A 142,401-nucleotide genomic window follows, 5' to 3' on the forward strand; every position below is an offset into this window, starting at 1 on the left:
GTCAAATATTTCATCAGAGGTCTGTTCAGCATGTTGAGGACTGATCAAGATATTTTAGTCAGGATTTTTTTTCTATATAATCTTTATTTTGCATCCTTTGATGGAGTTTGGACTTCATTCCCTTCCAAGGCAACAATTGGTGACACATGCTGGTGTGTTCGTCTCGCTGCATATAAGTGTCAAGTGTGCTCTGGTTTGTAGTGAATGTCGTGGAGAAGATCTGTTGGGTGCTATCATGTTACCATCTTTGGACTTAACAATGGGTATGTTTTTTTATTTATTTTTCTTGCTGCTGCAAATGATTTGGGAAGGTTTGAGTCAGGTATCATTTCTTATTTTGACTTGCAGAAACTCTTAATTGTTATTGAAGATATTGTGTTTTTTCCCAGTTCTGCGAACCTATGCATATTATTTCAACATTTATGGGGACATGTGTTGGAAAAAGAATTTTTAATTTGATTTTACTATGTGATTGGAGTTGTAGTTCAGTGAATGATGAAAAAGAGAAAGTGTTTTCCCTTAATCTGTATTTCATTCATACAAAGATAAAACTAAACTTTGAGTTTTTTATCATACAATCAATTTTGTCCCCTCAAGATGACAACCTTTGTGAGATATTCTTTAACATTTTGAGTATATAACGGATAGCATAAAGATATTGATGATGCAGTTTCAGAAAGGCATCATGATGATGGAGAGGCAGTTGACATGTTTTCTCAAGTCATGATGGTATTCTTGGCTCGCCGTGTGATTAAGCATAGTGTTCATGTTTTAGGTTGAATGGAGCTGATAAATCTCTAGAGGTGTTATTAGGCAAGGAGTTATGTATGGGAAAATCTATTGGTGCTTCTTTCTTTGAATTGGAAAACTTCTAGAGAGAAGGGTGTTCAAAGTATAATTAGTCATATTAAAAAAGGTTTTGCATGCTATTAACACACAAATTTATGATTGCAGTGGTTAATTAACTTTCGTGGATTATTGTTTGCAACTACCATTGCATGCCTTTGAACTGTATTCTTTGTATTTGTGTTTGCCATTAGTTTGTTGATTTGGAACAGGCAATGACGACAGCCGACCAAAGCCACTCTGATTTCTTCTCTTTAGCCTTACACTCACCTCCTTTTTTACTTCACTCACGAATTGGCATCTTGTGCAATATATGGCCAACTACCATTAATATATGACCAAAAAAACTAAATGTTTATATGAAGTGTAATGTGAATGCATTAAATGGTGATTTAGTTGGGTTCTTACCTTGGTCCATCTCCAACAAGTGGAAGCAACAGAAGTAACTTTGAACCTTGCAAGACTCTAGATCAATGGCTTATTTTCCGAAATATTTACCAAAATTTTATGATGTAGGATAGTTGAAGTGAATATAATATATCGATACTAATATAACATGTTCTAATCACGTTATTAACAAGTGAAGTAAGGTAATTTTTTTTATTTTTGAGTAAGGAATTAAGACAAAAAAACGAAGTACAAATTTATATATAAAAATAGATATTAAAATAATTTTAAAGATTAGTTTAGTGTATGAGTTTAATTTAAATAGGCATTTGCTTTCTCAATTTATTATACTTTTATGCATAAAAATAATAAGAAATATTATTTATTCTAATTGAAATTTTTTAAGATAATAAGAGGCCAAAGACTAATCTGCCATGGTATTGAGCTCCATTTAAGGGTTTGTTGTTGGCTAATGGGTTGCTGTATGTACAAGGCAGGATTCGAATCCCGACACTTGCTTAAGCGGACTAGTGAGCTAACTACTAGACCAACCTAACTTGGTTTGTGTCAAATATATTTTAGCATATCCATATCATATCATGTCCATATAACACTAGAATTTTTGGTCGAACACAGAACACTTTTTAAACAAAATAAAAAAAAACTCAATATAATGTACGATTGTAGGTAAAAATTCTCAAAGGTGTGCTAGGCCTATCTCAAGTCCAATTGTATTTTTTATGGACAATTAAGGGTCCAATTTTAAATTCATTCCATCGATAAAAGGTTTAAGCCCTCTTATAATCCCGGCCAAAAACACCCTCTTATCCCCTAACCAACAAAAAAAAAAAAAGAAGCTAAACTTAAATTTAAAAGTTGATTTGATTACTATTTATATTTGAGTTAATAGTTAAAATCATTCTAAAAAATACCTCAATCTCTATTTTAGTCCCTGAAAGATAAAATTAATTAAATTTATTCATAAATATATTTTTTTAAAATCACGTTCGTCCCTCCGTTAATTTCTTGATACTGCCGTTAACCTGTAACGTGAAGTGACAGCGTAGCATAGTAAACGGTGTCGTTTTACATTCTTCATCCCAAAAATAAATGTTCTTATTCGTTCTTCTTCTTGCACCTCCAGTTGATAGAGAAGCTTCACTGTCGTTGCACAGTGGTTTCGTCACCTCCGCTGTCGCTGGTCGAAGTCACACCTGCACATGATTCTCATTGCTCCATCGCTCTCTCAATTGCTTTCTCTTTTTCTCACTCACGCACTGGGGAAGAAGGCTGAATCAGGAGCTGGGTTTCGTGATCCAATTGCCTTCTCCTTTTCTGGTTTTTGTTGTGCTCAAACACCATCATTCATCTACTTCTATGGAACAAAAAAAATCCACACTAAAACAAATCTCCCCATTCAAAATTCAAATTAATTTCTCTAATGAAAATAATGAAACTAAAAATAACATAACAAAAGCAAAACTACCAACTTCAAATTAGAAACTAACATAGGTTTGCATGTGAGAAAAACCACAATAAATTTCATAATAAATTCCACAAATAAAATTCTAATTAACCAAGAACCGTTTGTCCTCTTGACAACCCACGGTGGAAAGACTCGCATGAACAGCGGGTGAGAAAGCGAGCCACCCATAAAGAGTTGCAATCGATCCGAAGAAAACAAAGCATCCAATGAAGAAAATGAAACCCGAAGAAAAATTACGGCTATAGTAGCTCATGTCACAGTAACTACCGCTGCCACCGCAATGCACAAGATCTCGCAGTGCCACCGCAATGCACCACCTCAAACACAAGTATTTCACGCTGAAAAAGAAAGATTTTTGGAGCGAAACAGAGGGATGATTGCTATGATAGGTGGTAATGGGGAGAAATGCGACTTAATACCCCATCCTAGACACCAAACGGCGTCGTTTTAATCTTTGGAGGCAAAAAGAACAAAACTACGTCGTTTTAGAGTGCGTTACGTTGTCAATTAACGTTCAACGTCAGCAAATATTAGCCACGTCATCAACTGAGATGACGGAAAGACGAACTCCATAAATGTAATTATTTTTCAGGGACTAAAATGAAAATTGAGATATCTTTCGAAGACGATTTTGACTACTAACTCTTTTATATTTCTTACCTTTTGTACTCTAGATAAATTAACCTTTTTAAAATGTTTATGTAATACATAATTTAAAAATATAAATTATAAGATCTCCTAGTCACACACCCTATGTACTCGTATACATATTTAAGAATTCTATTCACTACTTGGCAATTGACAATAGGGAAAAAGACAAATAGGTCCCTGACTTTTCAAACTTTTGACAAATACATCCCTGACAAAATTTAAATACAAAAAAGTCCCTGACTTTAACAAACGGAGGACAATTTAGTCCTTCCGTTTATTTGCCTCTCATACACCTAACGGAACTGGCTGACGTGGCTGAAACGGTGTCTAGGTGTCCGTTACGGTGCCACGTTGGAAGGGGAAAAAAGTTCGAAGGACAAATAAGTCCTTGACGTCATTTTACAAATAAAGTTCGAAGGACAAATAGGTCCTTGAGAATTTTTTTTTCAAAATTAATAAACTCATTTCCTAAATTCTCTCATCTACCTCTCTCCATTTTTATATTTCTCTCTACTATTTTTACTCTATATATAATTATATTTTATATTAGTAATTTGACAAATCAAAATAGTCATTCGATATTTTTTTACAATTAAAATATTTTAAATGTAAAATTATACACAAAATTATTTTAAATTTTAGATAACGAATGTTAAAATTAATTACTAAAAAATTAGACTTTTTCATATAAAATAATAACTAAAAATCTTATTATTTAATTTTTTATCTGCAGATATCTTGGTCTTCTTAGTCAAAAACTTTTGTCAACTTACGACTTTTTTGTAAAAGTAGTTTGATTTTATAAATCTTTTGTGTCATGCATAATTTATACTGTTAGAACAAAGTGAACTATAATTTAAAAAAATATATATATTCTCGTAATGTTATTATGCATAAAAATACTAGTTCTAATATAATACACAAATGCACTAATGCTAACTTAATACATGAATGATGCACAAATGAACTAATGCTAACTTGATGTATAAATGAACTGATGCTAACTAATGCCACTGGTATGATGAAAACTGAACTAATGCAATTTAACAAATTCTAATATAATACACAAATGCACTAAACTAAACTAAGCAATTTAAGAAAAGAGTAGAAACATACAAGCCCAATTCTACAATTTTAATACAAATAATTTAAATTGTAGAATAAAACAAGTTAACTAGATTTCAAAATACAAGCATAATTTTATCAGAAATTATTTTTAATATGGAAAGAAAATTGGTGTTTTGGTTGAATATTGACATTTGAAGTGTATTACAGTATTGTGGAAATTATTCAACACGCCCCCACGTGTTGGCTAAGATGCTGCCACGTGTTCAACACGCCCCCCACGTGTTGGCCAGAATGATGCCACGTGTTCACCACGCCCCCCACGTGTTGCACCACGCCCCCCACTTGTTGACTTCCCACAAAAAAATCCACCCATCTATAATTACACTACATTCTCCCATTTTCAACAAAAACACCAATATTTTTTCCATACAAAAAAAAAATTAGCCTAATTTTATAAACTAAATTCTCATAATAGAAGCATAATAGAAGTATAATGGAAAAAAAATTCTCAAGGACCTATTTGTCCTTCGAACTTTTTTGTAAAATGACGTCAAGGACTTATTTGTCCTTCGAACTTTTTCCCCTTCCAACGTGGCACCGTAACGGACACCTAGACACCGTTTCAGCCACGTCAGCCAATTCCGTTAGGTGTGTGAGAGGCAAATAGACGGAAGGACTAAATTGTCCTCCGTTTGTTAAAGTCAGGGACTTTTTTGTATTTAAATTTTGTCAGGGATGTATTTGTCAAAAGTTTGAAAAGTCAGGGACCTATTTGTCTTTTTCCCTTGACAATATTCGAATCTAGGTGCACCATATTAAAAAAAAACCGTATTTTGTCATTCAATCAATGCCCGGGATGTAATAACTTTTCAGATTTTACTAGTGTGGACCCCGCGCGATGTGCGGATTGTGTATTTAATCTATTTTATTATATTATTGTATTATACATTTATAAAATTGATAAAATATATTAAAATTATACTTGAATATTTTGTAATATATTTAAATTTTAATATTGACAAAAAAAATTCTTAAATAACTAAAAAATATAATAAAAATAAGTAAAAATGATATTATTTATTTGTAAGTCATAAATAATTTTGTATTTAACGAATTGTTTATATATTTGATTTAAAATTTTATAAAAAATATTTAGATAATTTTAAAATATACATATATAAATGGGATAAAATTTTGATCTCTCCATTTTATTTATCTTTTAAATTTATTTTTGGATATTAATAAAAGAAATTACCAAAAAAATATAAATATAAAAATTATAATATCGTAGGAATAAAAATATCTCTTTTTTTAGTTATGTTTGTAAAAAAATGTATCAATATTGATTCTCTAAAATATATTTTGAAAATACATATTTAATATTGATAATTTTTGTTTTTTTTAGTTATTTAAAAAAGTTTTGTTGATAATAAAATTTAAACGTATTTTTATCAACGATAAAATTATTAAGGTACATTTTTTATGGTTTACCTTTAAAAAAATTTGTAATATAATTTTTTAAAGGGTTAATTTACGAAGTATATATGTAGTGTCTTAAAAAATAAACCCGTTTGTTATATCGATATAATTTGTTAAAATAAATTCTATGTTTGATTAATTGAAGTAGGATTATTGAACACCTTTCTGTTCCTGAAAAATAAAATATAAAAAAAGAAAAAAAATAAGAATTAGCATTATTGTAAATGGAAGGTCGATTAATTTTAGTATCATTTTATTTTTTTTATTTTTATAATTTTATTTGTTAGAGTTAAGTTGCATAATTTTTCTTGTTGTCTAATTAATGACAATTTGTCAAATTAAAATAAATATAGAGTAATACATATCATAAAATCATAAAATAAATATTAAGTGCTGGATCAAATATTCACGCGTATGATTATAATAACAAAGAATAAACAAATAATTAAATACTTAGCTATTTAATAAATTTTGACAACAATGTCTTAAAATCTAACAATATTTAAATAATTATAAATATTTAAATAATTATAACAATTTCATTGGGATGTTTTAATGGAATCTAAGACTACATCAGTAAATTTTGTTACTCAAATTTTACTTACAAATTTAACTTCTCTATTACTTTTGTTTTTAGTATTGGGACCTCTGGAAGGAGCCACATGCCATGTGATGTGTCGTTTTTTCACATTGCCTCTCAACACTTGTCTCCACATCAAAGAGACACTTTTAGTATTTTTTCACTCATCTAACCTTTATAAATTCAGCAACTGAAAGCAAAAAACAGTAAACGTAAGTTATTTATCATCAAGTAATTTGTAAAATTTCTTTTTAGTGTTCTTCTTTGTGAAACTTTCTTTATCATCAAGTGATTTGTGAAACTTGTTTTTAGTGTTCTTTTTTAATGGTCTTGTTTTTAAAGAGGAAAAAGTTCAAGCTTCCATATTTACGTTGAGTGGGGGATAACTTTACTATTTTAATATATCAAAAGTTAGTTTTTCAAAAACAGAAAGTCTGAATTTAAATTATACTCACCAACAACACCAACCACTCATGACTCATCCTACATCTACCAACGGCATTATTTTCAGATTCATTCATAACAAATGAATTGTGAAAACAGATCTCAAATGATCCTAAAGAACAAACCACTTATACAACACCAAAATGATATTAGATCATGTAACCATGGACTCTTCCACTCTGCTTGATGGATCTCAGGATTAATTGGTCCCAGGTGAGCCCAATCATGTCTTAGCGATTATTACTATCTGATTCCTTGTTAATCAAGATCATGTTTTTGTTGTATTGGAATATTCTTTGTTAATTAATCTCACTTCAATGGTTGTCTTTTATTCATCTACTAACATGCATATCTTGTTAACATTTCTTTTTTCTGGGGGCTTAAAGGGTTATTATCTTGCTTCATTTCGAGAGTCAACTTGAGTGGATCAAATTAGCAAAGCACCTGTTTTTCACTTCTCCGAAAGCATTTTGGGGGTCATGACAGTCCGAACATTCAAAAAGCATAAAAGATTTACCTGAAGAAAACATGTACATAAAAGGGTGAATGCTAATTTAAGCATGGATTTTCACAACTATATTTCCAATGGGTGGTTGCGCTTACGCTTTTAGAATTGCTTGGAAGTTTTGTTTTCTGCATTTCCGCCATGTTCATGATCCTCTTACCAAGCAAGATCATAAAGCCAGGTAAGCGAAAACCTCTAAAAGCCTAAATTTGAGTTTTATATTCTTGTTACTGCATTCACTTTGTTCACATGCCCCATTTATTGGTTTCAGGATCAAAGTTGGAAATGGACCGAATACTCAAGCTGGTCCCAGAGTGAACTAAAAGCGTAAGTTTCTATAATTTGATAAATATACCACGATATACAGGCCATTAGAATTACTATGAGTTTTCTGATCTGATAGTTCCAATGTATAATAGGGTCAAGACTGGAGCTTCTTAATTGAACCACTGGTTGGCAAGATATTTGAAAATCTATCAAATGCAACTGTTGTGAAACTCTTGATTTATATATGTGAAGACCTAGCAAATGTTGCTGATCTAGTATTGCATCATGTTATGTTGCATGTTAGAGAACCGACAAAGTTAATATATCTATATCTATAATATCTATCTTTTTATCTAGGCAAAGTATTTATGCATGATATTCTTCTATACTCTAATAAGGACCTTTCTTATTTGCCATATTTTTTTTAATTTGGATAACTTTTTACTTGATGAGTTTAACCATCCAGTGAAACTCTTAAAATCTCCCAAAAGGGTATCTACGAAAGACACGATGGGAGATAGAAAGAAGAGAGAATTTGATATTAAGATTGTCATGTTACTATATAGCTAGTTACATGAATTATTTTAGTTATGACTGATGTGAAAATATTTTCGTGTGAAAAAATGTCATTCATTCTGAAATTTTAGGCGGAGCAATGTATATCTCTGATTAACCACTGTTATGTCTGCTTTGAAAACACAATGGTACTGCAGAGGACATGTAAAATTTGTCTCGTTATTTTTTTATATTTTTGTCAAGTTTTTTGGACCAAGCCTCTAACTTTATTGTCAATACTATTTTGCAGCGGCCAAATCTGCACTTAGATTAAACTATTTTAAGGCTTGAATTTTAGTTGTGCTTGGAAGTATTATACTGAATTTATGATTGAATTTGCTTTTTACCTTATCTATAATATTATTCATGAATTAGCGTTGTATCACTATGGTTGTTTATGGTATTTATTATTATTATTATTATTATTATTATTATTATTATTATTATTATTATTATTATTATTATTATTATTCAGTTCTCATTCGAATCCTGTACAGGTTCCTTCATCTCTGATCAAACGGCTGGATTCACTTTCCCTCACATTCAAGGGAAGGATATTTATCTCCCAGTTAATCTGAGTTTGAGTTTGAATGATTTTCTCTATATTTATCATAAAAAATAAAATTCCCTAAACAAATTCATTTCATCCATTGCAGTTTTTGTTTTCAGTTATTGAAATGTATTAAATTACATGACACTTTTAAAATATTAGTCATTGGTATTGATGTGATTCAGTTCGTTGGATGAGACATAGCGCAATAGGATTAAAATGCCATGTGTTTTTTTTCTACTTTTCTGATTTTATTGATCGTGTTGTGTGTTTGTTCTTGGTTGCTAACAAAAAATGGTCAGCCCTGTTTCATTGAATTATATTGTAAATGTGTTTTCTAAGTGCAAACTTAGATAATAAGTGCAGACTTCTCTAATGTGTTATTCTCTCTACTTGATCCTAATTGATAAATCATGCATCTATTAGTAGTTTTTCATTGAATTATATTGTAAATGTGTTCTATAAGTGCAAACTTAGATAATAAGTGCAGACTTCTATAATGTGTTATTCTCTCTACTTAATCCTAATTGATAAATCATGCATCCATTAGTAGTTTTTTATTTTATTTTTGTGCTAAGAGATAACTTGAGTCTCCAAGAATTTAACCACATCTAGCTATTTAGCGTGTGAATTCCATTATAGTTTAACAACTCAATTGATAGACAAACGATATTTTCTTGATGCATTTTGTCCTGTTTTCTCCTTGTTTTACCATGATATTTTTTTATGCATTTTGTCCTTCTTTCTCCCTGTTTCACTAATGCTACTTTACTGGTATGTAGTTAGTATCGTGAACTATAATGGGATCCTTTCAATGTAACATTATTCCTAGATACTCACTTATGAATTGATTTTTTCTCTACTAATATTCTTGATATATGATATTCTATTTCTTAAATTTGTCACCTTTTTCATATCCTTTGTTCACTGGCAGAGGTGGATTATTGGTTAGCAGAGGTGGATTATTGGCAGAGTTGGATTATTCAAAGCTCACCTGCACTATACATCAATTATAATTCACCAGTTTACTCCTCCAAACCTCTCAGGATGGCAGGTACTAAATACACACCATTTATAGTTCGTGGTTTACATTAATTTATATCGGTAAATTTATTATCGTGTTCTATCCATAATATACTTTCCTTTAGGATTACAATTGTGCAAGATATATAATGCTTTGTTTTATATGTTAAGTATGACAATTTGTCTAAAATAAAGCTTGTGCAATGTAATTAGAAACCTCAAAGAACTTTGTTCAATATATTAGCTTTATCCACAGGAGAAACAATGAGAAAGTCTAACGTGTTTTCCCTGTACTATGAACAATCCATTAAAATACTACTATCTAATCTCAGCAAAATACACGTCTTCCACTTGATTGAGCATCTGTTCTGATTGAAATTCCATGTCCTTCCTTAATGACCACCTTTTCTCTTCTATTTGTTGATGTCCCCATAAAGTCCATGTGAATGTTCATCCTTTGTGATATCTCCTTGCAAAAAGCATTGACATTTTAGATTATCTTAGTACTATCGAAATTACATCCATCTATCTACTTTTATCATTTTTAGGAAAAAAGATCATGTATAATCCTGATAGAATTAAAACTACATGGCTAGAAAGGTACCTCATCATCTCTTTCATGTTGATTTGACATTTATGCAACTTCCTGAACACTTCCTTGTAACCACGTTCTCTGTACATTGTTCTATTCTCTTGGTGGCAGACCAAATCTTAGGCCCTTTTTATTTGTAACTCGTGAGAGTGCGATAGACTGTCCATGCGTGAACACAGGTTTCTTTAGGATCAATCCAACTTTTGACAACGATTGACCTTGACCTCTTGTTTATTGTCATTGCATATGATACCATTATGGGAAATTGTCTTCTTTGAAATTTGAATGGTATTCTATGATCAGATGTGTTAGTGTCATCCTTGGAATAATACTTTCTGACCATAATTTTTTTCCTGATATGCTTTTGCTTCTATGATGTTTTCCAGCCTAGGATTACCAAGCATGTTCCATTGCATAATCCAGTAATGATCAATATTCCTTAACAACATAATAGGTGTTCCAACCTTAACAGTTAGCTCGGATTAGGCACTCCTGAACACTTGATTGTATTTAAGAATTCAGGATGTGAATGGATGCAAGATGTCATTGTTTGCTTCTGTCGGACATGCTTTATCTGAGCTATGGATGTTTGTGCGCCTCACCTGGATTTAAGCTCATCATATATTGGTTGATTTCGTCAACAATCTGCAATGTTGGTGCAGAATAGCTCGGTCCTCCACTTGAAATCGGCTATTTGTTCCTTCAATCTGGATAAGTTTCTTTACAAATTGCAACTATTGGCATCCCAATCTTTTATAAGGATGTCTTCAGGTATTTCAATTCTATCAGCTTCATCCTTAGTTGTTCCACATTTACCGTCTCCATTCGTAATATCCAATTTGCAAATTCCCTCAACTCGGTAGATTCTGATTGCCATCGCCTGCTTTAAGCCTCATGTTTCTTGTTAGTGTCAATATTTTGCAACAATTCCATATATACGATGAGTTGATAGTTGCATTGACAATTTCTTGCCTGTTGCCTTTGGGTATCACGGGTATATTTGACGAAAATCACCGCCAAACACAATAGTTTTTTCCTCCAAAGGGCTGGTCGAGGCTATCCCTGTTCTTGAATCTCAATACATCTCTCATGTTCTATCAAGTGCCTCAATACAAATCTATGGACCATAGGTGCTTCATCCCAAATAATCAAACTTAGCCTTGAACAAATCAGCTAAATTACTACCCTGTTTTATGTTGCATGTAGAAAACTCATCAAGATTTAGCGGTATTGCAAAGCGTGAGTGTGCTGTCCTACCACCTGGTAATAAGAGCGATGCTATCCCACTCGATGCAACTGTCAATACAATGTCTCCTTTTGACCTCAATGCAGATGCTAATGTCTTCCAAACAAATGTCTTCCCTGTACCTCCATAACCATAAAGAAAAAATACCCCACCTTCCCTGCTATTTACAGCAGCCATTATCTGTTCATAAACTTTTCTTTGTTCATCTGTAAGCTGCTGGACTAAATTGGCGTGTTCACTGGTTAGCTGACGTCTATCGTATCGGAGCTCGTCACAAATTAAGCGATTAATTCCGGGGGAATTCAATATATTGGTGCTTGTGTCGATGGCCGGGAAAGGCATTGTAGGGAAGTCTTTGAGGCTCTTGTTATAGCTCTTCAAGATGTTTTCCACATCAATAAGAGTTAGATCCTTTAGCTCTTCTTCTGTAAGGTGTAATTCTGTATGCACATAGATAAAAAAAATCATTAACTTCCAGTATAAGTCGTCCAAAAGCATTACTCTTAGTGCAAAACCGTGACCCTGTTATTTTCAAAAGCATATAAATCTATACTTGGATTCTATTTCCACTTTTATTAAATTACCTATCAAAAGGTTCCACATTCTATACTATTTGTCTAGTTATATTTTCATTTTAATTCATAGGTCTCTTTTTATATCCATCCATCAATACAACAAATATGAATCACAATAGTGTATGTTATAACTCCACCGTAAAAATTTTATACTTGTATAATTTTTAGTGAATGCATTTATTAGAATCTTTCAATACTTATCAATATAATAATACCAAAAGACCTAATATTTACATATTTCTTGCCTGTATTTTGAAGTATTATATGTTATAATTAAAAACACCTACTGAATATAATGGTTGGTTTATATTTTCAAAATGCCTTGGTCATTGTATATCTACACTACTACATAGATGTAATATCAAACACAACTACTATTCAAAAATTTCTTACCGGAATTATCAAGTATTCTTCTTTGCCTTTGTAATATATCATCACATAAGAAACTCCATGTGTTCTCCCACACATGCTCTGGTCTAGTCATTGAATTTGAAAATAATAGTGTTGCAAAAAGCTTCCTCAAAAATTGGCCTGAGCCCCAATGACTTGCTTCTTCAATAGCTTCAATGTACTCTCTATCATCGTCCAATAGACCTCGCGCATAACATGCATCTCTAAATGTTGGATAAACCACATCATCAACTTTCCTTATTTCTTCATAGCAAGTAGGTCCTCTGACAAAATTTAGGAGTAGCCTAAGGTAGTAAAGTTCTCCAGATCCAGGGGGCACAAAGAATATTCTACCAATCACTGCATGAGTCTTTCGTGGATCCCACACTCTTTGTTTTGCCTTCCATACAAACTTTGTTGGGAATTCTGCATATGTCAGACGTTTGGCTTCGGGATATTTTTTGTTTGCTTCAAACCAACCCAAGAACATGGATTCCTTCACTGTAGCTTTTGCTGCTACATCTCCTAGATTTTCATGGTCTTGAAAAATGACATTTTGCTCATCCTCCAGATGCATCCCAAGTCTAACAACAGATGGATCTCTATAGTGAATATTGAAACCAAAAATCCTCCATGCAGCTTCGCATGGGGATATGTACCTACAATCGTAATATAAGCTCACTTCGTCACACTCGGTGATTCCTGAATCCTCATTAGCAGTTCTATAGAATGATGCTGTTACACGATCATTTCCTTTGTTGACATATTTAAATAAATACTTGATTGACCTTGATTGATTACACCATTCAACATTAATGTGAGCTCCATATTTCAAAAGCAGATGCCTATTATGTGGTACCACATATCTATTATCAAGCTCTATTCCGGATTTATTTATTGTTTTACTGTCATCCCTTCGTCTATATACTGGATAGCCATCTTCGTCTACCACTGTAACATCAACAAATTTCTTCGGAAAATGACGTATGCATTTCCCATTTTCCATACACGGTGAATTTTTCCTAGCCACTCCACATGGGCCGTGCATCATGTGTTGAGCTACTGCTTCAAAGTATTCCGGGTCTCGGTCCTTGTTTGGTATTTCAGCTGAGATAATCCGATCGATATCTTCGCCCATTGGGTACTTGTCATCCCGATGTAGAAATAGCAGTATGTGCGCATGGGGGAGCCCACGTTTCTGAAATTCTATCGTGTAAACCACTGTAACCATAAAAAATTAAGCCATCTTAAAAACCACTCAATAAGTGTACATGTTTTGTCTTGCTCAATACAGTCCAGCAACATGAGTATTTAAATTGTGTTTAGCTAACTTTATTGAAAGTTGAACAACTTATATAGAACTAAGCACTTTCATCAGGTGATTTTACTTTAAACATGTTTGCAGATAATTTTGTTGATAGACTAATCTATTCGTGAGTGCAATGGATTATGCAACATTCCTACATAATTCTAACAAAGTTGTGCATGGCTGTAATTATAACATGTTCATAATTATATAGAATCATTTAATTGGTTAATGAACAACCTGTATAAAATTACCTGCTATGACCCTTCCAAAAATTTTGTTTTCTCTGATGTCTTTTATAAGATGATCCAATTTCACCTTGAAAGCCCTACATACCATATCTGGTCGGTCTTCTGGATTTAATTCTCTATTACTGAGAAAATCTTCAAGTTCTGGCCATTTAGGGTTACATGTGAAAGTGATAAAAAGATCAGGGTAGCCCACTGTTTTACATATAGCCATTGCATCTTGATAATTTTGTATCATGTACCTCGGTCCCCCAGTAAATGAAGACGGCAATATAATGCGTTTTCCTCGAGATGATGGTGTAGTTTCTCCATTCAATACAGCTTCTTTAATTCCCTTATACATCTCCACTCTAAATTTTTCTTGTTTTAGCCGTATAAAATTTAATCTTGCAGATTCGACCATTGAATAGGCATCAACCAGAAACTGCTGGAAAAGTCTCCTTGCATACAATAAAGGGGATGCATCAGAATATCTCTCCTGAATCATGTAACAGAAAAATTCTTTCAGTGAAACTTCATCCCTTCCCTTACCATCGCTATCTTTTTTTTATTGAGAGATATACCTTCTCTGTAACCATCCTCTCCATATGGAAATAATAAAGGATATTGTAAACCCAAATAGGATGGATTGAGTTGATTAATGCGTTGTAATCTTCCATTTTGAGTCTCAACCACAATATCTCTATCGGTCTTGTCTATATCAAAGTCACCCACAATTAATGCTGCAACCTCATTGGCAGAAGGTAAATTATACCTTCTCCCATCTTTTCCCCTCTTTCCTAAGAGTCTTAACTTTACATCACGTCTAGATTCAAACCCGATCGACTCCCTAACCATGCGAAATGATTTGACTAATATATTGTGCTCGTCAAGCATGTTCTTTAAGTCGGTAACAATATCTTCATGTATGGCATTGTTCTCACCGCCCCTACAAAGTTAACCAATTTTTATATATGCTCAGAATATGTATCAAAATAGTGTCGAACGACTTCGGTAAATTACATTCTTGTATGGGTACCTGATAATTGACATGCGATTTTGTATCTCATTCTGGGTGTCAACTACATAGAGTTGTGCAAACTTTGCACTTTTACCTTCTGGTGGTAGAAGACTGCCCATCAAATGGTAATTTTCACCAGATATAACAAAAGTTGGTGGGCCTCTTGTAGAATTCATGCTTCGCTCAACTCTAGCTCCCATTGATGTAAATTGAAATAAACTATTGTAAGTCCTTATATTGTCGTGAAAGTGTTTGCTTTTCACATTTTTACCAAACACCAATTCATACAACACTCCAGGAGCTTCTCGTGGTTGCGGTAGTTGTACTTGTCCACCTCTACAGCACATTGTATATTTTGGGTCATTGGTGTTGAAATATTTTTTTGCTCTCTCATCATACCAGAACAGAGCATGACAAAACTGACATTCATGTATTGCATCACCAATATTGTAGTATTCTGAAAAAAAGAATCATTTTATATATTAATTACCTTGTAAACATTCAATAGTTAACCCTAATCATTAGTTCATGAATTAGGACTTTGTTTTATATTAATATATAACTAATTGATGATATGTCAAAACTGTTACCGTTTGATTGTCTCTCCATATGTGGTCTTGAATTTTTTATAGTCCTGGTCCTCTTAGTTTGATCTGTTGTGGATATTAAGTACAGGTCAAAGTATATTTTTAAACTAATGTTGCACTGCATCTTATAAAATACTCTTATAAAAAATAAGAAACAAATTACGTTACCTATAATATGGGAATTGCAGGTTAATGAATTCACTTCAAACTGATCTATATTTTCTGAAGTTGCTTTTGTGATCTGTGAATTACTCATATACCCTGTGGTTAGCATAGAGTCCTGGTGTGAAACTCCTTTATTTGAGGTTTGAACACCTAAAATATTTTTCATGGGATTGACAATGTTAACATTAAAAATGTGGTACCGGTTATGTGCAAATCTTGATTAATCTTACAACTTGCAAGGTATTAGATATATACCAGTATGGGTTTGACTAAGTTTTCTAACATTTGTCGTTGTTAAAATGGAACCTGCATAAATGGAATTTAATCATAAATTTATATGTTACGTATATGCTGCTTTAACCAATTTGTTCCAATGTAAAATCAAGAAACAAAATTAACCATTACTTCTCCTAGCAGAATTGGTATTTCTTCTTGCATTTAGCCTTGCCAGCCTTTCCTTTCTAGCCTTTCTTGTAGTTTCTGTAATTTATTAATAATGGTATCTTTCGATCAAATATAAATAATAATAAAGCAATATTCCATACAATCATTAATCACACACATCACTCCCACAAAAAAACACCCTAACCTTGTTATAATATTCACGCAATATATCACAAATTAGCAAGTATTAGTGGCCCAGATTGGTGTCTCTTTCAATTAATTTGTCATCATCTCACTCAAAACTCCACTATTCTTTTGTCTAAAATAAAGCATATAAGTTGTGTCTTTATGATTTGCATATAAGTTGTGTCTTTATGATTTTTTTAGTGATATATATTCCTTTGTGAATATTATTCTCTTGACTTGTGAATAGGAATCACGAAAAGTAAACAAAATCTGACTTCCATTGCTAATACATTCTTATATGCTTCATTTTCACTCTCATTGTTTATCCATGTGACAATTCCACTCATTATTTTGGTTTTGGTTTGTTGAAAACTATTTGTTAGGCAATTTGTATAGAATTACCTGTTGTCTGTGATGTCTCTTCCAATGAATTTGATGGCATTTCAACAGAAAGTCTACATATTATTTGGGTACTGCATGCATTACTAAGTGTGTCTTTGGTGTGAGCCAGCTTCATTGGTGGATTGTTATTTTCCTCACTCTCTTGTGTACTACATTTTGGTGTCCAGTTATGTGCTATGCTCATGTCTGCACCAGAGTGTGTATTAATCGAGGCTTTATGTATAGTCAGTGTTAATATAATAATTCATAAACGTATAGATTCACCTGAATATTGACTATCCCGGTTAGGCAAATCATCAATTGATCTGCTTTGCATATTTCTCTGAAATGGATTTGGTGGATGACTTTGCTCTTCATTGCAACAATAATCCTTAGCCTTCCTTTTATTTTTAGCACATTTCCATCCATGGTGACCTGTGGCCAAAGAAAAGAACTGATTTTATAGACTTCTTTTTTAGTTAATGCGTTCTTTTATGCTTTAAACATTGACTTAGACCAATGTTTCTTCTACAACTAATTATTTCAATGAATAAATGGCTTGTTGTCAAACACTTACCTGGAATTATAGAGAATGCATTGGGGTCAATCTGAATCAGCGGTGCTCGTTCAGACGGGAAACTACTCATTTCATCATCTGAGTTTGTAACCCTTTTCCTCTTTTGGTCTAGAATGAGTTTTCTTTGGCTTCTTGCAAGAAATGCTCTATCTTGGTCCATTTCTTGAAGAGTTTTGGTAATGATTTGACTAAAGCAAAAGATGAATATAAACTGCATTCATGAACCTTTTTTCATTGGTAAAGAACTTGTAGCAATTTGTGTTTTTTTTTTTCTTCAAAAGAGAACTTATTCTTTTTGTATATCATACCAATACATTACTCTTTCATAACTCTACTTCCAGAAGATGAATATATTGTAGTCACTATATTACTTTCCACGTCATATAAGCTCTTTAGTTATAAGTAACATATATTTTCATTACTTTAATCTCTCAGATTATTTTTCTTACAAATATAGATTGTTTTTCTTACAAATAATTTACTTGTAAAGACATCATTATCAACTCTTTTCTAAGGATTACTACTTTTATTAAGACCTACTGCCATACATAACCTTGATTGAATTTAGATCACCATTAATATTATTTATCTTAATAGCTCTTATTGTGGTTTTTTACTCATTTATGCAACAAAGCTATTTGTTTGTACATTGCACAAAAACTCGTACACTCCTTATTGTTTCAGATTTACTCTCTATCTTTATATATTTAAATTTGTCTTGTACTTGTGATATTGCAACTCTTGTTAATAATTAGATAATCACACCAAATATTACTTTAGATAATTAGATAATTTATAGTAGTACTATACTAACTTTTATTTTTGTATTCTTATTGTCTTATTAAGTTTCAGCTGCTAGGCTTCTATAATGATATCCTTCCTATTTCTTAAAACTATCCTATCCAGCTCTATTATTAGCCTTTTTATTTATTACTTATATCTAAAATTTATTCAATTTTTATTCAATTTAATCTTTATAGTTTATTGACATACTTGACTGGTCACAAATTCATACTTATGGCCATCAACCTTTTTTTTTCTTCGTCACAGAGTTTCTATTATAAGCTAATATCCTATAGGTCTATACAATAATCCAAAATTTGTATCTATAATCATGGAAACTCTTGAATAGCTTTGCAAGTAATGCCTGTCCTTAATTTGATAGGATTCTCCTGGCTCATTTTGTCTTTGGTTGATATCTTTCCTATCATAGTACAACTTTGAATTAAATAAAACTTATATAGGGTTGATATCTTTCCTATCATAGTAGTTCAACTTTGAATTAGACAAAATTTATAGAGTAACCATAATGTAACAGTATCTAAGTTTACCTTTTGGTGGCGTAAGACTCTATTAATCTTTTTTTGATTTTTTTTAATTATTTGACATAAAATTCAACTAAAATTTATTTTTAAGTATTTTTCTTTTTCGTTTCTTATATATTTTGTTTTTAAATTAATTTATAGAAATATTTATTTTGATATAGTTTTTTATTACTGGTCATCAAACAATCTCGATACCTTTATTGGGAAGCACATTATATGTCTTTATATGTGAATATACAGTTTCTATTATAAGCCATCAAAAAAAGTTTATGTATAACCCAAAATGTGCACCTTCACTCATATATATTTTGTTTAAAATTAGTCTATTTTTCTCTTATAAAAATGTAACGTGTTTTCACCATAGCATTGTCAAGCTTAATCTTTTCTATTTCAGAGCTCAATCTTTTCTATTTCAGAGCTGTCCAATTCTCAATATAAGCTTTCTTTTTACACTTCTGTTGACTTTAGAGTTTGTCTCCTATAATATAAGCTGCTAAGAAATGTCAAAATCATATTTTAAAGGATAGTCTTATTTTGACCAAATTTATTTGAATCATTTTTGAGTCTTTCAACATTTGGTAGACATACCTTTTTCCTAATGGCTCTATATTAATAACCAAACTTGACCATGCTCTTTTTTTAAAAGACAGATGATCCATTCTTTCACACATTAGACACAACAAAATTACTTTTTTAACTGGTCATTTGACAGTTTCTATTGCACTCTAATCGAGTATTTTCATATTAAACAATCTCAAATATACACCTTTAATCATCTATCTATATATCTCGTATCTTGCAAGTAATCCCTGCTCCAATACTATTATAGTATAACAAATTCTATAGCCTCCTCCCTAGGCTTCATTCTTGCGTCAGCCTTTATCTTTCCCAAATTGAATACTTTTTACTTATACTAAATAAGAAAAGTCTTGTATTCATAATGACATTGTTAACTTTAACTTTTTTAAAAATCTGAAATTTTAAGATTTCAAAATAAGCTTTTTCTGTTGCACTTTTTTTGCACTCAGCGATTATATCTCCAAGGATTCAAATTATTATACAATTCAAATGTATCTTCAAAGACTTGATAATGATCCACATTTATTCAATATCTCTTAAATATATATTTCTACCCTCTCCTGCACCGTCTTGGAGACTCTTGTTTATCTTTTTTATCACTTTTGCTTATCTACACAAAAATATATCAAAAAGAAACTCCTTTTTATTGTTAGGAAATGAAATTCATATTTAGACTTATATTAAAATTTTTTCTATTGAAACATTGTCATTCCCACACTTTTATGATACAACGAATATTATTTTAATCTAATACAAATTGATTTAACTTCTTTAAAAATTATTTTATCTCTTCTATGTTCGTGAATAATGCTCATTCACTATCAAATTTCTTGTCAAATTCATATTTAGACGTGTAAATCTATATAACATATGGTATATATATGCTATTTCATTGTATATGTTCAGATTATTATTATTATTACTATCTTTCTAGTCTAATATTATTAATATATATGCTAGTTGATTCCTACTTTGTCTTGATAAGTTAAAATATCACAATTATATAATTAGTTGTTCATGTAATAATTAACAGCAATGACATTCCAAGGCAACACGTTTAATACCAAAACACTAATACAAAACATAGACAATATGCAAAGCTTTCTAGCCTTAGTAGCTAACTAATGAAATCTAAATACATACCATGAGTTCAAAGTTTTCTACCAATTAAATTAGTGATTCAAAATAATTAAAGTACAAAATACTTCTCAAACAGTCAATGTTCTTCATCCCCGGTTTGAATTTTTTGTCGTTTACATCATTTCCTGCTGAATTTGTTAGTTGATAACTGGCCATCTTCATCAGTCTCATTCACAAATTGGGAGCCACACTTCAAGATGTTGGAAGTTCTTTTGAGTGGTGTTTTACACTTGAGGCTTGAAATAGATTCCTCCATAGCATCCTAAATAAAGATATATATATATATATATATATATATATATATATATATATATATATATATATATAAGACCATAAATACCAACAAATGCATAATTTTTATGCAAACATATCATGAAAGCATAAGCTATTTTGAAAAACAACGAATAATACACCACATACCAAATTATACTCAGGATCACAATCATTCTTGAGATTAAAATCCGCTGAAACATGCACCGAGTTGCTACACCCACCTTCCTATACAAAATCCACCATATTCCCTGGTTGTAGATTATAAGCATAATCTCAAATGAAAAGCAATATAAAATAGTTTAGCAAATAAAGAATAATTGGACATACGGTGTTAGTGGATGGTTCAGCTGATAGCACACTTTGCGTGTTCTTTTCAATAATCTCTTCATCATCACATATTTTCATCACAGTATAAATTTGGTCAAACTGTTTTATATTTGCAGACTTTACATTTATCTTAAGTAGTAATTTTCTGTCCATTATGTTATTGAGAGTGGGTGGATACTCATCATCACCCTCAGCCTGCACAAAGATACTTTACTCAGCCAAACTTGTTATATACTATTTTGACTAACTATTTTAAATTTAGCAAGACGTACCTCAGTATCCCTAATTTGTTCTGCTCGTTTACCGCACAACTGCACCATTTCTCTATCCCAAAGTAGTAGACTGATGCTTCCAGTACCATCATACACCATCACTTCAACCTTGAATCTGTTATTCATCCTCATTAAGAAGGGAACAAATAACATATAATTTAAGTTAGCCATCATTTACTTTGAATTTGATTATATATTCATAATGAATTAACACTTATATGTTGAGAATAGTTTGTAAAAATATAGCCATAATGTCACCTGAGTGCAGCACTTCCATGGGTGTGGCCACACTTGTCACACTCATATCTATTCCCAATGGGAGTATCCACTTTCTTTGGACAGTTTCTACATGATTTGTAATACCAGTCTTTTTTACCAGCATTAATAGCAACAATGGTTCCAGTAATCCAAGTGGGTCCTTCTTACAAAAGATTAGTTTATGAAAAAAACTATATTCCTAAATCTTGAAAAGATTAGTTTATGAAAAAAACTATCTTCCTAAATCTTGAAAGTAGCATCACATAGTGAAAGTATTTACCTTTTCACAGTTAAGCACTTGTTCAATAGTCTTTACTGCTATATCACCTTGTGTTAGTTCATCAACAGTAGACCATTTGCTTTGTGATGAGATCTGGCTAATCCTAACTGAAGTAGTTGCTGGTGCATCACTAAGCAACCTAGAACAGATTTACATAATATATATTTTCTTGTTTAAGTATTTTATTATTAGAAATAATATATACTCTTGTAACAAACGTATGGCTATACCAACCTGTTTTTAAAAGTCTCAATCTCTTTTAGCTGTGAGTTTATGTGAATCTTTGACACTTCAAAGTGGCTATGTAGAGAAGTTTTTCCTACATTTTGACATGATGATATATGTTAGTCAAAAATATACTTAAACAGGTATTTTGATAACACATATTAATGTAAAACAATCATGCAGGATATACCATTCCACCGTATAGCCTTGAAGAATTGTAGAAGAACAATCACAGGTTCCACCGTTCCATCCTCAAGGTGTGGGAGTATTTGATCAACCATCTTTCCAAACAAAATGCAGTCAATCTTGTTGTGCCTACAAAGAAATACCAAATCACATGAGAAGTGTGTTCCAAGTGTTTTGCAGATGGAAAAAATCACCAAAAAAATGTAATCAGAGAATAGCAAAGGTAATGAATGTAGTACATACTCTAAGTCTTCCAAAACAATTACCATCCGTTTAGTCTCTTTTCCCTTTGTGGTAACCAAGTCTCTTGGGTCCTCCTTACCAACCACCTCCGCAATCACATCTTAAAAAAAGGAGGAACATTAAAATGTGCTCTGAACTTTCCAACTGTATAAATAGATAAATAGATTAAGAGTGGAACATACCAAACAAATCGCTCTGGAGAATCTTATCAGCGTTGAGAAGCTCAACTATGGTTCTGAATCTAAAGGCTTCCAACGGAAAGCTTGGTTCTTGAATCTGATTTACTGTTGTCCTATGTGAAAATGTCAATATCCACTGGCTTGGGATTGTCTGAGCTATTCTGGTGTTCTTCACAACAATAAAATTGTTCATGGCGTACATTTGGAACTGAATAATCAAACCACTCCACTTTTGGACCAGCGCCTTAGGTATTGAAGCAATCATCCTGTTTCCCTGGAATTTTACAAAAATATAAAAATGATATGAAGAAGATACTCTATGTAATTTTTTTTTTTAAATGCTCTACATATATAAAATGCTCACCTTACTATCTTGCAAGATCATCTCAATGCTTTGCACTTCTTTCTCATTAAATTTGCTTGGAAGTTCCCATATCCTGATGATATAAACTTTGAAACTCCACCAAAGCTTCTTTGTATTAATATCACCCAGGAAGTCATAAGACTCTGCCATCTTAATGAGATTTTTGTTTCTGTTAAACGAAATGATATACTCTCTCTTGTTCACACCGAGAAAAAAAATTTTTTGTGAACAAATAAAAGTGGAGGCATGCGTGTATATATATAAACACATTTGAAAGAAGATGTTGACTGCTGGTTATTTTGTACTTTTACTCATTAGGTTTTGTGTTTGGTGTCTTATTTAAATGCATTTGAGATAAAAGAAAAATTGTATACGTGTCAACCATTGAAGTATGGCACTTGTCACTTATTGGAACAACTACTGCTCTCCTTTTATATATAAAGGAGATGTTTTTGTTAAAGGTCTTTATGTACCTCTTCTTTGTTTTTGGTTTTGAGTGAGCTAACCTATTTTTAAGTCCAAGATGTTTCTATTGACAAATTAAGGGCCCAATTTTAAAATCATTCCATCAAGCAAAAATAAAAAAAAAAGAAATTTTTAAATTTTACTCCCGTGAAGTTGACATCACACATTCAAGTTCAACCAATTAAAAGCGTCTAAATAGTACTCCCTATTTGTTTTATAAATAAATAAATAAATATTATTAAATACATTTATCCTTTTCTTTAACTTTTTTAAAAGTCATATTTTTCTTTTTCATTAATCTGTTTCTAAAACACAAACTCATTAACTCACTCTCAAAAGAAACAAACAAAACAGACCCAAAAAAAACACACACATCACTGAGTGTCCCCTCACAAACCCTAATCACCCCAAGTCCCAACCACCTTCTTTTGCTGCTTCTACTGTCACAGTGACCAAGCTCCTTCTTTGGCCTAAAACAACTCAAAAGGAACCCTTTTTTCTTTTTATGCATACCCACTAAAATTTTTCCACTAGTTCAGCTCAATAGCTCATGGTTCTTCTGCTCACCAGCATCATTGATTCAAAGGGCAAGTAAAAATTCAATCTTTTTATGATATCTTTGCATTTTCAATCAATATTTGATACCCCAGTTCATCTTTTAGTTTAGGGTATTGAGTTGTTTTTGTTGGCCTGGTGAGGTTTGTGTGTGGGGTAATATTTGGAGTTAGGTTTTGATTGGTGAGAGAGAGAGAGGAGAAGCAGTTATGGTGACTGCTGAGAATGAGATTGGTGTTGAGGATCATCAGAAGGAGGCTAGTGCTCCAAAGTCTCCATGGAAGACACCTGTAGCTGATGATGGGAATGGAGCTGAGGTTTCTGTGATGATGGGGAATGAGTCTTGGCCTGCTCTTTCTGATGCACAGAGACCCAAGAATGTTGATTCAGTTGTTGCTAAGTCTGAGGATTCAGCAGCTTCTGTGAAAAGTGTTGTTGAGGTTTCTCCGAGGCCTCCTACACTGCAGGTTAGTTTATAAATAATAATATCGTCATCATCATCTTTATCATTATTGTTATTGTTAGCATTATGGATGCAAAAGTTTTTGTTGATTCATGGTGTTTCTTTAGTTCATCTCTATGTATGTATTGCCTTATATGTATTGTCAACCGAATTGATGTTTCGAATAGATGCTATGTTATTCTTTGGTTTTTGTGGTTAAGGATTGACCTAAAAATGTTGGATATATATATATGAATACATAACATTGGAGTCCTAAAGTTTAATGAAATCTGTAGTGTTTGGTACTACTATTTTTTTTCCCAGCAATAATTGTTTTTGTTGTGATAAAAATAGAAGTTGAATGCTTAAAGAGTTGCGCTTTTTTTTTTTTAATTAATGTTGTTTGTTTTCCTTGTGACTTTGCATTGGTCTGATAATCAGCAGAAGTCGAATGGTCCTGGAAACAATCCGTTACATAAGATGCCATCCCGCCATCAGAAACCAGGCGCTAAGCGCAACCCAAGTGGTGCACCTCCCTTTCCTATACCAATGCCTTATCATCAACCAGCAGTTACTCCGGTTTATCAGATGGTGCCTGCGCCACATCTTGCCATTCCCGGATATGGTTTCCCTCCTGGTCCTGGGCCTTATCCAAGTGTTGAGAACGCTATGGTGAAACCGGGGTCTCAGTCACCAAGACCAGCTTTTGGCCCACCTGCTCATCCTGTCGATGCCAAAAATGCTCCGCCGTCCCCACGAGGGGATCCAAATGCATACTCTGCTAATTTTTCTACTGGAAGACCAAATATGCAAGAACAAGGTGAACACTTAAATCACGGTTGGCATCATCAAAGGCCTTTCCCTGCCAGAGCAAACATACCAATGCAACAGGGTATGGGCCCGAGGAACTTTGTAAGACCTCCATTTTTCGGTCCCACTCCAGGATATATGGTTGGTCCTGGCTTTCCGGGTAAAATTCTATTCACTTATCTATATGCATGCACACATTTTAGCAAATACACTCTTTTCTTTTTGTCTTGAATTTCTCCATCAGTTTTTTCTCTTAATCCAATTTTAATCTTCTGAACAGGACATGTTCCAGTATGGTATGGCCCCCCCATGCCACCTCCTCTCCCCATTAGAGGAACCCCTCCTCGACATTTTGTTCCGTATCCTGTCAGTCCATCTTCTCAGTCACTGCCTCCAGAAACCATAGCTTTGAGGGCTAGCATTGTTAAACAGATAGACTACTATTTTAGGTACATAATTTAATTACCGATTACGGCTTATATACCTTAATCCTGCATGGTCTTGATTTGTTAACTACAATTAAGAAACCGGCGTGTGATAAAATATTTCTTGGCTGTTCTTTCCAATTTGTCTGACAAATGTTTCTCAGGGATAAAATGCTTTTGTACCACAGTCATCAACTGAGTCTTCTAGACAAGGATGAATGCATATATTTAACTATTAGATGGCATTGTAAGAGGATTATTGCATTAGATGCTGAATTGGATCGGTTTGTAATTTTTATGTTAAAGCAACTGAATCTATAATAACTTTTTGTTTGCAAAAGTAAGCCATGCAAAAGTTACAACACATAGAATGAGCTAATAAACGTACTACTCTATATTGCACTCCGAGAATAAACAAATGTAAGTTGCATGACATAGACTGCTTATACAGCAGACTGCTGACTTCAGAGCCTTTTCTTGGCAGTGATGAAAATCTGCAGAATGATCATTACCTTATTTCCTTGATGGATGACCAAGGATGGGTTCCAATATCCATTGTAGCTGGCTTTAAAAGGGTATGTCCAATGAATAACTTGTACTCCAATTTTGTTACACTTTTTCACATATGCCATATATTCCCATATGCTGGTGTTTTCTATAATATGTAATTACATTCTGATTCCTGCTTGCCTTGTGTGATGTGAATTTTCGTCGTTGTAGGTCAAGAAGATGAGCACTGACATACCTTTCATCCTTGATGCACTTCAGAGTTCTGATGTTGTGGAAGTGCAGGTTTGATTCAGATAGATTATCTTAGCTTGCCTAGTTTTTTTTTTTTACTGCTTTTCTACTAGAGCAAACCATGTTTAAGCATCTCACTTGCTCTGGAATCTAGTTTATTGCTTTAACTACCTTGTTACAAATTTGATTCTTTTGTTGGTACTGCTTCTATTTTGTTCTTGTTTGTTTCGAATATTAACATCAGGAACTGGTTATTTCAATTGTTTATAGTACATTGATTTATCTGTTTTTTGACGGTTTTCTTTGAATATCGCATTCTAGTTTCGTTTTATAATGTGTAGATTTTATGTTTTATATCATGGAATAACCTCTTCATACTTTTGGAGTTAGTTTTTTAAGTTACTACAGCATAAATGACATGAAAATTTGGTCTATTTTTTGAATTAATATCTTTTTTCTTCATGTTATATAAGTTAGTCTCATTCGTTACTTTTAATTTTACAGGGTGACAAAATAAGGAAATACAATAACTGGTCAAAATGGATCCGAGGTTCTTCAGGAAATTTAGGATCATCTGCTGAACAGATACAACCGAGGCAAGTCGTAGAAGATGCTTTGAAATCTTCAGAGAATACGGAAGTTGATGGAGATAAGACCAAGGATATTTCTGAAGCAAATTTTAAAGATGCTGCTCAAAACCATATCCAGTCAAACACAGATACTTCACAATCTTCGCATATGAATCATGAGCAGGATAGTGAGATCCATCATTCAAAGAATAATTCTCACGCAGCAACTGGTCAAAGAGTCAAATACTCTAATCACAATACAACCAATAGTAATTTAAGCTTCTACTACAAAGAAACTGATGCCAAAATATTTGATGATACTGAGACTGGAAATGCGGATTTTTCGGCTGATACGGATATTAGAGACCTTTCCAATGATTTCGGTCATACATTTATGCTTGATGAAGAGATAGAGCTTGAGCAGAAGATGCAAAAGAAGACTGAGGTTTCTTCTCCTAGAAGGTACTGCACATTGACAATCTGTAGTTGCTTATCGATATCTCGATTAAACTTACATCTGTTTCCTGGTTCTGTTTTATCTTTGCGAAAGTTTTCACTTTTCTTATGAACATTCATCTGATATTAATTTGTTGTCCAAAAGGATGGATGATGACGATGATGAGATGGCTGTCATTGAACAAGATGTACAGAGACTTGTGATCGTTACCCAGGTATTGCTGTTTATAATTTTCATATTGATCGTTACCCAGGATGGATGATAACCCACTTTTAATTTTCTTAAAAGTGGGTTATCATTCGAATTAAGTATTGGTTTACATTGCTTCATAGCTCAAATTGTACCACTGATGAAACATTAGAACTAATTTGATTGTTGAATTTATTCAATAGAACTTTTACTATTTTCTATTTCAATGTTCAGAATAATGATTCTAAACAAGGGTCCAGAGGTTCTGGTAAAGAATCAAAATCCCTCTCCAATGAGCTTGCTTCTGCAATAAACGATGGGCTTTATTTCTTTGAGCAGGTTGACACACTAATATTTATATTTCAGCAATCCTTGTTTATATTGTCTATAATCATTGTCGTTGTGTTCATGTTATTAATTTTTTTAGTCGCCTCACCTAATTATCAACAGGAACTGAAACATAGACGGTCTAATCGTAGAAAGAATAATAATGATGATAGAGATCGAAACTTAAAATCTCCAAGCCATACTTCAGGAGTATCTAATACTGGTGGAAGCGGCCTGCATGAAGAATCTGGAAGCAGTAATTCTCGAAGGAAACAGAAAACTTATCACAAGCAATCATCTTATATAAAGCAGCGCTTTTTCTCTAGCAATTTTAGAAATCATGGAACCGCTCGTAACTCCACCGGGATCATATCTGAAAGCCCACCTAGTAATTCGGTTGGGTTTTTCTTTGCTTCCACACCTGAAAATCATTGGTCAGTTCAAAATGATTATACCCTTGAATATAATCTTAGGTTGCTTTCTTTCTTTCTAATTTCAAAGAACATTTTCTTAGATAATGAATAATGAATATGAAGTTATTATTGATTCTCAGGAGTATGCCATATTTTTAACTCCCTAACGGCATGTTGATTCTTTAGTTTGATCACTGAAAGCTCCTTCCAATTATTCTCTTAATTTTGCAGTCTCAAACCCTCCAAATTGAGTAGTTCGCCGCATGGTGGTCTTTCGAGTAGTTCTCCTGTGGGCTCCATGCCAAAATCTTTCCCACCTTTTCAGCATCCAAGTCACCAACTTTTAGAAGAAAACGGTTTCAAACAGCAAAAGTACGTTATTATACTTGGCTATGATATACGTGTAATAAGGTCTAGGACTATATTGAACATGTAATTTCAAAATTTCTCATGAGGTTATTCTTCCCTTCAGGTACGTGAAGTATCATAAACGATGCTTGAATGATCGAAAGAAACTTGGAATCGGTTGCAGTGAGGTGGATTTCTGTCAACTTCCTATGAACAACTATATTTTTCGTTACTATTATTTGTATTGTGAATTTATGTTTAAAGCGTCATCCATTTTTCGGTACTTGAATTTAAGAGTTCTTTTCTGAAGATGTTGGACATCACACAGCATTTTCAAAATATCAAACATGATGTTGGGTTTCATTAGCTTGGTCTTTTGAATTGGGTTGAATTTTTTTTAATACAATTTTTATGTTATTTAATACTTGTATTTGTTCATTATGTTCCTTTTAAAACATCACTTGCTAATTCTGGTGGACATTTCTCCTTTTGCTTGCATTTATCTATGCAGGAAATGAATACCCTATACCGTTTTTGGTGCTATTTTCTTCGCGACATGTTTGTTCCTTCTATGTATAATGAATTTAAGAAACTGGCAAAGGAAGATGCAGCTGCCAATTATAATTATGGCATAGAATGTCTTTTCAGATTCTACAGGTATCAATGTCGTATTAAGCTTTTCTCATTGTAGAATGATTTCAAAGTTTTCATGTACAGTCAAATGTTAGTTTAGATAAGTATGTTATAATATAATTTTAAAGCATTCAATGGTATTGTATTGTTCTAATTTTCGAGTAACTCGTGTTCAGTTATGGTTTGGAGAAGGAATTCAGGGAAGATCTGTACAAGGATTTTGAACAGCTTACTCTGGAATTCTATCAGAAGGGAAATCTCTATGGCTTGGAAAAATACTGGTGAAACCTATTTACTCTTGCTTCTTAATTATTTTACTCGAATTTTGTGTTAAAAGTGTTTTCTCGATTTCATGCGATATTTTCATGTTTCCATCATTGGCAGGGCATTTCACCACTATCGCAAGGCACGCGAACCGTTGAATAAGCACCCTGAGCTGGACAGGTTGCTCCGAGAAGAATACCGAAGTTTGGACGATTTCCGCGCCAAAGAAAAGCACACGGTGAAAGAGGACGCCGATTAGGCCCTGAGTGTCCCAATTTTGATGGCATCCCAATTTTGAAAAGAGCTCTAACAACTTTTTAACATTGTGTGTTTGGAGTAGCAGCCTTGCTTTTTGGGTTTGAATGCAAAAGAAAGGGGAAGATTGTTTTTTTTTTTTTTGTTCAAATATTTATAAAAACTGTGGTTTTGATGATGCAGGGTTGCTGATTGCCAAGTTTCTTCTTCTTTTGATGGATATATCATTCTATATGGTATACAACTGATTCCTTTCTTTTTGAGACACTTTGTGGAGACACCCTTTTCTTGTCTCCAAAAATGTTGTACATAAGTTGATAGACTTAGAAGAAAGTTGTGTAACATTGTCACATCATAAGGGAAATAGGGTCCTTCTTTTTACTTTTGGGAGAGTAAAAAAAGAAAAAAAGAAAGGGGAGGGTTGTACTTATTTATGTCTGCCAAATTTGAACAATAAGAGTGAGAATCATTTTGTAACCTTTCCATGTGCCCAATTGATTTATCTTTCATGTCATGCCAAATTGCATATAAGAAATATAAAGTTAATATAATTTGGTATGACATCAAAGTTAACGCTACATTTTACTAAAGAATTTGTGGCCAATCAAGGAATGAACAAATTTGAACTTAAATGAAACACAACCTTCATAGCTCCGGGAGAGAACTTAATGCTTGATAGTCTGGTTTTCTTTGAAAAATCTTCTCACATGGATATTGAAACTTGGAATGGCGTTGGGCAGCCTATTGAGGAGGAGGTGCAGTGAGAAGATATTCTCCTAATAATTGTATTGGCACCTTAGATTGAAAAAATGAGATATTCTGTTCAGGTCTTTCAACACAAAAAGCATGAACGGGTATTACATGCGCCCCAAATACCCGAAACGTTAATACTTAATCATGCTTTCATTATGAAAACCTTCCTTCTTCAACCTTGAAATCGCTATTGGAGAACTTTGAATTTCTCTCAAAATCTTTCAAACTTCACTCGTGTTCTCTGCCGAAATTGGTTTTATTGAAGAATCGCGAGAAGATTTCGAAGGGAAGAAGAAAAAACAAATGAAAACAAGAACAGAGACTGCGAAAAATATGATAAAAACTACTGTTCGTTTAAAATCTCGTGTTTCTCTTAGTTGCATTTTAGGTTTATCAAATTGAGTTGCTTCGTTTAGTAGATCGACTTGTTCTGATTCCATTTTTTTTTGCGTAGCTAGGGCATAGGAATGGAAATGTGTTCTTATTTTCTTTCTGTTCTGTGGAATTGGTCATTTTGATTCACTTGATTGTTAGTGTATTTAGTTGAGTTTTTTTACATGTAGAAATATTTTTCTTGTTGATTGAATATTTATCACATTTTATTCAATACATGAATGGTATTCGATTCAGTGGAGTTGGTCATTTTGATTCACTTGATTAAAATATGCATGCTTGTGCTTGTCGGTGTATTGAGTGAAGTATTGACAAAGTTTTTTTGTCCTAACAACAAAAATGAAAAAGATGATGGTGACAAAAAAGAAGAAGCCGCACTATAACGTAAGGTCGTAAGCATATGCACACATTAAATATAATTATCTCCTTTTATTCAAATAAACTCTATTTTGTATTATAAATATATCATGACATACTGTTTTGAAACTTTGCAGAAAACTTACGATCTCAGATGCCAGACAAAAGTAATAGCGAGAGAGTTCAAGGCAATAAGTTAGGTCAAATACATAATTGTGGCCGTCGACTATTATACCAAGTGGGTGGAGGCTGAGCCGTTAGCCAGCATATCCTCGGCAAATTGCTGAAAGTTTATGTGGAGGCAGGTAATCTCCAGATTTGGAGTCTTAGAAGTCTTGATATCAGACAATGGGACACAATTCGCCGACAAAAAGTTCAGAGAGTTCCTTGCTGGCTTAGGGATAAAGCAGAAGTTCTCATCTGTCGAGCACCCCAGACCAACGGCCAAGTCGAAGCGACAAATAAGGTCATCCTGCAGGGCCTTAAGAAGCGACTTGACCAAAGAAAGGGACCCTTAGCAGACGAACTAGCGTCGGTCCTGTGGTCCTAACGCACAACACCGCAATCCTCCACCGGGGAGACACCCTACCGGATCACATGGAGTTGACGCAGTGATATCCGTGGAAATAGGGGAATTGAGCCCACAACTACTCCTAGGCGGAGTCGATGAAGCCGTGGAAAAGGACTTAGTTGACGAGACCAGGGAGATGACCCACTTATCGGAAACGGCGTTGAAGCAGAGAATAGCCCTACAGTACAACGCCAAAGTGCTGAAAGGAATTTTGAACCAAACGACTTGGTCTTACGACATAATGATGTGGAGCTGCCAACCCCAGGAGAAGTGAAGCTAGCAGCAAACTGGGAAGGCCCGTACAGGATAAAGGAGGTAGCCGGCAACGGAGCTTACAAGCTGGATGACTGAACGGTAAAGAAGTCCCCAGAACGTAGAACGTGGGGAACCTAAAGAGGTTTTACTATTAGAAGCGCATACCTGCTTGGCCGGCAACCGATATCCCAACTTAGTAAGGCCTGCTGTGTTTTGTGGTGACACTATTTTTCCATGCATCGTTCGTCTGACTCGTGACTTAGCGTTATATAATTATGCTCTAAATGGACTAACTATTTCCTTCTCATTCCCAAATTTATGTTTTAATGCACTGTTTAATTATTTTACCTTGTTAATTAACCAGTTCAACAAGACTACGACACCACGGGACTGATCACCCCAGGAGCCATCGAAGTCAAAAACGCTATGCTAAAACGGCTACAAAATAAGGTCAAAATCCAAGTGCTTAAACGTAAAAGCCACAACTCGACTTCGTTGTTGTCATGGCAAATTGTTTAACAAAAGAACAAATTACCAGTTCAAATATAAAAGCCTCAAGACGGCTTGGAAACATTAAAACGGTGGAATGACAAATCATGTCTTGCAAACTACCAAACAAAAAAGAAAACCAATATCTAAAAGCAGAGGCCACATCGGCTCAAAACTAAAATAGAAAGAGTTCATAACCACAATTCATTTCTTGGAGAGGTCAACAATCTTTCCATCCTTGATGGTCTTGAAGGCACCAACAGCAGACACGTCGAACTCGGGAGCCAAGAGCTTCACCTGGGCCTTAATTGCCTTGTCGGTGGTCATAATGCCATCCCTAGCCTCCTTCACGATCTCTTTATTCTTCTTTTTCAAAGCGGCAACCTCAGCCTTGGCAGCATCTGCCAATGCCACCGAAGCAGCCAGCTCCTTTTCCAACTCTGCCACCCGACCTTGGGCAGCATTAACCTGGCCTTCCAGGGTGAGCTCGCGATCGGAAAGCCGGGCAACAGTGGCATCAGAGGTTTTCAACTTTTCCTCCGTGGTGGCAAGTTGGGTCTTCAAAAAAGCCACCTCAGCCTTCATCTTCTCCATAGACTTGACAGCTCCCTGGAGTTTGACCTCCAGGTTTCGAGCACCAGCCGAAACGAGCTCTGCCTTCCTTGCTATCGCAGCATCCCGGAGCAAAGTACGGTACACCCACTTGGTCTGGGAGGCAAGGTCCCCACCTTCAAAGAACTCCTCAATTCCCGGCAAGAGTTAGGCGTCGATGAAGTAGCCGGCATCGAAATTCTTCTCTATGACGGTCAGAACCTCCTCTAGGCTGGAGGTCGGCTTCCTCTTCTACTGGAGGAATCGGATCAGCACTAGTCCCAGCAACCTCCCCTTGAGGGGGGCGGGACTGGACCTCGGGACCAGGCGCAGCCGGGGGATCAACAGGCGGAGTAGTGGAACTATCTTTATCACCAAGAAGAAACTTGGACATCTTGTTGTCAAGTTCCATCTGATCGGCAGCCATGGACACTGCAATTTCAGAACATGAAAACCCATTAAAACCACAATAAAGCAGATTAAACCACAAAATAAGGTGGGGGACAATGACCACCCGATCACTCACAAATATAGGCCTTGCCCATTTCAGAATCTCCCATAAGGAGATGTAGGTTAACATGATTCTTTCCAAACACAGCCAATAACACGTCGGCAATATTTTTGTTCCCTGGGGGCAGTTCCTTGTACGTCACATTTGTGAACGCATTGGCCTCCGCCCCAAAACTCCAATAGGTCGGGATGCAACGTTCCCCCTCCAGAGTCAACCAGAAGGGATGCCGACCTGCGGCGGGGCGAACCTTGAAGTATTTATCTTTGAAACCATGATAGGAATCCTTGAACAGGCCAAAGATCCTCCGACCTTGGGCTGATCGAAATGACATGAATCCTTTCTTGACTTTTTTCCTATTTAGAAGGATTCGTTAAAACAAAAAAGAATAAAAAGACCTCTACGGAGGCCAGTAGCTCGAGATACTTGCACACCATCTCGAAACAGCGGATAGAGGCCCAGCTGTTCGGATGCAATTGAGATGGCGCAACATCACACCGGTACAATAGCGCCATTTGAAAGGGGGAGAAGGGAATGCGAATTCCCAGGTTGGTAAACATCCCCTTATACATCCAAATCCAATCGGCGACCCAGGGAGTGTGTAGGTTTAAATGGCATACGCTCCCGGTCGTTAGGGACGAACACCTCGTAGTGGCCCTCCTCAGGACCTCCCCCACAAAGGTAGTCCACTTGATGGAACTCTGTGAGTTCCTCCAAGGTCATCTAGAAAGGGGTATCCTTCATGTCCGAAGTAACCCATGCGTACCGATCCACGAGGACTCTCGCAACGGGATGTTGCGCCATACCTACAGTGGGGGTACCACTTAGTCAATAAGATCGGGTGCTCGGGAAAAGAGGAAACCCGAAACTAACACTACAAGTTACAGGAAGCCTATCTACAGTTATACAAAGGTTAAAAATAAAAAATCTAATGGCAACCCCCCTAGAGCCTAACTAATGGCAACACAGTTCAAGTAAGGAAACATGCAAATGGCAAGAATGAAACAAAACGACAGTAACAGCATGCAACAACAACACTTAAACATTTGTAACAATTCACTTAGAATGGAGAGGATGCCTACCAAAAAGACAATCGTCAAAAGAAGTTGAAGGATCCTGAAAGAGTGCGATCGAACCGAAGATGAACTTAAGCGGAACCCAAAAGATTTGAGGAGAGATCGAGAAAGAGTGATACCGAGAAGGTTTGTGAGTGGAAAATGGAATGCGAAGGAGTTAGAAGGGTGGAGGAAAGGAAGTAAAAACTAGGAAGTAACTACACTGAGGAGCGCGAAAGCCAGGGGCAAAACAGAATTTTCCCAAAAACTTTAAATCAATCATAACGCACATTAAATGCCCTGCACGAGGAACGAGGTGACGATTGGCACTCTCCAGGAACGGACGAGCGCTGCTTGCGCGTAAGAGTCATGTCCCCTTGCAAACAACCGACCAGACGGGAAGCTAGCGAGGGGGAAACTGAGGAGAACGCGCCACCAACGGCACTTGTCGACGTAGCTGGGGCGTTGGGGGCTCTGTTCCGACCCAGCCCAGCTGTGTAGGAATTCGGGTCCGCGTGTCACCTCTCTATCTACGTGAAACCAGCCAGCTGGGAAAAGAAAATTTCCTGGAAGGTGGGTCTGCTCCTATAGGACCCACCCTAGCCCTGAGTATATATAGGGAGGGCCCTACCTCTCCTCCGAGGTACGACACATCACCCTCACCTTTTCTGCCATCTTGGCATCTTGTACGGATTTTGACTTGGGTGTCGGAGACCCTTTTTGCAGGTGGCTCTCCCTCTCACCGCTCTTTCAACCCGGGAGATCGCAAAGTTCTTTCCCTCGCCCTCCAACATTTGCCTAGGAGGTCCAACCACGCACGAGTAACCCATATCCATATCTCTTGTCCGTACACTCAGTATCTCTCTAATTTGTTCAGGAACCAACCGACCAACTGAACATAGATTAATTTAAATTTTTTTAAAATCTTTTAAAAAATAGTTCTCTATCCTATTATAAAAAAGAGAAACTATGTACCTTCTAATCTTCTGATATATTATCATAATCGATAACCAACTTTTATGTAATCCAAAAAACATAATTTATATTGAAATTTTAAAATAATGTCAATTTGCAATATGATAATATTTGTTTAGAAGACAAAATGGAAGTAGGTAAAAGAATAGGAAACAACCTGGTTTCTTGTAAATTTCCGGGAAACAACTCTAATATTAACAAAAAAGTTATATTGTATAGAGTATGCGTTCAATTCAAACTCTTGTTTTTAGATGTAAATTCTATAGTCACATAGAAATGGTTTTTTTTTTCTAAAATAAAATAAAATAATTTAGTATTTTCTCAAACACAATTTTTAGAGTTTAATTTTTTAAATACGATTTTTTTTTGTATTTGGATAAGTTCGTCGACCCCGACTAACTCTATAAAAAATAGCAAATTTGTCTTATCCTCTTTTAAATTTTTCTTTAAAATTTTTAAAATACATGTTTTTAATTCATATCATCGTCTCCAAAAGAGTATATAGATCTATAAATAGTATATAAGAGTACACAAAAATATACAAATAATAAGCATGACTTCTTCAAAAAAAATTTTAATTATAAATTAAAAAAATTAACTATTTTTTCAAAAATAAAATATAACTTATTCCTGTATATTATTATGTATGTACTCTTGTGTACCAAAAATTAAATACATAAAAGTTGAAGGAACTAGTAATAAACGAGTAATGAACGAGTTGAAGGAGTTTTGTTACAAGCGGAAAGCTAGTAGTAGTTTTCTTCGAAATTTCAACTAAATACAAGAAACAGCAACTCAACTCAATGTAATGAACGAGTTGAAGGATTGATTAAATGGAAGCAGTTTTCAGTCAAAGAAGAAGAAGATGAAGAATGGCATCCTTGCTCTGCCAGCTGAGTAAGCAAGAAAGTCTCTGGAGATTGGGGAGTGCTGTTTCAGCGGTAGTTGGATCAACCTGTTTGGCTCTGAGCTCCTCTCTCAACCACTTGATCGGTGCGTGGAAACCATGGAAGGTCATTCTTTACATCCTATTCAATATCTTCCCTTTACTACTTGTCATCCTCTTTGCAAAGTATTGGGCAGAGTTCAGAATCCTTCTCTCCATAGCGAGGAATTGGCAACGCTACTCAAGAAACCCACGGTTCAGACCATTGATTTCATTCTTGATTTTGGTGGTTACCACTTTCTTATCCTACTACTTCGATAAACGGAAACCAGATGCATACAGCGTGGTTTCCTACATGGCGTTCGCGATAACTTGGCTTTGCTTGTCAAGGCACATACCGTTTGTGTTCGAGGAACTAATGGAATCATTCATGGGATTAGCGATCGCACAACTGATGAAGATAAAGTTGCTCTTAGGAGGTTTGATCGGAATACTTGTCTGTTTTTGCCTCGTGGTTCTCCAGTGCTATGCAGATGCTCCAACAGTCCACCATCTTCATCAGCGTCTTATTAGAGAAACGATGATCGATGTAGCTTCGCTGCAACTCATTAGTCAAAACCACGGAATCACTAACAGTGCTACTACACCGGCTAGTGATGATGATGATGAGGATGATAGTTCCTCTGGTCTTTCCAGTAGTCCTCTTTTGGATGCTCCAACCCCAACAGGATGTGATGAAATAGAAGATCAGTCTCTCCCACCGTTTCCGGATCCAACTCACCAATTTTTAATACGTTTTGGTTTCCAACGACACAAGTAAGGGCTGCTATGTCGTTACTCTCTATTTGTATATTGGGCATGATTGTAATTTCAAAACTCCTTCCTTTCAGGAACTGGATGTTTCGTAATCCAAGCTTGACTAACTACCGCCCTGTTATTGTTTCGTCTAGACCTCATGTGGGCTCGACTTCTCTAAAGCAGCGGGTTTTCTCTTCCGCACCTCCTCAAAGGTCAGTTCAAAACAATATATTTTCTTAGATTATTGGTTCTTATTAACAAAATGGCAGATTGTTTTGTTTGATCACTGAAAAGCTCTTTCCAATTATTCTCTTATTTTTGCACTAGTTCACCGCATGGTGGTCTTTCGAGCAGTCCTCCTGTGGGTTCCACCATGCCAAAGTCTTTCCCTCCTTTTCAGCATCCAAGTCACCAACTTTTAGAAGGAAACCGTCTCAAACAGCAGAAGTACGTTCTCATACTTGGCTACGATATACGTATAATAAGGACTAGGACTATATTGAACATGTTGTAATTTCAAAATTTCTCATGAACTTAATCTTCCCTTCAGGTACGTGAGGTATCATAAACGATGCTTGAATGATCGAAAGACACTTGGAATCGGTCGCAGTGAGGTCGACTTCTGTCAACTTTTTATGAACAACTATATTTTTTGATATTATTATTTTTATGGTTTAGCTATAAGCTTCCTATTAACGAAAAATTTTAAATATCTTTAGTTAATAAATGCAAAACAAATATATTAAAAAATTACCGTTTGTATCAATGAAATGTATTGACACGGACAAATGTACCCATATATGAATAAAATGACAATTATAACTACGCTTTTATATGCCAAGAGTATCCTAACGGATAATTGCGTAACCGAAGTCCGGCTACTCTTGGCACACGTAGGCCGTGTTTCGTGGTTACGATTGTCGTTTTATTCTTACATTAGTACATTTGTTTCGGCGTTTATACTCTCATGAGTACAAACAATAATTTATCTACCTTAAGGACACAGGGTAAACCTTTTAATTTTACTGTGAAATTATGTTTAAAGCGTCGTCCATTTTTCGGTACTTGAATTTAAGAGTTCTATTCTGAAGATTTTGGACATCACACAGCATTCTCAAAATATCAAACATGATGTTGGGCTTCATTAGCTTGGTCTTTTGAATTAGGCCATGACAATTTTTTTTAATACAATTTTTATGTTATTTAATTAATACTTGTATTTGTTCATTATGTTCCTTTTACATTACTTGCTAATTCCGGTAGACATTTCCCCCTTTTGTTTGCATTTCTCTATGCAGGAAATGAATGCACTATACCGCTTTTGGTGCTATTTTCTTCGCGACATGTTTGTTCCTTCTATGTATAATGAATTTAAGAAACTGGCAAAGGAAGATGCAGCTGCCAATTATAATTATGGCATAGAATGTCTTTTCAGATTCTACAGGTATCAATGTCGTATTAAGCTTTTCTCATTGTAGAATGATTTCAAAGTTTTCATGTACAGTCAAATGTTAGTTTAGATAAGTATGTTATAATATAATTTTAAAGCATTCAATGGTATTGTATTGTTCTAATTTTCGAGCAACTCGTGTTCAGTTATGGTTTGGAGAAGGAATTCAGGGAAGATCTGTACAAGGATTTTGAACAGCTTACTCTGGAATTCTATCAGAAGGGAAATCTCTATGGCTTGGAAAAATACTGGTGAAACCTATTTACTCTTGCTTCTTAATTATTTTACTCGAATTTTGTGTTAAAGTGTTTTCTCGATTTCATGCGATATTTTCATGTTTCCATCATTGGCAGGGCATTTCACCACTATCGCAAGGCACGCGAACCGTTGAATAAGCACCCTGAGCTGGACAGGTTGCTCCGAGAAGAATACCGAAGTTTGGACGATTTCCGCGCCAAAGAAAAGCACACGGTGAAAGAGGACGCCGATTAGGCCCCGAGTGTCCCAACTCCCAATTTTGATGGCATCCCAATTTTGAAAAGAGCTCTAACAACTTTTTAACATTGTGTGTTTGGAGTAGCAGCCTTGCTTTTTGGGTTTGAATGCAAAAGAAAGAAAGGGGAAGATTGTTTTTTTTTTTTGTTCAAATATTTATAAAAACTGTGGTTTTGATGATGCAGGGTTGCTGATTGCCAAGTTTCTTCTTCTTTTGATGGATATATCATTCTATATGGTATACAACTGATTCCTTTCTTTTTGAGACACTTTGTGGAGACACCCTTTTCTTGTCTCCAAAAATGTTGTACATAAGTTGATAGACTTAGAAGAAAGTTGTGTAACATTGTTACATCATAAGGGAAATAGGGTCCTTCTTTTTACTTTTGGGAAAGTAAAAAAGAAAGGGGAGGGTTGTACTTATTTATGTCTGCGCCAAATTTGAACAATAAGAGTGAGAATCATTTTGTGACCTTTTCATGTGCCCAATTGATTTATCTGTCATGTCATGCTAAATTGCATATGAGAAATACAAAGTTAATATTTTTTGGGTTGTCTACGGTACTCCTTAGTCCGTTATGCTAAGGATAATCTGTCGCGAATCTAAGCTCAATTTAAAGGTTTGTTGGTCAATGGATTGTTGTATGTATAAGGTGGGATTCGAATTTCTAACACTTGTTTAAACGGACAAGTGAGGTGAGCACTTGATGAACTCAAGTCAGTAAGAAATATAAAGTTAATATAATTTGATATAACATCAAAGTTAACACTAAAATTTACTAAAGAATTTGAGGCCAATCAAGGATTGAACAAATATGAATTTAAAATGTTGATTTGATTTAGGGTCAATATTTAGTCACTTTTTTTCCGTATGAGATTTCATTTGACAAAACAAATATATATTAGTCTTGTACGTGTTATATTTACGATCAAGATACAATCCGTTTCTATTCTCAATATTCCATCAAACACCCTATTGGAAAATTTGCTTCCATTTTCAACCACTCTTTAGAATGCTATAAAAATTAAAAACACAATCCGGCTCTAGAAGTCAATTAATTTATTGTGTAAATAGTCAAAATAATTTAAGCACCTTAATTTAGTCATTGAAATATATCAAATATTTTAAAGTAGTCATTGAAAATTATAACTAAATTAGATCAGTTTGATTTACTATTATAATTTTTAAGAGGGGTCAATTTGAAATTTTTAATCTTTCGAAGACTAAATTAATGTACAAGTTATATTTTAAAGATTATTTTGACTATTTCTTAATTTTGTAATACTAGGGAGATAATTATTTATAGTTACCTTATTTAACTTATCATTTATATTTTTATATATTTAACAACCAAATTTACACACTTATTATCTCTAATATTATATATTTATGTCAGAAATAATTAATAGATATAAAATAAGACAATTTTAAACTGATTTGAACTAGTTTTTATTATTTCTCAAATATTTTTTTTAAATTTATCCATGTCAATTGAAAATAAAAAAAATAGGTAATTATATTTGTCTAGATTCATTGCTATGTTTCTTATTTTAAATTATTTATCTTAATCTGATTTTATAAATCCAATCCGTTGGCTATTAAATACTAGAATTTGGGAGGATTTGACCGCTTTTTATTTTTTGTATTATAGTACACGTAGTATTTTTTAATAATGTGAAAACTTAATGTATTTCGATTTGGTATTATACCTGATTCAAAATAAAACGAGATCCAAAAAAGTTAAATGTCCATCATGTAAAGGTAAACTTTCCCCACTTTTATCCGACCGGCACAACACAACAAAGGAAATTTAGACTTATTTATTTGAATAAGTAATTACCTTTTAAAAATATTTTTTATTATTTTTCATTTGTTTAGAGAAAAAATATTAATAATTTTTTTAGATAAAGAGAACAATTATCTATCATAAAAAATAGAGCTACTTTATAAAGTGATTATTTTTTCTATTAATACACCGACAACATTTAAGTATATTCAGAATTCAATATACTAAAAATTTATCTAAAATTCTTACTAACTTAAATATCGGAGTCTTTTGTAGGTACCAACATATCTCCTCACTAGAAACTCGGACGGCGATAACTCAGCACCAATATAAGTCGGGCGCCGCCTCAAAAGGGATTTGGACCTTCACGTCCAAACCTAAAAGCAACCGAATTTCAGATAACCCTCGGAACATTGACGTCATTGTCGGAGATCTGGAAGTTTACATCTAATCATGGTGAATAATTAATTTAAAGATGAGTACACTGTATCTGAGTCCGAACCAAAACTGATACTATATATGGAAGAGTCAGATTTGTGGGTTTTATTTTTTATTCTTTTAAAGTTTATACATCTAAGATCAGATTTGTATTTCAACACTAATTTTTTTTTTTGTATATGCAAATCAGACCCTCCAATTTGCTTTACATCAAAATAAATTTTATTTCATCACAAATCAAACTATTCGATTTGTACACTATAAAAATCTTATCCTCAAATTTAAATCCAATTTGTTATTTAAAATAAAAGAATAAAATAAAATCTATATAAAAAAAATACACCAATTAATTATGAGATCGAATTACATATCATTTTTTTCCATTACTAAAAAAATTAGCCGGATTTGACACCGTGAAATTGTGCATATATATTGAGTGAATATAGATACTTGATCTCATGCCATCTTAATATGTGCCAGCCTTTTATTTCCATATATATATATATATATATATATATATTAAAAAAGCACGCTAATCACATTCATTATATTCTTTATGACCCTTTTCTCTTAAGTCTAAACTCTTTTGTCACTGAAAGACAAGGAGACTTTGATTTGGAAAAAAAAAAATGGAGACTGTGATCTTTAGAAGAATTGCGTTGATGGTGATGATGATGACTTCAATGATGGTAAACATGGCAAAATCGGAATTGCACTATGTTGGAGGAAACAAATTTAGTTGGGCTCCTAACGTTAATTTGACACAATGGTCAATGCACCAACATTTTTATGTGCATGATTGGCTGTGTAAGTTCTAGTTCTCTTTATTTTTTTTAAATCAATATTATTCTTGGATTTAATTTCTGTGTATTGTGGGTGTCAAATTTTGACAGTGAGGAGCGAAATTATCTGGTTTAATGTTATTGTGCAATTTTTTTTAGACAAGCTCTTAATTATGATATTTATGGATCGGATCTGATCCGTATATCTGCGGTATTTTAGTGATCCTATTTGCACACTAATAAAATTGGATTATAAATTTTGTGTAGGTATCCGCATAAATAAAGAAATAAATAAGTAAATATTTTTTTATATTTTATTTCAACTAATAATTATCATATATATTGTATTATTTTAATTTATTATTTAAGAAATAGATATTTAATATTATTTTAAAAATAAACATATTTAAAAGAATAAAAAAATAAATTTTATTGATATTTTTAAATAAAAATAAATTTTTAAAAATATTTTTCTATTTTACGGATATATCTAATATCTGATCCATACACTTAAAAACTACATATATTAGATCCGATTCGATAATTTTAATATAAATCGAATTCACCCCTACTCTTAATCTTATTTTCGTTACGTTGGTTTACTAAACTCTTATTCTTTCTCTTTCTCTCAAAATATTTCGTCTCACTTGAATTTTGGGCATTTTAAAAAAAATTACTTCCATCTACTAAATTAAAGAATAATTTTTAAAAATATTTAATTATTCTATTGGTTCTTATAATTTTATTAAATTTTTAATTATGTTCTTGTATATTTTTTTCTTTTCGATTAATCCCCTATACCAAATCAGATTTTATAATTAAGTCATTGTCGTGACAAAAATATTAGAATTAACGAAATATTTCATTAAACAAAATGAATATACCTAACACTTTACTAAATATTATGTATAGTTTTTAACAGAATATTTTATTAATTCTAACGTTTTTATCATCGTACAGACTTAGTTACAAACGAATTTAGATCTTTTAAGTTTTAATTTTTTTTGAGAGGATAAAATGTGATCTTTCGTCCTTAAATATTTTTTCTCTCATATTTTATGTTGGTCCCACCAATAAAATAATTGGTGAAAGATCACACTTTATCTTGTAAAGTAAAATTCAAAATTGAAAAAAATTTAAACTTGTTACAAAATTTGATATAGTATAAGAACTCAATTAATACATATATATATATATATATATAAACCTAATTAAAAATTTAATACAACTATAAAGATGCACAGAATAATTAAAACTTTCTAAAATTATATATATTTGTTCATACATCTAAATATTAGAATTCCATCTATTTTATTCCTTGTGCGTGAAAGCAATGTTATACGACACCTCAAATATTTTGATAAAATACTTTTCAATTCAATTTCTTCTTTAAATATAACATCATTTTATTTCATTTTTATATTTTCAAAATTTGGTGAAGAGAATAACAAGAACAAAATGATTTTCTTTTTCATTGTTTCTTTTACAAAATACAATATATTATGAACAATGAATAAAATTTCACATAATTAATTAATGTTTTTCATAATTGGTAATTTGGTATAGATTTTGGATATGACAGGCACATGCAAAATGTGTTGGAAGTGAATAAGACAAGCTATGAGAACTGCATAGACAAAGATTTCATTAAGAACATAACAAGGGGAGGTGGAAAAGATGTCATTGAACTGAAAGAAGTGAAGACCTATTACTTCTTGAGTTCAGGTGGTTTCTGTTGGAATGGTTTGAAAGTTGTAATTAATGTTGAAAATGTTGCACCAACTCCATCACCAGGACATAATAAATCTTCATCTTGTACCATTGGTATCAACCAAAATCTTGTGATCCTCCTAATATTAATGTGGGGCATCATCATCTTCAAATGATAATAGTTAGATCACAAGTAGAACATTATCATAGGACCAATTGTAATAACGGTTGTGTTTGAGATTTATAGTCTCTTTTTTTTTGGTGACTGATTTATAGTCTCTTTGAAATAGTAATTGAATGAACCATAAAAATTCAGAGCGTCTTTTCACTATAAAAATATATATATATATATATATATATATTTTTTAGAAGTTACAAATTTTTCTTTTTTTAAAATATTTTTATTTAAAATAATATGTTTTACATAATAAATAAAAATTATTTTTATATTATTATATCCAAACATAATTATTAGACAAAAAAAATTTATGTAATTTTTAAATATAAAATTATTTTTTACTTTTTAAAAAAATATTAAAAAAAAAGATGTTTCGAAAAAAAATCTTTTATTCAAAACTCACCTATCATTTATTTCATTATTTGTCATGAACAATTACTTAAAATTAATTTTACATTTGAATTTTATCCATCCAATGTTTTTTAACAATCGTATCTTGGGGATCCTTGTTTTCGCAGCCTCATACTAAAAGTCTAAAACTCACTATACATTTATTGCCGATTTCTGTTATACCAAGTGGTAATTGGTACTTATATACCTAATTCAATTTAAGCAATTCATATTCAGAATTTAGATCATACACAAATTATACAAATGTAATTTTCTATTCTATTTGTTGTGATATATCCTTAGTTAATTTTTTTTTCACCAATTTCGGATAATAATTCTTCCAAATTTTGTATATGATTAAGTTTGGATTGAGAATTATGATTGATTTTTATTTATTTTTTTCAGATTTTTTTTTATTGTAGATTTAATTGAGAAAATATAAATTGATACGTGTTTAAGAGGATATTTTTATTATTTAGAGACAGATAGAATTATACTATATTGGATTTAGATATCAAGAAGATCATGACTTCGTTTAAAAAATAATAATGCTAAAAATGACGTAACTCATAAAATTTATTGGATTAAGTCATTTCAAGAAAATTTGATTTAGTTCTATTTTGTTTAATAGCCTTTTTAAAAATTATAAATTTAAATTAAATCTGATTTAATCTAATAAGATCAATTCTTATTTAAATTAGTTATCATATCTTTAGAATTTTAAATTTAAATCAAATATGATATAATTTAATAAAATCAAATCTACCCTAATAGTTATATTATCTTTAAGAGATTTGAATTAAGTTATCTTATTTTATCTTGTTTGGGTGAGTTTCTAAAAAAAAATCTTTTTTTGACTTATCTTTTTTTAGAAGATTTTATATAAAAATAAAAGTAATTTTATGTTTAAATATCTATTGCAAAAAGATCTTTTTATTTATGAATTATATGTTTGGATATAACAATATGAAAGTATTTTTTATTTATTTATTACATGAAAAATATCTTCTTTTTTTTTTAAATCTTTTAGAAAAAAGATATAAATTAAAGCTTCTCAAAACAGATATTTTTTTATTTATTTAGTTTTACTATTAAAAATTTACCAAATACACTAAAAAATAAAAAAGATTTTTTTATATTTAAAAAATATATTTTTTATTAAAATAACGAGGACCAAACAAACACCTAATCTATTAGAGATCAATTTAAATACTTTTTATGAGATAATTTAAAGAATTGTTGATAAATAAAATTTTTAATTACTTTATATCCGTTTATTATATAATTAAATGAGTTGAGTAATTTGCTTTAATTATTGCATAAAGAAGATAAAGAAGATTGATCGAAAGATTCGACCTAAAGTAATTTTGCTCGCTGATTTTTTCAACTTTTGCCTTGTGAACTAGGTTATCAAACACAAATTCTTTAAAGGTACAGTAAGAATTCTATTCTTTTTCTAATAATTCAGTTTTTTCATTAAAGTTTTTAATCATTCTTAATTCATTCCACAATTTTTACTACCGTTTCTATCTTTTATGTTCGTAGTAATCTTTCTTATTCTTCTCCTTTCAACCCTTGCAGTCTTTTTGCTCGGAGTCTGATGCTTTGTCTTTATTAAACCCATTGAATTCTTATCATTCATTCTGCTTATTGTTTTCAGAAGAAGTGAAATTGAAGAGCAGCATGAAAGAAGCAGCAGCAATACCATATAATCTCAGATGTCATGGTCGTGTAGTCGGCCAGCGCTATTTGAGGCCCAGACAAGTCCAGCTTCATCATACCTCCAACAAACCACTCTCAGTCAATCATAGCTCCAAGAAACGTCGCCCCACACGCAGGTCATTCTTGATTTCTTGTTACTTTTTACGAGCTTCATGCTTTTTTTTTTTACATACTTATTGTTCACCTAATAAGAATACGCAGCACATTATCAATATATTGATTTCTTTTTAATATTCCTTTTCTCGCAAATCAATTTTCTTTGAAATCAAAGACAAAAGCCTTATGATCCCCCTTTACCTGAATGTGATAAAGACGAAGAGCTCTCTTTACCTGAAGGTGGTAAAGACGAAAATGCCCCTTTACCTGAAGCTGGTAACGATGAAAAAAAGTAAGTCAGCATGATTTTTTTCATTTAACTTTTTTCGATTATAGTTTATAGCATTACATTATTAGATTATTATTATTATTGCTTAAATTTCCTTGTTCTTACTAATCAAATTCTATGTGACATCAAAGGGAAAGGAACATGTTTGTTCTAGGCGCTAAGAGAGGCACTGAACCTGTAGAAGTGTGAGTACTATTGAGTCTTTTCTCTCCAATTATGACTTGTAGCCATATATCAATTTGTTAATAATACCTCCATTTGTTTTTCGGGCATTCTTCCAGATATCGCAAGAAAGCGAGAAGGTACTTTATGGAGACTATGTTTCCTTATCCATTAGCTGCAATGAAACACTACAACTATGGACTAAAAGAGGTAAATTAACTTGTTAGTCCTACTCTATTCATTTCTTTTTATTATAGTACCTTTAATTAAACAATAAAAACAAAAATTCTTCCCTGTTATTTTTTTTTTCAGGAAGAGCAATACGAGGTTACTGATTATCATGATAAGCTGTGCCGTTATTTCGGAAAACTTGGCTATATACGGCTTATGCACTTTATAGCTGAGCCTAAATATACTAAAAACATGCCCAATGCATCAGAGGATACCACTAAGCACTTTTATGCCAGGATGCATCAAATGCCTAATCGTGAAACTCATGTGGATTACTGTAAACTGTATGAAGGACCCCCACAACCTGGTATCATTACTAAAATTTTTCTTTCGTGTTTTCTAATTTTTTGGCCCCGCTTAATGATGCGGCTTGTTCGGAATGTGTTGTAGGTCTCCATGCTAGCCAAGAAGTCATTCCCTTGTGCTGTGAAACTTGTGGTCTTAAGGATCTGAAAGCCCTTGAGTCAAAATCATTGGAATTGAGGTTTATTCTCTCTTTAGTGATAGTGATTTATATTTATAAGAGTTTATATTGACTTGTTTTTATTTTGGAATTGAAGTGCTGAAGGTGAAGGAGGAGAGGAGGAGTATTGGAAGTAAGAGTCAGTGTTTCTCTTTTTATAATATGTTTATCTCCTGCATATGGATTATGATTTTTAATTGAAAATTGTTTGTTTCTATTTGTTTTTGTATGCTTTGTGCAGTGGTTATCACACTTCCACTCCTCCAAAAATTATTGTGGCACGCAGAGATCCAGAGGTCATAGCAAAACATGCTGCCAGGAGAAAGAAAAAACCTTGAATGGATCTTACAAGAATTGAACAACTTATGTCCAATCTGTTCCTTTGGCAAGATTTCCTTGTTAACCAATGTTGTTTGTGGAGAATACTGTCTAACTTGATTACATTTATATAAACTGTGGTTTTGATGATGCAGGGTTGCTGATTGGCAAGTTTCTTGTTCTTTTGATGGATATATAATTCTATATGGTATACAACTGATTCATTTCTTTTTGAGACACTTTGTGGAGACACCCTTTTCTTGTCTCCAAAAAATGTTGTACATAAGTTGATAGACTTGGAAGAAAGTTGTGTAACATTGTTACATCATAAGGGAAATAGGGTCCTTCTTTTTACTTTTGGGAGAGTAAAAGAAAAAAGAAAAAAGAAAGGGGAGGATTGTACTTATTTTTATGTGTTTGCCAAATTTGAACAATAAGAGTGAGAATCATTTTGTAACCTTTTCATGTGCCCAATTGATTTATCTTTCATGTCATGCCAAACTGCATATGAGAAATATAAAGTATAGGAACCATAGAATTAAACTAGAAGCTCTTCTATGCCAATAGAATGAGAATTAGGAACAAATCCTCTAAAAATGGCTACAGTGTCGTTACTCAAACTTTAAGGAAACTCTTACAAAAATAAAATATTATTAATATGAGAAAGTATAAGGAGACATCGAGTTTAGTGTACAATGTATATAATAAGGATAAAAGGAAAAGTAGATCATCATTAATTTAATTAATTTTTAATAATTTTCCATTTTAAATTCAAAAAATAAGGATATGCAATAAGTGGCAGTTAGGATTTTTCATTATCTCTCTAACAGAGTTCTATTAATAATTTATCATATTAAAAAAAAAATCAAATTTCACAAATACTTCTCCAAATAAAATTAGGATCATGTATAATATATATTGAATATTTTATTTAGGGCAAGTGGCCAAAATAAATTATTTGCAAACCAATATTATGAAATTACAACTTTTAAATATTGCATACGAAAATGAAACTTTTACATATCTATAAAAATCGTAAGAGGAGTTGGACGGATTAGGAATTATATGTAGATCGTTAGAGGGATATAACGGTTTACATTGGAACACAAAAAAAAAAGAAACCGCAACACTCTCGAATGGTTTCTTCACGAACGCCAAAACTGCACAAACCACGAGAGGAATACAGCTATTTACATGTTCTAATGCTAACCGCTATACCTCTTCCGCCCAATCCTCTTGCGATTTTCATAGATATGTAAAAGTTACATTTACGATGTCATATTTAAAAGTTGTAATTCAATAATATTGATGTGCAAATAATTTATTTTGGTAACTTGTTCTTTTATTTAACAATTAATAATTGACTTTTATTACTTTTATTATATGATATAGTTAAAAAATATTAAAATTATTTTATTATAATTATATTAGAATCAACATATTTTTATTGAATTAAATAACTTTTGTAGATGTTCAATGGAACTATATTTTCTCACAATAAGTGGAGATGAGAATAAAAATGAGATTTAAATTTATTTAAAATAAAAGTAATGTGATTAAGTTTAATTTATTTAAATATAGTTAAAAATAATTGAATAATTATGTACGGTAAAAATTGATATTATTGAAGGATAAAATTAAAATTTATTAACATTTCAAAATCGTCTCAATTTTGTCCCATTGTCAATTTTATTAATAGATCCCTACAACAGGACAATATTGAGTAAATTTTGAAACGTTAGGGACTTAAATAGAACGAACGTTAGGGACAATTTTGGGACTTATCCTAAATGTTGAGGATAAAAGTGATACTTGACTCTTTTTAAACTTTAAAAATATTATAAAAGACATAAATTTAAGCATTAAATTTAAAAATTAGTTAATATATGAAGTTATATTAGACTTTTAAAATTTGAAAACACATACCAACTTTGAAAAGTTTCACCTTAGTTACTCTCAAAAGTACTGCAATTTTTTAAAAGTTGCAAATACAAGCACATAGTCTTTGATTTACTAATGTGTTTTCATAAAGCACAAACATCTCTTCGAAAAGTTTTACCGAACCAAGCCTAAGTCAGGAAAGCAAGAGGCCCAATAGTATTTTTATCGTCTAGTGAAAGACACAAATTTAATATTAGTTTTATAAATTATTATTAGGTCTATATTTTAGTTTGTTTTGTTGTTAGGCTTTGTTAGAAAATTTGATTTAGTTCTTATTTGTTTAGTAATATTTTTAAGAATTTTAAATTTAAATTAAATATGATCTAATATAATAAGATTAACTCTAATTTAAATTAGTTATCATATTTTTATGATTTTAAATTTAAATTAAATCTAATATAATCCAATAAAATCAAATCTACCTTAAATTAGTTATCTTATCTTATTTTTTAATTAGTTTGTTAGAGTCTATTTAAATATTTTTTGTGAGACAATTTACACAATTTTTAATGAATAAATTTTATGGGTGCCACTGTGCATGTTTAGGCTTATATTTGGATTTGCTTTATTGTTAAAGTTTTTAAAAGATTTGATTTAGTTCTAATTTATTTAGCGGTATTTTTAAGAATATTAATTTTAAATTAAATTTGATCTAAGTTAGTTATTTACTTATCTTATCTTTAGGATATTTAAATTAAATTATCTTATCTTATCTTTTAGCTAATCTATTAGGAGTCTATTTAAACATTTTTTGTAAAATAATTTAGAGAATTTTTATGAATAAAATTTTTAATAATTTTATGCTTATTTTATTGTGTGATTAAGAGAGTTAGAGAGGTGAGTAATTTACTTTACTTATTATATGAAGAAGATTGAAAAATCTAACTTAAAGATGATTTTGCATAGTAATTTTTTTTAATTATGACAAAATTTTTGAAGGTCTAGTAGATTTTTTTTATTTTTGTAATAATCTATCATTCTTATTTCTTAGTCCATGACTTCGTTCCAATGGTTTTACTACCTTTTCTATCTTTTATTTTCGCAGTATCCTTTCTTATTCTTCTCCCTTCCACCCTTCCAATTTGTTTACTAGGACTGTAATGTTTTGTCTCTATTAAATCCATTAAATTCTTATCATTCATTCTGCTTATTGTTTTCAGAACCTGTAGAAGAAGCGAAATTGAACAGCAGCATGAAACAAGCAGCAGCAATACCATATAATCTCAGATGTCAAGGTCGTGTAGTCGGCGAGCGCTATTTGAGGCCCAGACAAGTCCAGATTGATCATAGCTCCAACAAACCACTCTCAGTCAATCATAGCTCCAAGAAACGTCGGCCCAGACGCAGGTCATTCTTGATTTCTTGTTACTTTTTATGAGCTTCATGCTTTTTGTTCACCTAATAAGAATACGCACCACATTATCAATGTCTTGATTTCTTTTTAATTTTCCTTTTCTCGCAAATCAATTTTGTTTGAAATCAAAGACAAAAGCCTTGCGATCCCCCTTTACCTGAATGTGATAAAGACGAAGAGCCCTCTTTACCTGAAGGTGGTAAAGACGAAAACGCCCCTTTACCCGAAGGTGATAATGATGAAAAAAAGTAAGTCAGCATGATTTTTTTTTTCATTTAACTTTTTTCGATTATAGGTTATGGCATTACATTATTAGATTATTATTATTATTATTACTTAAATTTCCTTGTTCATACTAATCAAATTCTTTGACATCAAAGGAAAAGGAACATGTTTGTTAGAGGCGCTAAGAGAGGCACTGAACCTGAAGAAGTGTGAGTGCATGCTATTCACCCCCCCCCCCCCCCCCCCCCCCATTATGATTTGTAACCATATATCAATTTGTTAATAATACCTCCATTTGTTTTTTGGGCATTCTTTCAGATATCGCAGGAAAGTGACAAGATACTTCATTGAGACTATGTATCCTTATCCATTAGCTGCAATGAAACACTACAACGATGGACTAAAAGAGGTAAATTAACTTGTTAGTCCTACTCTATTCATTTCTTTTTATTATAGTACCTTTAATTAAACAATAAAAACAAAAATTCTTCATTGTTATTCGTTTTTCAGGAAGAGCAATACGAGGTTACTGGTACTCGTGATAAACTGTGCCGTTATTTCAAAAATCTTGGCTATATACGCCTACTGCACTTTATAGCTGAGCCTAAATATACTCAAAACATGCCCAATGCATCAGAGGATACCGCTAAGCACTTTTATGCCAGGATACATCAAATGCCTAATCGTGAAACTCATGTGGATTACTGTAAACTGTATGAAGGACCCCCACAACCTGGTATCATTACTAAAATTTATCTTTCGTGTTTTCTAATTTTTTGGCCCCGCTTAATGATGCGGCTTGTTCGGAATGTGTTGTAGGTCTCCATTTTAGCCAAGAAGTCATTCCCTTGTGCTGTGAAACTTGTGGTCTTAAGGATCTGAAAGCACTTGAGTCAAAATCATTGGAATTGAGGTTTATTCTCTCTTTAGTGATAGTGATTTATATTTATAAGAGTTTATATTGACTTGTTTTTATTTTGGAATTGAAGTGCTGAAGGTGAAGGAGGAAAGGAGGAGTATTGGAAGTAAGAGTCACTGTTTCTCTTTTTATAATATGTTTATCTTCTGCATATAGATTATGATTTATAATTGAAAATTGTTTCTATTTGTTTTTTGTATGCTTTCTACAGCGGTTATCACACCTCCACTCCTCCAAAAATTATGGTGGCACGCAGAAGAAACCCAGAGGTTATAGCAGAACAAGCCGTCAAGAGAAAAAAAAATGTTGAATGAATCTTAAAAGAATTGAATAATTAATGTCCAGTCTATGTTCATGTATGACCGTTCCTTTTGTATTATATAAATTATTTGAGCAAATGATAATTGATTGGAGCTTGCACTCTGTGAAGTGAAAGAAACGAATATCGATGAGAATGTGTTTTTTTTTTCTTCAACAGAAAGGTAATAAAAAATAATTAAGTCCAGTTTAGATAAATATCACGTGTCACTGACTTGCCATGTAGCGTGTTACGTGTCACTGACCTGCTACGTGGCGTGCCACGTGACATTTAATGTAACACGTCATCGTCCAACTGACGGAATGACTAATTTGACTTACAGTTTATCTTTCGGGGACTAATTTGATTAAAAAAATTATTCGCGGACCAAAAAGAAGATCGCGTGATCTTTTAGGAACGAATTTGAACATTAACCCCATAAAGTTCATTGGGCTAAGTCATTTCAAGAAGATTTGATTTAGTTTTAATTTATTTAGTAGTCTTTTTAAAAATTTTAAATTTAAATTAAATTTGATTTAATATAATAAGATCAATTCTGATTTAAATTAGTTATCATGTCTTTAATATTTTAAATTTAAATCAAATCTGATATAATTTAATAAAATCAAATCTACCTTAATAGTTATGTTATCTTTAAGAAATTTAAATTAAGCTATCTTATTTTATCTTTTAATTAATCTATTAGAGATTAATTTAAATATTTTTTATGAGATAATTTAAAGAACTCTTGATAAATAAAATTTTTAATTACTTTATGTCTGTTTATTATGTGATTAAATGAGTTGAGTGATTTATTTTACTTATTACATAAAGAATAAAAGATTCAATATAAAGTAATTTTGCTCGGTGATTTTTTTCAACTTTTGCCTTGTGAACTAGGTTATCAAAAACAAATTCTTTAAAGGTACAGTAAGAATTCTATTCTTTTTCTAATAATTCAGTTTTTTCATTAAAGTTTTTAATCATTCTTAATTCATTCCACTATTTTTACTACGGTTTCTATCTTTTATGTTCGCAGTAATCTTTCTTATTCTTCTCCTTTCCACCCTTCCAGTCTTTTTGCTGGGAGTCTAATGCTTTGTCTTTATTAAACCCATTGAATTCTTGTCATTCATTCTGCTAATTGTATTCAGAAGCTGTAGAAGAAGTGAAATTGAAGAGCAGCATGAAAGAAGCAGCAGCAATACCATATAATCTCAGATGTCACGGTCGTGTAGTCGGCCAGCGCTATTTGAGGCCCAGACAAGTCCAGATTGATCATAGCTCCAACAAACCACTCTCAGTCAATCATAGCTCCAAGAAACGTCGACCCAGATGCAGGTCATTCTTGATTTCTTGTTACCTTTTACGAGCTTCATGCTTTTTTTTTTTTACATACTTATTGTTCACCTAATAAGAATACGCAGCACATTATCAATATATTGATTTCTTTTTAATATTCTTTTTCTCGTAAATTAATTTTCTTTGAAATCAAAGACGAAAGCCTTGCGATCCCCCTTTACCTGAATGTGATAAAGACGAAGAGCCCTCTTTACCTGAAGATGGTACAGATGAAAACCCCCCTTTACCTGAAGGTGGTAATGATGGAAAAAAGTAAGCATGATTTTATTCATTTAACTTTTTTCGATCATAGTTTATGGCATTACATTATTATTGCTTAAATTTCCTTGTTCATACTAATCAAACTCTATGTGACATCAAAGGGAAAGGAACATGTTTGTTAGAGGCGCTAAGAGAGGCACTGAACCTGTAGAAGAGTGGGTACTATTAACTCTTTTCCCCCCAATTATGATTTGTAACCATATATCAATTTGTTAATAATACTTCTCTTTGGATTTTTTTTCCTTTCTTTTTTTTTTTTGGGGGGGGGGGGGGGGGGGGGGGGGGGCATTCTTCCAGATATCTGAGGCAAATGAGAAGGTACTTTATGGAGACTATGTTTCCTTATCCATTAGCTGCAATGAAACACTACAACGATGGACTAAAAGAGGTAAATTAACTTGTTAGTCCTACTCTATTCATTTGTTTTTATTATAGTACCTTTATTAAACAATAAAAATAAAAATTCTTCTCTGTTATTTGTTTTTTAGGAAGAGCAATACAAGGTTACTGATACTCGTGATGACTGGTGCCATTTTCTTAAAAAACTTGGCTTTATACGCCTGCTGCACTTTATAGCTGAGCCTAAATATCCTAAAAACACGCCCAATACATCAGAGGATACCACTAAGCACTTCTATGCCAGGATGCATCAAATGCCTAATCGTGAAACTCATGTGGATTACTGTAAACTGTATGAAGAACCCCCAGAATGTGGTATCATTACTAAAATTTTTCTTTTGTGCTTTTTAATTTTTTGTCCCTGCTTAATGAAGCTGCTTGTTTGGAGTGTGTTGTAGGTACCTTAATTACCCAAGTCATTCCCTTGTGCTGTGAAACTTGTGGTCTTAAGGATCTGAAAGCCCTTGAGACAAAATCAATGGAATTGAGGTTTATTCTCTCTCTAGTGATAGTGATTTATATTTATAAGAGTTTATATTGACTTGTTTTTATTTTGGAATTGAAGTGCTGAAGGTGAAGGAGAAAAGGAGGAGTATTGGAAGTAAGAGTCAGTGTTTCTCTTTTTATAATATCTTTATCTCCTGCATATGGATTATGATTTCTATTTGTTTTTGTATGCTTTGTGCAGTGGTTATCACACTTCCACTCCTCCAAAAATTATGGTGGCACGCAGAAGAAACCCAGAGGTCATAGCAGAACAAGCCGGCAGAAGAAAGAAAAAACGTTGAATGGATCTTTAGAAGAATTGAACAACTAATGTCCAGTCTGTGCTCATCTGTATGACTCTTCCTTTGGAAGATTTCCTTGTAAACAATACTTTCTAACGTGAATCAAAAATGCTAGCTTAGGTTTTCTAGACTCAGTTTATGTTTATATTTAGGCTAATTGTGATAGTAGTAGCTACAAGAGCGGATTGTTTCATACTACTTTTTGTGTATGTCACAGGACAAATTTTACAGGTTTTTTTTTTTGTAAAGCTCTATGGTGCCTATAATTTTAGTGTTTAATTTTTGTCTACTTTATTTTTTATAATAAATTTTAAATATTAAATAATTATTTATTTTTATATTTTTAAAATTATATATTAATTTTTAATTATTTTTAATAAGTTAGACAAATATTTTTAAGTACCATAACAATTATCACTTTGTTTTAGTCGTATTTGGGACTGGCAGGTGAAACTGTTTTAAGCTTTGTTGTTTAATCACCTTGTTTGTTGTTCTTTCATTGCTGATTTAATTGAGGAAATATAAGTGGATTCTAATAGTATTCTAAATTCCTCGTACGGGTAAAAGCGGATTCGACTTAACACTAATGATTATATCTCTAATATTCCCTAAACTTCTATTGTGCACATTGTATAAATATTCTATTGGATCCCTATGCTTTTTTTTATGTGACCAAAATTTCGATTTAATCTGCACTAAAATCATCGGATCGGATCCCATATCTGCAGTTTTTAAGCTTGAATCGGATATCGGATATATTCGCAAAACACAAAAATATTTTTAAACGTTTATTTTATTAAAAAATATCAATAAAATTTATTTATTTTTATTCTTTTAAATATTTTTACTCTTAAAATAATATTAAACATACTTTTCTTAAATAATAAATTAAAATAATACAACATATATGATAATTATTAATTAAAATAAAACAAAAAAATATTTACAAGCCATTTTAAACACAGCAGATAATTATTAATAGGAATTTTAGTTATTATTTTTGCGGATATGCGGATCGAATATATGAATACCTATACAAAATTCGCAATCCGATCCAATTAGTGTGCGGATCTGATCTAATCTAATAGCCTTGCGGATTGGATACATATCCGCAATTTTTAGATCGAATTCGGATAAATATCGCGGATATACAGATCAGATCTGATCTATGAACATCCCTAATTCTTCATCTAGAATTTAAGCTCGTCCATATTGAATTATTAATTCCTCTTCAAGATTGGTGTTTTAGTAAATTAATCTTACAACAACAAAAAATGTGTTGATGTTTCTTAGACATCAAAATCTTTTAAAATTAAGAAATTAGTAAATTGATAAAGTGATAAATAAATAATTTTTAAATTAAAATAATAATTAATACTTCACTTTACCTCTTTATTAATCTTTTTACGATTTTTTTTCTTCTTAAGCTAACCCCAATGATAAAACCAATCCTTACATTATGGAAAATAAATTACTTTTGCTTATAGCATAATGACATGCCCTCCCTGAATCAAATTTTGAATCCATTATGTGGATTTTTTTTTTTGGTCACCGATACAGAAAGCTTGTTTGTTATATACAAATTTAAATTATCCTTTTAAATTATCTTGTTTGTTATTGTTGCACTGGTATATAACTTAGTATATTGATCTTCTTGTGTTGATTCTTGAATGTGCATTATTGAGTCACATTATGAATGTTGCTCTTCAAATTGAAAGTTGGTGGGATTTTGCCAAGTTATTTTACCCAATAAAAATTTAAAATTTAGTTGATATAAGGGATTAGATATTTTCATCTAATAATCTAAAACTAAATCTAAATCACAATCAAATTAACCTTTAAAGACTAGTTTCATCTACTCTCTGATTTGCTTTATTAACACGAGATTTGCCTTTTAGCAAGCCAACACTCATCCAAAAGAGGGTTTTTAGGGTTATAAAACGGGTCACTTCGATTATTTAGGCTCAATCTATTTAAATTTATAGATTTATTAGGCTGATTCGTTTAAATTCACTTTATTTATAAATTATAATTTTTTAATTCAAATTATTTAAGATTAATTTGATGGATTAAACAGGTTAGATCTGATTATCTTTTTATTTTATTTTTTAAAAAATATTTTAATAAAAATATTATTTTTAAGTTAAAAATTTTAAACAAACAATATTTTTTTAGTTAATTGGTCAAATTTTTAGGTGGATCAAGATAAATATTAGTAAAAAATACTAATGTTTAACGGTTAAGGATTCGATGGTCGCAAAATATTTGCACCATTAAATGGTCTCTGAATAAAACATATTTTTTAAGTTTTTTTAATGTAATATTGTGATAAATTTAGTTTGTCAACGGGTTTTACCGATCCTTTTATGTTTATTTTCCACTCACCCCCGAAAAAATTAGATTTAGATTGGACTTTAGACTATTAGAGTGGAAAATAAATTTGAACAGTAATGGTGAAAAGGTGTTTAAAAGGGGAGATACTAATACCACGTCCAAATAACGCCTTATTCGATTTGTAAGAGCAGGGCGTTGTTGAAGTTCTTTCTATGGCGACTGCCTTATCATGGATAGCAGCCCAAGTTCGATTACCCCCGTTCCTTCGTTATTCATGTTCTACCAGGCGGTCAGCAACCGTCGGAGAAATGGGCCACTATTTCACTGCTATGACAAAAAACAGACAGCGCCACTCTGATATAGTTGAGGCAGTGTCGACGGCTGAGGAACTTGGAAATTTCAGAATTTCTTCTTGTGTCTCCTTAAGAAATTGGCTCAATAGTTTGGATAGCGATAGCGATAAGCTCGACAATTTCCATAGGCTTGTGAGGGATGGCGACGTTAGACGACTCTGCCAAAATGTGTACTTTGGTCGCTTCGATCATAAACGCAAAGGTAGCCATACTTCTGTACGAAGCTCCGATGGACGGGTTATGGAAATCGACAAGAGCGTCGCCGCCGCTGAATCCGTGGTCTTGAAAGACCTTCTTGATTCCGTTCGCGGCATGGTGGTGTGATCCCGTTGACTAACGTCTCCAGCGATGTTCTCTCAGAGGTCATCCTCTTCTTGCAGAAGAAATGTGATTTCCAAGAGATCGTCGACAAAATTGCCGCCAACTACAAGGGCTGGTCCACGGCCTTCATCAACCGGAACCGTCCCATTCTCCGCGAATTGCATCAGGTCATTTCTCTTCCCTTCGCATTCATTACGTTTCATTTAAAGGCAAGGACAAAAACAGTATAGAACTAACCGAATTTGTTCCGTTTCCAATTAATATTATATTATTCGTCGAATAAAACTCAATCTAGTCATCAAAATTCGATTAACCCAATTTTAAGGGATTAAATATGGTCAATTGAAGTTTGAGGGACTAAATTGAGTCAATCGTGTTTGGTAGGCTGCGAAAGATCTTCAGATCCCGAGCTTATTGGCTATGACAACTCAGGGGCTAGAGCGCCATGGTGGCTGCCACACCGAGGAGTATTCGTTCAGCCAAATGTTCCATTATTTCAGTGGTGTGGACAATAACCGTAGCGGAGAGATTCTAGAGGAATTGGACCGCGCTAAGTTATCAGGAGGCAGTGTTGTTGCCTGTAAAGGCTTTAGGGACTGGTTCACTCAAACAGGAGATTTTGGCAAGAGTCGTCTCGAGGAATTCCAGGCTCTCATGATGTCCACTGACTTTAGGAATATCTGCCTTTCTCTTTACTGTGGTGACTACCGTCATCAAGAGTTGAACCATGTTTCCCTTAGAAGTTCTGATGGAAAGGTCTTAGAGATGTTTATGCCTGTTGCCGTTAATCAATCGCTGTTCTTGAGAAAACTTGTTGGATACAATGGGAATTCTGAGAACATCAATGTGAGCTGCACTGGCCATGTTCTCTCTCAGGTCATCGACTTCTGTCAGAAGACATATGATTTCCTTGAGATACATGATTTCCACCCTTTCGAGGAGGGCCTTCCGATTGTGGACCATTTCAAAGGTTGGATGACAGAATTCCTCAAGCGTAACCGATGCATTCTCCCACATTTGGATACAGTGAGTTCACTTGACTTGAGTCATGTATCTATCTAGTCATGGACAGATGCATTTGATTATTGTTCTTGATGTTAAATGCTACATAAATTTTTGGAAAACTCACTTCATCTCACTTGAATTTATTTGATATTTCTTGTTTTGCTCTCTTGAAATAAGTTAGATACTAATAGTTATCACATGTATACAAATAACACATCTTGGTGCATTTATGTTGTAATGTGGGAGTCATAGGAGTATCAAAATTGCTAAAAAAAATTTACTCTGGGTTTGCAAATTCCAAGGACCTCCCAAGTTTTGTGTTATGTTGATCAAAGTTGGTTTGGGAGCAAAGTTTTCTTTGCTAATAGTTAATACAATGCTGTGTCTGTGGATGTGTAGGTTGCGGACTTTCTCGACATACCAAGCCTCTTGGTTGTGACAACTGAGGAAGTGGCAGACCTGGCGGCAAGGATCCTTGACAAGACATCGATTTGGTGTGAGAAATTATCATTTTCGCGAATGCTCTCATCCCTTTATGTTAGAGTCACAGAGTAGGGTCGGCCATCAAGTGGGAAATTGGTTTGCTAGCTGTTGTTAATCAAAGGAATTGTTGATTGCTCGTTCACCATTTTTATGTTAGCTTTCTTGGTGAACTTCAGTTTGTTTCCTATTTGAAGGTTGTAGAAACAATTGATGATGAACCCATTTGGATCTGCTATGGAGCATTACTCTCTAAACCATTATGTATAAGTATATGATTTTGATGGAACTTAGTTGATTTTTGCATTGGTTAGTTCTTTCCTGACTATAATGTTGTTTTCTTTCAAACGTAAAATGGTGTTGCTCATCGGGTTTGAAATAGACAAGTCTCTAAAGAAGTGAATGATGGGTGCTATCCCTTTCATGGTCATTCACAGGGACATCAATGTTTGTGAGGTGTATGGTGATCGTATTTAGCAAAAGCAACTGAAGAATGAGACGGATAGTTATACACTTATACCTGTATTATACACAAATGGTCTTAATTAATGTGTTTCTAACTGATTGAAAGTATTTTCCTTAAATACTTATACCTGTATTTTCCTTAATGAAAATGGTCTTAATAATGGTCTTAATTATCTCTAGAGTCAAGAGGCAAATCAAAGATGTAAAGTAGCACTAAGCAACTTAATTAGGATTCTAAAACTGGATAAAGATATGTAAATTTTTTTTTTGCGACTAGATATAATAATTGGTTAGAACAGTGTAAACAATTATATGAATTGTGTTTTAAAACTAATATTATAATCAACGTATAATTTATTTTCATTGATATTCATTAATAGTTATATGAAGCATGAAGGACGAGTTATAGTTTACGCAATATCTGAAAGAATTTAATTTTGATATACTGTCAGTGTAAAACTCTTTTACACATAAATTCAATTACATAAAGCAAAAAGCAGAAAATAACTACCTTTTATATTTACTGCGTGTGAGTGCTCATAAAAAAAAAAACGGTTGTGATTGTACAATTATATCAGTAAAATATTTTACACTATCAATACATAAAAATTAAATTATTTCAAATTCAAATTTTATTATTAGTACCTACAATGCTTTTCTAAAAAATAGTTTCATATAATATCAATTTTTTTTTTAACTATTTCAATATTTCTCTATTGACGCGGAAGTTTATTTTTCATACATTAATCGAAAATACTAAAAAAAAATTGAGCTAAAAATAACATTCGAATTGAAATGTGAGGGACAGAATAAATTTCAGTGTTGGCGGTTTTTTCCTTGTGAAAATAATTGAAAAAGCTGGTTACTGGTGAGACCCCAGAGAGTGAGAGCCAATACCAATAACTAGAAAGCACAGAGAAAAGAAATAAAAGTATTGTCATTATTATTATTATTATTATTATTATTATTATTATTATTATTATTATTATTTAACAAGAGAATTCAATACAATAAATAGAGCAAGAACAATAAAAACAGAACTATTATTATTATTATTATTATTTAACAAGAGAACTCAATACAATAAATAGAGCAAGAACAATAAAAACAGAAAAATTAAAAAAATTACAAAAAGACTTGTGAATTATTTTTTGTGCTCCTCCTTTTTATAGTATACTCCTAATTTTGTACTTGTAAAAATATCTCTAGTCACTCTAATCTTACTAAAATTTTATCCATCCGATTGTAAGATCGCTAAGCAGAAGTCCACCAATTACATATCTTGTATCCAATTCCTACTAAAATTCTGTTAATCTGACAACATCTTTTCTCTCTTCCACCTATATAATCTCGTTGAAGTCTCTGATAAAGATGGATAATATAACTCAATTCCTCCCATAGCAAATTTCTCTTTTCTTGTATGAGCCCCATACACCAAAGAAAGCATAATTGAAATTATTTTTAATAAGACCCCTTCAACACACAACGAAAGCTCCCTAGCGACTTGTTTTAAACATTATTTCATCCATTAACAATAAATCACTTGAGACACCCTCCAACTCAACATATTCTCATCCCGCAGCATCACTCTCCCAAATTCTTATTACATCAAACTTCGTCGCTATCTGCCATTTAATCTCAAACAAGCCTAACATATTTAATATAAATTTTTCTTGAGGTTTTTGACCATGCTCAATTTTCCATCACCCATCAAACCCTAAACATTCCAAGAACAGAATTATTTCAATAAATTATTACACAACTTTTTCTTATTTTTGGACCTGCAGCGTCTTGCTTTCTCTTTCTGTTTTGACAATCTTCTTTTTTGAGCAATTTTTTCATTCTATACTTGGAGAATAGCCATAATATCATCTTTTTCATTATATAAAATTGCACCTGATTCCAACACGAGGTCCCAAAATTTTCTATTTTCAAGTATTTGCTCCTCCAAAATACTATCTCTATTTTCCTTACTTCCTTCATTCTTGTCCAAACCACCATCATCAACAATCCTCTTCCCAACTATTTCTTTATCGTGTTTCGATAGCTTCCCTTGTCCTTTTGTTAATGTTGTTCCCTTTGTGCCGGAACTCATACCACTATCATTCACAATGTTATCCCTATGACCCATTCCTTCATCAACATCTTTCGCACCATTATCATCAACATACACACCTAACCCATCAGTCCCTCCATTCAATGTCATCGCCGAGAGAGTAGCGGCTTGGTTCTCCGCCACCAACTCTTCTTCGATCTCACAACCCAACATAGGTGGCGTCAGAGTTACACATCTCCCTTGCCACGTTAAACCAAATAAAAAAGATACATTAAAATTGAAATAGAACAAAAAGAATAGATTGAAATTGAGTAAAAATTGTTTCAAGACTCCTAGTATATTATTTCTTTCAGTATTATATGTATATCTTTACTGCTTAGAGGTCTGTAATACCACACTACCTCTGTTCTACGATTTAAGCGTAAAACACTGTGTAGTAGGGTGTTACAATACCTATGCATAACACAGGCTACTCCGCACTAATACATTATATAAATAGATATGCTTCATATTAAAATAAAATTCCTTTTGTTTTAAATGAAATATTTAAAAAATTATATTAGAATATTAAGATTCAAAAAGTGATTCTATAAACCAGTTTTTCAATTATTGAGTTTTACTATATAAATTAAATAATAATAAAAATTATAATTTTAAAAAATTTAAAAGATTTAAAATTTAAAATAATTACTATATTATTTAGTAAAATTTAAAATATTAAGTTTTTAAATATATAATCAATAATATTTTGATAAATTCATTTAAATAAAAAATTCACATAAAAAATTACAATTTGAAAATATAAAATTTTAAAATACAAATGACAAAATAACTTTATAAAAAATTAATTATTTTTATTATTTTATGTAAAGAGAATTTTGTTTATTAAGGTTTAAAAAATAATATTAAAATTAGTAGTATAAATAATATTATAAATTTAATATTATAAAAAAATTATATAAGGACTAGTTTGACTAATTTTTAAAATTTGAGGGATGAAAATGACTTACGTCTGGACTTTTAAGGACTATTTTGACTAATAAAAAATATTTTTATTTGTCAAATGACACGTGGTGTCACTGACCTGCCATGTGGCGTGCCACGTGTCACTGACCTGTCACGTGGCGTGTCACGTCATCATTCCACGTGGCACTTAATGTGACACGTCATCGTCCAACTGACAGAATGACTAATTTGACTTATAGTTTATCTTTCAGGACTAATTTGATTAAAAAAATCGTTCGGGAACGAAAATGAAGATCGCATGATCTTTTAGGAACGAATTTGAGCATTAACACCATAAAGTTCATTGGGCTAAGTCATTTCAAGAAGATTTGATTTAGTTTTGATTTGTTTACTAGTTTTTTAAAAATTTTAAATTTAAATTAAATTTAATTTAATCTAATAAAATCAATTCTGATTTAAATTAGTTATCATATCTTTAGAATTTTAAATTTAAATCAAATCTGATATAATTTAATAAAATCAAATCTACCTTAATAGTTATGTTATCTTTAAGAAATTTAAATTAAGTTATCTTATTTTATCTTTTAATTAATTTATTAGAGATTAATCTATAAATAAAATTTTTAATTACTTTATGTCTATTTATTGTGATATTGAGTTGAGTGATTTGCTTTAGTTATTATATAAAGATTAAAAGTTTCAATATAAAGTAATTTTGCTCGGTGATTTTTTCAACTTTTGCCTTGTGAACTAGGTTAACAAAAACAAATTCAAGGTATCGTAAAAAATTCTATTCTTTTTCTAATAATTCAGTTTTTTCATTAAAGTTTTTAATCATTCTTAATTCATTCCACTATTTTTACTACCTTTTCTATCTTTTATGTTCGCAGTAATCTTTCGTATTCTTTTCCTTTCCACCCTTCTAGTCTTTTTGCTGGGAGTCTAATGCTTTGTGTTTATTAAACCCATTGAATTCTTATCATTCATTCTGCTTATTGTATTCAGAACCCGTAGAAGAAGTGAAATTCAAGAGCAGCATGAAACAAGCAGCAGCAATACCATATAATCTCAGATATCAAGGTCGTGTAGTCGGCGAGCGCTATTTGAGGCCCAGACATATCCAGATTGATCATAGCTCCAACAAACCACTCTCAGTCAATCATAGCTCCAAGAAACGTCGCCCCAGACGCAGGTCATTCTTGTTACTTTTTATGACCTTCATGCTTTTTTTTTTCTTTACATACTTATTCTTCACCTAATACGAATACGCAGCACATTATCAATATATTGATTTCTTTTTAATATTCTTTTTCCCGCAAATCAATTTTGTTTGAAATCAAAGACAAAAGCCTTGTGATCCCACTTTACCTGAATGTGATAAAGACGAAGACCCCTCTTTACCTGAAGGTGGTAAAGACGAAAACCCCCCTTTACCTGAAGGTGGTAATGATGAAAAAAAGTAAGTCAGCATGATTTTATTCATTTAACTTTTTTCTATTATAGTTTAAGGCATTACATTATTGGATTATTATTATTATTATTATTATTGCTTAAATTTCCTTGTTCATACTAATCAAATTCTTTGTGACATCAAAGGGAAAGGAACATGTTTGTTAAAGGCACTAAGAGAGGCACTGAACCTGTAGAAGAGTGGGTATTATTGACTCTTTTTCCCCCAATTATGACTTGTAACCATATATCAATTTGTTAATAATACTTTTTTTGGGCATTCTTCCAGATATCGCAGGAAAGCGAAAAGGCATTTTATGGAGACTATGTTTCCGTATCCATTAGCTGCAATGAAACACTACAACGATGGACTAAAAGAGGTAAATTAATTTGTTAGTCCTAGTCTATTGATTTCTTTTTATTATAGTACCTATATTAAAAAATAAAAAGAAAAATTCTTCTCTGTTATTTGTTTTTCAGGAAGAGCAATACAAGGTTACTGATAATCATGATGACCTGTGCCATTTTTTTAAAAAACTTGGCTTTATACGTCTACTGCACTTTATAGCTGAGCCTAAATATCCTAAAAACACGCCCAATACATCAGAGGATACCACTAAGCACTTCTATGCCAGGATGCATCAAATGCCTAATCGTGAAACTCATGTGGATTACTGTAAACTGTATGAAGAACCCCCAGAATGTGGTATCATTACTAAAATTTTTCTTTTGTGCTTTTTAATTTTTTGTCCCTGCTTAATGAAGCTGCTTGTTTGGAGTGTGTTTGTAGGTACCTTAATTACCCAAGTCATTCCCTTGTGCTGTGAAACTTGTGGTCTTAAGGATCTGAAAGCCCTTGAGACAAAATCAATGGAATTGAGGTTTATTCTCTCTCTAGTGATAGTGATTTATATTTATAAGAGTTTATATTGACTTGTTTTTATTTTGGAATTGAAGTGCTGAAGGTGAAGGAGAAAAGGAGGAGTATTGGAAGTAAGAGTCACTGTTTCTCTTTTTATAATATCTTTATCTCCTGCATATGGATTATGATTTCTATTTGTTTTTGTATGCTTTGTGCAGTGGTTATCACACTTCCACTCCTCCAAAAATTATGGTGGCACGCAGAAGAAACCCAGAGGTCATAGCAGAACAAGCCACCAGGAGAAAGAGAAAACGTTGAATGGATTTTAGAAGAATTGAACAACTAATGTCCTTTCTGTGCTCATGTATGAGTTCCTTTGGAAGATTTTCTTGTAAACAATACTTTCTAACTTGAATACAGTAATGCCAGCTTAGGTTTTCTAGACTAAGTTTATGTTTATATTTAGGCTAATTGTGGTAGTTTTATAGCTACAAGAGCAGATTTTTTTAGATCACCTTTTGTGTATGCAACTGGACAGATTTTACAGGTTTTTTTTTCTTTTTTTGTAGAATTTTATAGTGTTTATAATTTGGTGTTTAACTTTTGTCTAATTTATTTTTTATAGCCAATTTTAAATATTAAATAATTATTTATTTTATATTTTTAAAATTAAATTAATTTTTAACTATTTTTAATAAGTTCGACAAATATTTTTAAATATTATAGTAATCAACCTTTTTTTTAGTGGTATTTGGGACTGGCAGGTGGGTTCTCTCAGTATTTATGAGAACTTATTCTGTTGATGACGTGGAACTGTTTTAAGGTTTGTTTTTTTTTGGTCATACACATTCACTCACTCACTCAGACACTCACAGTGTCACACACACTAAGGCTATGTTGGTGCAGCTTGCAAGAGGCATGTAAGTATGCCATTTGTGCTAAGGTTTGTTGTTTAACATCAATATGGTGACTTATAGAATGGGGCTGACATGAAAAGGATTATAGGGGTCCTTGAACTTTTTGACACAGTTTTCAGGGGTTTTGTTGCATTTTTTATGTCCGTGGGCTTTCGTTACTTTGTATTTGACTCGTTGAATTGTGTAGTGGCCTCTAAAATATTTGGCATTCTCCTAACAGCCCTTGCTTTATGTAATTTTATTTTTGGTTCGTCTGCTCCGCATGAAGAGGCAAGGCCCACTGTCTCAATGAAACACGTACTGAACGCCCAATAACGATGAAGTTTTCGAATCTGGAATTAGGTTGAATGTGTGGGTCACTGTTAGTGCATCCGGGTCCAATTCGGATTCGGTTTGTCCGGCTCAGACTATGTCCAACCAAAAACCAAATGGAAGAGTGAAAAAAAATAATAAAACCCAATAAATCACTAACTATACTTCTAATGTTAACTAACTTGTCTAGTAATTAGTTTATTAGTTTATTTTATTGACCAACTAATTAGCCATAAAAAATTCTTGAATAAAATTTCGTTTTGCAATGACTTAACCATTTTTTGTCAGACTGATAAATTATCCTTTGATCCCTTACATTAGTACAAACTAAAAAAATGGTATTTGTTAGTAATTCAGTTGATTTAAAGTAATTTCGCACAGTAATATGTATGTTTTTAAAATTCAATTAATTGGAAGCATTAGAAAAACATTTGATCATTTGGTCATTCTTTACAAAGGAAAAACATTTGGTCATTGCTTATAGCCTTTATAGCTTGTTGTTGCTAATGCTAACGCTATAATGTCTTTTTCTCTAGCAATTTATGCAAGGATATCGCTTCTCTGCTGAGAAATTATAGCATTAAAAATCATTATGGAAGGCGTATTTTTACTTTATTTTTTTTATTTTTGACCTGCTAACTTTGTTTCATATCAGATAGATATCATTTCATTATATCTCTAGCATTATTGATGTTTGGCATAGTCTAATTTCTTAGTTAAGCCGCATTGTGGTCTCTGAAATTAACGAGTTGCATTGATTTAGTCTTCCAGATTTCAATTGTACTAAATTAGTCCTCCAAATTCGAAAAAATACACCACGTTAGTCCTTAACTTATTTTCCATCGCATAGAAACGACATCGCTCAAAGGGGTTTTTAGCGCCAATTTAAAAACGACGCCGTTTCCTAGTTTTCAGCGTGGCACTATTTGGCCACGTCATTTTAGTGACGGAAAATAGGCTAAGGATTAACGTAGTATATTTTTTCAAATCTGGAAACTAATGTAGTGCAATCGGAATCTGGAGGGCTAAATCAGTGTAACTCGTCAATCTTAGAGAACAAAACGAGGCTTAACTCCTAGTTTCTAGCCTATGTTATCTCATGTTATTTGACACAAGTATGCCTCATTTTCCCGACATCCCTCATTCTTTTGCTGCTGATTCTGATAGGAGCTAGTTTCGTTTTTCGGGGTAAAATTTATTGTGTTTGATAATAGTGGTACACTAACCATTGGAAAGCCGGTGGTAGTTAGTGCAGTTCTGTTTTTTTATTTTACTATGGAAAAATTTTATGACATGACAATAGTAGTAGAGGTAAATATTTTCCTTTTTTTTTTCTTAAATGCTGCATACTATACTAATTTGAAAATCTGAATAATTGATATAAATTTATTCTGTTGAACATTGTTGGATCTTGTAAGCTGAAAAGGTGTTAAATCCAATCCATTGAATTTTGAAAAAATTCATCTTGTCGAGTGAAATTCAATTGAAGATTTTTTTTACCAAAGATAGGGAGACTCGAATTCGCGATCTTTATGGAGAGACTATACCATTTAAGCTATAACTCATTTATTTTTGGACAATGTGTGAACAATGTGAATTAATAGGGTTAAAAGAGTAAATTTAAATTAGTAGCATTAAATTAGGGTGCAGTGTATCTTTATTTGATTGGTGGTTGTTTATGTTGTTTAAAATAGTCATTGTTTACCTAACATTTTTCATTTGATAATTATTAAAAAAAAAACATATTTTATTATTATGACCATTTAATATTTAATAATCTAAACGTTTTGGGATCATCAAATCATTTGCCTTCTTAGTTTATTGGATTAAAAGATATTTTAAGAAAGAAATTAGTCAAAATTAATAAAAATAATAAATCTTAAATTTGTTTGGATACCATTAAATTACTAAAAAAAATTAATAAATAAATTTTTTTATTTTTTAAATTATTTGACAAATTTTTAATAATAAAAATAAATTACTAAAAAATAAAAAATATTTTTTTAGAAATTACAATTTTTCATTTTTTAAAAGAAATATTTTTATTTAAAATAAATATTTTTTACTTAATAAATAAAAAAATATTTCTATATTATTATATTAAAATATAATTAATAAACAAAAAATTTTTTACATAATTTTTAAATATAAAATTATTTTTATTTTTAAAAAATTATTTTTAAAAAAATAAAAAATCTTTTATTCAAAACTCAACCATCATGTATTTTAATTATTATGGAATTTTTACATTTAAATTTTTTTATCCATCCAATATCTTTTAACCATCATATCATGGAATTTTTTATTTTAATAAATAAATTAATTATAATAATGATCGAAATAAATAATTTAAAAAAATTTACCGAAACAAATATTTTTCTCTTATTTTGTTTGTCTAAAGGAGATAATTTTGCATGTATCTCATTTACACGGTATAAGACAGTTAAACGTGGAACGTGTATATCTCGAGATACATGTATTTTTTAAAAAAAAAAATTGAAAATAATAAAAACATTAATATTATCAATAATCCAAACTTTTAGCATGCAATTAGCACGTTGGTAGAAGAGATTAAAATAGATATATTTGATCATTAGTACTCAAAAAGGTTGATAAAATAATGGGGAGAGAATTGAAATGGTTATCTCTCACGGTATCTCCCACTATTAACGTGAGTAATAACCGTTTCAATTCTCTCTCTACTATCCCATCAATCTCTCATACCAATTGGCAAAACGATTATTTTATTTTTTAAATTTAAATCAATCCAATTGGATCATAATTTAAACTAAAATTTTCTATGTACTCTTTTTGAGTATTAATTGATCAAACATATTAATATTATCACGTGGGGAGAGATTGCCCATTATTAAGAGAGATTGATGGGATATTGGAGAGAAAATTGAAACAGTTATCACGTGAATAATAGGAGATAACCGTTTCAACTCTCTTCTACTATTCCATCAACCTTTTTTTAGTACTAATTTGAAGGTTGTGGTAGGCTTAGAGAAGGGGGGTTGAATCTATGCCTTCCTTTTTAGTTTCTGTTTCTGACCTTTTTAATCAAAGTTACAAATCTGATTCTGTTTGAACTCAGCAGTGGAAATTTATGAGACAATTTATTTTTGTCTCATGAAAAACAGAAAACAGAACATGACAGAGAAGAAAAAGCTAACACCAGCATATATCCTGGTTCGGTTGCCTTGTGCTATGCAACCTACATCCAGTCTCCTCCACAAATGTGGAAGAATTTCACTATAGTTAACAGTTTTACATACACCAATTTCACACTCAAGTTCTACTCTAACTTGACATTGGCTATGCTAACATCTAACTATTTTCTCTTAGTGCTAACCCAACTAAGAAAGGGATACCAAACAGGAATAAGATACAAGACACTTGACCAACCTAAAGAAATCTGAAAATAACTCTAGGCTTTTCTCTCAAGTGTATCTCTCAGCCTTTTTCCACTCATGGCTTTTTCTCAAACTTTCTCACAATGCCTTTTCTCTCAAGAAATTACAGAAAGATAAGCTTTAGAAAAGTACATTATAATCAGAACAACATGAAGGAGATTGACTTCATCAACAGCCTCTAAGCTATGTGAAAAACCAGCTTTGCAAACCTCTGAATTTGTTCTTCAATGTTGGCAGAATGCTTCTTTGATAGAGAGCATTGTCCAAGTAGAGGAACTTCACAGGGAATACTTCACAGAACTCAACGTTTCAAACTCTGGTTTTCTCTCCTTGCCTTGAATGAACAGCAAGCTCTTCTTTTATCTCCCTGCATGTTCCTTGGTTCTTCCTCCAAGGTCAACATCTTGAGCCTTGAGCTTCACCAGCCACAGATTCACTTTTTCTTTTCAATCATCAAATTGGAACCTTTCCTTCTGACTTTTTCAACTTGACCGAAAGCCATGAATATGTAACTGAACTTGTTTTCCAATGGTCAACTAAAATCTGAACCCTTGAATACCAACTTGGTCCCCAAGTCTTGATTAAGACCGTAGATGCACAGCAGAATAGGGCAGATAGCAATTTTCCCTTCACAGCCATTTTCGGATAGAGCAGAGAGTAGGGAAGAAAAGGATGAAGATCTGATTCATGCAAGATGATATGGTTTACCTTTCTTAAGCTTGATTTAGCTTGGGATTTCTGTTTTAGCTTCTGTGCTTCAAGCTTCAACTCTCTCTCTCTTGCTTCTTTGGTTAATGGCTTATGGAAGAAGCTTTTCTTCTCTTTCTCTTTCTTGCTTTTTCTGAAATCTTGATGTGACTTGATTAGAAGGAAGAAGAACGTTGCTTTGGTTGGAGCATTATGGTGGGAAATGAAAATCAATTCGGGTTTGGATCATGTAACCCGTTTGGCCCATCTGATTTCTTTGGCTTCTTCCTTTGCTTTTGCTTGAGCTTTTTATTTTGCTTTCAGCCCAATATTCTTTGCTGAATGCCTTTTATTCCATTTGGGCTATTACCATTTGGCCTGCAACAATAAACAATTAGTTAATTAGTAGATATAATTGATCAACACTAATTATTTATTTTGCTCAAAAATAATGTTTGTCATCATTAATTAATTTAGTTAATTTCTTAACTCAACAATCTCCCCCTTGATGACAAACATGATTTAAGCAATAATCAAAAGGAAATAAGTTTGAGTTAGGTTTAGAAAACTCCCTTTGATTTTATGTTGCTCCCCCTTTCTTTTTGAAGATTAGCTCCCCCTGGATTCATGCTTTCCTCTTTGTTCCTGTTTATGCATTGTACTTAAAGAAAGCTATACACATTTATTTTGTCTAAGAGATATCAACTGAGCTACATCACAAAAAATTCGAATGAACTACTAGTAGCTGCATTAACATCAAAAGATACCAAATACTATCCTTACTCCCCCTTTTGTCATCAAGGGTGGACAACTCAAAAGATCAACAAAAAACATCAATTTAAACCCTGCAAGGAAAGGTTAGACAGTAGTTGAAAAGTTCTAACTAAACCAACAAAAGTGCAGCAGTAATTAAAGTTATTACAGTCATCCAACAAGTTCAACAGATGCAAAATAATTAAAATTCATGAGACAAAATGAGAGCAGCAGCAGCATTCTTCATGAGACAAATCTTAGGCATCAGAACCATCTCCTTCCGAGGCAGCATCCTCTTCAACATCAGTGGCAATGTCTTCATCATTGTTAAGGTTATCAATGAAGGTCATGAGCACAGCTACCCTATCCCGAGATTTCTTCAGAAAGTTCTCATGCTTGCTAGCTAACTTCCTTTGTTCCTTGCTCATGGCAATCATGTGATTTGATTGAGATACAAACTCTTGAGCTACATCCTTGACCACATTCAGCAGAGTGGATTTCTTCCCAGTGGAAATGGAGGTACCCTCGGTGGAAGGAGCAGGAGAATCCTCAAGAACACAGTCCTCATCTTCATCATCTAGGACGACTCTTTCAGATCTAGTGGGTCCTTTGTTCTGTTTCACTGAACCACCCCCTTTAGGTATGAATGTCTATTTTCATATTTCTCATTGGTCAAGTCAACACCAAAATGCTCAAATATGCAAGTTAGAAACATGCCATAAGGAAGTGCTTTATCTTTTGTACTTCGAACAGAATCAAACATATATCTAGCCATCAAGTATGCAAAAGATATTTCTGTTTTTGTAATGAGGGCATATAAAACAAGTGTGTCAGTGTAAGAAACCCTTTGATATGAACCACTTTGAGGAATCAAAATGTGGTTGACAATGCGGTGTAATTGAGTACGTTCATATCCTAGGGCTTTGTGTGTGGGTGTGATGCCATCAATTAAAGAAACGTGTTCACAAATGTGAGCCAATACATCAAGATAAGAAATTCCAACACCTTCATCCCACTTAACCGAAGTGTAAGCACAAGGCCCAACATCAGTATACTTCAATGCATCACTGACAGTTTCATTGTTTAAAAAGATGTCTCTGCCCTTAACATAAGAATGCACACTTCCTTCATGATAAGTCATGTTCGCATAAAATTCTTTGACCAACTTAGGATATACAGGTTTTTTGATGTCAAAAAGGTGATTCCAGTCTAAAAATTCCAAGTTTGCAACAAAAGGAAAACCTTTCTTTTTCAAATCAGGTAAATCAGCCAGAAAAGATGGACATAGAGTACGATACTGAATAACTCCCTCATAGAAATCGTGGTTCATGGCAGATTTGAAACGATGGGGATTAAAGTCAGAGTAAGATGTCATATAGTGTGATTTGTGAGCAAAAGGATCAACTTCTGGTTCTCTAACAGATGAGAGAGGAACTCGAGCTTTACCTCTTTGAGAACGTGAAGGAACAGACCTAGATTTTGGTTGTGTGGACTCAGGTGGAGGTTCTGGTGCTGCAGGTCGCTTCCCTTTGGATGAACTCGGTTTCGATGATCCTGGCTTGGATGGTGTGACTTTTGGTGGTGGCGTTGGCTTGGCAGAAGCAGGGAACCTTGGAGTAGTTTTTGTTCGAGCCATGGGGTCACAGCGAGGAGGAGAGGTTGGAGGTGAAGGAGAAGGTGTAAAGGTTCGGTCTTGAGAGCGAGTGGAAGGCTTTGTGGGTAGTTTGTATATCTTCTCACGAGGAGCCCTTTTTGCAATAACTTTCTTTCCACTTTTTGGTTAAAAAAGATGTCTTTGATGAAGGATAGTGGTGTGAGAGGGAAGAAACCGAAGGGTTGAGGAGAAGTTATGGTGGGAAGAGAGGGAGTGTTGGTAACCGTACCCAAAAGCAAATTTCCAAAACCATGCAACTGCATCACCATTTGAAAAGATTTGACAAGACATGACCTCATAAAAGAAAGATTTTATTTGATTTTAAAGATCAAAAAAATTGAAAACAACAAAATTAACCTGAAACCCTTTTCGGCCAAATTAAATTTACTTGAAACCTTTTGGGCCACAAAACATTTAGTGAAAGCCTTTTATGAAACACAAAAGAAAAACAAACAAGATTGTAACATTCACATTTGGGCCTTGAGGTGGTATGAAATCAATGAAACACACTTGGACCACTCTTGATCTGAATAATGAGGTTGGCCCAGATTGAGATTTACTTGAAACACGCCCAGATCACATGGACTAGATGGAAACGTTCATCACTTGCCCAGAATTATCTCATGCCTGTTTATGAGACAAAAAACTCCAGCAAATACATCAGTGTTTTTCAAACAAGGAATCATAACTCAAAATTCCTAGACAAGTCCTAAGCATGCAAAATCTATCCTCAGCCAATGGTTTTGTAAAAATATCTGCTAATTGCTCTTCTGATTTAACAAATTGAATGCAAATATCTCCCTTTTGGACATGTTCTCTTATTGAGTGAAATTTCACTTCAATATGCTTAGTCCTAGAGTGCATAACTGGATTTTTAGAAATATTGATGGCACTCATATTATCACACATTAAGGGAATATTTTCAGCATTTAACTTGTAATCAGCAAGCTGTGTTTTTAACCATAAAAGCTGAGAACAACAAGAAGAAGCAGCTATATACTCAGCCTCTGCAGTGGAAAGGGCCACTGTTGGTTGCTTCTTACTTGACCATACATTTAAGGACTTCCCAAGGAAGCAACATAAACCAGAAGTGCTCCTTCTATCAACTCTATCACCAGCAAAATCTGCATCACAATACCCAACTACAGAAAAATCATCAATCTTAGGATACCAAAGACCAAAATTGGATGTGCCATGAACATATCTAATGATCCTTTTAACTGCAGAAAGATGTGACTCTTTTGGTTTGGATTGGAACCTAGAACACAATCCAACACTTTGCACAATATCGGGTCTAGAGGAAGTCAAGTACATAAGAGATCCAATCATTCCTCTATACCTAGTCTCATCAACATCTTTCTCAGTTTCTCCCTTATCTAATTTGGAATTTGGATGCATGGGAGTTCCCATGGGTTTGGCATTTTCCATACCAAATTTCTTAACTAATTCCTTGGCATACTTCTCTTGATGAATGAAAATGCCCTTTTCAGTTTGTGTAATTTGCAGCCCAAGGAAAAAATTAAGTTCACCCATCATACTCATGTCAAATTCACTTGTCATGAGTTTTCCAAATGCAGTACAAAGGGACCAAAAATAATGTCATCAACATATATTTGGACTAAAATAAAAGAATCATTAGAATTCTTGATAAATAGAGTTGTATCAGTGGTGCCTCTTTGAAAACCATTTTTCAAAAGAAAAGAGCTAAGTCTCTCATACCAAGCTCTAGGAGCTTGTCTTAAACCATAGAGAGCTTTAGACAATTTAAAAACATGATTAGAATGCTCTTTATTTTCAAAACCCGGAGGCTGCTCCACATATACTTCTCTATCTATCACACCATTTAAAAATGCACATTTCACATCCATTTGGTATAATTTAAAACCACAAAATGCAGCATAAGCCAAGAGAAGTCTTATGGCTTCCATTCGGGCAACAGGGGCAAAGGATTCATCAAAGTCGATTCCTTCTTCTTGGTCATATCCTTGTGCCACTAGCCTAGCTTTGTTCCTTGCAATGCTACCCTCTTCTCCCAACTTGTTCCGGAATATCCACTTGGTGCCGGTCACTTTCTTTCCACTTGGCCTTGGAACCAACGTCCACACTTGGTTCTTTTCAAACTCAAGAAGCTCATCCTCCATAGCCTTAATCCAAGATGGGTCACTTAGGGCTTCCTTGACGTTTTGAGGCTCCATTTGAGAAAGAAGGGCAATGTTTGAACCTTCATTTGCCTTTCTAGTGGAAGACCTAGTTTGCACTCCATGAGAGACGTCCCCAATTACAAATTCTTCAGGATAATTCTTCAAGAATCTCCATTCACGAGGTCTGGTGGACTTGGAGGCAGATTCGGTCACCAATGGAATCTGTATGCTGCTGTCTGCAGAGTTTCCTTCAGATTCATGAGACAAAATGGAATTGTCTCTTGAATTTTCAGCATTTGCTGATTCTGGTTCAGCTTGTTCAGAATTTTCTTTTCCATGATTCTGAGCAGCTTCATCATCCTTTTGAGCTTGATTTCCTGCATCACCATCTTCCAAAATGCTTTGCACCAAGTTAGTATCACAAAATGTAACATGTATGGACTCTTCAATAATTCTAGCATCTTGATGATAAACCCTATAAGCTTTACTAGTTGTGGAATATCCTACAAACAAGCACTCATAAGCCTTTGGATCAAATTTTCCCAGATTTTCTTTGTTATTCAAAACAAAACATTTGCATCCAAAGATGTGCAAGTAATCTAAGTTTGGTGGGTAGCCTTTCCAAAGTTCATAAGGGGTTTTCTTCAAAAATTTCCTTATGATTGTTCTATTCAAAATGTGGCAAGCTGTATTAACCGCTTCAGCCCAAAGGAATTTTGGAACATTACTCTCACAAAGCATAGCTCTTGTCATCTCTTGTATGCTTCTATTTCTTCTTTCAACAACACCATTTTGTTGTGGTGTTCTAGGACAAGAGAAGTTGTGAGATATTCCATATTCCTCACAAAAGGATTCAAACAAATTATTTTCAAATTCAGTTCCATGATCGCTTCTTATAGAAGAGATTTTCAAATCCTTTTCATTTTGAATTTTCTTGCAAAAAGGTTCAAAGGCCGAAAAGGCTTCATTTTTGTGTGCAAGAAATAAAACCCAACCAAACCTAGTATAGTCATCCACAATTACTAAACCATAATGTTTACCACCTAGGCTTTGAGTTCTAGTTGGACCAAATAAATCAATATGTAGCAACTCAAGTGGTCTTTTAGTAGAGATGTCTTCCTTTGGTTTAAAAGAACTTTTTGTTTGTTTTCCCATTTGGCAAGCATCACAAGTGATGTCTTTGTCAAACTTTATCAAGGGAAGACCTCTTACTAATTCTTTCTTTACAAGTTTGTTTATTTGAAACATACTTGCATGGCCCAATCTCTTGTGCCATAACCACTTCTCAGAATCTTTAGAGTGGAGACAGGCTACATTTTGATCTTTTAGTTCATCAAGAGTGAGTCCATACATATTATTGAAACGCTTGGCAACAAACATTACTTCATTTGTCTTTTCATTTATAACACAGCATTCAAGCCTTTTGAAAACAACTAAATATCCTAAATCACACAGCTGACTTATGCTCAAAAGATTGTGTTTTAATCCACATACCAAAAGCACATCATCAATGAAAGTAGATTGCTCATTACCTACTTTTCCAACAGCAATGATTTTACCTTTACCATCATCTCCAAAGGTCACAAAACCTCCATCATACTTATTCAGTTTGATGAAGTAAGCTGACCTTCCAGTCATGTGCCTTGAACATCCACTATCCATGTACCACATGTCCTTTTTGTTCTTGGATGCTAGGCAAATCTGCATGAAGAGTTTCAAGCAGCTTTAGGTATCCAAACTAGTTTGGATCCTTTGAAGTTAATCCATCTTGGTTGCCCAAGAGCATTGAAATCACAAACAACATTGTAAACTTTGTTTCCTACAACTCTCTTTTCAATGAAGCATTGTGCATATGAGTGACCAAATTTCTTGCAATTAACACAATGATTTTCTGATGTGTGCCGCTGAAATTTAGGTGAGTTATGTTGCTTGAAATGATTAAAGCTTTGAAATTTTCTGGTTTTTGGAGGAGATGCATTTCTTTTAACAAACTGATTTTTATTAAAGTTATTCCTTTTTGTAAAAGTATTTTCACCAGAATTTTTTTGAACATTATTGCCTTTCGAATATGAGGTTTTGTTGTAAAATGGTGGTTTCTTAAAAACAACCTCATTTTTCGAAACATAACCCAAACCTGGTCGGTTTGAGCTCGGACCAGTTCTTGGTGAAATTTCTGTTTCATTTGTGTGTTCTTCATCAGATTTTTCTTCACAAGTGGAAACATATCCGATACCTGATTTATTTGGTATGAATTTAGTATTTGATGAAGAGGCCACAAATTTTATAGAGGAATTGTTGGAAACAGCATCTTCCTTGGCTATGTAGCCTAAACCAGATTTTTCAAACAATGGTCTTTGACTTGCAAGTAATTTGTCCAAGTTATTGGAACTTTGTGCAAATTTTGCCAAGTCACCATTCAGTCTTTTAATCATATCATTTAATCTTTCATTTTCAGCAATTAACTCATGAGAAGGATCCACAATGCGCTTTCCTTTTAATTTTTCAAGTTCAGATTTTAAAAATCTGTTTTCTTCAATGATGTCCAAAGCACATTCAGTTTCCTTTACTTTTTTTTTTAAGAATTCATTTTCAGCTCTTAACACATCTCTTTCAGATCTGCAACCATTGTATTTATCAAGCAGTTTTGAGGTATTTAAAGTGAGATCATCAATAATAACATGCAAGTCCTCAATGGTCAAATCATAATAATTTACCTCATCAAGATTGTTGTTTCCAGCCATGAAACAGTCTTTGTCATCTCCTTCAGATTCTTCTTCTTCATTTGAGTCATTCTCAAGATCCTCCCAAGCTGCCATGAGTACTCTCTTCCTTTCCTTCTTTCCTTTGTCCTCCCTTTTGAGCTTTGGACAGTTTGACTTGAAATGTCCAGTCTCCTTGCAATGATGACATGTCACCTTGCTCAAGTCTATCTTGTGCTCCTTTGAACTTGAGCCCTTGTATTTGCCTTTGCTCTTCAACATCCTTCTAAATCTCCTAGCAAAAAACAAAAGCTCGTCATCTGAAATACCATCACTTAACTCACTTTCTTTCGGTTCTATTTGTGACTTAAGGGCTATTCCCTTTTTCTTTGAGTCTGTGTTTGTGTGTGTGGCTTCATAGGCAAGGAGTTTTCCTCTCAGCTCATCATAGGTTATTGGACTTATGTTGTTACTTTCGGTTAGGACAGTGGCAGTGTTTTCCCACTCTTTGTGAGGCTTCTAAGGAGTTTTCTCACCAAGGTTTGTTCTGCGTAGTTTGTACCCATAGCATCAAGGTTGTTGATTATGATTGAGAATCTCTCAAATGCTTCATCAATGCTTTCTCCATCCTTCATGCTGAACATCTCATACTCTTTTCGCAGCATATCAATCCTCGTTTCTTTGACTTGTTTGGTGCCTTCATGTGTAACCTGGAGTTTTTCCCAGATTTCTTTGGCTGTCTTGCATCTAGACACCTTCCGGTACTCTTCAAAGCTGATAGCACAGTGAAGAAGGTTGATTGCTTTCGCGTTCAGCTCTATCTTCTTCTTATCATCTTCATTCCATTCAGCTTCTTCTTTTGGAGTCACCACTCCATCAGCACTTGTTTTTGTTGGGATCTTTGGACCACTCACAACGATCTTCCATAGGTTGTAGTCAATGGATTGGATGAAGATCCTTATCCTTTCTTTCCAGTAGGAATAGTTCTTCCCGTTGAAGAAAGGTGGTCGGTTGTTTGACTGACCTTCAGTGAGGGTGTAGGCAACTGTGGTTGTGCCCAAGTTGTTCGCCATTGGATCTTTGCTCCAAGCGGTTAAGCTTGATTCTTGAGACCTTTGCTCCTGATACCAATTGAAGGTTGTGGTAGGCTTAGAGAAGGGGGGTTGAATCTATGCCTTCCTTTTTAGTTTCTGTTTCTGACCTTTTTAATCAAAGTTACAAATCTGATTCTGTTTGAACTCAGCAGTGAAAATTTATGAGACAATTTATTTTTGTCTCATGAAAAACAGAAAACAGAACATGACAGAGAAGAAAAAGCTAACACCAGCATATATCCTGGTTCGGTTGCCTTGTGCTATGCAACCTACATCCAGTCTCCTCCACAAATGTGGAAGAATTTCACTATAGTTAACAGTTTTACATACACCAATTTCACACTCAAGTTCTACTCTAACTTGACATTGGCTATGCTAACATCTAACTATTTTCTCTTAGTGCTAACCCAACTAAGAAAGGGATACCAAACAGGAATAAGATACAAGACACTTGACCAACCTAAAGAAATCTGAAAATAACTCTAGGCTTTTCTCTCAAGTGTATCTCTCAGCCTTTTTCCACTCATGGCTTTTTCTCAAACTTTCTCACAATGCCTTTTCTCTCAAGAAATTACAGAAAGATAAGCTTTAGAAAAGTACATTATAATCAGAACAACATGAAGGAGATTGACTTCATCAACAGCCTCTAAGCTATGTGAAAAACCAGCTTTGCAAACCTCTGAATTTGTTCTTCAATGTTGGCAGAATGCTTCTTTGATAGAGAGCATTGTCCAAGTAGAGGAACTTCACAGGGAATACTTCACAGAACTCAACGTTTCAAACTCTGGTTTTCTCTCCTTGCCTTGAATGAACAGCAAGCTCTTCTTTTATCTCCCTGCATGTTCCTTGGTTCTTCCTCCAAGGTCAACATCTTGAGCCTTGAGCTTCACCAGCCACAGATTCACTTTTTCTTTTCAATCATCAAATTGGAACCTTTCCTTCTGACTTTTTCAACTTGACCGAAAGCCATGAATATGTAACTGAACTTGTTTTCCAATGGTCAACTAAAATCTGAACCCTTGAATACCAACTTGGTCCCCAAGTCTTGATTAAGACCGTAGATGCACAGCAGAATAGGGCAGATAGCAATTTTTCCTTCACAGCCATTTTCGGATAGAGCAGAGAGTAGGGAAGAAAAGGATGAAGATCTGATTCATGCAAGATGATATGGTTTACCTTTCTTAAGCTTGATTTAGCTTGGGATTTCTGTTTTAGCTTCTGTGCTTCAAGCTTCAACTCTCTCTCTCTTGCTTCTTTGGTTAATGGCTTATGGAAGAAGCTTTTCTTCTCTTTCTCTTTCTTGCTTTTTTCTGAAATCTTGATGTGACTTGATTAGAAGGAAGAAGAACGTTGCTTTGGTTGGAGCATTATGGTGGAAAATGAAAATCAATTCGGGTTTGGATCATGTAACCCGTTTGGCCCATCTGATTTCTTTGGCTTCTTCCTTTGCTTTTGCTTGAGCTTTTTATTTTGCTTTCAGCCCAATATTCTTTGCTGAATGCCTTTTATTCCATTTGGGCTATTACCATTTGGCCTGCAACAATAAACAATTAGTTAATTAGTAGATATAATTGATCAACACTAATTATTTATTTTGCTCAAAAATAATGTTTGTCATCATTAATTAATTTAGTTAATTTCTTAACTCAACATAATTGATCAAGCATATATATTTTAATATCTTCTACCAATTTTTTTATGTACTAATTACATGCTAAAAGTTTGGATTATTAATAATATTAATATTTTTTATTATTTTCAATTTTTAAAAAAAATATATTTATCTAATTTACACTGTAAACGAAATATATACGTTTCACGTCCAACTATAAATAAGATACATGCAAAATTATCTCATTTATCGTGTAAACAAAATAAGAGATAAATATTTATTTTGATAAATATTTTTTAAATTATTTATTTAAGTAATTATTATAATTTATTTATTTATTAAAATAAAAAATCCTCGTATTATGGGGATCCTCATTTTCGCAGCCTCAGACTAAAACTCACTACACATTTATAATTTATTGCCGGTTTCTACTTCTTCCACCGTCGATTTCTGCTACATCAAGTGGTAATTGGTACTTATATACCTAATTCAGTTTACCCAATACATATTCAGAATTTAGATCATACACAAATTATACAAATGTAATTTTCTATTCTATTTGCTGTGATATATTGTTAGCATAATGAGGGTTACGTTTTGTGCTTTTTCTGGTTTTGATTTGTTAATATTTTGGATGTGGTTTGTTGTGCTTCTCTTTACTCTGTGTTTTGGGTTAGGGGGTTTTGAATAACAACGAAAAAAATAGCTAGTTGTTTTAGTTAATTTTTTTGCACCAATTTTGAAGAATAATTGTTCCAAATTTTGTATATGACTGAGTTTGGATTGAGAATTATGATTGATTATTTAGGTTAGATTTTAATCTGAGTACCAATTATTATTGTTATTGACGAGGTTATATAAATATATATAATATTTTCAAGTGAGATTTATTTTCTTTTTCAGATAGAATTGAGGATATATAACTGAACTCTGACACCATTCTAGATTCCTCGATCCTCTAAAATTGATTTATTAATTCCTCTTCAATGTTGGTTGTTTTAGTAAATTAATTTTTCAATGGAGCAAAATGAGTGTTAATGTTTCTGAATTCTGATGCTAACTCCAATGATAAAACCAATTGACAAGGCTTGTTATATAGAAATGATCCATTCTGCTTATTGTTTGCAGACGGTGTAGAAGAAGTGAAATTGAAGAGCAGTATGAAAGAAGCAGCAGCAATACCATACAATTTAAGATGTCATGGTCGTGTTGTTGGCGACCGCTATTTGAGGCCTAGACAAGTCCAGCTTGATTATAGCTCCAACAAACGTCGCTCCAGACGCAGGTTATGCTTGTTACTATTTAGAGCTTCTTGCCTTCTCCTTTTACCGAAAAATAAAGTATAGGAAGACAATGAAAATACTAAACAACATGAACAATATATATATTGAATGTTCATACTAGGTGTACGAATGGTTATTTTAATATTAAGTTTTAGATGATTAATTTGAAAGTATACTGTATTTTTTATTTGATTGATAGTTGTTCATATTGTTCAAGATGGTCATTGTTTACCTAACACTCCCCAAATACAGATTCTTCACCTAATAACAATTCGCATCAAATTATCAATATATTGATTTCTTTCTTTTTTTTTTTAATATTCCTTTGCTTGAAAATCAATTGTTGTTTGAAGCCAAAGACAAAAGCCTTGTGATCCCTCTTCATCAGAATCTGATGAAGATGATGAACCCTTACCTGAAGGTGGTAACGTTGAAATAGAGTAAGTTAGCATGATTTTATTCATTTAACTTTTTTCGCTTATAGTTTATGGCATTACATTATTACATTATTATTATTATTATTATTATTATTATTATTGCTTAAATTTCCTTGTTCTTACAAATAAACTTCTATGTGACATCAAAGGACTCTTTTTATTGAAGGCGTGTTAGAGGCACTGAACCTGAAGAAGTGTGAGCGCTTAGGGAAATCTATTTCATTTTTATGAATGTTTGGATAGAAATAGACTCCTTTTTATTTTTATTAGAAAATAAAAAAATTATTGAATGAATCGTTATACATTTTAAATTTGAATTAAAAATTCGGCAAAAAATTCAAATAATTATTAACAAAATAACTATTTTTTGATAGTCCTATATATCTTTATTGTATATTTTTGTACATATAAAATATATATTCTAATATATTAATAAAATATAATATTAGAATTATTAAAATAAAAAATATTATATTTTATGAATATATATAATATTTTATATATTAAATATATTTTATTATTATTAAAAAATCTTTTTAAAAAGTGTTTATTTATTAAAATAAAACAACTAGAGATTTTGCAATTGAAAAAAAACTAGCTAAAAACTATGATTTTTATGAAAAATTTTGTAATCCAATTCATCGAGGACTAATATATAAATATAAACCCCCCCCCCCCCCCCCCCCCCAATTATGATTTGTAACCATATATCAATATAATAATACCTCCTTTTGGTTTTTTTTTCCCTTTCTTTTTTTTTGGCATTCTTCCAGATCTATAAGGAAAATGAGAATTAACTTTATTGAGACTACGTTTCCTTATCCATTAGCTGCAATGAAACACTACAACCATGGGCTAAAAGAGGTAAATTAACTTGTTAGTCCTACTCTATTCATTTCTTTTCATTATAGTACCTTTATTAAACAATAAAAAGGAAAAATTCTTCCTTGTTATTTGTTTTTCAGGAAGAGCAATACGAGGTTACTGGTACTCGTGGAAAAGTGTGCCGTTATTTCAAAAAACTTGGGTATATACGGCTAATGCACTTTATAGCTGAGCCTAAATATACTAAAAACATGCCCAATGCATCAGAGGATACTGCTAAGCACTTTTATGCCAGGGTTCATCAAATGCCTAATCGTGAAACTCATGTGGATTACTGTAAACTGCAAGAAGAACCCTCACCACGTGGTATCATTACTAAAATTTTTCTTTCGTGCTTTCTATTTTTTGTGGCCCCGCTTAATGATGCGGCCTGTTCGGAATGTGTTGTAGGTCCTTTTCTCCATGAAGTCGTTCCCTTGTGCTGTGAAACTTGTGGTCTTAAGGATCTGAAAGCCTTTGAGTCAAAATCATTGGAATTGAGGTTTATTGTCTCTCTAATGATAGTGACTTATATTTATAAGAGTTTATATTGACTTGTTTTTGTTTTGGAATTGAAGTGCTGATGGTGAAGGAGGAAAGGAGGAGTATTGGAAGTAAGAGTCATTGTTTCTCTTTTTATAATATGTTTATCTCCTGCATATGAATTATGATTTTTAATTGAAAATTGTTTGTTTCTATTTGTTTTTGTATGCTTTCTGCAGTGGTTATCACACCTCCATTCCTCCAAAATTTATTGTGACACGCAGAAACCCAGAGTTCATAGCAGAACAAGCCGCCAGGAAAAAGAAAAAACATTGAATGGATTTTAGAAGAATTGAACAACTAATATCCATTCTGTGTTCATGTATGACTGTTCCTTTTGCAAGATTTCCTTGTAAAGCAATGTTGTTTGCGGAGAATACTTTCTAACTTGACTACAGTAATATTAGCTAAGATTTTCTAGACTCGTTTTTGTTTATGTTTATATTTCCAATAATTCCGGTGGAAAATTAGGGAAGAAGAGTGATAGGAGACAGCAAGTTCTGTAATTTGTAACTATTAATTAGTTATTATTAGTGTTTTTAATGATGTGAGATTATATCTAATGGTGTAAGATTACTCACTCTCTTTTTGCTAGTTAACTGCTAGCCAAATTTTAATAAAACTGCTGGTCTCATAGACTTTCTCGTTATGGGGTGTGGTGTGCATTGTTCGTATTGCTATATATGGCTATTTATCTCTCTAATAGTGGTTAGCTACAAGAGCATCTTGTTTTATATCCCATTGGTGTATACTACAGGGTGAAAGACATGTTTAGAGATTTAATATTCTAACAATCGGTTTAAATAACTAATAAAATTATTTAAATTCTATTTTAGATTTATGGGTATAAAAAATTCTATTTTAAGAATTTGATTAATTTTAGATTGCTTGATAGTGTTGTCTTAAATAGAATAAGAATTTAATAATTTTTTTCATTCTTGTAAGTTGAATATAAAAAATGATGTCTTAAATAGAATAAGAATTTAATAATTATTTTAATTCTTGTAAGTTGAATATTTTTATATTGTTCAAAATATAGGAGATAAATGAAGTTTTTAATAGTAATTAATTAAACACCTTAGAAAAGTATGCATCAAATAACATTTATTATTACTAATAATTTTTAATATACTTTTATATTTAATTTGGCATAAATATAAACTTGAACAAAAATATTTTGCTTTAAAAAAATTTACTTTTAGACTTGAAAAAAAAATATCCTGATGAATAGTTTTATCACGAATTTTTTTTCTATGTTAATAATCAAGATATCAACTCAAAATTGAGATAATAAAAATAACATTTTTTTTGTAAAGAGAGATGACAAGTCCATCATTTCTAGTAGTATTTAGAAAATTTTAATGAATAGAATTTTTGGATTCAACTCTCGACTGCAGAAAATTTTTTAGAATATTACTTTCTTATCTTTTAAATGTCAGACAATTTAATATTTCAATCATATTATAATAATAAAAAATTAAAAATATAAGAATCAAGTATCATTTTACTTTGATAGTTGTATTTTGTATTCTATAAAAATATTATGCCTTTCAAATAAATAATAGTTTTTATTTGTTTTTAAATTTTTTAAAATTTTTGAAAAATTTATTTTAATTAATAAAATATGTGATAACTTCTTAATTAAACACACAGTAAATTACTGATATTTTATAATTTTATAGTTTACTATTGATATTTATTGTATCTCTTTTATATAACGGTCAAAATAAACTTATGAAAAAAATTTATAAGATTATTTTTTATATCTTGATAAATCTTTTGAAAAACTAATTCAATAATTTAATATTATGCCTAAATTATGTAATAAAAAAATATAATTAAAAAAATAATATTTTCGTTTAAAACTCGGTTCCTCTGTATTAAAATTTATGCATTTGTCCCTTACTACAGTATTTCTACATTCACTCTAATTATTTTGTGAACAATTAGTGATCAAAGAAAAAAGGTTGTCTTACAATAAATACAAGTGAGATGACTAAATACCAGTAATTGATGCATTTTTATTTTTATAGAATTATGGGTATCTAATTCTATTTTACAAATTTAATTAATTTTAGATTACTTGATATTTGATGTCTTAAATCAAATAAGAATCTAATAAAATTTTTCATCAAAATATAGGAGAAATAAATACATTTTTTAATAATAATTAATTCAATATCTTAAAAAAATATGCATCAAATATCATTTATTATCATTAATAATCTTTAATATATTTTTATATTTATTTTGGTATAAACATAAAATTGAAGAAAATTATTTTGCTTCAATAAAAAATTCACTTTTAGAATTGAATAAAAATATCATGATATAATAAATATAGTTTTATCTCTAATTCTCTTTCTATATTGATAATCAAGACACAAACTCATAATAAAAATAATATTTGTTAGATAAATGTACAACTATTCTACTATCTGCAGTAGCACTCAGGCAAATTCAACCATAAATTTCTGGGTTCGAGTCCCGGCTGTAAAATAAATCGAATTGTTCATGTATGTTGTTAATAAAATTTTCGTCCTCGGTTTGGAAATTGAGATTATTTTTACATTTTTTTTTTCCGGATGATGAAATTGTGTTTACAGAGTAACAAGAACAAGAGAAGATGAATAAAGATAAGATATTCAAGCTTACAAAGGGATTCAGGGGAAGAGCCAAGAACTGCATAAGGATAGCAAAGGAGAGGGTGAATAAGGCCTTGCAATATTCTTGAACTTTCTTATATACTCTTACCTTCATCTCTTTACTCATCTCCCTCTTGTTTGTTTCAGTGTCAATAATATTGTAACCTAAATAACCAAGCTTCTCATAGTTGAGGTGTTTTGTTTGTTCCTTAACATCAGGAAGAGTTTGATTTTTGTTTAGTTTTTTATTGTAGAAAACAATGTCTCCTCTTACTATACTATGAGCCTGAGGCACCTTCTATCCAAGACCAAAAAAAAAAAAAGATAAAAGAAATGTCAAAGAATCAAAAGTTTTTCTGTTATTAATCTCATAAATTTAAGTTCGAGACATTCAATCATTAATAATAAATGCTAAGTTAATGATAACTTGGTGTTCTTAGAGGAAATTTTCTCATACAAGGATTTTTTCATTTTAGTACTTAGTGGGGTTTGTGGTCAACCCAAAACCAAATAAAAATAGAGGATCATAATGTTTATCACCAACATTCATAGGAAGTTTGTCAACACTTTCGAACTATAGTAATTACTTAATGGTAGTAATGTCTTAAATAATATAAGAATTCAATAAATTTTTTAATTTTTGTAAGTTAAATACTTTTATATTGTTTAAAATATAGAAGCAATAAATAAAATTTTTTAATAGTAATTAATTAAATATATTAGAAAAATATGCATTAAATACTTATTATGACTAATAATTTTTAATATATTTTTATATTTAATTTGATATAAATTTAGAATTAAAAAATATTTTGTTTTAATAAAAAACTCACTTTTTGAATTGAAAAAAATATTATGATATAATAAATATTTATATAATTTTATGATTAATTTTCTTTTTATGTTGATAATCAAGACAGCAACCAAACTTTAAGATAATAAAAATAATATTTGTTAGACAAGTACACAACAAATTTAGTATCCGCAGTAGCACTCAGACAAATTTAATGATTAGAATTTTTGGGTTCGACTCCTGGCTGCGGAACATCTTTTTTTTTTTGGGAATTATTCGTATGTTAACTAGTTAGTTATTTTCCGTATAACCGTAATTGGTCACTCCATGGTAAATTAGTAACAAATTGTATCAGTAACACATGGTTCTTAATTATGAGTTGATTATTCCTTAAAAAATTGGGTGGCGTTTCATATAAATGTTGGAGCTTAAGTTTGATGCATTGGCTCTTACCACATGTTTTCATTTGTAAATCTTTTAGACAGTGAGTTGTTGAGTAAAACTATTATGATATTGTAGCAATACTTGATTGGATGTATGTGTTAACGCCTGCTATGTATGCAATGTATGAACATATATGGTGAGTTATAGAATGGGGCTGGTATGAAAAGAATTATAGGGGTCTTTGAACTTTTTGACCCAGTTTTCAGGTTTTTTTTTACATAGTTTTTTTATGTCGGTGGTTTTTTGTCGCTTTTTTATTTGACTCAATAACTTGTCTAATGGCCTCTATAATATTTTGGCATTCTCTTAACGTCCTTGCTTTATATAATTTTATTTTTGATTCGTCCGGTCCGCATGAAGAGGCAAGGCCCATTGTTTTTACTTGACGTCCAAAATTATAATTTATATAGTTTAAAGGAGCTCTAGAATCTCAGCTACCATTGCGATACCACCGTTCCAATTTATGAGAACTACATATTTGTTGTAGTGGTTTTTGGTCAGGGACTCGGGCCACCAACATGGCCCAGATCCAAAACAGAAACTATTTTCAAGCTGACCCGAATTTCAAACTTATGTTTTTCTTTCTCGTTGGGCGTGAGACTGAAACAAGCCTACCTTGCAGAATGCAGCTGCTTCTCTTGGCAAATCAATCGTGCTCTTCTGTTCACCGTAACAGCACTTAGGTTCAGTTTAGATAACAACTTAATTAATTTTTTTTTGATAAAATAATTTAAATAATAAATGATTTTATTAAAAATAATTTATAAATAAATTATTTTATATTTGAATTTTTAATTTTAAAAGTATTTATTTTATAGAAATGTGATGAAAAGTAAAAATATTATGAGAGAAGTCATTTTTTTAACTTTTTTATAAACTCTTAAATAACTTCTTAAAAAGTTACAATTTAATTTTAAAAATTACACCAAACATTAATATTACTATTTTTCATAAGTCAAAAATAAAAAAAATTACTTTTAAAATTTTTCAAATCGGCCTTAATCTATCATGATTATTCGTAGGCTGAGTCCCAATAATTTCTTTCATAGCACAACCAGCAATATGCCATGGAGAATTTATTATATTATTATATTAAAATTAAATTTATATAATTAAATTTACGTATAAAATTATTCTACAGTATTAAAATTAATTTTTTATTATAATTATATTAACATCAACATAATTTTTATTGAACTGTTAAATTTATTAATTATTATATTAGAATTAAAATTATATAATTGAATTTACATATAAAATTATTTTACAATAATAAAATTAATTTTTTTATTATAATTATATTAATATCAACATAATTTCTATTGAACTGTTATATTATAATTTTTGCGCCATAATTATTTTTTAAAAGAAGTGGAGATGGAACCAATATTTTTCTATAATGAAAAATGACATAAGAAATTACATGGGTGATGTTTTATGGGGAGTTTGTCAAGATAGGCACAATATAGAAACTAAAAAAAGACGGTCCGTAATTAATATTTGTAAATTTACAAATAAATGACTTAATTAATGAAGCGGATCAACAAGGTAGAGTACAAAGGAGTACATGTGATGCTTGCCACTATAAGACATTGCCCTTCACCAATTCAATGTTCATCACACAAATTTTTTTTTTAATAAAATTCTTGATGATTCTTATTTATTTAATTACTTTTAAAATATATATTTCATTAAATTTTTTTTTATTTGGTTTATTTTTTAACTATTCATTTTATTATCTAAACAAATAAATTCTTATTCACTTGATTGTTATTATTTTATGTTAAGTATAAAAATTTATTTTATTATAGGAAATTGCATACGATATACTTTATGGGGTGCTTGTCAAAGTAAGCACAATATAAAACCTTTAAAAAAGAAGATAGGTAAGAGTATTTGTTAATTTATAAATAAATAATTTGATTGATGTAGTCAAATTAAATAAGTATTATATGTTTTGATAACTTTATTTTATGAAAGGAATGAAAACAATATCTAAAAAACTAGTTAAGAAAAAGAAAACATATAGATTTATGGTTAAAAATTATTCAATCATTTATAATCGAAATGAGATTAAAGAATATATTAAAAAAGGGAGGAGTATTTAGTTCTAGAACGTTATATAATATGGAGTACAAAGGAGTACGTGTCATTTTCTTACACTTTGTTTGGATGTAAAATGAAAAAATATGAGAAAAGAAAATATAAGAAAAGAAAATGAGAAGAAAAAAATAAAAAAAAGTTAATTTTTTTATATTGTTTTGATGAAAAAAAATATATGAAAAAAAGTAAGAAGAATTTTTTTTCTTTAGATAAAAAAATAAAAAAAATTATAACAAAGTAAAAATATATTAATATCTTTATTTATATTATATATAAATTATAATATACTAATATATTTAAATTATTTTTTAATAAAAAATGTTCCTAATTATATTTTAGCATTTTAATGTATTATTATTATAAACAATAATATTTTTTAATTTATTTTTTAATTTTTTATTAAATATTATAAATTTTGTTTTTAATTTTAATAACGAATATATTAGTAATTTTATTTTTATTTTAAAACTTTCAGCAGTTTTCTTTGCAAGTTAGGAAAAAAAACTTAGACGTGGTCCTAGGCCAATGTTTTTTTTTTTTCATCTAATTTCTGTGCTGATCCAATTAAGAGAAAATTTTATTTTTCATTAATTTTTTTTTAATTTTTTTTTTTAATTTTCATTGATCCAAACATAATGTTAAAATATATTTGGTTTAACCTCTTTTATTTGTTTAATAATTTTAATTAATACATCCATCAAAAAAACTATAAAAACTATTGAAGTACGATAAGAAGAAAGACCGATTATATAAAAATTATTAATAAGGACTTGCAAACTATTAACTAAATAAAGGAGTACTTATCTTTTATATATTAGACAAACAATTACATATTAGATTTTATTCCACCTAATTGTACGATTGAATTTTTGTTGGGTCCGGACTTGGGTCCTTACTTATCTTTATTATTATTTCATTTTGTAATATAATGCATCTTTCTGCCAATAAAATAAAATAAAATAATTAAAAGAAAAAACTAAGGAATACAAGAGAGAAGTACTTATGTTTCAAGAATTGAGAAACCAAATACCAAGGAGAGAGATTAACATGCCAAGAATCTTTTAAAGGAGAGCACTTCCAAAAAATATTAAAAATATTTTTTTAAAAATATTTACATGTATTATAATATTATTGGACATTTTTATTAAATTAATTAATAATTTAATTTTTAATAAATTATAATAAAATTAGTTTATTATAGCAACAATAATAAATTCATCGTCCGTACTATAATTATTAGGCCTAATTTGATCCAATCGATTTATACAATTTAAACCAAATTATATTTAAATTTTTTGATAAAAAAATAAATATATCCTGATTTTTGTTTTTTAAAAAAAAGATCCAGTAAATTATATAAATTGATCGGTTCGACCGAATCTGATAACAATTAGGTTTATTGTTATTGTTATAAAAAATTAATTTTATTATAGTTTATTAAGAAGTTCAAAAATAATCAATTCATTAATATGTCCAATAATAATAATAATACCATACATAAATATCTTTACAAAAAGACATTATGTGCGTCTTTATCGAGCATCCTCCGTCTTTTAAAGCCAACCCACTATATTTTGTCGGAGTTATCAATACCCTCCAAGAAATTATCTAATCAATATCTTACAATAGCTGAATGTTCTTTCAAAAACTATTATTTAGTCCCTTTGAAATAGAAATTGACTGAACTAGAAAATTTCAGTATTTTTTATCACTATACAATAATGCTACTCCTATTTTCGATGTTATTGTGCTTCAAGTGATATTTTAGTGTTAGCTGGTTTTAATTTTATCCAATGTTATTACGATTATGCAATTTTCATCAATCAATTTTGCCCATTTTTTTATTCCAAATTATCAAATTCAATTGGTTAAGCTATAAAGCAAATGTTACATAATTTTTTACTGTAAATAGCTTCTCGTTGATAATTTTTTGTTTTTGGTTAATTTTATATCTATATGCAAAAGTGAGAATTATATAAACACAACAAAGTGCGTGGTGTGGACTGTGGACCAAAAATTCAAATACCTAAGTCTGCATAAACTGCATTATAATCAGCAAAACTACAAAAACTTTGTCTGATTGTCTCCCCCTGCTGTTTTTCTTTATGGTGGGGGCAAAGTGGTTAATCACAAGTTCAACCTACAAGGACTTTAAGTACTCTTGTCACAAATACATTTATTTAGCATTTGAAAAAGGCTTTCATGGTTAATAGTCTATTCTTGTGAATAACTATTTCAGCAATCCTTACATTGCTCTTGTTCAAAGGTCAGTGTTGGCAATATAGCTGTAGCCTCACCTTCAATAACAAGCAGTTCACCATTCTTGAGGCACCTTGTTTTGAACTTTGCACTGAATCGCATTCACAAAGTTACTCCGTGTTCAAAAAGAAAAGGAAGAAACATCAATGTCAAGACGAAACTTACAGATATCGGTTTTTATTTTCTCTCAGATGTGTTGCTTCTACTTCACCAGTAATGTGGTCTCCAATATACACAGGGAACTTAAAATTCAAGCTTTGAGAGACATAAACAGCTCCAGGCTACAATCAACCAATTATGTTATAATAATGAAAGTTACCAAGAAAGCTATGAAAAGAAAAATTCTTCAAATAAATTTCTTCTCTGACAAAATTTCCTTTTCAAATAAATAACACATACATACACACACTTAATTACAAGGCTTTCATCAAGTTGGTGCCACAATTCACAAAATCATTGAAAAATTTTGGGAATGACATCGTTTACCTGAGATGAAAATAGAGTCCTTCATAATAATACCTAATCCACCAGACATAAAGGCTTATATCCAAGCATGCATAGAATCCACGATGATACCTAAAAGACTATTTGTGTTTATTTCATGTTCCTTTTACCTATTAATAGCTAGAGAATGGTTATTACTTATGTTGAAGGTTGCTGAAACCAAACTATACTTCTGTTACTTCTCATCCCACTCTAAGCAATATCATATCATAGACTAATTCATCCGTTTTAGTCACTCGAATTTTGTTACCAAGATCGTTAACTAACACATTTCCATATATCGATACCACAAATCAAAATAGAGATTAGGATGGGATTTACAAAATGTGACGAGATGATGCGAGGAAAGAGAGAAGCAACGAGCATCCCATGGACGAGAGGACCTTCGAATCCGACATCTCTGGCAGCCACAGGATCAGTATGCAAAGGATTAGAATCATGGCTGACTTTAGAGTATTGAATGACATCTTCCTCGGTAAAACGTCTTGATTGTCCTAGGATATCACCAGGCCTAAGCACTTGAGGAGTTGTTGCGGACGAAAACTGTCTCAGACTCGGAGTCTTGCTGGAAATTAAACTCCTAATGGGGAACATTGTTGAAAGGATTCAGCTCAAACAAAACAAAGCTCCAACCTTTCCTATACTGATCGGAAATCAAGCAAAGTGCAAGTTAATACAATCACAACTAACAACTAGATAAATTAAGCCACATAGTTACATACTCTTAATTATTTAGCAAATGCATTTTAGTTTTAAACTTGAAAGGCACTGATGCTGGAATGAAGGACAATGTGAAATGCAGCAAGCAGCATACAATTTTATCATCACTTCAAAAGTTTCACCCTAAGCAAATAATAATGAATTCTTGGGGGCATTGCAATTATCATTGAAACATTTGAACAAACAGGTGAGCTGCATAGCAAATACAACCATATGAAATAAGAAAGATTGAACTTCCAATAAATAAATCAATGGCGAAACATGGAACTACTGAGAAAACGATTTGAACGTACGAAATTGGTTCACATGAAATGTGAAATAGTTCTTCGTTAATGACTTGATGAACGGTTCCGAATATCAGATGCTATAATATCCAAGCTCTCAATTCTCACCAAAAAATATAAGATATTCTGTCCCGATAAATCTCTTTTTCCTCTAAGCATTTTTATTACCTTAATGTATACCACAAACGTGTTTTTTTAATCCTTTTTTTTACCCGTGTATACATATTGTTGAAAGAATGAAATCAACAATAATCGTTACTAATTGTTGGAAATTTGTGACAAGTCTAAATACTGTCGAAAAAGAAAAACAACAAACTTTTAAGCACGAGTTAAGAAGCATTAAGTAGCCATGTCACCAAGACAAGAGTTACGTTTGTACTCATTTTACATCTATTCTTATACTTACTAAGTTGACTAATAAATTTATTAGGCTAATTACTTTCATCCCAAAATTAAAACACTAAAACGGACGATTTTAAAACTCAAATTTCAAACCAGCCATGCCGCCATGCCATAATCAACAAACCCCAAAGGAAACCAAATCAGAAAATCATGAAACTCGGATATATTTATAGTTGGAGACTAAAGAGTAAAGGACCATACAGATCTAACTTGAAATATATATATACCTTATATTCTTATAAAAAGCGTTCTACATCTAATCATCTAACTCGACTCAAAAAATAGCTAATAAAACATAGCACATGAAGGCGATTAGATGAAACTTAGTCAGATGGATAACTTCATATATTAACTAAAAGCTACCATAGAATAGGAAAGACAAAACACATGTGAAAGCATATCTAAAATGCATCCACAGGTATTTAGTCTTTTACCCATATTATATGGCAATCAAGTCATTAGGTCTACGACATGGTTTTGATTGTATCCACAAAAGCCAAAGCTTACAAGTCTAAAAAACCAACATGTAAATTAAAATTGTCCCTTGTTTTCTCTAAAGAGGCATCACCAACAGAGAGGCTTCTCTAACAAAAGAACATGGAGTTACAAACACTGTCCTGCAATTTGGGCAACTGAGGGACAGGAACAGCTCCAGCAGCAGTGAGTCCACCATGGCTTGATGAGGTCTCAGATTTGTCCTCAAATTTCATGAACTGTCCCATCTGAGTTGCAGCCAGGTGAGCATAGCATATTGGAGCAACTGAAGAGAAACATAGGTTATTATGAATTAGAACCTTGTCCACTGTATCTATAATGTTAAAATATATTTCCCAAGGTTTTTGAAGTCCGAAATTAAATCATGAACAATCACGAAATTGTTTGGGTCAACAAACTCTAAACTCTATTTAAGTTGACTCGTGAGTTTTGGAAAGGATTAAAAAGAAATGAGTAGAACATACCAACAGAGATGGCAGTGGTACTCCTCTGATACCTGTCATACAACAAATTTCATTCATAAGATATATCACAAAATTATCTATCAAGATTAGTAAGAGTCTAAAAGTTGATTAGGTTGGGACCAAATTTCCACTTACACATAGGAAAGAGAATGAACAAGTTCCTGAAGATCATCTGGAGAGAAACCAATCTCATCTAACAGCACATGGTAGTGAGTAGGCCTGGTAGTACCCTGAGAGGGTGTTTTTAAAAAAGTTAAAAATGGGGTGTAATCATTTACAAACGTTTATGTTTAAAATGTCAGACTTAACTAGAGCATCATCAGAATGTACAAAACACAGACCAATTTGACTTTCACTAAAGAACTAGAAGATAAAAGTCAAAATAGAAGGAAGCATGACAAACAAAGGTAATAATGTGAAAACATTGATACAGCCTTCCACAGATTACTGGATGAACCCCACATGACATGCATTGCAAACAGAGAGAATTTAATTTAGATTCAGTATCATTAGGAGATGGCTCAAGAAAAGCAAATACTCACAATCATTCCAGCATGGGCACACATGTAAAAATCATAGTTCCGAGGGTGACAAATTTTGTTATCAATAACCGTTCCTGCAAAACCAAAAAAGATTAGCGGAATTAAAAGAAAATATGAAACCCACAAACTAATTACCAGGAGGAACATTGTCAGGTGATCCCGGCTGGAAAAACTTGGTATGGTGATTCTTCTGAGCAACCATCACCAAAAACTTGGGATCCCAGTTCTCATCCAAAAATTTGCAGGCCTAAAATTTTAAAATGTGGATACTCCTTAAAGATTAAGGTTTATGGTTATTAGAATTCACAATGAATAAGCTTAGAAGAAAACCTGAATGATTTGATCAAGTTCTTTGTTCAAAACTTGATTGAATTGAGACTCGCTAACACCATCCCTACATAAAACAGAAAAAATAACATCTACAACCATGAAAGTCTAATTCTAGAAATTACAACAGCCTGAGCCAGCAAAAGATGCAAAATGAAAATAAATGGTAGGAACTAGAAAATAATATATGGTTCATAGCAGAAAACTTCTGAATGAAGAAGACCTGAATATAATTATATTATCAGGTTTCCTCTTTCCGGAACTTGAATAGAAGTCAATGAGAAGTTCCCTGAAAATAATAAAATAAATCAATCAGGTACTCAATTTACAGAATACATGAACATGCATGGAAAAACTGAATTGTATGGAAGTATCTATCAGGACAAGACTAAAATTAAATAAATAAAAAAAAAACCTGATTATTCCTTCATCATCTTTATCAGATACTTTCTTAAATAAATTGTCAATCATTTCGACCTTGGGAGACTGTGTTCGAACACATGCCCTGTACTTAGATATCAGTGGCCATTGTCTAGAGCTCACCACCTGCATATTTAACACAGTAAGAATGAGAGCAGACAACCAAATTCTTTAAAACAGCCTTTAAAATGATTAAAAAATATATCCCAAAAAAAATACAAAGAAAAACATCAACCATTTACCGCAGCAATTGATGGAATATCAGATTGCCCTGGGGAGCCGTGGGACACATCCATGCCAAGAATGAGTGTAGGAGCTTTTGAAACAATAGGAATAGAAGGGGAGTGCTCCACACCTAGCAAAGAATTCAACCCACCAAGCTGCAAAAGGAAAGGAAAGGGAGGAAAACTCCAGGTAAGCATAAGACAAAAGACATGTATAAATAAATTAGATACACTAGGCAAGACACATATAATACCAGATAATAAGAAAATAATAAAAGGAGGCAAGCCAAAGAAATCATGTACCTTTGCATTTATTTTCAACAAAACATTGGTCAAATACTGATCATTGACCCTTGTTGGAGCAATGCACTGGGTAACGATTCCAAAGTCAGCAAGGTTCTTCTTCTTCCAAGGACCTGGATGCACAATTATTTTACTTTAATAAGATGTCCAACTAATTTTCTCAATAAGGAACTTTATCAGTTACCGCAAGAATATACAGCAAGCTTATAATTTAAAAGTTATAAGTACTTGAAACCACTAACCATAAAGATCAGAGTTTTTCCGCTCTGGCAGAAGACAAAGCAGGAACTGAGGAGCCCCAGGAAGTCTAGACTGAATCAATTCAAACATTTTCTCCACCCTGACAAGCGGAGGAGCACGTCTGTTACTATTTTGTTCTTCAAATACATCAAAAGGCTGATCAATTATCTGTCAAAATCAAACAAGACAACGAACGATGTCAGCAACCCTTTTGGGCATCACCTAGCTCAATATAGAGTAAAGAAACTCACAATTCCTTTCATTCCTCCACATTTAATCAGGTCCCTGATAAGTCCATTCACATCACAGCGAGCAGAGAAGTTAACAACTGCCCACCTCTCAATCTTTGTTGGTTGGACAATTTTCTGGAGAAACAACAAGTCATCATACCACAAAATCAGTGTCCTTTTGACTGTTTTGAACTACATAGAAGGTAGCTAAGGATAGTACAGAATTACAAAATAAGAAGTACCTTATTGTTAAAATTCCACCTTCCGTTCCTAGGATTGAAGTCTTCTCCATTCCCAAATTTCAGCTATACATATAATAATATTGAATAATCAGTCAGGAACAATGTTGTAAAAACCAAACTATGTATTAGTTACCGAATGGGATAAAACCATTTATTGAAACAAAGAATGGCCGAGTTATATCTCTCTAGTCTCTATAAACAGCTAAAACCAAACAATAAAGATACATAGAGTACAATTTTATCAGGCAATGTCAAAAACAAACCTCAGGCCAAAGACAAAAAGAAATGGGTTATCATACAAATCTATTTTAGCAAATGCTGAGAGCAACAAATGGAATTAGAACAGAAACACAATGCAGCTATTTTTCCAGGCAATTGCATTCAAGTTATATAACACTAACCTAAATCCGGGAAAAATTTCATAAAACTTCACCATGCCTTATAATCACATAAACAATGTTTAAAAATGCATTGTAAAATTGAAAATTGACATGCGTAAAGACCACAATAGTACAACATTGTGCTGAAGATACAAACAACCATATGTGCAGTTAACATCAAATTTCTAATAAAAGAAAACAAAAATAATTTCTCAAATTAATTAGCAGCTGTAAGTTAGCCTCATGAAAAGGGGTAAGTGCCATAAGAAGCAAAAAGATTACAAAATAATACCCTTGGAGCTTGCAAAACACGTCCTTCAACTGGAGTGAAACTATTGTTTATTTGAATACCACAGCTACGCAACATGGGTTCAGAAGCATAGTTGCTGGTTTTGAGGGCCTGGAATACAAAGATGAGAGCCCTTTAGAAAGACATTTAAATTTGAATCATGTTGCTACAATAAATCAGTGAGACTTACATCATTCAACACCCTCATCCTCTCCTGCGGTTTTTGCCTGGATTTCTCGACCAGAGAAGCCCTTTGAAGTGTTGACAGTGCTTTCGTGTACCGTTGCAGGGATACCAAATCGCAAAGCTAACGCCGCCAAAAAAAAGGCAAGGAAAAATGGTTAAACCTGAACTTAAAATAAGTGAGTTGCCTTTGATTTTCAGTATCTATAAGGATAAATTACTTATTGATAAGAGGCATCTCAAAAGAAAATCTGTAATCTTTTTTACCTCAAGGGGGAAATATGTTGGACGTTTCGGCTTTCCCACATTGATACAAGGAAGATCACCAGAGTAGCGGAGCTCTATATTGCGTTGTTTAACAAAATAGTCATATACAGTCACTTCCGTAGTATCTTCACCATCTGCTCCACCTCTGGTCTTTAGAGTAAAACTATAATGCCCACATGATTAAAAGTTTCACTTACAATGGAAAAAGCAATTCATTAACTCCCAAATAGTTGTGCATATAGTGGGAGTGGGTTAATGATAAAAATGGTATTTCACATAAAAAAAAACATGTAAAAATAATATAATACGTCTGCTCTTTGCATGGGAGTTCACTGAGACCAGTAATCTTGAACTCCTGATTGGAGGGACTAGTTCTAATCCTCAGATTTTTAAGTGTCCTCTTGGCCTATTAGTGAAAAATAAATAGTCAGATTAACCGATTTATAGGTAAATCAGTCACAATATGTAAATGTTCACGGGATGCAGTTACCTTTGCCCAGTCAAGCGAATAGGGATCTCTCACATTCTGATTGGCAATTAAAAAGTCCACCACAGGCCCAGGAGTAATAATCATGGTAGTTGAAACATCTACAGTTGGGATAAAGCCCAAATATTAAGCCAAAAATGTTCAGGTGATAATATGGAGTAGAATAGATAGATTATACCTATATTGAGTGACAGGCCACACTGAGTGGTTCTAAAACTTGAATGGAAGCCTCGGCAACCGAGAACCCCCCCTCCTACATCAGCAAAATTCTTTGGATCATTGTGGAAATAGGATTGGCGCACAAGCAAGCATCCTCTGCAATATTGGCATCATGAAGCATCATACAAAAGAAATATAAATTTTGCACTGTTGTCAACCAAATTAAACAGAAAAAGAGAACAAAGAAAAACTACAAATAGTATAAAATACGCACTGCTTGGCAGCATGTTGCCTCAGGATGATATCAAGAACTCTGATGGCTTCTTGATAATTCTCAGTTTCTTGCCCGCGTAAAGCATTGGAAATGGCTTTCATTGGAATTTTGGCGGCAAAGCTAATCTCAACTTTGAAAGTTTTGGCACGGTATGGGCGCCTCACTCTCTTCCTATCACCTTCGTTGGGACTTCCATGACCTTCAGGGCTGCAGTTTCCATTGTTTCTATAGAAGGGATAAAATTAAAAACATGTAAATTATATTGCTGAAACAACATGAAAAACAAGGAGAATTAACCAATCACAATCACATGCAATCCAACCTGTTTGAGGTAACATCCTCAAGAACAACAGTAAACTCAAGCTTGTTTCGAGCTAGAGACCCAACAGTGAACAAAGTTTTTTCACCATCATAGGCGAAGTCCTTCCCATTCAACTCTGAGTCATAAGTTTCCTTAACTTTGTCTATCACTTTCCTTCCAGCACCCTTTCCTTCCACAGGGCGCCCATCTTCATAAGAAAGAGCCACCTGTACATATGCATAGCAAAGCATGTCAAGTTAGAGTGCAAAATAAGCAAGCAATATTATAACCAGCAGGGTAGGAAAATAGAGAGTTAACCCAGTGAGACACAAGGCCACCACCATTAAGAGCCAATACCCTACTGGACCACTAGGCATCCTACACCTAACAACTGCAACCAATGCAAAGAAGTCCAGGATAAAACCAATATATCAGGTCAATTCCATTCAAACAATATCAATTTTCTGAGAATACATAAAACATAAAGTTCAATCCAAGCTCCATATAACAACTCAACAACAACATTGAGTCATTACTGTAACGGCACTTCACAGGCAATAGTGTAAATATATGCTATGAGCCTCAATCATTTTAGGTGTAACATGCACAGGTGTGTAAATTAAAAAATCATAAAATATATAACATGATAACCTCTGCCTACATTACCCTTCACTAGCTCGCACCTTAAGAGACCTAACAAATTGATTTACATTTGGTCACTAATATAATCGAGTATATAATTAGAAATAGATAATAATTATAATTATAATAATAAAGCGATATAAACTACAATTGAAATACATACACTATACTGGTAGAATTCCCCTTCAGTGTTGTTTACATTCACTTTGAAGTGGTTGGTCAACAGACTCAGCTTCTGACCCTTTGAAGCTAGACCGCGCCTGGCTATTGGCACCCGGGTTTTCTTCGGTGGCTCAGGAGGAAGCTCCTCCTCTGCTTTGGCAGGCACAACATCTGGTGGGACGGGTGGTGGTGGCGGCAGAGAATCCTCGTGGTCATTTCCATTTGAGCCGAACAAATCCATTTCCTGTACATAATCACACAATTATGTGAGTATCATTATAATTTCACCGTCAAATTAAATAGTAATAAGTTTACTAGTATGTATAGATAAAATAAACAAATATAAAATAACATGAAAATCACATAGAACATAAATATGCATGTTTAAGAATAGTAGCAGATCAAACAAGTATTTCTAGGGAAGATAAACCTGATTTAACTAAAAGATTAAGTGTAATGGTCATCTACTGGCTCTGCATGCAACTCTTAGTAATGGTACTCATAACTATACAACATCATCATTATCAGCATTACGGTATAACTGCATTCTCACAACACGTTTCAATAATATAAAATACAAAATATAAGATAAAATTATAACTAAAATTCAATATATATTTTTCTCTGGACTCCTTTTTTTAGAGAATAAAAACGTGCGAAGAAAACCTACATGCAATGTGAAAAGCGCAAAAACGAATACGCATAAAAGTTATGCGGCTATAAAAAATGATAAATAAGTAAATAAACCACAGAAAATAAAAACAAAGTTCATCTCTGACAGCAACATAACAAATCCATGAAGCTAGAAGCAAAAAATCCTCCGAAAAGGAAAGGTAAACAAATAGAAAACCACAAAAAAAACGGCTGAGTGTGTGAGTGAACACTGAACACATTAACCAAAAATAGATTCCCCACTCAAAAATGAAAAAAAGAAATTATAAACAACTGTTAAAAAATCAAAAACAAAAAAGTCTGGTGAAAACAAAGAAAAAACCCAAGGCAGAGTGAAATTTTGAGCCAAAAAACGCTTCACTACATAACAGAGAACAAAACAAATTTGAACCACAAAGACACACAGAACTCACACATAAACAGTGAACAAAAAAAAATCCTAGAAGATCAACCTCTAAAACGTACAACATAAAGTCACATTACATAAATTCATCACTTGACTCAAAAACTAAAGTAAACAAACCTATAAATCGCCACCAAAATTCAAAATCAACAACAAAAAAGTAAGAAGAACTCAAAGTTAAAACGCAAATTTCAGTGACGAAGCTGAAAATGAGAGAAGAAAACACACGGAAGAAGGTTCTTCTTCTCCGTCAGGCTCACCTCAGTGAGTAACAAACCCTAGAAACGAACGAGAGGGAAGAAATGGAAGAGTTTGTTGGTGGTTTTGGTTTTTGAGGGTACAGTGTGTGATGTGTGAAATGGCGTCAACACCAACAACGCTCTTTCGCTCTTATACTAAAGTGTGAGGAGTGACTCGGTGAAGTGAGTGATATCAGCTACGATGAGCTAAGTCTGAGGGTTCTGTACGGTGGGGTTGGAAATGATGTGGTGCGTTGGATCTCGCTTGGTTGTGATGAAGCGTTGAGATCAAATCAGATGTGTGACGTGGCGTTCTGTTAGATTTGGTGGAGAAGAACCGTGGAAAGCGTGAGGACGGTTTTAGGATTCGGGGTGGCAGAGAGAGAGGGAGGAGAGGACGAGAATGACGGACTTCCGAGAGAGGAAATGGTTATTACGTTTATTGGGACCCACTCCTATTGTTTCATTAAAATACCAAAATACCCCCAAGATTTTGCTTGTATTAACCTAGAGAAATTGGATATATGTCATATATCATAAATTTAAATGATAAAATTGTAATTTAACAGAAGAATTTAATTTTGATGGATTATTTTAAAGGGTATTATACGGTCATTTACTCATTTTATGGTCATTTAATTGTATTTATGTGTTTGAATAATTTTAAGTTATAAGTTTAAATACATAAATTTTTATAAAATAATAAAAATTAATCTAAATCAGTTTAAAATTATTTTATTTTATATTTATTAATTACTTATGAAATAAATAGATAATATTAGATGTAATAAGTATATAATTTTAGATATCAAATATATAAAATTGTAAATATTAATTTAAATAAAGTAATTTTAAATTATTGTTTTTCTAATATTATTGGTTTAAAAAGTAATTATTTTTATTGATATAATAATATGAGTTTTTTGTTTTGGTGTCATAATAATATGAGATTGATTGTATGGATAAAATTCTTTTATATTGATAATAAATAGAAATATTCTGAATTGATTGATTTAATTAAGATATGAGTTTAATTTTGATGATAGTATAATTTAATTATTTTTATTTTTTTAGATAATTATTTTTGTAGTCAATATAAAAAAATATTTTTATTTATGTGATATTACATAATTAATGTATGTGTAAAACTGTGTTATATAATACATTAAAATTAAATTCTTGTGATATATAAAAATATGTTGAAGGTTAAATTGATTTTTTTTAGCTACTTTAGTTTTCGTGACTAAAATAACTACAAATAAACTAAAATTCTTCTATAACTATCAAAAATTAGGTTTGTGTGGTGAGTTTAACCACACAATGACAAAATTTATTTTTGATAAAAAAAAATTATTTACCCTGTGTAAGGGTTTGTTTGGGTGAGCTTTTAAGAAAATATCTTTTTTGGAGTTCTTTTTTTTAAAAGATCTTATAGAGAAGTAAAAGTAATTTTATGTTTGGATATCTCATGTAAAAAGGTCTTTTTATGTATCAATTATGTTTGGGTATAATAATATAAAAGTACTTTTTGTTTATTTATTACATGAAAAACATCTTTTTTTAAGGAAAAAAGATCTTTTAAAAAAGATGTAAATTACAGCTTCTCAAAAAAGATCTTTTTTAATTTTACTAGTGCTTTTACTTTTACTATTAGAAATTTGTCAAACACATTAAAAAATAAAAAAATATCTTTTTTCATTCAAATAATCTCTTTTTTTTAACAAAATAATGGCGCCCAGACATGCACTAACACTCGAGAATACAAAGTTTTACGCTTAAGCCGTAAAATATAGATGGTATGTATTACAACCTCTAAAATATATATATATATATATATATATATATATATATATATATTAATTATAAAAAGGAGATATATGCTAGGAGCTTTCAAAAATGATAAAAAAAAAATTGCTGAAGTAAAAGAGGGGTGAAAAAAGATTAAGGGCATGCAGTCTGGCCTGTGTTTAGCCTGACATGGCCTCTTATAAAAGAGGTATAGGCTCAAACTCTTTTAAAAATCTTAATATATTAATAGGCTAGACCTAGGCTCACTAATTAGTCTTATTGGTCTGTCAGGCCTGTCTGGACCTGTTAAAACATAAGTAAATATATAAATAATTTTTTATTATTAACAAAATTATGAGATATTTTAAATTTGTTATTTTATTATAAATATTTTTGTATATTTTAAATACTTTAAAAGATTAAAAATTTGTATAAATATTAAATATGACACATTACATATAAATATTTTTATTAAAAATGATTTTTTAAATAATATTTTTATTTTTGTTAAAAAAAATATCAGGCCTTTTAACAGACTTCAGGCCATGCCTAGTACTTTATAAAGAGCCTAAAGCAGGCTGTAGGCCAAGCTCAGGCCAATTAACTACATGACAAGCCAGGCCTGTTAAGAGCAAAGCTTGGCCTGACCTGGCCTGTTTCCACCCCTAAGTGCAACGTTCAAAAACGAGATTACTTGCGTTCTAAGAAATCTAAAGTTTATAGGTGTAAATCAACAGAAAGTGAGATTAGAGAGTGAATGATACAGAATAGCTAGCTCCTAACTTATCCTGTGAAGCCAAGGCTGGCCGGAGAATATATATATATATATATATATATATATATATATATATATATATATATATATATATATATATATCTCCCATCAACCCAAAATACAAAGATAAAATCTTAACTCTCCTTAAACCTCTAAGAGAAACAAAAAAAAAAACAAGTTATTCTGAGAGAAAGCTAAGTGTATATATATATAAAACTAAATAACAAAAGAACCCAGGAACCACTCCGCTTCAGAAGTCCAGACGCCTAGCGAGGTGCCTCTCGACCTGCATCTGAAAACAACAACAAAGTTTGAGGTGAGAACCAGAGGTTCTCGGCATGGTAAAGGTGTCACGCACATAATATATACGGTCCTAGGAATGCCAAAGGCAATCCTAGAACGTCGACACTCAGATTATAAAGTTTAAGGGTATTAAACAGAAACTATAAAAGAGGGTAGGTATCTAGAGAAATCTAACTCAACTTAAACTTAATCTTGACACTCAACCTATCCACGCTTCCTTCGTTCCTCCATCTCCAGTGAATTCGCAAAGATAGACAAACAGACAATTGCAAGCACAGGTAGGAGACAAGTAGTGCAAGTAGCAATTATTACAATTAACATAATATATTCAGTTAGTCATTCCCAAATAAGGCATAACAAACAAACAAACAAAATGTACATGATGTATGCCTGTCCTACGGCTGATGAATCTCATCTACCTGTTAACAAGCAAACCTCACAAGTCCGAAATCCTTAAATTGTCACCCGACGCGCATCCCCAAGAGTCTATGCATAGCTTTTCTCAAGTATATAAAATTGCTCATTGGTAGTCAACATTCCCGGGAATTTATAAGTGCTCGATCACACTTACGTCGTAGGGTCAACAGAGTATCGAGTCTCAACTTGGTACATGTGGTGGCGAGTCACGGTACTTTACCCAAAAAAACTCGTATCTCATATCAATTGAATATATATAAGCCAAATCATATTCATATTCTTTGCAATCTTTGCATAATCATATCTGCCAAATAACATATATATACTCCAAAATACTCGTTTCCATGTTTAATTCATCATTTTTACCACTTTACTTCACTCCCAAGTCATCTAAATTTCCTAACTTCAGCTGATCACTAGATTTACTATTATATTTTATGACTAAAAGAATGAAAATAGAGGTTTAGAAGTTTGAAATTTAGTTTAAAAACACAAAATACAGTTTTGCAGAAAATAGGGGGCCACGCGTACGCGTGGTTACGTGCTTGGGCCAAGACGCATATGCACCCCCTGATCACGCATACGCGTATGCGCCATGCAGAAGCGCATGGTCGTGTATGAGAAACTTGCGTATGCATAAACCCCAAGTCACGCGTACGCGTCGGCATGAAAATTTAGCCCATTATGCGTACGCATAGGCTCATTCGCGCACGCATGCTCGAGAGGCAATAGCTACCATATGCGAATGAGGGTTACGTGTACGTAAAAGTCTCATGTCACACGTATGCGCGACCCACGCGTGTACGCGGGCGTACGTTTTACCAAAAAATTTTACTAACTCTGAAATCTGCATATTTCTCACTTTAAACCCCAAACTTCCGACGCGCATAACTTTTTCGTCTAAAAATATTTTTCACCCATTCTTCGAACGGCGTACACTTCACGTACCCAATTTTCATATAAAATAAGTTTGAAATAATTTAAGGGTTAGGAAGCCGAGTTATGGTTCGTCGAAGTTCGGCCCAAAAACCAATTTTTTTACAAAGTTCAAAACTTCAATTTCCTTGAAGAATCCAATTCAAACCTAATATATCATACACCAAAATCAACACAACATCACCTTGCCATCACCACAATAATCCTTCCATAACTACCATATCTCAATTTCACAATATCATGCATCAATCTTTCAAATACATCAACAAATTCATCATCCACCTATCCTATGCATTCATATATTCTTGTCAACAAGTCCATAATCATAAATTCATCAATTCACATCCTATTATCATTATCCATAGCAATTACCCAATCCAAAACATAACTCATAATACAATTCAACAACAAGGATACTAAACATTAAACATTCCTTTATTATCTAACCTATCCTAGGGTCGTCTAGCCTAAGTTTTCACATAACATTACATATTAAATACGAGAAACCATATCTTGGCCGATTTTCACGTATTTACCGAGACACCACCAAGGCACCCAAAGCAACCATCGGAGTTCAAAATCTTCAAGGCAAATCCTCCCAAACTCCACCAAGTCTTAAATGTGCTCAATCAACTTCAATATACACTGATACAAGCCTAATTCACATATTTTATACATATATACTTCAAAACTCATAATTTAACATACTAAGACCAAGGATTGGATAGGGTTAGAGACCTCACCATACCCACAGATCAAGAGAGCCAATTTCAACGAGTTTCACAAGCTAATTCGAATCTAGAGAACCAAAATTAACAAATTCTTCAACTTGAGCACTCAAAATTTTCGAAAATAAATGGGGTGGAAGAACTGGGATGATAGAGAAACTTACCAATGAAACTGTTCCGATATGTTTGTAGAGCTCGACACGCTAGACTCGTGGCCACAAACGGTGCGATGATCGGAACTCGGATGAAGAAGTTATGGTGGATTGATGTGGAGGTTAGGGTTTGGAAGCTCTCGTCTTCCCTTCTCCAACAATGGTAGCGTGAATGAAGAGAAAAGGGGAAAGGAAGCTGTGTCTCCTTTAATTGATGGGTCCGGTTGGGCCTACGGGTAGCGTTTGGATCCAGTTCGACCGGTTTGTTCTGTTCGGTCCAATCATGGGCTAAATTTTTTGAAATTAGTGTCAAAATTCTCGTTTTAATAAGCTCTATCCTAATTTAATATAAGATTTACATTTCTGATTTTCATTATTAAAATTTAATTTATTGACTAATTATTTATTAATTTGACAGGGTTTACACCCGGCATGTTAATATCTAAGTCAGAACTAAAGTTTTAAAATTCAGATAAAATTGATTGGTTCAACTGGATTCGATTGATGTCTAAACCGTTATGCAAAAAATGGTAAACAAACTAACCGAATCGGTAGTTAACCAATAAATCAAATGAGTCGAACTGGTTTTAAACTCTCAATTCGCTACTCCCCTCAAAATGACACTGTTTTGATCCCAAAAAAAAAAAAAATCCTCGGCCCAAAAGCCTAAACACCCCACTTCCGCCTTCCCCTTCAATCTCTCAAATGTTGAAACGTCCAAAAGTTCCAATTCACCAATCCTAATCCTGTTAAAGCAAATGAGCAAAGCAAAGTCCGGATTTATCTTCGTCATCGTCGCTGTCCCTGTCGTCATCGTCTCTGTTCTCGTTATCGAATCCATATCTGTCTTCGCTTGTGGAAGATTTGGTCACATCTCCTCGAACAATTTATATACTTGTCATTTTTATCCAAAATGACATTGTTTTTGTTTATTAAAATGACATCGTTTGCATTAGAGAAAAAAATAAGAATTATCTTATATGTCTTTTGAAATAATGTTATTCATTCTATTTTTAATCTATATGAAACTAAAACCTATTATTATGAATTCAACTAATTCAATTCGACTAAACAAAAACTTTTTATGGAAAAAATCTTGAGCATTCATTTCCTATCCTGAAACTTGAAAACATCTGGTTAAGATTAAGATAGCAATATATTTACCACATTAATTTATTCATATGGTGGGACCCGAATTATTCTTTTTTAAAAGTGATATACTTTGTGATGTAACAAGTGTATTTGGTAAAAATTATTGGAGATGTATTCATATTTTTAAAAATGCAAGTCTTTATTTTGTATTTAATAATTAAAAAAATATATATGAACGTGTATTTAGTTTTTAAAAACTTTTTTTTTTCAAACTACTTGCAAAAATATTTTTAAAATAAATTTTGATTTGTTTTATCATATATAATTACTAAAACATTCTCAAAAATAAATAACTTTTGAAAATTAAAAACTTAACACACTTTACATATATAATTTGATTTCAGTTAAGAAAAAATTTAACGTAAGGCATTTAAAAAAATTTAACGTAAGGCATTTAAAGTTTTAAATAGACATTTAATTATCATTTATTATTGACTTGACTTTTGTGTTAACAATTTATAAAAAATTAATTTTGTTCAGTTGATAATATCATTCAACTAAAATTATTTTTACTTTTATATTATAAACTTTAAATATTAAATACTAATCATAAACTCAGCTTCTCCAAAGAACCAAGATTAAACATTTTTATGATGATAAAATTGATTAATATTGAATAATTAAAAATTAATTTCTTATACTTTTCTTGACTTTTGGTTTAGTGGCTTATACTTTTCTTGATTTAAACACAATGTATTTAAATTTAATTTTTCATTACTAAAAAATAAGACAGATTTCAATGACAACATTTTATTGTTGAAAATATCGACGTATTTTTTTATAAAAAAATTGAAATTTTTTCTAACAATTTATCGACAAATTATTCTGTCAACAAAATTTAAATATTGATTTTAGAGTTATTACTAACAAAATATTTGTCTGTAATTATTTAGCAAATATATCAAAAATTTAAGTAACCCTAACTCAAAACCCCATCCTCAAGCTCCATTCACACACTCGTACACAAAACACAATTCCCTATTTGTCGCACGATCTTCTTCTACTGTTGCTCACGCTGCACAAGCTCTCTCGATTATCGCTTGCATCGCACGAGCTCTTTTCGCCAGCTACTTTTAACCATATTATTGTAATCCAAGACAAGATATTCATATATACTAATGTAAACGAATAAGTCTACTTAGAGATAACAAAAAAAACTCCCTGATGCAAAAGAGGCCCCTCTAGGCTTCCATAGCCTTAGGTTTCTCTTCGATATCTGCTGCATTCCCACTTGGAGTAGTTTCTATTATACTATCAATGTCAATGGCCATCTTATGTGCTCCACCATAGTTACTCGCTCCCGAGGGTTCTCTTTATAATACTCGTTGTTTTGCTCTACATTTTTCCCTCCCATAACCCTTGCTATGTGAGCATTTAAGATAGGGTCATTAGTATCATTAGCAGGGATATAATACCTTTCGTTGTGGCTTGAATAAACTATTTTCAAATGTCTGCTAAATTGTCTCCAATACTCCTGGTGCATTTGATCCTTCCTTTTGTTTTGTTCTCCTTGAAAAGGTTGATTTGGTTCAGCAATAACAATTGTTTTGTTTGTTCTGAGATGTACTTGTCGATTTCAACCGTTCTTCATTAAGTTTTTTGTTCATCTCTGACCTTTTTTCTTTTGTCTCTGTTAGCAAAGTTGACATTTTGGCCTCCTTTATGATTTTCATTCTATGTATTCTGCTTGTTAAATTATTGACGTGCTTTAGCATTTATCTCTCTTTTTTGCTTGGACTAACTTTCTTGGTACTTTCCTTTTTTTCTCTCTCCTGAGCTTCTTTCTCATGCTGGAGAGCATCAAACCTATTATTAAAACTTTCTTTTTTGATATCCCCATAATTACTCCCTGCTTGAGATTATTGTCTATCATTTGCTTCCTTCATCTTATCCAGACATCCATCATATTTATATCCATATCTACCACAATTAAAACATATTAGATGAAAATCTTTGTATTCTAGCCCGAATTCTTTCTCCAAGGGTGAGAAAGATGGCACCAGCTTTTTCCTTAAGTCAATTTTCACATACATGTGTGCAAATTTACCTCTTGAGTAAATAGACGTATGTTCATCCACTTTGAGCATGGTTTCAATAGATTTTCCAACCTTCCATAAAAAATATCTACTATATAATTCTGCTGGGAGATTGGAAATCCTGATCCAAACAGCAACTTTTTTAACCTCACTCTCTTGAGGTATGAATAGAGGCCACCACCTTTGAACCAAGAGGTAATGATCAGCGATCATCCAGGGACCCTCAAACAAAGCATGTGAATAATTCTCTTGACTAGAGAATCTCACTAAAAAGTACCCTCTGACAAGGTCTATCACACGAACTGTTTCCTTCTTTCTCCATCTTCTGTTTATCCACCGTTCCATAGTCTGTAATTTCAAACTATTCCCTAAGGGCTTAACGATGAGTGCTTGCTTCCACGATCTGCACCATTCATCATATTCTTCCAAAGACACCTTTATAATAGGAATTGGATTGAAAGGAGTTTGTGATTCCTTCATATGTTCCATCGGATCCTCATCGGAGATGTAATTTTCTGTGACCATCTCGATGATTTCATATGGATTCAGCTTTCCAAGCCCGTTGTTCATCAGCCTATTGACAAACCCCAATTTGACGGTTTATCTTGTATTGATTTTAGGGGGTTTTATAACCTTTTACCCACATTTATTCAATGAAATAGCATGGTTTTGTATATTCTCCTTTAATTGTGCTTAAGAGTGAAAACATGCTTTTTAGGCCTTAAAATAGCTAAATCTAATTCACCTTGATTCCATTAGATGCCTTGATATGTTTGTTAAGTGATTTAAGGTTTAGGAGGCAAAGATTGGATCAAGAGAATGAAGAAAGAAGAATGAAAAGTTGGAGAACTCATGAAGAAATGAAAGAACCGGAAAGCTGTCAAGCCGACCTCTTCGCACTTAAACGACCATAACTTGAGCTACAAAGGTCCAAATGATGCGGTTCCAGTTGGGTTAGAAAGTTAACATCCGGGGCTTCGAAACGATATAAGATTTGCCATAGTTGCTACAAGTATGGTGGCGCACACGCACATAGTACGCACACGCGCCGTTGCTGCCACCTAGTTCACTTAAAGCAAAACGTGGCCAGCGATTTTAGAAGTCTTGTGGGCCCAATCCAACTCATTTCTGATGCTATTTAAGTCAAGGATTGAAGGGGGAATGAACATACTTTACACACTTTAGAAATCTAGTTACCATTAGTTTAGTTTAGTAGTTAGAATTAGTTTCTAGAGAGAGAAGCTCTCACTTCTCTCTAGAATTAGGATTAGGATTAGGATTAGTTCTTAGATCTAGGTTTTAATCTTTGCTTTCTTCTACTTCTACATCTCAATTCCTTGTTGTTAGATTCATTCTTCTTCCATTCTTTTATTGTAATTTCCTTTATGTTGTTCTTATACTTTGTTGTAGATCTACTATTGTTCCTTCCATTTTCTTCCAATTCAATAAGAGGTAATTCATAATAATTGTTCTTCTTTGCTTTTCTATTGTTGATCTCTTGCATTTGTAGTCAGATCTCTCTTTAATTCTTGCAATTTATGTTGTTTACTTTTATTGCCTTTTATGTGTTTGTTGAAATGTCTCTTCTAGATATAGTGTAGATTTTGTTCCTCTTGGCCTAGGTAGAGTAATTAGTAACACTTGAGTTATCTAATTCCTTTGTTGATTGGTAATTGGAGAGATTGCTAATTGGTTTGGAGTGCACTAAAGCTAGTCTTTCCTTGGGAGTTGGCTAGAACTTGTGGCTCAAGTCAATTCATCCACTTGACTTTCCTTTATTTAGTAAGGGTTGACTAAGTGGTAGCAATGAACAATTCTCATCACAATTGAAAAGGATAACTAGGATAGGACTTCTAATTTTCATACCTTGCCAAGAGCCTTTTATAGTTGTTAGTTCATTTTCATTGCCATTTACTTTCATGTCTCTTATCCAAAACCCCAAAACAACTCAAACCAATAACAAGACACTTCATTACAATTCCTAGGGAGAACGACCCGAGGTTTGAATACTTCGGTTTATAAATTTAGGGGTTTGTTTTAGTGACAAACAACTTTTTGTATGAAAGGATTATTGCTTGGTTTAGAAACTATACTTCGACGAGATTTTATTTGAGAAATTCTAAACCGTCAAAAATTCAATTATCACCTATCCTTGTAGGAAAGCTTGGAACTTTGGGATGCACTATTGACAGGAGTAACAACATTTTTCAGCAAATTTTTAGACTCTTTAACATTTTCAGACTTTTCTCCTTCCTGTGTGATCTTTATATGTTCTTCTACTTGACTTTTTTTTTTGCATTCCTCATCACCAAATCTTCCTTTTCTGATGATCGTTTATCAGTTTCAACAATGATAATGGGTTCATTCAAAGAAAAAAGAGTTGCATTTTTTTGTTACTTTTAACATACTACTCGTGTTGTAATAATTTTATTAATTTTATTAGATGTTATATTAAAATTTTATTGTATCTTGTAACTTTTAAATATTGCCATATTCTTGTATCTGCATTATATCATGTTGTATCACATACCTAATAATTCAAGTTTACATGCAAAAATCAAAGTGAATAGTACATTTTATTAGATTACTGACAAGAAACAAATTATTTCTTTAATGCAAATTTGATAACAATAACACAAAAAGATTAATGAAAATCATATCTGAAAAAGAGAAAAGGAATTTTGGATTTGATGTAAAGGCAATAGATTGAACAGATTATGTTACGAATTTAGAAAAAATATATCAAGAAGGAAAAGATGAAACAAAAGAGATGGAATAAGACTTATGTTAGTTATTATAAGAAGGTTAAAGCATCAAGTAATTTCAGTGTTGTTCTATTATCACTGCCGTCAACACCACCCTCAATATTTTCGGAAGAGGATTATGATGATGAGGAGGATGAAGATGACACTGAAGATTATATCTGATATTTTTAGTATGATTGAATAATACACTGAGGATTATAGTTGATGTATCAATACTTGTATTTGTGTTTTGAATTGACTTATTTATTTACAATACTTTTCTTCTAGTTTGATACGATGAATTTGTTTATTTTTTGAAATACCATGAATATTCTAATACAAGTTAGACAAAATTTAGATAAAAATTTGTCTTCATTTAATTATATTTATTTTGTATGAAATCAGATTTATTTTGCAAATAGACAAATCTAAAAGAAAATTCTATTTTACCTCACTAACGTTTTACAGACAGAAAATTCATTTGTATGTAGAATTATAAATATTTTTTTAGACTCTAATTACCAACAAAAAAATCTGTCAAAAAATTTGACACTATTTACAGAAAGAAAATTTGTAAAAAAAAAATTATTTTTAGCAAAATGGATAAGAGAATTACCAAAGAAAAATCTATTGGTAGTAGAAAAAAATCTGTCAGTAAATTATCGATGGAAAAAAAATTATTAGTAAATAATTTTCGACGAGATTTTTACTAATGGACAAAATTTATCTGTAACTAAATCTTTGTTTATAATGAATATTAAACCTGTCTATAAATCTGTTGGTAATTAATAGTTTTTTAATAGTATTTTATATATATATATATGAAATCATTTCCTTTTTAAGTTAGTAAGACCACAAAATAATTCTTAGTAAGATTTCTTCGACCAAATGAGGAAAAAATCCTTACGCTTTTGAGTTTTGATTATATAAAGAAATCTTGCCATATTATATTAGTATTGTAATATTATCATTTTTTTTTTATAAATTCATGTAACATATATAATGTAAAAAAATTATATATAGAGTGTCGTTGTAAAAAATGGTAGTGAAATCATTACTTTTCTAATATCTATGATATCACAAAATAAAGAATAAGAAAATTTATATTTATACCCAAAGTTATTTAATTTGATGGATCGTGTCTCATTATTGTTGTCCATTGAAAAGTTATATTTTACGTATGACAAAAATGGACTTAAAATTATTGTAATTTTTAAAATAATAATAATAATAATAATAATAATAATAATAATAATAATAATAATAATATGGCAAGATCATCATTATTCATTAAAAATGCACAATCTTTTTATTATTTTATGATAATTACGGTAAGATTTCTCTAGAAGCTGAAAAAAGGGATTTTTTATTTTCTAAAAGTTTATTTGGGTGAGTCTTTACAAAAATATTTTTTAAGTAATTTTTTTTATTTTTAGAAAAATAAAAGTAAATTAATGTTGAATTTTTAATGTAAAAATATTTTTTTATTTAATAATTATGTTTGAGTAGTATAATATAATTTTTTGTTTATTTATTATGTTAAAAAAATTTTTTGATATAAAAAAATCTTTAAAAAGGATATTTTTTAATAATTTTATTTTTACTATTAAAATTTTGTCAAATATAAAAAAAATACTTTTTAAATAATTTAATGACACTCAAAAAAATTCTTAGTATATCTCAGGTTATTTTTGAATTGTCTTTTTTAAAAATAATCATATGAGAATTACATTAAAAATTAATTATTAAATCAGTTATTTATATTAGATATATATTATATATACATAATATAAATATTTAGTAACTGATTTTATGTCTAATTTTTAGTATAAATATAGAATTTTTGTTTAAAAAATATTTTTTAAAAAGTTTTTTGGGAAAGAATATTTTTTTAATGTTTGGATAGATATTTAATAGATCCTTTTTTTTTTGGACTAATTAATAGATGCTTTTAATTGGGGCAATTTACGCAAATAAAATGAAGGAGCAAAACTTTTACGCAAATATAACATTGACAATTTCCAGACGCAAATGCAATAAATGCAACTATATATAATCCGTTACACCCTGTAGCGGAACTCAATTGCACGTAATCCACTACAGGGTATCGCGAATTACATTGAGGACTGAGTTACTCATAAACAGCTACACCCTGTAGCAGTTTATGACCAAATGACGCTACACTCATAATCCGCTACACACTCTAGCGGATTATGAACAATGTGGATTGATGGGAAGATGCCTATATATACCAGTCTTACAGTAACAACTCGTGATGCAAAATATACGAAGTTATACAAATACAGTGTCCATAAATAATAAGCCATAGAAATATAATAGGCACGAGGCATTAACAGTAACACGGATTAAATTTCTACATTAGGCATAAGTCATAAGTCATACAAATATGTCGGAACCAAGATTAACACAAACACACGAAAGGAACTAACAGTAACACCCGAAAGTGTAAATTGCTACAGGAGAATAAAAAATTCAAAAAAGTAGAAGCACACAGACTAGAAGTCCTACGAACTACCGGCAACGGTGGAGCCTCTCTAGGGGCAAGACCTACGCGTGTGCCCAGGCTGTCTGCATAGCCCGCACCGCTTGGATCGGTTAGGGTCGGCCTCATCCATGTTGTTCCAGATTCTGGTAGACCTCGGTCGGCCATCACGACAACGCCTCAAGCTGGGGTCCGGAATAACGGTCGGACCGTCATAAGGTGGCCAAAGTCCCTCTGGTATTGGCGGCACGAAACCCATCTGGTACACCCTGAACACCTTCTGCATGGTGTAGACCTCGTCGACATAGATAGACCAGTCAAGCCGTGACTGGGCACAACATGCAATCGCATGACAACATGGGTAATGGAGAGCTTGAAAGTATCCACAGTCGCATGTACGGTGCTGGAGGGAAACTCGGTACGTCCCAAGTGAAAAGCTCCCGGTGGGCGTCGTCTCGGCAACGGTGTACTCAGACTGGTGTCTATCGAACAGGGTAATAGTGAAACATCTGGAGTCTTTCAAGTTGCGCTCCATCGCCTTCATAAAAGACTGGCAGAACTTGGCACCGCTGGCCAATTGAGCCTCTGCCGTCTTACCACGAATCACAAACAACTTCGCTAGCCGACCATATGTGGACTTGACTAGGGCGGTAACTGGAAGATTTCGTGTACCCTTAAGAACAGAATTAACACACTCAGATATATTGGTTGTCATGTGACCGAACCGTCTGCCACCATCCTGGTGCTGAGTCCACTTATCGTATTCTATTCTATTTGCCCAATCACACATTGTCGAATTCTCAGTCCGCATTATATCAAACTAATAGTGAAACTCTGCCTCAGTCTTCGCATAAGCAGCATTCACAAGCAAACGCTTTGCGTCCGTGCCCTTGAAACTGAGTGCGAAGTTAGCTGCAATATGCCGAATACAAAATGTTCGGTACGCAAGCGGGGGTAACCACCCACTGTTCGGGTTCTTTAGTGCAGCCTTGATGCCATTGTGCCTATCTGAAATGACCAGTATCCCCTGTTGCGGAGTCACATGTTGTCGCAGGTTGGTCAGAAAGAAAGACCAAGACTCGGTATTTTCTCCCTCCACGAGACTGAAAGCAATAGGCAAGATGTTGGAGTTTTCATCTTGAGCGATGGCCATGAACAAAGTCCCTCCATACTTGTCATACAGATGAGTACCGTCTATGCTTACCAATGGCTTGCAATGTCGGAAAGCTTCAACACAAGGAGGAAACATCCAGAAAAGACGATGAAAGTACACGGTTGAGTCATCCACGTCATCACCCACGCGACCCGGAGATGTCTTCAACAACGTAACCGTCCCCTCCATGGTGGACTGCACACCAAGGATCCAACGAGGTAGCTCGGCGTAGGACTCTTTCCATTTCCCGTATATCTGTGCTACCGCCTTCTGTTTTGCCAACCATGTCTTCCTGTAACTTGGCTTGAACCCGTACATTCCTTCGGTAGCTTCTTGCAACACTTTTATCGATACCGCTGCATTGGCTCGAACTAGAGAAAATATCTTCGCACAGATCACGTGATAATCTAGTTGTCGTGGTCGCTGGATATCGATGTAGCCAAGCATGTGTGTGGTCCGTTGTACCACCGAACCTCCCAGGTTCCCTTACGTGCTCGAAGGCTGATGCGAATCATCCATGTGCAACCTTTCCCAAACTCCTTGCATCTTCCATGGTACTTAAGATGATCTGACTCCATCACTCTATACTCAACTCCGCGCCGAATGTTGTAATCCTTTATAGTAAGCACAGCTTCCTTGTTACTATGGAAAGATTGGCCAACTTGAAATTCAGTTACAGAGATTTTCTCGTGCAAGCCTCGACCCCCAAAGGTTGGTGCTGAATCCGTCGGTTGGATGATGGCTCCCAGATCCAGGGTAGAATAATGTGCAGGTTGCTCATGTGTGCCGGCACTTGACGTCAGTTGACATCTTGCTGGGTTTATCAAAATTTCATCATCGTTGTCCCCTCCAATGTCAGCAGGCTCTTCATCGGAATCATTCTCTTGCATAGCATTTTCCACCTGATCCGGTTCCCCTTCATGTCCTACATCTGGAGATGGATGAGTTGAGGTGAATGCCCCAACTGGACCGGCTGGCCGATACTCCAACAAACACTCAGGTGCAACGACGGGCATCGAAGTGGAGGCACCCCCCATCATAGTGGACTGGGGGTTTGGAGCGGATGCACCAGAACTATCGATCCCATGTTTCAACTTTGCAAACAACTCATGTATCCTCACTTCCAGAAAACTTCGACGACAATGAAACAACACCTGCATATCTTCATCTGTTCGTAACACGAACGTCTCGTATTACACGCCGGTTGACACAACCACAATAGGGATCTTGTAGAACAGCTTCTTCATCCACTTTGTAGTATACTGCTCTTCAGATCCAACAGTGTATCAGACGACCTGACAAAAATACTCAGCGGTTCTCTGTCTGTAAACTTCACACCGTGCCTCTTACTCTTTTTTATTTTTCCAACATGATGCACTAACTCCAAAAAGCTCTCTTCACTCTCCATTCATCAAATTATGAATGAATGAGAATGACACTCTACGCAACTTGTTGGGTAAATATAGGCATCTTTCCATCAATCCACATTGTTCATAATCCGCTAGAGTGTGTAGCGGATTATGAATGTAGCGCCATTTGGTCATAAACCGCTACAGGGTGTAATGGTTTATGAATAACTCAGTTCTCAACATAATCCGCGATACCCTGTAACAGATTACGTGTAATTGAGTTCTGCTACAGAGTGTAGCGGATTATATATAGTTGCGTTTATTGCATTTGCGTCTGGAAATTGTCAATATTGTATTTGCGTCAAAGTTTTGCTCCTTCATTTTATTTGCGAAATTGCCCTTTTAATTATCAAAAATTTTTCGTTATGTTTGTTTTTAAAGCTTATTATTATCAACTTAAAAGATAATAGATAATTTTCTGTTTTAATCAGAAAATCGTGTTAGATAAATTAATCTAAATTCTTTATCTCAAAAAGTTTAATGCACAACATTTTCTTTTAGAAGCAAATCGAAAGGCACTTTTTCTCTCTAGATATCATTTTGTTGGTATACCAATTTCTTATTTAACAAATCTAATAAAACAAAAGCATTAAGGACTAGAAATTCGAAACCTCGATTGCTTAAAAAGTTGTAGGACTAAAAAAAGATGCAATATTCCATGTGTTGGTGCCAAAACATTGGGGTGTGGATAAGATGTTGGGTTTAGGAAAAATGAAATTTGCAATGTGACGTGGAATTATGCTGTATTTTTCTCCCTAACCTCATACATGATCATTGAATATAAAGATTTAATTTGATAAAATTGGTTGAAACATACTCAATAATAAAATAATTCATTAAGCGGAAATAATTCATTAGGTGGATAATTTAAAAAAAAATTAAATGTGATTCTTAATATATTTTAAAAATATTTTTACAAAATTATATAGAAATAAATCTAATATATATAAATAAGATCAAAATTCAAATAAAAGTCTCTCATTTTTTTAAGTATAATTTATCTTATGAGACTAAAATTAGAATATTAAAATTTAGTATTATATTTAAAAGTTAGAGTTTAAAACTAAAAATTTCAGTATCAAAAAAAAAAAATTTAGTCACTTTAATATTTTTAGAAAATAAAAATACAGAAAAGAAAAATTTTTAAAAAATAATTAACATTTTAATAATTAAAAAATATCTCTATTTATTTTTTAAAATTTTAAATTTATCCTTTGATTTTTATATTTATTTTAAATTAGATATAATGTTCAAACTCTTAATTTCAATTTCTTTTTTAAAGACAGTTTTAATATTTGGTATTCATAACATGCGAAGAACTTTTTTAATTTATTTTTTTATTTTTTTATTTACCCTTCTCCCCTCTCCCTCTTCTGCCATGCCAATTGCATTTTAAACAATTCGTTTAAGTGTGGTTTTCAATGTGTACGGCTCATTAATTTGGTTGAGCATCTTGTTGACTAATGATTGTTATGTTTTCAATATTCATCATGAATTTCTCCAGAATGTCATTTGAGTCCCTAATTAAACTACCAGAATGACAGAAATTCATATCTTAAAGACTGAACCATTCACATTTATTTTGAGTCAATTTTCTTCCAATAGAGTCCACCCAACCAAAACTGAGTGCGATACTTGTAAGGTTATTGAACTCTTTTTCTTAAAAGCGTAGCTTATCTCTTGTATTAACATTTTTTTTGTCTTAGGTTTAAACCTATATTAATGATTTTTTTTATACATTAAAAATATTGACCCTTTAGTATTCCCTATTTAAATTTTTTATTAAATTAAAAATTGAAAATTTTATTTAACTAATTTATATTTTTTATTTAAGTATTTATAGTGCACAATAATAACTAAATTTCTTTGTAATTTTTGGAGTGATGACTAAGAAATTCTCTTTATACCTATTTTATCTAATTAAATCAAGAATCAATAATAGTTACAAAAAAATCAAGAATGAATAAGATTTTTTATACATGTCTAGACAGGTAGAGTTAAATTAAACCATTAACTCAGCCAAGACAAGTGAGGTATGGTGAGTAATATTTGGCGAAAAGGCATTTTTCTCCTATAATAGCAAAAAAGGCCTGTTAGTGAAAGCTAAAGTTCCTTTGATGTGGGAAAATTTTTTCGGCAAGAGTGCCCTTATGAAGACCCATTAATTTGATATAAAATTATATCAATTTTTTTCTATATTAAAAGGTATAATTTATAATCCTAAGAGATTAGAATACATAATTTCTTATCCTATTAATAAATATACACTAAGAGTACTCAAAGAGAATACTTTATTTATACTTAATTAAAGAAATATTATTGATATGATATTTCTATATATATCTAAATTTGTCTCCTAATTTCATTCTTCTTAATCTTTTTTTTTTCTCTATTCAAACTTTTTAACTTCTTTTTTAAACCTTCTTTATTTTACATTCTACTCTTTTTTTCTCTTTAAATTTATATTAACTAAGGTAATTAACCATCATATCTTATATCAGTAAAAAAATTAAGCTTGTAATGTTTCTTATATTTTAGCTATTTAGATCTTTACGGTTACTAGACACAGTCAAATATAAAAATATCACAACGAAAACTTTAATCACAATATAATACCATTTTTTTTATCAAAGATAAGAGACTCGAATCCGCAATCTCTTAATTGAGTATGGAGAGACTATGCCATTTGAGTTATTACTAATTGACCACAACATAATACCATTCATTGAAATATAAAATCTAATCTTATCCTGATACACATCAAATTAAGTTTTTAACCTAAAATTATAAATTAAAATGTAATTATATTATATATACACTATATTAGCCATAACATCAATTTATTATATAAAGATTTAATTTGATAAATTTTTTTTGAAACATACTCAATAATCAAATAATTCATTAAGTGGAAATAATTCATTAAGCGGATAATTTGGAGAAAATTAAATATTATTCTTAATATATTTTAAAAATATTTTTACAAAATTACATAGAAATAAATCTAATATATATAAATAAGATCAAAATTCAAATAAAAGTCTCTCATTTCTTTTAAGTATAATTTGTTTATGAGATTAAAATTAGAATATTAAAATTTAGTATTATATTTAAAAGGTAGAGTTTGAAACTAAAATTTCAATACTAGAAAATAAAATTTCAGTCACTTTAATATTTTTAGAAAATAAAGATATAGAAAATAAAAAATTTTAAAAAATAATTAAAATTTTAATGACATTTTTTTAAAAAATATCATTTTTTAAATTTTAAATTTATTTTTTAATATTTATATTTATTTTAAACTAAATATAATGTTCAATCTCTTAATTTTAAATTTATCTTTTAAAAGCAGTCTTAATATTTAATATTCATAATATGTGAAGAATTTCTTTTATTTATTTTTTTGTGTTCTTTTACCTTTTCCCCTCTTCCTCTTCTGCCGTTACACTTTGAATAATGTGTTTAATCGTGGTTTCTAATGCCTACGGCTCATTAATTTAGTTGGGTATTTTGTTGACTAATGATAGTCACTTTTTCAATGGTCATCAGGAATCCCTCGAGAATGTCATTCAATTCTCTAATTAAACCGCTACAAGAACAGAAATTCCCCTATTTTAAAGGACTGAACCATTCACAATTATTTTGAACTAATCTTCTTTTAATGGAGTCTACCCAACCAAAATTGAGTACGACACTTATAAATTTATTGAGCTCTTTTTCTTAAAATGCAACTTATCTCTTGTATTAACACTTTTTTTTAGGTTTGAATTAATAAATTTTTTTTCTTTTTTTTATACATTAAAAATATTGATCCTTTAGTATTCTCTATTTAAATTTTTTATTAAATTAAAAATTGAAAATTTTATTTAACTAATGTATATTTTTTATTTAAGTATTTATAGTGCACAGTGATAACTAAATTCCTTTGTAATTTTTAGAGTGATAACTAAGAAATTTTCTTTATACCTATTTCGTCTAATTAAATCAAGAATCAATAATAGTCACAAAAAAATAAAAAATAAATAAGATTTTTCATACATGTGTGGAGAGATAGGATTAAATTAAACCATTAACTCAGCTAAGACAATTGAGGTATGATTAGTATCATTGGCGATAAGCATTTTTTTTCTGTGATAGCAAAAAAGGTTTGTGAGGTCAATAAAATCTAAAATTCCTTTGATGTGGGAGGATTTTCTCCGCAATAATTCCGTTATAGAAATTCCATTACAGAAATCATTCCAAGTGCTATGATAGAAAATAGATGAGGGAGGGTGTTGATTGGATAAACTGAAAAACTGAAAGGTGCTATAGGATTAGTTTGGATTGGTTTTTTTTTAAAAAAATATTTTATTTTTTTATATTTTTAAAAAGATTTTTTTAACTGATAAAATTATTTTACATTTGCATAGCCTTTTAAAAAATAAATTTCAATTATTAAAAATATCTTTTGTTTTTTTTAAGTAAGGTATTGTTAACTTTTAAAAAAAGTAAATAATTTATTTTTTTAATAAAAATATTTTTTTTAAATACGTATTCAAATAGAATAGGTTTTAAATTGAATATAAATATTTTTAATTCAAAAAAATCAATTAAAATTAGCATGTAATAAAAAATGTCCTTTTTGTTTAAACATAATGTATAAAAAATTTATTAAATCTAATAAATAAATAATATACTATACCATAAAATCTAAAAGTCTACAAAAAAAATCAAAGACTATTACTCCTCTATTTGAAGTAAAGAATATTTATATCAAAAATTTTTGAAATCAATTATTAATTAATTACGGTAAAACAGGCCATCAAAACATTTAGGCTTATACTACTTTTATTTTGGGAAAAAAATATTTTAAATTCTAATTCATTAGTAACTTTTTTTATTTGTAGATTTCTATAAGAATAATATTATTTAATTTAATTAACTTGTTACAAATAACAATAGTAAAAAATATCCGTCATATATATATATATATAGGCCGATACGTCTCCGGCTTGTGTTTCAATGACGGGTAAGGCGGTCAAGCTACCTGCACCTGTCTGGTCCGATCGTTTAGCGGCTCTTTCTAAGAAATGGGAATGTAACAATAATGACATTTGTCGATATGCCACGGCCTGGTTACTAAGATCATCATAGATTATTAATGCGTACATTCCAATATCGCGGAAATATTCCCCGATGGCACACCCAGAATATGGGGCCAGAAATTGCAGAGGTGCCGGATCCGAAGCGGTGGCTGCTACAAGAATGGAATATTCTATAGCATTCGCTTCTGAAAGAATTTGAACTAATTGTGCCACAGTATATATATATATTTTTGATATAAAATTATATCAATTTTTTTTATTTTAAAAGGTATAATTTATAATTTTAATAAATTGAAATACATAATTTCTTATCCTAGTAATAAATATACACTAAGAATACTCAAAGAGAATACTTTATTTATACTTAATTATAAAAATATTATTGATATGATATTTCTATGTATATCTAAATTTATCTTCTAATTTCGTTCTTCTTAATCCTTTTTTTTTTTTCTAATCACACTTTTTAACTTCTTTTTTAAACCTTTTTTACTTTACATTCTACTCTTTTTTTTTTCTCTTTAAATTTATATTAACTAAGGTAATTAACTATCATACTCTTATATCAGTAAAAAAATTAAGCTTGTAATGTTTCTTATGTTATAGCTATTTAGACTTTTACAGATACCAAACACAATCAAATATAAAAATATCACAACAAAGACTTTAATCACAACATAATACCATTCATTGAAATATAAAATCTAATCTTATCCTGATACACATCAAATTAAATTTTTAACCTAAAATTATAGATTAAAATGCAATTATATTATATATACACTATATTAGCCATAACATCAATTTATTATATAAAGAATTAATTTGATAATTTTTTTTGAAACATACTCAATAATCAAATAATTCATTAAGTGGAAATAATTAATTAGGCGGATAACTTGGAGAAAATTAAATGTTATTCTTAATATATTTTAAAAATATTTTTACAAAATTACATAGAAATAAATCTAATATATATAAATAAGATCAAAATTCAAATAAAAGTCTCTCATTTTTTTAAGTATAATTTGTTTATGAGATTAAAATTAGAATATTAAAATTTAGTATTATATTTAAAAGGTAGAGTTTGAAACTAAAATTTCAATACCAAAAAATAAAATTTCAGTCATTTTAATATTTTTAGAAAATAAAGATATAGAAAATAAAAAATTTTAAAAAATAATTAAAATTTTAATGATATTTTTTAAAAAATATCTTTTTTAATTTTAAATTTATTCTTTAATTTTTATATTTATTTTAAACAAAATATAACAATCTCTTAATTTCAAATTTCTCTTTTAAAAGCAGTCTTAATATTTAATATTCATAACATGTGAGACACTTTAAACAATGTGTTTAACTGTGGTTTCTAATGTGTACGGCTCATTAAGGCATTTTGTTGACTAATGATAGTCACTTTTTCAATGGTCATCGTGAATCCCTCGAGAATGTCATTCGACTCTCTAATTAAAGCGCTACAAGAACAGAAATTCTTATCTTAAAAGGACTGAACCATTCACATTTATTTTGAACTAATCTTCTTCCAATGGAGTCTACCCAACCAGAATTGAGTGCGACACTTGTAAGTTTATTGAGCTCTTTTTCTTAAAATGCAGCTTATCTCTTGTATTAACACTTTTTTTTCTTAGGTTTGAATTAATGATTTTTTTTATACATTAAAAATATTGATCCTTTAGTTTTCTCTATTTAAATTTTTTATTGAATTAAAAATTAAAAATTTTATTTAACTAATATATATTTTTTATTTAAGTATTTATAGTGCACAGTGATAACTAAATTTCTTTGTAATTTTTGGAGTGATAACTAAAAAATTCTCTTTATACCTATTTCGTCTAATTAAATCAAGAATCAATAATAGTCACAACAAAATCAAGAATGAATAAGATTTTTTAAAAATGTGTGGAGATGTATGATTAAATTAAATCATTAACTCAGCTAAGACAAGTGAGGTATGGTTAACATTATTGGCGATAAGCATTTTTCTTCTGTGATAGCAAAAAAGGCCTGTGGAGTCGGTGAAAGCTAAAATTCCTTTGATGTGGGAGGATTTTCTCAGCAAGAATTCTATTATAGAAACCTCATTACAGAAGTCATTGCAAGTGCTATGATGGAAAATAGATGAGGGAGGGCGTTGATTGGATAAACTGAACTGAAAAGTGCTATAAGATTAATTTAGATTGTTTTTTTTAAAATATTTTTTTATATTTTTAAAAAGATTTTTTTAATTGATAAAATTATTTTACATTTGCATAGCTTTTTAAAAAATAAATTTCAATTATTAAAAATATCTTTTGTTTTTTTAAGTAAGGGAAAAAATAAATAATTTATTTTTTTTAATACGTATTCAAATAGAATAGGTTTTAAATTGAATAAAAATACTTTTTAATTCAAAAAAATCAATTACAATTAGTATGTAATAAAAAATGTCTTTATTTAGCTGTATGTTACGAAGTGTAGGATCTACCATTCAACAACTAGAGCGGTCTTCTCGGAAGGATGTTGACTCCGTCACTGATGCTCTTGGCTTTCGCGTGTCACTGATTTAGCTTCCTTCCGATTGGGTCATCCTTTAATCTTTACTATAGGCTATTGGATTTGAACTGGCTGGATTCTCGCCTGGCCCACCTATGGGATTAGAACTTTGTCCTGAACCTTCTTTCCTATTTGCCGGAGAGCCGGTCTTTTTGCAGGCTGGACTTATAAGAAAGCTTCTTCTATCTATTTTGTTTGAACACAATGTATAAAAAATTTATTAAATTTAATAAATAAATAATATACTATCCCATAAAATCTAAAAGTTCACAAAAAAAATCAAAGACTATTACTCTCTATTTGAAGTAAAGAATATTTATATCAAAAAATTTTAAAATCAATTATTAATTAATTATTGTAAAACAGGCCATCAAAACATTTAGGCTGATACTACTTTTATTTTGGGAAAAAATATTTCAAATTCAATTCATTAGTAACTTTTTTTTATTTGCAGATTTATATAATAATAATATTATTTAATTCAATTAACTTGTTATAAATAATAATAGTAAAAAATAAATTATTTTAAAATATTTTTTATCCGTCATAAATATATATATCTTTTGATATAAAATTATATCAATTTTTTTTTCTATTTTAAAAAATATAATTTATAATTCTAATAGATTGGAATACATAATTTCTTATCCTAATAATAAATATATACTAAGAGTACTTAAAGAGAATACTTTATTTATACTTAATTATTGAAATATTATTGATATGATATTTCTATATATATCTAAATTTGTCTTCTAATTCCATTCTTCTTAATCATTTTTCTTCTCTATTCACACTTTTTAACTTCTTTTTTAAACCTTCTTTACTTTACATTCTACTTTTTTTTCTCTTTAAATTTATATTAACTAAGGTAATTAACCACCGTACTCTTATATCAGTAAAAAATTAAGCTTGTAATGTTTCTTATGTTTTAGCTATTTAGACCTTTATAGTTACTAGACACAATCAAATATAAAAATATCACAACGAAAATTTTAATCACAATATAATACCATTCATTGAAATATAAAATATAATCTTATCCTGGTATATATCAAATTAAATTTTTAACCTAAAATTATAGATTAAAATGCAATTATATTATATATACACTATATTAGCCATAACATCAATTTATTATATAAAGATTTAATTTGATAATTTTTTTTGAAACATACTCAATAATCAAATAATTCATTAAGTGGAAATAATTCATTAGGAGGATAATTTGGAGAAAATTAAATGTTATTCTTAATATATTTTAAAAATATTTTTACAAAATTATATAGAAATAAATCTAATATATATAAATAAGATCAAAATTCAAATAAAAGTCTCTCATTTCTTTTAAGTATAATTTGTTTTTGAGACTAAAATTAGAATATTAAAATTTAGTATTATATTTAAAAAATAGAGTTTGAAACTAAAATTTTAATATCAAAAAATAAAATTTCAGTCACTTTAATATTTTTAGAAAATAAAGATATAAAAAAATTTTTTAAAAATAATTAAAATTTTAATGACATTTTTTTAAAAAAATATCATTTTTTTAATTTTTAATTTATTTTTTAATTTTTATATTTATTTTAAGCTAAATATAATGTTCAATCTCTCAATTTCAAATTTCTCTTTTAGAAGTAGTCTTAATATTTAATATTCATAACACGTGAAGAATTTTATTTATTTATTTTTTTGTGTGTTTTTTTATCCTTCCCTCTCTCCCTCTTCTGCCGTTATACTTTGAAGAATGTGTTTAACGGTTGTTTTTAATGTGTATGGCTCATTAATTTGGTTGGGTATTTCGTTGATTAATGATAGTCACTTTTGCAATGGTCATCGTGAATCCTTCGAAAATGTCATTCAACTCTCTAATTAAACCGCTAAAGGAACAGAAATTTCTATCTTAAAGGACTGAACCATTCACATTTATTTTGAACTAATATTCTTCCAATGGAATCTACCCAACCAAAATTGAGTGTGACACTTGCAAGGTTATTGAACTCTTTTTCTTAAAATGCAACTTATCTTTTGTATTAACACTTTTTTATTTTTGTCTTAGGTTTGAATTAATGAATTTTTTTTATATACATTAAAAATATTGATCCTTTAGTATTCTTTATTTAATTTTTTATTAAATTAAAAATTGAAAATTTTATTTAACTAATATATATATATATATATTTATATAGGTATTTATAGTGCACAGTAATAACTAAATTTTTTGTATTTTTTGGAGTGACGACTAAAAAATTCTTTTTATTCATATTTCGTCTAATTAAATCAAGAATGAATAATAGTCACAAAAAAAATCAAGAATAAATAAGATTTTTTTTACATGTGTGGACAGATAAGATTAAATTAAAACATTAACTCTGCTAAGACAAGTGAGGTATGATTAGCATTATTGGCGATAAGTATTTTTCTTCAGTGATAGCAAAAAGACCTGTGGGGTCAGTGAAAGCTAAAGTTCTTTTAACGTGAAAGGATTTTATCGATAAAAATGCCGTTATAAGGCCCATTACAAAAGTCATTCTAAGTGTTATGATGGAGAATAGATGAGGGAGGGCATTGATTGAGTAAACTGAAAAGCTGAAAGGTGCTATAGGATTAGTTTGGATTGAATTTTTTAAAAAATATTTAATTTTTTTATCTTTTTAATTTTTTTTAACTGATAAAAATTATTTTACATTTGTATAGACTCTTAAAAAAGAAATTTCAATTATTAAAAACATCTCTTGCTTTTTTTTAAATAAGGTATTGTTAACTTTTAAAAAAATCAAATAATTTATTTTTTTAATAAAAATATTTTTTTTTAAATACGTATTCAAATAAGTTTTAAATTGAATAAAAATACTTTATTTTTTAAAAAATACTTTTTAATTCAAAAAATCAATTTAAACTAGCATGTAAAAAAAATCTCCTTTTTTGTTTAAACATAATGTATTAAAAATTTATTAAATCTAATAAATAAATAATATATTATCCCATATATTAAAAAAAATCAGAACTTTCTTATGCTTATGACAGGTATTTTCAGGACATTTACTAAAAGGTTTCTATTGAGAGAGATCCAACCAAAAAGACTTATTGGATTGGTTATTCACCCACGTATTAAAAGAGGAATCTTTTATATAACTAACTAAGAGGAGTGTGAGTGAGGTCTTTCCCAAAACAAACAGTGAAATTTTCTATCTTCTCTCTCCTTCCTTTTTCTACTTTTTCTCTTTTCTTTTGCTTGTGCTTCTACCCAGACTTTTTATTTTTATAGATTTATATATAGAGACCCGAGAAAATTTTTATAAGATTCATTGCTCGATTTTGCATGCTCTTCTGCCAAAATGCGGATCGAGAATAGATCCGAAAAGTCATGAGAGAGGCGGGCTAGTACTCTAAGTAGAGGTTACCTCGTAGGACCTCGCTACTCGGGTCTTGTATGGATATGTAGGAAGGGAAGCTCATAGGTGCGTGTAGGAGTTGTGTTTGTTTGCGAAAATAGATTCTTTGTCAAGTCACTTTGGAGGTGTGGACTATAAAATCTAGAAGCTACAAAAAAAACAAAGACTACTACTCCTCTATTTGAAGTAAAGAATATTTATATCAATAAATTTTGAAATAAATTATTAAGTAATTGTGGTAAAACAAGCCATTAAAACATTTAGGCTGAAACTACTTTTACTTTGGGAAAAAAATATTTTAAATTCAATTCATTAGTAACTTTTTTTTTATTTGCAGATTTCTATGACAATAATATTATTTAATTCACTTCACTTGTTATAAATAATAACGGTAAAAAATAAATTATTTTAATTTATTTTTTTAATCCATCAAGAATATATACATATATATTTTTTTTTGATATAAAATTATATCAATTTTTTTTATTTTAAAAGGTATAATTTATAATTTTAATAGATTAAAATACATAATTTTTTTATCCTAATAATAAATATACACTGAAAGTACTCAAAGAAAATACTTTATTTATAGTTAATTATAGAAATATTATTGATATGATATTTGTATGTATATCTAAATTTGTCTTCTAATTCTATTTTTCTTAATCTTTTTTCTTCTCTATTCACACTTTTTAACTTCTGTCTTAAACATTTTTTTGCTTTACATTCTACTCTTTTTTTTCTCTTTAAATTTAGATTAACAAAGATAATTAACCACCATACTCTTATATAAGTAAAAAAATTAAGCTTGTAATGTTTCTTATGTTTTAGCTATTTAGACCTTTACTAGTTACTAGGCACAATCAAATATAAAAATATCACAACATAATACCATTCATTAAAATATAAAATCTAATCTTATCCTGATACACATCAGATTAAGTTTTTAACCTAAAATTATAGATTGAAATACAATTATATTATATATACACTATATTGGCCATAACATTAATTTATTATATAAAGATTTAATTTGATAAATTTTTTTGAAACATTCTCAATAATCAAATAATTCATTAAGTGAAAATAATTCATTAGGTGGATAATTTGAAAAAAACTAAATGTGATTCTTAATATATTTTTACAAAATTATATAGAAATAAATCTAATATATATAAATAAGATCAAAATTCAAATAAAAGTTTTTATTTTTTTTTAAGTATAATTTATTTTCTGAGACTAAAATTAGAATATTAAAATTTAGTATTATATTTAAAAGTTAGAGTTTAAAACTAAAATTTCAATACAAAAAATAAAATTTCAGTCACTTTAATATTTTTAGAAAATAAAGACATAGAAAATAAAATTTTTTAAAAAATAATTAAAATTTTAATGACATTTTTTAAAAAAAGTATCACTTTTTTTATTTTAAATTTAGTCTTTAATTTTTATATTTATTTTAAACTAAATATAATGTTCAATCTCTTAATGTCAATTTCTCTTTTAAAAGCAGTTTAAATATTTAATATTCATAATATGTAAACAATTTTTTTCTTATTTATTTTTTTGTGTTTTTTTATCCTTCCCCCTCTCCCTCTTCTGCCATTACACTTTGACAAGGTGTTTAGCCGTGATTTTCAATGTATACGACTTTTTAATTTAGTTGGGCATGTTGTTGACTAATGATAGTCACTTTTTTAACGTTCATTATGAATCCCTCGAGAATGCCATTTAACTTTTTAGTTAAACTGCTACAAGAACAGAAATTTCTATCTTAAAGGACTGAACCATTCACATTTATTTTGAACCAATCTTCTTCCAATCGAGTCCACCCAACCGGAATTGAGTGCGACACTTGTAAAGTTATTGAGCTCTTTTTCTTAAAATGCAGCTTATCTCTTGTATTAACACTTTTTCGTTCGGGTCTTAGGTTTGAATTAATGAATTTTTTCTTTTTTTTTAATACATTAAAAATATTGATCCTTTAGTATTCTCTATTTAATTTTTTTTATTTAGGTATTTATAGTGCACAGTTATAACTATATTCCTTTGTAATTTTTGGAATAAGATTTTTTATATATGTCTGGACAGGTAAGATTAAATTAAATCATTAACTCAGCTAAGACAAGTGAGGTATGGTTAGTATCATTGGCGATAAGATATTTTTCTTCTGTGATAACAAAAAAAGCCTGTGGAATCGGTGAAAGTTAAATTTCATTTCATGTGGAAGGACTTTTTCGATAAGAGTGCCGTTATGGAGACCCCGATTACAGAAGTCATTTTAAGTGCTATGATAGGAATAGATAAGGAAGGACGTTGATTGGGTAAATTGAAAAGTTAAAAAGGTGCTATAGGATTAATTTGGATTGGTTTTTGAAAAAAAATATTTTTTATATATTTAAAAAGATATTTTTTCACTTATAAAAATTATTTTATATTTACATAAGCTTTTGAAAAAGAATTTTCAATTATTAAAAACAAATTTTGTTTTTTTTAAAGTAATGTATTGTTACCTTTTAGAAAAGATAAATAATTTATTTTTTAATAAAAATATTTTTTTAAAATACGTATCTAAATAAGTTTTAAAATGAATAAAAATATTTTATTTAATTTTTTTGCAATTAAAAAAATAATTCAAACTAGCATATAATAAAAAATTTCCTTTTTGTTTAAACCTAATGTATTAAAAATTTATTAAATCTAATAAATAAATAATATATTATCCCATACATATTTAAAAAATAAAAAAATAGAGACTATAAAATCTAAAAGTCCACAAAAAAAAGTCAAAGACTACTACTCTTTTATTTGAAGTAAAAAATATTTATATTAAAAAAATTTGAAATTAATTATTAACTAATTGCAATAAAACAGGCTATTAAAAACATTTAGCTGATACTACTTTTATTTTGGAAAAAAATATTTTAAATTTAATTTATTAGTAACTTTTTTTTATTTGCAGATTTCTATAATAATATTATTATTTAATTCAATTCAGTTGTTACAAATAATAACGGTAGATAATAAGTTATTTTAATTTGTTTTTTGTTATCCGTCATGAATATACATATATATACATCTTTTGATTTAAAATTATATCAATTTTTTTTATTTTAAAAGGTATAATTTATAATCCTAATAAACTGAAATATATAATTTCTTATCCTAATAATAAATATACATTAAAAATACTCAAAAAGAATATTTTATTTATATTTAATTATAAAAATATTATTAATATGATATTTTTATATATATCTAAATTTGTCTTCTAATTTCATTCTTCTTAATATTTTCTTTTCTCAATTCACATTTTTTAACTTCTTTCTTAAATTTTCTTTGCTTCACATTCTACTTCTTTTTCTCTCTTTAAATATATATTAACCAAGGTAATTAACCACCGTACTCTTATGTCAGTAAAAAAATCAGCTTGTAATATTTCTTATGTTGTAGCTATTTGGATCTTTACTAAATAATAGGCACAATCAAATATAAAAATATCATAACTAAAACTTTAACCACAACATTCATTGAAATATGAAATCTAATTTATTCTGATATCACACATCAGATTAAATTTTTAACCTAAAACTATAGATTAAAATACAATTATGTTATGTATACACTAAATTAGCCATAAAATCAATTTATTATACAAAGATTTAATTTGATTAAATCTTTTAAAAAGGTATTTACACTTTTTAAAAATATAAGTTTTTTATTTTATATTTGATAACTAAAAAAATAATATATTTATGCTTATAATTTTTAAAAGAGAAAGGTGCCTTTGAAAGTATTTTAAATAAAATTTTTTAAAAATAGTTTGTATTTATTAAAACTAAAAAAATTAATATAATTTTATATATTAATTAATATTCAAATTTAACTCATATATTATAATCTAATATAATCTCATATATTATTTATACACAAATATATGGTAAATAATTTTTTGTTATACGAGAACTAATCTGTAGTTTGGGTTTTATTTAAGAATTTATCGTTAGACAATAAATTATTGCAAAGTTTAAAACTCTCAACCCTTATTTAAGTATATGAGTGAACTATAATTTAATTTTGGTATATTATTAGTATTAAACAATTTTATATATACATTCAATTATATAATGTTAGTTAATAATAATAACTATTTTTTATATTAATATAATAAATAATTATTTAAAATAACAAATGTAATTAGAGGACCGTATAAATTGTTTCATCAAAATTAAACTCATAAATTTAAGCTTATAAGGTTTTTTTTTTTAATCTTTGTAGTTTTTTTTTCTTAACTAATCTAAGCCCAACTATTTAATAAATGGGCTAGTTTATGTTATGCCACTAGCTACTTCTAGAATATCAAAATCTACTTACTGATCAGTACACCTAAAAAAAAAAATCTACTTACATCACAATCATTTTAACAAATAAAATTTTAGTTTATTAGAGTCAAATTTTAATAACCAGATACAAAATTTGAGATTTAATCAGGACAAAAAAATGAGATGGTATTTTTTTGGTCTGTAGAATTATGAATAATTGATAAATTAATATATAATTTCTCTGTTTTTCCCTTTTAATAAAAAATCCTCAAATGTCTATTTTAAGTGGTTCTTCAATATTTATTTTAGTTAGCCAAAGTATAGAATCTGAGCTGAATACTGTGGTTATTAAAAAAATTATTTATGCTGAAAAAGTTTTATTTTTTTGAACTGGTCTAAATTGAATTAGGTATTAGTTAAAGGGAAATGAATCCTCTTAATTTTTTTTAATAATTGAAAGAATAAAATGTAATCTCTCATCATTAATTTTATAAGTGGAACAAAAAAATATAAAAAAATATTAAAAATTAGAGATCATATTTTATTTTTTCAGTTATTAAAAAAAAATTGAGAAGATCAATTTCTTTAATGAGAGTCCTACAAATTAAACTTTAGGTGCAGGAAAGAAAAAAAAAACGAAAAAGAAAAAGAAATAAAAAATCGTGACTTAATAGAAATTATTATTTAATTTAGTATTTAAATTGACATCCAATTTATGTTGCTTTATGACATTGAAGTCAACATGATAAATAGAGTCAAACATACGCGAAAATAGTTTTTATTTTTATTAAAAAAAATACATATTAATGTGCATTGAGTGTCACTAAAGTTATTCTCGTTGTTGTTATTTCTAAGTTGCTGAAGAAAATAAATTATTTTTATAAAACATGTTTAATTGAAATGTAAAATGTAAAAATTAAGTTAAAAACTTACTAAAATAAATGTTAGTTTTCAATAAATTTTTAAGATGGATTGGTATGCAAAAGATAGTAATTTGTTCTTTAATGATATTTTTAAGAATTAAATTCTTATAATAAAATTTGTTAAGAATACATAATTAAAAATTTTATTAAAAGTAATGGATAAATCAATTTGTTTAACAAAAATAACTCTTAAATTTTTTAAGAAAAATAACAAAATTATTTTTTTAATCCAAATTACGGTGAATAGCATGATTACTTTCATGTACCAATATTTATTTTCATTCCATAGATTTTTTTTTTAATTTAATTTGAGAAAGCCACCTTGCAGCTCCACAATCATATCATATATAAATAAGGGACCATTGCAATTAAGAATTAACCAATTTTACTACCAACAAGTATAGAGTAATTATGGTACTAAGGCCTGTTTAGAAAATTTTAGAAGTAATTTTTTTTTTAATTTTTGACTTATGAAAAGTAGTAGTATTAATGTCTGGTATAATTTTTAAAATCAAATTGCAACTTTTTAAAAAGTTATTTAAGAGTTTATAGAGAAGTTAAAAAAAATAACTTTTCTCATAATATTTCTACTTTTTATCATATTTTTATAAAATAAATACTTTTAGAATTAAAAATCCAAACACAATAACTTATTTATAAGTTATTTTTAACAGTATCATTTATTATTTAAGTTATTTTATCAAAAGAAGTTTAAGTAAATTGGTTACCCAAATCGGGCCTAATAATATATATAGAGTCATAAACAAGTACCCTCCATCACACTTAATACATCACTAACTACTTTACCAAAAAGACTACTAAGTACCCTCTTATCATAATCCCAACAAAAAAAAAGTCAAACACTACTTGGACTTGTTTAAATATATAGGCCTTTCCCCAAAGAGTCTAGTTCTTTTTAAGAAATAATTTTGGTTTCGAAATTATTTTTATGTTTAAAATTTCTTTAAATGTGTGGACTTGACAATTCAAAGTTTCAAATTTATGGTGTAACAAGACAAACATCATTTAAAGTTTATGTGGGGTTTGGTTTGAATTTCCACCCTCATTTATATTAAACATAATGCATAGGGCTCTCCATTTTATAGTTTCTTAATTAATATATGGTTTAATTACTCTGTTGGTTCCTATAATTTTACCAAATTTTTAATTAAATCTTTATATTTTTTTTAATTGGGTCTTTACACTGCTTTTAATTTTATAATTACGTTCTTTTCATGTTAAAAATGTTAAAATTAACATCCTATTTTTACCAAAATACATGCAGTCAAATATTTAATTAAATTTTTAATTATAAATACCTTCAATTTGTAAAAAAATATTCAGCTAACTCTAATTCTTTTACACTAAGAATAACTTAATTACAAAATTAAAGTAGTATAGAGGTCTAATTGAAAAGAAAAAAAAGTATAAGAACCAAATTTAAAATTTGGTGAAACTATAAAGACCAACAGAATAATTAAATCTTAATATATTTGTGAAAGAAGTATAGAATTACTGTTATTTTCTCATTTTTGAATAATGATAAACTTCTTGTTTGAAATGAAGTGAACAATAGACAAAATAAATATCCTAATTTATTAAAAAATATTTTGTGTTTAAGCAAATTTGTTGAAAAATAAGTGTCATACTTTAACTCGACTTTTTAACAAAATTAAATAAAAAAATTATAACCTAAACATGTCGTCTTTGAAAAAAAAAAGAATTGACATTTAAATAACATAAGAAATATATTTAATTTAAAGATAAATCACGACATTTTAGTTTTTCATTAAAATATTAATTTGTTTCAAACTTAATGTAAAACTATTTTTTCTACTTAAAAAGTATTTTTTTTTTTGAAAGAAGATATTTTTGTAGGAATCAGTCCAAACAAGGCTAAAGCAAATTTAAATAGATTTTCATAGTTTAAACGACATTAAATGATTTTATTCAAACAAAACTCTTTCTTTACTTTTTGAAGATTTGGAATGAAGTATATTTTCAAACAAACATAAAAGGCTAACAAGTCTCATCTAAATCCACTATAGTTCACACCTTAACTTTGACAAGACACCATTCTAAAACATAAACTAATAAAATCATTTCCGATTCGTCTACCACTATTTATTACCATCAAAGTCAAACGGCACTATGGCACCTTCCTCCAATAACCAAATGGAGAATTTTCTTTTAATTAAACCAATTAGAAAAAAGTTAATTTGAATTGGTCGAGTAATTAACTCTTTCGTCAACAATAATAGTTTGAATTTTATTCTATGTAGGCAATAACTTAGTAGATATCATAAATCTTTTAAATAAAACTCAAATTTACAACGAATTAATTATTTGTTTGACAAACTAAAAAATGTCCCAAAAAAATCGAAAAAACAAAACCAATTAAAGAATTATTACTCTACTCTACCTATAAAATCACCAACATGTAGGTTAGATTCTATCACTACAAACTTGATAAACTTCTCAATTCAACCCAACAAAGTATAATATATAAAATAAAAAAAACTCAAATTAACAATAAAGGTTCAAAACATAATGATAATACAGCATTTATTTTTTAGAATGTCATTTTATACATTTTTCTTTTATATTATATGTTTGTATAAATTTTTAGAAAAAAATTGAGAAATATTATTAAAATAGAGTTTAATTTTGATACATTTATAATATAAAGTATTTTACACAGTCCGTTTTTTTAGATGATAATTTATATAATTAATGTAAAAAGTAGTTTTTTTTTTGTAACATTAAACAATTGAATATACGGATAAAACTATTTTATACTAACGATGCATTAAAATTAAATTCTACCAAAATATATAAGAGTATTAATATTCATTCCCTCAAAACATTTATCATTTTCACTAATTTTTTTTCTTACTTTATTCCTATACTATTTATATCATTATTTAACTAAGAATTCTAATATAACTGATATTGATTCAATGTCTTAAATCTTTAAGCAAGAACTAAATCCTAATAACATACACACAAAAAAATTAATACACTAATAATGTAAATTATACACAACATCTGATCATACATTAAATAAAAACAGCTAGTTTTAAAGTTCAACACTTAAAAAATATACTATTATATGAAATTATATAATTGGATCACCATCTAAAATTTGTTATAGAATATCAAAATTAAACTTCAAAAAATCCTTTAACAAAAATTCATAATCTAAGGAACACTATTCAATATAAAATGATTTAGTAATCAATAAAAATGACAAAATAAATGCATAACTCTCACATAATACAAAAAAAATCTTTGTGAGCTTTTATAACGAAATACGTTTATGATACTCTTTAGCTAAATTAAAAAGATAGACAAATTCTTAATAATAAAAAGTGTATTAAAATATAAAACATGTATAAAATAACATAAAATGAAATAATATATTTATAAACAAATAAATATATAAAAATTAATTGCCAATGCACTTTTTAATTTGAATATAGAAACAAAAGTAGTGTTGGACTCGGATATGGAAAATACAAATGCTTCACAGCCATAGTGTCAGTAGAACAGAATTCAGACCATGCGAGGTCTCAATCAGTAAAAAAATTAAAAACAACCAATAACCTCGCTTTCTAGCTTTCGAAATTCATATTTGCCAAGTCACAAATCGGATTATGCGATTTTTTAAGCAAAATTTTAAAATCAAACAACTAGCATGGTCCGATTTGTGTACTATGAGTTTTTTCAAATTTTTAACACAAATAAGAGGATCCTATTTGTGTACTCTGAATTTTTTTAACTTGTTAAACACAAATCGAACCTTAAAAAACACAAAAATTATTATATTAAAGTATATCGCTCATTTCAGTTTTATATCAAAATTTTTTAGCCCGAACAAACATTTAAATTATGTATTAATTATTAAAAGAAAATGGGGGGAGGGAGCAATGTTTTACTGCTATGTTATTCCCAAAGCCGATACTCTCTTCTTCTCTCATAAAGATTCTCTCTCTCTCTCTCTCTCTCTCTATTTAGTTTCTGCCTTGAGCTCCTTCTTCTTCCTCTTTCTATTATTATTTTCCACCAAACCCAAACACAAGAAACCATCCCAAAACCCAAACCCTAACTCAATTCCAATTCCAATTCCACTACCACGTGTTCAGATCAAACGCTAACTGCTTCGTTTTCACACCATGGAACTACAATCCCTATTCTTCTCGTACCTCTTCTGCTTTTCGCTAACCCTAACCGCCGTTCACCTCGCCGCCGCCAATTCCGAAGGTGACGCACTCTACACTCTCAAACGGAGTCTCTCCGACCCGATAACGTTCTCCAGAGCTGGGATCCAACACTTGTTAGCCCCTGCACTTGGTTCCACGTCACCTGCAACCAGAACAACCGCGTTACTAGAGTGTATACTCTCTCTCTTTCTCTCTCTCTCTCTCATGTCTTTGTTTGTGTGTAATTGTTCTTTTGTGTAGTGAATAATGATTCTACTCGTTTCTTCTTTTACATTTTGCCCCCCTTTGTTAGATGAGGGAAAAAAAATTCAACTTTGCCTTGTTCTGCTTCATGGGGATATGATCGGGAAATTGTTAATTTTTTGTACTATTGTTCCTTTTTTTGGGGGGAAATTGTTATTAGATTTGTACTTTTTTGCTGCTTATGGAGTTTTTTCTTCTTAATTTTATTCCTTTTTACTTTGTAAGTCAACGCTTGTATATGAGTTTTATGTAGGAGTGATTCTAATTTCTGAGGTTCGTGGTTGACTGAAGGGATTGGGTTTGTTGTTGAAATTGCTTGATATTACAACTTTCAGTTTATGTTTTTTATGCTTCACTGTATTTTAAAACATAGATGTTCTTCTTCATGTTTCTGTTTGCACTGTTTGCAGAAAAAGCTTTAAAGGAATTTAGCTAGGTGCCTCTAATCTGTATTGTGTTTTTGTTTTATGGCAGTGGCTAAGTATCTCTTTGATGCTTGATTTGATATTCTTTCAACCTGTTAATGTTATATTTTGGAATAGAAATTGCTAATTTTGGATTGACTGAAGTAGTTAGTATTCCATTGACATTTTTTGTAATTGATCATCTTGTATTACTTTCTGCAGGGATCTCGGTAACTCTAACCTATCTGGACATTTGGTACCTGAACTTGGGAAGCTTGAGCATTTACAATATCTGTATGTTATATATGCTCTTTGGTTTAAATTTTGTTTGTTACCGTGGGTTTACAAATGTCAAACGAGCACATAGCATTTTCACTCCGCTGTTTGTTGTAGGTTGTAGTGTTTCATATTTGTTAGTTTTTGCTGTTTACTTTGTTCTCTTATTGCTGATACAGTGAGCTGTACAAAAACAACATTCAAGGAACTATTCCTCCAGAGCTTGGAAACCTCAAGAGTCTTGTTAGCTTGGACTTGTATAACAACAACATATCTGGCACCATCCCTCCTTCACTTGGGAAATTGAAGAATCTTGTTTTCTGTAAGTATGATTAATGACTATTAGTATGACTAAACTATTCCTCCAAGATGATGTAGGAAATATCCAAGAACCTTTTCAACTGTTAAATCCTTTAACTAGGCTTCTAGCTCGGCATGAGACTGAAATTCATCAATTAACCCCTTGAAGCTAGGTAAAATAAGTTCCATAATTTAGATAAGAAATAACCTGACCTAGTAGTCCCATTCTGGAGTGTCGGTAGATCTTTCCGTTTTTCAATATGATATGGCATAACTTGACACATCAGTCAAAATACTTATGTTTTGTTACTAATTTGTCATAAGAATCACCAGCTTGCATGTTTCTCATAAGTTTTTTCTTTGCAGTCGACTTAATGACAATCGATTAACTGGCCCGATCCCCAAGGAACTTGTTGGTATATCAAGCCTTAAAGTAGTGTAAGTCAAACTGTTGTCTTTATCTTTATATGTTCATAAAATTGTATAGTGATATTATGATGTGTGCTTACAAAGAGCCTAACCGTCCACGTTATCTCAGGGATGTCTCTAACAATAACTTGTGTGGAACAATTCCTACCTCAGGGCCATTTGAGCATATTCCATTGAATAAGTACGTTTTTCAAGTCTATTTTCCATCTATTTAACTACTATGTGCATGTATTTTTCTCTTATTCTTCATGTGGAGCTATTCATTGGTTTTTTCTTGACCCTTATATGTTTTGGTTTGGAGAAGAGGTAAGAGGGGAATTGTGGGGGATGCAATTTGTTGTTTGATGGTGAAGATATGTGGTAGTAATATTGTATGTGAGTGCACATTATATAGGAATGAAATATTTTTTATTTAGTTGGATCCCTCATGTAGCAGCATGCTATTTGTAAATGTGAATTTATGCATTTTCTCGTCATACATGAGTTTCTTTACATTTTACTTTTCAGTTGCAATCATTAAAGCTTGCCTTTTAGAATTTAGCCACAATATGTTTTCAGCTACCTGGCTATCCTTTTCCTCTTCCTGTTACTGAACGAAAATCTTTGTTTCAATATTGTAGCTTTGAGAATAACCCTCGGTTGGAAGGTCCAGAGTTGTTGGGACTGGTGAGCTATGACACAAACTGCTCATGAACTTGATGGTTTGGTTGGGATCTCAATCTGGGTTGGTTGGAATTATAAATATGTATTATTATTATTATTATTATTCTGAAAATTGAAGTGTATTACCTCATAGTGTAATGGGCAGTGGTAAATGTAGTCCTTGGTATATGTAAAAAGAAAATCCGTTTACATACTGGAGAAGAGCATTGGCATTTGTAACAACAGTATTGTGATCTCTTCCAATGATGTTGAAGACATTAATATCCTATTGATGTAATACTAGAAAAGAATCGACTTGGTTACTGATGAAACTATTTGTGATGCTGTGCTCTGTTGTCTCATCTATTTGGACCCTGTTTCTGCTAATTACCATAATACAAACCAAATAGGATTGTAAGGATTATCATCTGGGTAATGATTGGTGTATTGTGTTAAAAATTATACTATTGAATTATCCTGGTGCATGACAAGTTTGATGAACTTGAATTAACAAATAGTGGTGCTTTTCACTTCCCGCCTTTGGGGTTCAACAATTAATTATTGGAGACAATAAAGCTATTTTTGATGGGTTCCTTTCAATCTTTAATTTGTTGCAGATTGTCAGGTTTCCGGGAAACATGTGAAACAGATGCTAGGGAAAAAGTATTCAGTAATCAGTACTATGGCACTTAAAACATTTACTGTTTTGGTTAACTGAACAAAGGACCAAATTAGATTCAATTATGAATGCTCCCAAAAGAGCAATTCTGCAATTAACACAGTGCAAGTTCAATGCGAATCTAACTTCTTTAGAATGAAGTCATGCAAGATTGCTAGTATTCAATACAAGTATTGATATTTTCACACCTGAAAAGGGGCTCCATAGATAAAGACAATGTTATATTTGAAGGTTCAAAACAAAAGCTCAATCGGTTAATTTTAGTTTTTCTTTTATCCAATTTTTTTAAAAAAAATCTATGTGGTTTCAACAATTTCAA

At 31.1% G+C, this 142,401-nt stretch overlaps 16 protein-coding genes across 25 annotated transcripts in view; 11 read left to right on the forward strand and 5 right to left on the reverse strand.

The window, feature by feature from the left end:
• The window catches only part of LOC130941948 (UBP1-associated protein 2B-like), a 4,975-nt gene extending 3,547 nt beyond the window's left edge, over window positions 1-1,428 (forward strand). Inside the window, exons 2-3 of one of the 2 annotated variants that reach the window (XR_009070742.1) lie at window positions 130-263; window positions 671-1,420. The gene's annotated coding sequence lies outside the window, so the exon portion shown is untranslated. Of the gene's footprint in view, window positions 1-129 lie in introns of both variants that reach the window. The other variant, XM_057870595.1, reaches the window with a different exon arrangement.
• Window positions 1,429-11,568: 10,140 nt separating this feature from the next.
• Window positions 11,569-17,638, reverse strand: LOC130939297 (uncharacterized). The gene is made up of 10 exons (XM_057867409.1): window positions 17,479-17,638; window positions 17,187-17,336; window positions 16,923-17,108; window positions 16,206-16,256; window positions 15,598-15,655; window positions 15,217-15,309; window positions 14,730-15,126; window positions 14,205-14,676; window positions 12,648-13,865; window positions 11,569-12,119 (listed from the first exon to the last, which is right to left on the reverse strand). Exons 1-10 carry the CDS (start codon window positions 17,636-17,638, stop codon window positions 11,569-11,571), a joined length of 3,336 nt encoding a protein of 1,111 aa, XP_057723392.1.
• Window positions 17,639-20,640: 3,002 nt separating this feature from the next.
• LOC130939298 (replication protein A 70 kDa DNA-binding subunit B-like) lies at window positions 20,641-23,313 on the reverse strand. Its single transcript, XM_057867411.1, has 11 exons — window positions 23,130-23,313; window positions 22,769-23,039; window positions 22,587-22,686; window positions 22,348-22,472; window positions 22,167-22,251; window positions 21,980-22,071; window positions 21,653-21,812; window positions 21,395-21,509; window positions 21,123-21,317; window positions 20,943-21,020; window positions 20,641-20,784 (listed from the first exon to the last, which is right to left on the reverse strand). The coding sequence occupies exons 1-11, from the start codon at window positions 23,277-23,279 to the stop codon at window positions 20,641-20,643; spliced, it is 1,515 nt and encodes a 504-aa protein (XP_057723394.1). The 5' UTR covers window positions 23,280-23,313.
• Window positions 23,314-23,932: 619 nt separating this feature from the next.
• LOC130941009 (la-related protein 1A) lies at window positions 23,933-30,499 on the forward strand. 3 transcript variants are annotated; one of them, XR_009070472.1, is made up of 15 exons: window positions 23,933-24,616; window positions 25,033-25,561; window positions 25,682-25,850; window positions 26,311-26,401; window positions 26,547-26,618; window positions 27,072-27,598; window positions 27,738-27,807; window positions 28,017-28,121; window positions 28,233-28,543; window positions 28,754-28,894; window positions 28,995-29,058; window positions 29,382-29,527; window positions 29,680-29,784; window positions 29,888-30,092; window positions 30,206-30,499. XR_009070472.1 is itself a non-coding variant. In XM_057869350.1 (14 exons), the coding sequence occupies exons 1-14, from the start codon at window positions 24,359-24,361 to the stop codon at window positions 30,024-30,026; spliced, it is 2,727 nt and encodes a 908-aa protein (XP_057725333.1). In that variant the 5' UTR covers window positions 23,933-24,358; the 3' UTR covers window positions 30,027-30,499. The 3 variants fall into 3 exon arrangements, 2 of the variants coding, with proteins under 2 accessions (XP_057725333.1, XP_057725334.1); XM_057869350.1 differs by having other exon boundaries at window positions 29,888-30,499; XM_057869351.1 differs by having other exon boundaries at window positions 23,934-24,616; window positions 25,036-25,561; window positions 29,888-30,499.
• A 6,193-nt stretch (window positions 30,500-36,692) lies between these two features.
• LOC130940330 (uncharacterized) lies at window positions 36,693-40,096 on the forward strand. Of its 3 annotated transcripts, XR_009070280.1 has the most exons (8): window positions 36,693-37,671; window positions 37,746-37,865; window positions 37,981-38,100; window positions 38,204-38,267; window positions 38,952-39,097; window positions 39,250-39,354; window positions 39,457-39,668; window positions 39,784-40,095. XR_009070280.1 is itself a non-coding variant. In XM_057868443.1 (7 exons), the coding sequence occupies exons 1-7, from the start codon at window positions 36,842-36,844 to the stop codon at window positions 39,593-39,595; spliced, it is 1,524 nt and encodes a 507-aa protein (XP_057724426.1). In that variant the 5' UTR covers window positions 36,693-36,841; the 3' UTR covers window positions 39,596-40,096. The 3 variants fall into 3 exon arrangements, 2 of the variants coding, with proteins under 2 accessions (XP_057724426.1, XP_057724427.1); XM_057868443.1 differs by having other exon boundaries at window positions 39,457-40,096; XM_057868444.1 differs by having other exon boundaries at window positions 37,806-37,865; window positions 39,457-40,096.
• A 2,356-nt stretch (window positions 40,097-42,452) lies between these two features.
• Window positions 42,453-44,491, forward strand: LOC130939299 (early nodulin-like protein 20). Its single transcript, XM_057867412.1, has 2 exons — window positions 42,453-42,630; window positions 44,172-44,491. Exons 1-2 carry the CDS (start codon window positions 42,453-42,455, stop codon window positions 44,489-44,491), a joined length of 498 nt encoding a protein of 165 aa, XP_057723395.1.
• Window positions 44,492-46,419: 1,928 nt separating this feature from the next.
• Window positions 46,420-48,598, forward strand: LOC130942006 (uncharacterized). Its single transcript, XM_057870669.1, has 9 exons — window positions 46,420-46,427; window positions 46,544-46,721; window positions 46,877-46,993; window positions 47,122-47,175; window positions 47,272-47,362; window positions 47,465-47,690; window positions 47,774-47,867; window positions 47,944-47,979; window positions 48,088-48,598. Exons 2-9 carry the CDS (start codon window positions 46,567-46,569, stop codon window positions 48,182-48,184), a joined length of 870 nt encoding a protein of 289 aa, XP_057726652.1. The 5' UTR covers window positions 46,420-46,427; window positions 46,544-46,566; the 3' UTR covers window positions 48,185-48,598.
• A 2,536-nt stretch (window positions 48,599-51,134) lies between these two features.
• Window positions 51,135-53,053, forward strand: LOC130942119 (uncharacterized). Its single transcript, XM_057870815.1, has 9 exons — window positions 51,135-51,149; window positions 51,266-51,452; window positions 51,591-51,707; window positions 51,840-51,893; window positions 52,003-52,093; window positions 52,195-52,420; window positions 52,504-52,597; window positions 52,674-52,709; window positions 52,815-53,053. Exons 2-9 carry the CDS (start codon window positions 51,298-51,300, stop codon window positions 52,915-52,917), a joined length of 876 nt encoding a protein of 291 aa, XP_057726798.1. The 5' UTR covers window positions 51,135-51,149; window positions 51,266-51,297; the 3' UTR covers window positions 52,918-53,053.
• Window positions 53,054-54,003: 950 nt separating this feature from the next.
• On the forward strand, window positions 54,004-55,922 carry LOC130939899 (uncharacterized). Its single transcript, XM_057867966.1, has 8 exons — window positions 54,004-54,242; window positions 54,399-54,515; window positions 54,626-54,679; window positions 54,822-54,912; window positions 55,013-55,238; window positions 55,322-55,412; window positions 55,489-55,524; window positions 55,612-55,922. The coding sequence occupies exons 1-8, from the start codon at window positions 54,088-54,090 to the stop codon at window positions 55,709-55,711; spliced, it is 870 nt and encodes a 289-aa protein (XP_057723949.1). The 5' UTR covers window positions 54,004-54,087; the 3' UTR covers window positions 55,712-55,922.
• A 2,297-nt stretch (window positions 55,923-58,219) lies between these two features.
• Window positions 58,220-60,510, forward strand: LOC130941480 (uncharacterized). Of its 2 annotated transcripts, none has more exons than XM_057870005.1 (3): window positions 58,220-58,886; window positions 59,015-59,745; window positions 60,124-60,510. In XM_057870005.1, exons 2-3 carry the CDS (start codon window positions 59,140-59,142, stop codon window positions 60,277-60,279), a joined length of 762 nt encoding a protein of 253 aa, XP_057725988.1. In that variant the 5' UTR covers window positions 58,220-58,886; window positions 59,015-59,139; the 3' UTR covers window positions 60,280-60,510. The 2 variants fall into 2 exon arrangements, with proteins under 2 accessions (XP_057725988.1, XP_057725987.1); XM_057870004.1 differs by having other exon boundaries at window positions 59,104-59,745.
• Window positions 60,511-65,297: 4,787 nt separating this feature from the next.
• LOC130939300 (uncharacterized) lies at window positions 65,298-66,320 on the forward strand. Its single transcript, XM_057867413.1, has 6 exons — window positions 65,298-65,341; window positions 65,430-65,520; window positions 65,621-65,846; window positions 65,931-66,021; window positions 66,098-66,133; window positions 66,221-66,320. The coding sequence occupies exons 1-6, from the start codon at window positions 65,298-65,300 to the stop codon at window positions 66,318-66,320; spliced, it is 588 nt and encodes a 195-aa protein (XP_057723396.1).
• A 15,359-nt stretch (window positions 66,321-81,679) lies between these two features.
• Window positions 81,680-84,884, forward strand: LOC130939142 (uncharacterized). The gene is made up of 8 exons (XM_057867241.1): window positions 81,680-81,752; window positions 82,416-82,572; window positions 82,924-83,010; window positions 83,781-83,871; window positions 83,973-84,198; window positions 84,283-84,373; window positions 84,450-84,485; window positions 84,594-84,884. The coding sequence occupies exons 2-8, from the start codon at window positions 82,448-82,450 to the stop codon at window positions 84,688-84,690; spliced, it is 753 nt and encodes a 250-aa protein (XP_057723224.1). The 5' UTR covers window positions 81,680-81,752; window positions 82,416-82,447; the 3' UTR covers window positions 84,691-84,884.
• Window positions 84,885-92,430: 7,546 nt separating this feature from the next.
• Window positions 92,431-94,868, reverse strand: LOC130940897 (3-hydroxyacyl-[acyl-carrier-protein] dehydratase, mitochondrial). 3 transcript variants are annotated; one of them, XM_057869180.1, is made up of 4 exons: window positions 94,796-94,868; window positions 93,484-93,805; window positions 92,824-92,939; window positions 92,431-92,749 (listed from the first exon to the last, which is right to left on the reverse strand). In XM_057869180.1, the coding sequence occupies exons 2-4, from the start codon at window positions 93,754-93,756 to the stop codon at window positions 92,635-92,637; spliced, it is 504 nt and encodes a 167-aa protein (XP_057725163.1). In that variant the 5' UTR covers window positions 93,757-93,805; window positions 94,796-94,868; the 3' UTR covers window positions 92,431-92,634. The 3 variants fall into 3 exon arrangements, with proteins under 3 accessions (XP_057725163.1, XP_057725162.1, XP_057725161.1); XM_057869179.1 differs by lacking the exon at window positions 94,796-94,868 and adding an exon at window positions 94,176-94,547 and having other exon boundaries at window positions 93,484-93,800; XM_057869178.1 differs by lacking the exon at window positions 94,796-94,868 and adding an exon at window positions 94,176-94,543.
• Window positions 94,869-94,880: 12 nt separating this feature from the next.
• On the reverse strand, window positions 94,881-102,833 carry LOC130940896 (protein argonaute 4-like). Of its 2 annotated transcripts, none has more exons than XM_057869177.1 (23): window positions 102,503-102,833; window positions 101,201-101,443; window positions 100,417-100,622; window positions 100,095-100,319; window positions 99,840-99,976; window positions 99,665-99,762; window positions 99,483-99,580; window positions 99,175-99,337; window positions 98,915-99,031; window positions 98,728-98,835; window positions 98,056-98,118; window positions 97,835-97,948; window positions 97,586-97,751; window positions 97,344-97,456; window positions 97,059-97,196; window positions 96,812-96,942; window positions 96,620-96,685; window positions 96,400-96,463; window positions 96,205-96,316; window positions 96,070-96,143; window positions 95,663-95,757; window positions 95,528-95,559; window positions 94,881-95,328 (listed from the first exon to the last, which is right to left on the reverse strand). In XM_057869177.1, the coding sequence occupies exons 2-23, from the start codon at window positions 101,438-101,440 to the stop codon at window positions 95,153-95,155; spliced, it is 2,736 nt and encodes a 911-aa protein (XP_057725160.1). In that variant the 5' UTR covers window positions 101,441-101,443; window positions 102,503-102,833; the 3' UTR covers window positions 94,881-95,152. The 2 variants fall into 2 exon arrangements, with proteins under 2 accessions (XP_057725160.1, XP_057725158.1); XM_057869175.1 differs by having other exon boundaries at window positions 102,535-102,830.
• A 14,034-nt stretch (window positions 102,834-116,867) lies between these two features.
• Window positions 116,868-118,360, reverse strand: LOC130939301 (uncharacterized). The gene is made up of 2 exons (XM_057867414.1): window positions 117,691-118,360; window positions 116,868-117,571 (listed from the first exon to the last, which is right to left on the reverse strand). The coding sequence occupies exons 1-2, from the start codon at window positions 118,358-118,360 to the stop codon at window positions 116,868-116,870; spliced, it is 1,374 nt and encodes a 457-aa protein (XP_057723397.1).
• A 20,471-nt stretch (window positions 118,361-138,831) lies between these two features.
• LOC130941411 (leucine-rich repeat protein 1) lies at window positions 138,832-141,735 on the forward strand. The gene is given in 7 exon segments (XM_057869900.1): window positions 138,832-139,182; window positions 139,185-139,281; window positions 139,979-140,050; window positions 140,212-140,347; window positions 140,685-140,770; window positions 140,871-140,942; window positions 141,382-141,735. Coding segments are annotated over 7 exon segments (657 nt in total). The 5' UTR covers window positions 138,832-139,061; the 3' UTR covers window positions 141,455-141,735.
• The last annotated feature ends 666 nt before the right edge of the window (window positions 141,736-142,401 follow it).

This window comes from Arachis stenosperma, chromosome 7 (genome assembly GCF_014773155.1).
Source record: "Arachis stenosperma cultivar V10309 chromosome 7, arast.V10309.gnm1.PFL2, whole genome shotgun sequence".
Taxonomy (NCBI): domain Eukaryota; kingdom Viridiplantae; phylum Streptophyta; class Magnoliopsida; order Fabales; family Fabaceae; genus Arachis; species Arachis stenosperma.

Bases quoted from the DNA above. Each gene is read 5' to 3' on its own strand.
- LOC130939297 (XM_057867409.1), bottom strand. From the start codon at position 17,638: ATGGACCAAGATAGAGCATTTCTTGCAAGAAGCCAAAGAAAACTCATT. The intron at 17,337-17,478 runs GTAAGTGTTTGA...CTTTGGCCACAG, and splicing joins TGCATTCTCTATAATTCCAG to GTCACCATGGATGGAAATGT. The intron at 15,656-16,205 runs GTATATATCTAA...TCTTTTTTTCAG, and splicing joins ACTTAGTCAAACCCATACTG to AATACTACAATATTGGTGAT.
- LOC130940897 (XM_057869180.1), bottom strand. From the start codon at position 93,756: ATGTTCCCCATTAGGAGTTTAATTTCCAGCAAGACTCCGAGTCTGAGA. The intron at 92,940-93,483 runs GTAAATCCCATC...GGTTGATTGTAG, and splicing joins GCATCATCTCGTCACATTTT to CCTGGAGCTGTTTATGTCTC. The intron at 92,750-92,823 runs GTAAGTTTCGTC...AATGCGATTCAG, and splicing joins GAAAATAAAAACCGATATCT to TGCAAAGTTCAAAACAAGGT.
- LOC130940330 (XM_057868443.1), top strand. From the start codon at position 36,842: ATGGCATCCTTGCTCTGCCAGCTGAGTAAGCAAGAAAGTCTCTGGAGA. The intron at 38,101-38,203 runs GTACGTTCTCAT...TCTTCCCTTCAG, and splicing joins AACCGTCTCAAACAGCAGAA to GTACGTGAGGTATCATAAAC. The intron at 38,268-38,951 runs GTCGACTTCTGT...TTCTCTATGCAG, and splicing joins TTGGAATCGGTCGCAGTGAG to GAAATGAATGCACTATACCG.
- LOC130939298 (XM_057867411.1), bottom strand. From the start codon at position 23,279: ATGGCAGAGTCTTATGACTTCCTGGGTGATATTAATACAAAGAAGCTT. The intron at 22,687-22,768 runs GTATGTTCCACT...CCTTTTTTTAAG, and splicing joins TCTCCAGAGCGATTTGTTTG to ATGTGATTGCGGAGGTGGTT. The intron at 21,021-21,122 runs GTATGTCCAATT...GATTTTGTATAG, and splicing joins CTGAACCATCCACTAACACC to GAAGGTGGGTGTAGCAACTC.
- LOC130939300 (XM_057867413.1), top strand. From the start codon at position 65,298: ATGTTTGTTAAAGGCACTAAGAGAGGCACTGAACCTGTAGAAGA. The intron at 65,342-65,429 runs GTGGGTATTATT...GCATTCTTCCAG, and splicing joins GGCACTGAACCTGTAGAAGA to ATATCGCAGGAAAGCGAAAA. The intron at 66,134-66,220 runs GTAAGAGTCACT...TGCTTTGTGCAG, and splicing joins GAAAAGGAGGAGTATTGGAA to TGGTTATCACACTTCCACTC.
- LOC130940896 (XM_057869177.1), bottom strand. From the start codon at position 101,440: ATGGATTTGTTCGGCTCAAATGGAAATGACCACGAGGATTCTCTGCCG. The intron at 96,317-96,399 runs GTTTTCTTCTAA...TTAAAATTTTAG, and splicing joins AACTTGATCAAATCATTCAG to GCCTGCAAATTTTTGGATGA. The intron at 95,329-95,527 runs GTATGTTCTACT...GTTTCTCTTCAG, and splicing joins TACCACTGCCATCTCTGTTG to TTGCTCCAATATGCTATGCT.
- LOC130939142 (XM_057867241.1), top strand. From the start codon at position 82,448: ATGAAAGAAGCAGCAGCAATACCATACAATTTAAGATGTCATGGTCGT. The intron at 84,199-84,282 runs GTATCATTACTA...AATGTGTTGTAG, and splicing joins AGAAGAACCCTCACCACGTG to GTCCTTTTCTCCATGAAGTC. The intron at 84,374-84,449 runs GTTTATTGTCTC...TTGGAATTGAAG, and splicing joins TCAAAATCATTGGAATTGAG to TGCTGATGGTGAAGGAGGAA.
- LOC130939299 (XM_057867412.1), top strand. From the start codon at position 42,453: ATGGAGACTGTGATCTTTAGAAGAATTGCGTTGATGGTGATGATGATG. The intron at 42,631-44,171 runs GTAAGTTCTAGT...AATTTGGTATAG, and splicing joins TTATGTGCATGATTGGCTGT to ATTTTGGATATGACAGGCAC.
- LOC130939301 (XM_057867414.1), bottom strand. From the start codon at position 118,360: ATGCAGGTGTTGTTTCATTGTCGTCGAAGTTTTCTGGAAGTGAGGATA. The intron at 117,572-117,690 runs GTAAGGGAACCT...TATTTTCTCTAG, and splicing joins TCGCATCAGCCTTCGAGCAC to TTCGAGCCAATGCAGCGGTA.
- LOC130941009 (XM_057869350.1), top strand. From the start codon at position 24,359: ATGGTGACTGCTGAGAATGAGATTGGTGTTGAGGATCATCAGAAGGAG. The intron at 28,122-28,232 runs GTTGACACACTA...AATTATCAACAG, and splicing joins GGCTTTATTTCTTTGAGCAG to GAACTGAAACATAGACGGTC. The intron at 28,544-28,753 runs GTCAGTTCAAAA...TTAATTTTGCAG, and splicing joins TCCACACCTGAAAATCATTG to TCTCAAACCCTCCAAATTGA.
- LOC130942006 (XM_057870669.1), top strand. From the start codon at position 46,567: ATGAAAGAAGCAGCAGCAATACCATATAATCTCAGATGTCATGGTCGT. The intron at 46,994-47,121 runs GTAAGTCAGCAT...GTGACATCAAAG, and splicing joins GCTGGTAACGATGAAAAAAA to GGAAAGGAACATGTTTGTTC. The intron at 47,691-47,773 runs GTATCATTACTA...AATGTGTTGTAG, and splicing joins TGAAGGACCCCCACAACCTG to GTCTCCATGCTAGCCAAGAA.
- LOC130939899 (XM_057867966.1), top strand. From the start codon at position 54,088: ATGAAAGAAGCAGCAGCAATACCATATAATCTCAGATGTCACGGTCGT. The intron at 54,243-54,398 runs GTCATTCTTGAT...TTGAAATCAAAG, and splicing joins AAACGTCGACCCAGATGCAG to ACGAAAGCCTTGCGATCCCC. The intron at 55,413-55,488 runs GTTTATTCTCTC...TTGGAATTGAAG, and splicing joins ACAAAATCAATGGAATTGAG to TGCTGAAGGTGAAGGAGAAA.
- LOC130942119 (XM_057870815.1), top strand. From the start codon at position 51,298: ATGAAACAAGCAGCAGCAATACCATATAATCTCAGATGTCAAGGTCGT. The intron at 51,708-51,839 runs GTAAGTCAGCAT...TTGACATCAAAG, and splicing joins GGTGATAATGATGAAAAAAA to GAAAAGGAACATGTTTGTTA. The intron at 52,421-52,503 runs GTATCATTACTA...AATGTGTTGTAG, and splicing joins TGAAGGACCCCCACAACCTG to GTCTCCATTTTAGCCAAGAA.
- LOC130941480 (XM_057870005.1), top strand. From the start codon at position 59,140: ATGACAACTCAGGGGCTAGAGCGCCATGGTGGCTGCCACACCGAGGAG. The intron at 59,746-60,123 runs GTGAGTTCACTT...GTGGATGTGTAG, and splicing joins TTCTCCCACATTTGGATACA to GTTGCGGACTTTCTCGACAT.